The sequence below is a fragment of the Eublepharis macularius genome, chromosome 1 (genome assembly GCF_028583425.1).
Source record: "Eublepharis macularius isolate TG4126 chromosome 1, MPM_Emac_v1.0, whole genome shotgun sequence".
Lineage (NCBI taxonomy): Eukaryota > Metazoa > Chordata > Lepidosauria > Squamata > Eublepharidae > Eublepharis > Eublepharis macularius.
Genome location: NC_072790.1, coordinates 64,014,444 through 64,129,489, shown reverse-complemented (window position 1 = coordinate 64,129,489; position 115,046 = coordinate 64,014,444). Strand labels below are relative to the sequence as shown.

At 40.4% G+C, this 115,046-nt stretch overlaps 1 protein-coding gene across 1 annotated transcript; it reads left to right on the top strand.

The window, feature by feature from the left end:
- Window positions 1-12,344: 12,344 nt before the first annotated feature.
- Window positions 12,345-88,703, top strand: BMP5 (bone morphogenetic protein 5). Its single transcript, XM_054978075.1, has 7 exons — window positions 12,345-13,533; window positions 45,222-45,414; window positions 51,640-51,788; window positions 66,026-66,223; window positions 74,120-74,196; window positions 80,395-80,505; window positions 86,763-88,703. The coding sequence occupies exons 1-7, from the start codon at window positions 13,050-13,052 to the stop codon at window positions 86,910-86,912; spliced, it is 1,362 nt and encodes a 453-aa protein (XP_054834050.1). The 5' UTR covers window positions 12,345-13,049; the 3' UTR covers window positions 86,913-88,703.
- Window positions 88,704-115,046: the final 26,343 nt, after the last annotated feature.

Here is a 115,046-nt window from a genome sequence, read left to right as displayed (position 1 = left end):
TGAGGCAGGACCTGACTATCACCTATCAGTTCCAGACAATGACATTGTTTCTAGGGGAATCCAGTCCCCAAACTGCTTTACTGGAGAAGATCAGGCCCATCTCTGCTTTAAGTTATCACTTGGCCCCTTTAAGTCCCTTGCTGTAGTTGGCTGAAGTTGGCTGAAAACAAGCACCTGTTCTTTAAGTGGAAATGGTCATAACACAAATAAAAAGTCTTTTTTTCCAAAAAAAAAATCATAGATGGGACAAACAGCGGTTCAGGTGGAGCAATAAATTCACTGGGCACATCCTGAACATGGCCCTGTTTCAGCCCTGAAACTGTCAGTTATGTGCTCTCCTGCATAAAATTGCTGCAAGGAGCTCTGGCTGCCTGGAACTGGACCAGTCTTATACACTGCACAAGACCATGGAGTCTCTTAGACTGAAAGGATTAAATTAGTAATTGTAGCTACATGTGAAATCCTGTTGAAGAAAATATTGGACAAATTGCATACCTGAAAAAGACAGAAGATAATGAGCTATACAAGGCTTTCAAAAATGCATCATTTGCTTAAAATGTTGAAGCAGAAACGACTCTTAAGGCAAGAGTTTCTTTTACAAGAGTATCCTGGCAAGAAGGGTAGCATAATAGTCAATTATTATAAACAAAATCCAGGTTTCTGAATTAAAATACATAGTATTGGGCTCTGCTGTGGAGCCTGTAATAAGTTATGTCTTGAGAAGTCTGTAATTATACTGGCGCCTGCCGGTGCTGCCATAGTAAAGTCTGTTACCGTTTCCATTATAAAGCCCATTTTAAAGCAATTTATAATGTAGCCATTCTTTTAAACAAAATCATACTGAGCTGCAACTTGGCTGAAAAGGTATTGGTGAGAAGACAGATTATATATTTATTTATAGGAATTTCTAGCCCACCTTGTCCCTTGGCCATGGAGTGGGGAGCCAACTGAAGAACAATAAACAAGAAGAAACTATGGTCCACTGATGCAGCTTTGGTGAGGTCAACCTGGGTGAGAACTCGTGGCTCTGGATGGGAATGAACATCCACTTGTGCATTAGATGAAGCTTCCTGGCCTGGATAAGCCTGGATGAGCACTGCAGTCTGATTTGGAACATGTGTTTTTATTAAGGTTGCTAATTCCAACTTGAGAAATTCCTGGAGATTTGAGGATGGGGTCTGTGGAGGGCAGAGTTTTGGGAGAAGAGGAAGAAGAAGCTCAACAGGGATGTGATGCCATAGAGTCCACCCTCCAAAGCTGCCATTTTTCTCCAGGGGAACTACTCACAGTAGTCTCAGTTGTAATTCTGTGAGAACTCCAGGCCCAACCTGGAGAGTGGCAACCATAATTTGTATCCCTGTTGGCTGGATCTGTATTAGAATTTCTTTTACTGGATTGCAGCAAAACTGTTCTGTTGTCTTCATGCCAGCCTCTGCGGTACCCCAAACCCTCAAATCAAGCATGGTTTGATTTTTGTAAGCTTCTTATCATATGATACCCTGCATATCTGAAATGATGTTGGCACATATGAAGGAAATGAGTGAGAATACGTCCTTTTTTTGGTCTTAAATTGCTATCTACCATAAATAGAAATGCATATGTGACCTCTAGATGTGATTTGAATGTATTTCAGGTATCTCTATTTTCCTCAAATAAATCAGGGACTGTGTTGCATATTTTGCAAGGGAAGTGCCTAAAACTTCGTCTTGTTTACATGTGTGTGTGTACACACAGACACAAACATATATATATATATATTGCATATGCTTCATATTACAGTACAGAAAATATTTCCCTAAAATCTACCCATAGACTTGTAGGTAGTGTAGTGGGGAAATAAATTTACAAGCCTCACAGTTACTTGGGAGTTGGAATATTAATGTAATTCCAGGTATAAATTGGTTTTGATCTATACTCTGTTCTTTTCTTTTTATTGATTGGAAAACCTTTCCTTTCCTTAAAAAAATGGGAAAAGTCTCAAAGTTTTACCTCCATTTGGTATTGCAAAGTTCATTTGTTAAACTTCTGTTATATTCTGCTTGGTAAAACTAGGTATTCATAAGGGTTAAATGGGAATGATGGAAACTCCATCAAATATTACTGAGTAGTAATAACAAAGGCTAAGTTTGTTTACTGATATTCTTATCTTCCAGCCAAGGAGCAAAAAATGGTTTGGAATGGGTGGATTTGATAAGAAAACTGGCCCTTGGGAAAAAAGAAGAGATAAGCACCCCCTCCTCTTTGTGAACTTCCGACCCATATTATAGCTTTGCACAGCTGCTTTGGGTAAGAAGAGAAGAGAAAGCCCTTAGGGAAAACCTTCATGCCACTTAGTGTCACATGTAGTTTGACCATCAACATTATGTAAGTGATCATTTGGAAACAGAAACAAAGAGAGAACATGTCACTGATTAAAATAAAAGATGTGAAAGATGCAATGCAAAAAAAATCACATAAACCATATAAAAATGGGTTAAGTGTGTGAATGTGCCATACATATGTACGTGCATTCTGCGGGTAACTCAGAGCGCAACCACTACAGCTGCCGGCAGAGTTTGGCAAATGAATGACTGCCAACACAGACTGTGTGTGCATGAATAATGAAGTTTCCAAGCACAACAGAATCAAGTGCATCCAAGAGCAAAGTCTATAACATGGATAAAACAGTTCATTAAGAAATAAGTGAACTGTTCCAGTTCTTCATCATCATTAGTTATTTCCTTATTAATCACTTTCTAAAACAAATATTATGTTTAAATAATAACGACAGTACTGGAAAGGAAGAAGGACAGCACCGGAGCAAAACAGATGTGCCGGAGGAAATTGTATAGCCCAGGAACAATGAGTTTAACAGGTACTGGTTTGCAGCTGGAGCACCATAAAACACGTTAGTGGCTCAGCCAAATATCAGAATTTAAGAGCGTGCTCTTCATTGCTACTTAAAAATGCTTTCTGCGGCCAAAGGTTTTACATTTGCCACTGTGCAATGCCTGTGCTAATCGTCATCTTATTATAATAAACCAGAGGATTACTGAAGTCTCTTAGGTTAGCACAATTTACAAATCACAGCAGTATGGTGATGGATTGTATCATTAATTGTGAGCGATGGAGGGTCATATTAAGACCACTGTAAGCAGAGCCTTTTGATTTCCCCCATGAATCCTCCAATTTTAGCAAGGCATATCAGTTATAAACAAATGAGGATGTTGTTTCCCCCCACAATGTTTTCTTACCTATCAAACCATTCTGCTTTGTTGCATTATAGCAGAGAGATGGAACATGTATGCTGGTGGTGATACTTTTACAGCTCGGGTATTGCTCTTAGGTACAGGAGAGAAGAAGCTTAACCATAAAGTATCCTTAATAGCTGTTTCAGCACAGAAAGAGTGTTTGTATTGCTGCTGGCTCTGCTGCCCTTGTTATGGAAAGCCACCCGAGCACTTAGGGTAGAGATAGATCAGATGTTTTCAAGAGAGTTGGTAATATAACTATATTGTTTCATGTAATGTACCTGTTTGTTTCTTTTACCTAGTTTATTCCCTTCTTCTGAAGATTATAAATAGCTCCTGGTCTCTCTTTCTCCCTCTCTCTTTCCTTTTTACTCTTTTCTCATTTTCTTTGCCACATATATGTTTTGTTATGTTTCCACAGTATCACGGTTTTAGCTGCATTGCTCTATCAACAATGTGGTTTGTTTACAGACACTGTTTTTAGGGGTTATACTGTGATTCTCAATGGAGGCTATATGCCACACACACACACACACATCTCGGTGCTGATCTAAAAATCAGAGGGTTTAGAAATGGCACCTGATAGAGGTGAGTAATCTAATGCCCAAGTAATTTTATCTGAGGATAAGTCCCGGTGGCGATAGCTCAACAATTTGGACCGGGGGCTAACATCAGCCTTCTTCCTGGCTCTAGTAATGACCCATGGGGGATAACCCCGCATAGCAAAAGCGGCTCGCATGAGTTCGGCTTTCTAACATCATCCACAGAAATTGGCATATATTGTCTGACCTGCCGGGATGTAACAACTTACCTCAGATTGGATACCGGCATACTAAGAACCTTAAAGATCTTTTGGTCCATTCAGACTTTAGATCTAAATCTGATGGATCCAAATTACCACAGGGGCGTTTCCCCTGTGGCCATTGTAACGTTTGTTCTTTGAGTACAGAACTAACAAAAATCATCAATCCAACATCAGGTAAATATCTTTATTCCAAGTCCTTCTCCACCTGCAGCACCCCCAATGTTGTCTACCTCCTTATATGTGATTGCAATCAATTCTATGTTGGCTGCACTACTCGTCCGGTACGATCACGCATCCAAAAACATATCTCCAGATGTAGGAATCCAAATTTGGACCTTCCCCTTTATGAACATCTTAGAGTTCGACATTCCATGGATAGACCCTTCCAATTTACTGTCTTGGAAGTTGTTCCAAGACTAGGTTTTCGAAATCGCTTTCTCCTCCAGGCTGAAACTAGGTGGATTTTTAGACTTCATTCTATGATCCCACATGGCCTCAATAACCATCTAGATCTCTCCTCCTTCCTATGAGGTTCCAGTCCCGGACCTTTTCCGGTCGGCTAGCATCCTCCTAAAATGAAATTTTTCCTTCATTAAATTAAGGATGTTTTAACTGAGTATTATTGAGCAGATAGTTATAAATATCATGGCATATGTTAGTGCCTGTCCTTTAAAAAATTTTTTTAATTAACAGTACAGTACTGTACCTTTAAATCAATTGCGTTCATGTTGCTATCGACCCACCTCTATGTATTTAAGCGCTTGAATTGTCCCATCCCCCTCACTCCGAAATTTTGGATAGGTTCCTGGGAGAATAAACTTGTGATTTGTAATGTAAGTACTACTTTAATGATTGGGGGACGGTTATGCATGTATTGTTGGATATTACTGCTTTATGTTATCCTCTAGATATTGTGGCCTGACGAAGGATTTATCCAAGTCTGAAACGAGAAAAAGAGAACGATCTGGCCGGCTTACGCTCGTTGCCCCAGTTGCTTTATTTCCGCTCACTCCACAGCGGCTTCCACAAGCGCCGTATTGGGACGGCTTGCCTTTCAGCGGCTCTTACGAGCGCCTGCCTGGGCTCCCGCCCGCCTCGCGGCGGGTTTGCAAGCGCCTACAATCTCTCGTTATACAATTGGGATCTATATTGACTACAGCTGACTAATGGTTACACCAGCAGCAATATCTTGGCGTTTACTGGACTTTGAAATTGTTGATATACAGTGATTATTCTTGCATGTAATTTTGTATCATGTGTTATCCTTGCTGAAACTTTGCAATTTTGCCATTAATTCCGCCTTGGGCGTGCTTCCTTTTGTTGTGTTGTGTTGTTCCTAGTAAAGGTATTTTACTATTCCTGAAATTTGTTCTAATGGGCCAACATGGCTTGACTCAGCCAATTAAAAAATAGCCTTGACTCTGCTAATTAAAAAGTCATGTTAATTGAATATACTATTTCAGTGCCTAGTACCCCATTTTTTCATATATTAATATAGCAAATTTCCTTTGTAATTTCATAAATACACTTAATTTAGTAACAGAGCAGTGTAATGCAGTCCCCTAGCATAAATCTGATGCCCCCCTCACTGGGCTCTCAGAAAACTTTTTTTTAAAATGACAAGATTTGTTTAAGGGTATTGTACTGTCATACCTTGAGGGTAGCTTGCATGACAATCAATGCATCATGCACTCCTATTACATGGCAGTGGCAAATTTAATAATTTACTACTTAGCACTAGGGTTTTTTTCTGGGAAAAGAGGTGGTGGAACTCTCATGAGGGAAATGAGGAAGAAACACATATTTTCAAGCACTATTTTCAAGTATTTTCAAGAGGTGCCGGAACTCCGTTCCACCACATTCCCCCTGAAAAAAAGCCCTGTTTAGGGCAAATAACTCTTTTATCATATGGCAACCCTAAGTGTCTGGTTAAGATGTTTTACTGTGCAATTCTAAGAATAATTTCCTGGGAGTAAACCCACCTGACTAGGTTCTTTGCAGACCTGTTTAGAGTTGCTCTCCTGGTTCTTAAAATATCAAGGTTGAAGAGAGCAACAGTAAATGAACAGTGGTCTTCATGTCTAAGCCATTTATTTCCACAGCGCCATTCTGCACACGCCAAATGAATTTGGTTTTAGCCATGTCTGAATGAATGAGGGGAGAACAATGCCTGCCACTCTGAGCTCCTTGGAGAAAAGGCAGGCTAAAAATGTGAAGGGTTGGCTGTCAGGCTGTTTGGTACACCCTCAAGCTTGGTCTAGGCAGATAGTATGCACAATGTTCACTTTCCTTTCTTTGATTTTTAGTTACATTTTGTGTCAGCCAAAGGTTTTAGGATTAGCAATAGCCTTCTAGTATGAAACAGATTTACTCATGTCCCTTAAAAGCTTGACAACAGAACAGAAATAGGTGTGGGAGGGACGGGCCAGTCCCTGAAAGCATACACAGCTAGAGTTGCCAACCAGCCTGGAGAAAAATGTCCAATCCTTTCCACAGAGGCTTAATGGGATGTGATTTACCGGTTGATGTTATTTCAGCCAGTAGCTTCAGCTGCCCATTTCCACATATCAAGCCTCTATTAAAGGGACAGGATATCCCCCCCCCCCAAAATACTTGTTGGCAACCCTATCCATAGTTGACATAACTTTGGAACCTTTGTCATTGTTATGGCGAAACTGTACAGATTTACCAAGTCAACAAAGTTATTGCAAAATATGAAGATCCATTTCCATAGAAGTCAATATCTTTCCATTATGTCCATAATCATATATATTGTTTAAATGTTTTTTCTTTTCCTTTCACAGCTGTGATAACTAAATGGAACCTCCTTGTTCAGAAGCAGTGTACCTTTGAATACCAGATGCTGGAACCAACAACGGAAAAGGGCTGCTTTGTTCATGCTCTGATTGTGAGCTTCCCAGGAGCATCTGGCTCGCTGCTATTGGCAACAGAGCGCTGGATTAGATGACCCTTTGGAACGATTCATTGGGGTTGTTCTTAAATTCTTAGATTTGCATCCAAGGAAACTTAAACTGAATTTAAGGAAACAGAATATCTTCTGTAAAGAACTTAAAACAAAAGTGGACCTTAAAGAGTTTTGTTTAATTTAAGGACTCTCTTGTGGATATCATAGTTGCAATATAACTTTTATTTCAAGGTAAGCATTTGTGAGTAGCCTTTTAGATCTCTTCCCAGTTTAAATATTTTTTAAAGCTCATTTTATTAGAAACAGGAGATCAGATAAAAATCTCAGCTTTTGACTTTTAAGGAGAAATGAAATATAATTATATGTAACACAGAATGCATTTTGAACATGTTACCAGTGCTAATTAGAAACCAAGCTACTTAGCTATTGACATAAAGTCAAGCTAAATTATATTTATATTGTTAACTGAGGCCAGAATCCTGGGAGTTCCTTTAAATATGCCCTGGGACTTTTACATACTCAGTGGCACCCACCCCCTCCTTTTCAGGAGCAGCTCCCATTCCATGTCACACAAACTGCTTAGAAATATTCTTAGGCCTTACCAAACAAACTAAGCATCTTTTGCCTTGCATTACTGTTCCTCTAGGCTTCTCGTTATTAAAGCCTTGCTTTGGCAACCATTAGGTTTGATTGGCGATGATTTGGATCTGGGACTTTTAAGTGGAAGTATCACAGTATTTTGACATTCTTTCCTAGCTTGTTCTCTGATGATTATTAGACAGCTGGTGAAATTTCTGTTTTTTCTTTCTTGCATATGGGGAATGGTGCCTGAGTAGAGTTGCCAGCTGGGCTTACCAAACCTTGCACTGTGGCAGGAGATCTCCTACTGATTGTTTCTGTTGCCCACCACTTCTTGGAGTGGTGGTAGGGTTACCATGGGGACAAGGATCCCCCATTCCTAGCCTCTGCCTCCATCATCTCTTACCTGGTCAGCAGGAGGGAAAAGGTGCAGGAACAGGCCAAGAACCCCCTGGAGTGATTTTTATCAAATCAATTCCAAACACTAGATTGGGGACCAATTTTTACCAAACTGGTCCCTGGCATGACCTGTTCTTTCTACGTCATGCCAGGAATGATATCAATTCTGGCGAGATATAGAAGTGTTCTGGAGTGCATGTTCGCCGCATGCACGTGCAACATGACTACTACTGTTGTGCTCTCCTGTGACCCCCCCCTCCATTCCCTGCTTTGGTCACCTGGGGACCTGGCAACCCTAAATGGTGGCAGAAGAAAGATAAAAATATTGTAGGTCTCTGCACCAATATACTGAAAACTCTATGGTAAAGCCATAGAGTTTTATTATAGAGTTTCTAGCGATTCCTAGAGCTACCCATTGTAACTTTTGGGCTGTACCCAGAAGTGACATAGCGACATCAGCAACATAGCTAATATCACTCACCCTCTATGTCCCTGCCCTTCCAATTAAAAATGGCTTTCAGGCTCATTTTTAAGAATGTGATATCAGAATAAGTGATACCAGTTCTTTCTCAGAATCACTGGAAACTCCAGCAATTCCCAGAGGGATGTAACATTACTTCTGATTATTCTAGAAGTTACAGGATGTCACTAAGGATGCTAGGTCCCCTTACTCTCCTGGCCGGGGTCGGTGGGCAGCACTCACTTTGTTTCTTCTCTGTTGTGTATGAAGCATGGGAACACTCCCAGCGTGATGCGATGACATCACTTCTGGGAGGGATGTCATTTTGCAGGGCCTGGGAGCGCTCCCATGCTTTGCACTGGGCCGATTCAGGCCCCAAATGGGGCCAATTCTTAAAGATTGCACCATTAGTAGGATTGTACCATTAGTAGAAATGGAAAGTGTTGCCTCTTGAAAGCAAAGGTGCTAGGGCTTCTGGAAGTCTCTTTTCTGGAACTAGCAGCCCTTAACATGCTTTGGGATGGTTGTAGGTAATTAATTACAATTTGGTGAAAGAATACCTTCTACATGTGTCCAAAGACCTCCTTGCTTTGTGTTACTGTAAAACATCTCTAGGGTGTTCAGTAGTAGGTTTTAGGAAAGGGGGTCACGTGGCAGGATTTCTTTCTTGTAGTGAGTACTCAACTGTTCCTACAGTAGCTGTAAAAAGAGCATCAAAAGGGCTGGATGCATTTGTTTGGTACCTGCGTTAAGGAATTGTGCTGTAGTACTTAAATCTGGGATCCCTAACATGGTGCCTGTGGGTGCCATAGTGCCTGCCAATCCCTTTCTTGGCACCCACCAAGTGTTTTTGGAAAGTGGGTAGGACCAGGTGGGACTTCTGCCCAGTAGGCTTCCAGATGGCCATTAGGGATCTGATTGACCATGCCCATTTTTAAAAAAATACTGCTTTGGCAGCTGCTGTCACCATAGTACAAAGATCTTCACTGTGTAACTGAAGGTAAACTTTGCATCTGCAAGAAAGTATTTTTTAAACAATAAGTTCATTTATACATACATCCTGTTAAGCAGAGCTTCTGCCTGAAATGTTGAAGAGTTAATAGTAAAGGCAAGCATAATTTCGCTCCTTGACATTATGACTCTGCCTCCTTTAGCAGCCATTTGGTTGTTGTCTCCTCCACCTCCTTTGGCAGCTATTTTATGGCTACACCCACCAGCCCATGTCAGGAGGATTCCAAAGGTGTCCTCAGTTTCAAAAAGGGTTAAAATAGCTTTGATGCTTTTTAGTATCTTCGCACAGGAAGAAGTTGGAGACAAAAACAGAACTGACAGCTGTGACCCACCAGCCACAAAAAGTACCAGCCACCAGCACCAAAGTGAGGAGGTATTGGACTGGCATCATGATTTTAGGGGGAAGCAGTTCATTCTTTTCCTCTCTACCATTTTCTTAATGTAAATATTCCTTCTCCAAGCTTCTGTTTCCCCATCTATGGAAAATTCATATGTTGGAACAAATTGCAGTTTGGAGAAGGGATGAGTTACATTGGGAGAATGGTTTGGGGGCAAAAGAATACCCCCTACCCTAGTCATGATCTTATTTTCTTCTCTCACTATTAATAGAAAGTAGAAAGCATGGACACCCGCTCGTGCATTGCTACTTTTTTGTCTATATTTATACCTTTCCAATGTGAAATACGTCCCATGTCTGAAGTGGCACACTGAGTTCTGTGAGAGACAACTGCTTTTATACACTGCTGGGAGTTAAGTATAAACTGTAGCTGCCACAATTAAGGGGGTGATGAAAATAGACCCTCAGTGTCCTGAACTTCAAAGTAATAATAACAATAACAACAACAGCAACAACATTCAATTTATATACAGCCCTTCAGGACAACTTAACGCCCATTCAGAGCAGTTTACAAAGTATGCCATTATTATCCCCACAACAAAACACCCTGTGAGATGGGTGGGGCTGAGAGAGCTCCTAGAAGCGGTGACTGACCCAAGGTCACCCAGCTGGCTTCAAACGGAGGAGAGGGGAATCAAACTTGGTTCTCCAGATTAGAGTCCCACACTCTTAACCACTACACAAACTGGCTCACAGTTTGGATAGTAAATTAGGCTTTCTGAGTAAAGATAGCAATTGCTGTATTGGTTTTCAGGGAATAAGGTGGTCATTATTAATGCACTTTTATTAAAATGGAAGGCTTGTGTTTCTGGGTTATTAAAATAAACTGTAATCTCTGCACTTCCATGTATACATGTTTACATTTTAACATACTTGTTGAATAGACAGTCTCTAAAATGTCTAGGAAAGTTTGGATTGTATAACTATATGAGGTAATACAAATATATTACGTTAGGTCCCATGTAACATCTCCACTCGTGCAAGAACTCTTGCAGAAGCAGAAGCACAAGTAGTATTCACACTAAGTCCGCTTGACTGTATCCCACATTGCATTTCAGCTTGTGCAAGACCTAGCACAAGGTATATTTTAGCCACCTTTCCTCTATAATGACATTTTTGATTAAATCATATTGGACTTCCAAACCGGACTGTAATTCCTGTATCAAATAGCATTTTGTTTTTGTTTTCATAGCAGCACTGATTGGAAATAAATCATCAGCACTTGCTCTTACAGTAGCTCTTGTACAATATTTAGTGCAAACAAGACTGCATTAAGTAAAATTTCCGTTCCTCTAGTGCATGGCAGGATCTAACCCAATATATTTGTTTCTTAAATCCAGTGATTTTAGGCACGGGGACTGTAATGTATGCAGGTGCTTTCCCATTCCGTTAAATGAAGGGTGTAGTTGTATGGATATGTGCAATTCAGCATCCCCTTCCTCTAAAATGAAAAGTGACAAGTACTTGTATGGGAGTTGTTCATCGTTTCATTTCATCACTTGCTGGCTGCAACATCAAGTGATTCCTTGCATGTGTGCCATAGTTATCATTAAATACCGGAGAAGCCATTACTCAACAACTTTTCACTGAAGGAACTTCTAACATCCAGCTGTGACCCATCAGCTATTAAATAACTTTTATTAATTTATTTCATTTAGGAGATTTCTATGCCACCTTTCTAAAGTCCTGCTGAAGCACCAAATAGCATATGTGCACATGCAAATTTCTGATCTGCCAGAGGATTTCTGTGTAATCCCAAAGTCTGCATACCGCTCTTCCATATGGACCTACTGAAAATGGCATCTTTCCTATGAACTTCTTTAGAAATCCAGAAGGTGAACGAAATCACATTATCTGAAACTTACTTATTTAATAAAAACTGCAAGATAGTATATGTGTAAACTATAGTATGTTAGGACAAATACATAGTAGCAAAGAAACTCTTTTAGTTTGTCAGTTTATAACAATCTTTCAAATAACAAGTAATTCCTTAATTTCCAACTAAAAATGAGCTTTGTCCGATATGAGGCAATTGAAGAGTTAAGAATAACTTTAAAACTCTGTTTTTGAAATCAATGGGACTTCAAAGTTTTGATTTTGGCTAGAGTATTCCTGAATTGTTGAAACTAATTAGCCAAAGGGAGGGAGGGAGGGAGGGAGGGAGGGAGAAAGAAAGAAAGAAAGAAAGAAAGAAAGAAAGAAAGAAAGAAAGAAAGAAAGAAAGAAAGAAAGAAAGAAATTGAAGCTATTATGACAATAAGTGGAATTTTTAAAAACCCTCTTGTTGCATCTGTTTGTTACATATGGCTTTTAAGGTACATTAAGTTCCATGGATCTTTTGAAGGGGTCATTATCTAACACTATTAGAGATAGAAGTGTAAACTGAAGGGGGGGGGGAGAGAAATAACTTTGTCTGGCAGAAGAAGGGTTAAGCCATTTCCCCCCTCACTTTGCCCGTTTCAAATTACAATGAGAAGCCTCTTCTTTCCCAGCAGGGTTGTGCTTACATTAGCTTTTAGATCTCTCTTGAAGGGGCTGCTATGTTTTTGCCTGCTAGAGGTGGAAATAACAGTTAAGGAATTGAAAGAGGTTGGGTGGATTTACAGAAGGGACTTTTCCTCCCCCTTTCCTCGAGTAAAGGCCTTTAAGTGCTTGGTACATGTTTCAGATTTGCTGGACATTAAAACGAGTCTAAAGATGTTACAGTTCTCAGCAGGCTGCTGGGAAGATAGATGTTATACTCTAGATCAAGGCAGAGAGCTGTGATTCAGAAAAGAACGCCAGGTGGAAGAAAAGGAGAATTAAGTAATTAATTAGAAAGCATAGCAGAAGACGATGACTCTGAGTGACTGAAGATCATCTCTTGCTAGTTAACAACCATACCCCCAATTTCTGATTATTTTAAATTTTTTAAAATAGGAATGCCTACATCAACTGACCAAGATCTGGTCTTCTGCTCCATCAATGCAGAAAAAACAGTGACAGCAGTGGAAATGTGGAAGTCCGAATTTCAGCTTTCTTAGAAACAACTGACAGCCTGACACATCTTGTTAATATTTTAAAAGGGAGAGAAAATAAAACCACCAAGATGTTGTGTGTGGAGATGACAACGCTGACATGAAGAATAGGTAATCCACAACTGCCCCCCCTCTGGCTGCTGGGAAAGTAGACCTAGTAGGAGATCAGCAGGGCAAACAAGGAATTTTTGTTTCAGTTTATTGCATCTTTCATATTAAAGAAAAATGGACCAAACTGTGCTAAAAGCTCTAGTGAGCTTGCTCTGGAATTACTGGATTTTAATGGGTTCGACTAAGGGAAGCATAGGAGACAATCACGTCCACTCCAGTTTTATTTACAGGAGACTTCGGAACCATGAGAGGAAAGAGATCCAGAGGGAGATCCTCTCCATCCTGGGCTTACCTCACAGACCAAGGCCATTCTCACCTGGAAAACAAGCTTCCTCTGCCCCTCTCTTCATGCTGGATCTCTACAATGCTATGACCAATGAAGATGAGACTGAAGAACTGGAATATTCACTAGGGGGACCTCTGGGTGACGAGAGCAGAGGGTTAAGGAAGGGCTACCCTGCAGCTCCAAATGGATTCTCTCGAAGAATACAGTTACCACGTACAGCTCCATTGACTACACAGAGCCCTCCGTTAGCGAGCCTGCATGATACCAACTTTCTGAATGATGCAGACATGGTCATGAGCTTTGTCAATTTAGGTACGTTTCCATTTTTTAAAAAAAGTTTGTTCTATGTTTAACAACCAGGAGCCCAAAGCTATATATAACATGGTTGGAAATGGCAAGATCGGTCCCTGGATGCTGTACTAAGAACGCAAGGTGAAGTTGTGGTAATGGGAAAGTAGCTACATTGTAGGTGGCCATGGAGGGGGGGGGGGGGGAGTTCCTTCTCTCAATGTTTATATAAAGTCAGTTTCTATAACTCCGCTCTTCTGGCTTCTGTTTCCCTTCTTTCGTTGATGTAATAAAGGTTGTAGCCTTAGGCAAACTGCAGTTTTTAAACCAACAACAACAAAATTAAACACTTTCTCTCTGTGTGCATATTGGTAGGTTGTTCACGTTACCCATTTTAAACTAAACTACAAGGATCAAACAGTAAAAGTTGATGGTTTAAAAGTTATAGTGTCTTTCCTATGGGGAGAGGGAGAAGAGAAAGAAATCAAATCTTTGGGGAGAGAATGTTTAGATTTCAAAAGATTTATCAGAGCTGATAGCTGTGAATATATTGCAAATAAATATCTGAGACTTTTGTTCTTGGGTAATTTTTGTTTGTTTATAGGATGAAAAACTTTTGTCAGGATGTTCAGTATCAATGTATCTAGTTCCAGAAGGAAAAAGCAATTTCATTTTCATGTGTTCTGGGGGAAAAACATTAATACATTTAAATGTTTAGCTCTAGAAACATTATCAATGGAAAACAGAGGTAATAATTAAGAGCAGAATATAGTTACAGTCTACAAGTATGAACTACATTCCCATCTCTTAATAAGACATTTACAGGGAAATCCTCCTAAGTCAGTGGGTTTAGAAAGGTGCAACTTTGCTTATGGCACTGTTAAAATACATTGATGATAAATAATTCTATACAAATCTTTATTAATTTTAAATTGAAAGGAAATGATGTCTCAAATATGCTGCCTTGAAATACACTGTTAACATTATTTTTGCAAGAGATTAAGTTCCATACAACGTCCATTAAAAGTGTGATGTTTTCCACTGAAATAATTTCTCTGAAAAAATTTAAACTACCAATTTATGTTCTGAAAGACCCTCTGATAACCATGTTTTAGGATATGTCTTCCAAATTCTTATTCACTGCAGCAGACTCCTCCTGAGTGCCTAATGCTTTATCTCCCAAGACAACTGAACCATGGAGGACAGCTTTCAGAAGCATAAAATAGTTTGCTAAATTTTAAGGGAGCTGAAATCTGTTTTTACAACTCATAGTGAAAGTCATCTACTAATGAAATGTGCTTTAAAACTATTGTGGAACAGCAAGTACAGATATTTGAGAATTCAGTTTTTCGTATTTTCTTCCAAATCTTGTCTCCTAACATTACTTTTGCTTGTATGTTATTTGTGAGTTGAGTTCAGTTCCCGTTTCTTTGATTCCAAAGTGCAATTCTGGTGTCTGTAGTCTATATGGTTTTTTTTAAAAAAGCCATGGCCACAAATATATCCCAAGGGAAGATCAAGGTCTTGAAAAGTGTTGAGTAAGTGCTTAGATTTGCATGTTGTAATGTAGATTCTTGATGAAGGCAAAGTGACACATTACACAACAGTACTAATTTGCACAAACTCAGCTCTGGGCTGGTCCCCATTGGTTTCAGCAGGATTATTTGGTGAGTGTTCTTCCGAGCAATGACTATTAGTTTTTCTAGAATCCTTCACACTTTGTTCCTACAGGACCTGTACAGGAAACACTTCCATTCAGACGGATTTGTGTGCATGTCCTAGAGCCATAAAAATGATCCTCCCCCAGTCCATCTGTGTAATATGTAACTTGGAAATAACTTAAGAAATAACAGTATAACAGAATTAGAGGTTTTCCTACTGTGTAGGTATTAATTGAAAAACTGATTATGTTAATTATCAAGTTTATTTGGTTTCTATGAGTAATTGTGTTTTAGGTCTCAAAATAGCTTAATCCTAAATCTGTGGCTTGTTGGTTGTTATTGGTGCAGGCTGGTTTAACACTTAATGGAAATAAGTCAATATCCGAATATAATTTCTCTATGGCTGAATTATTTACTTATGTAGGTAGCTATTTAATAAGATTTGCTCTGGAAGCAACAAGCAATCTAACATACGAGGAGCAAAAAGATACAGTTTTAAGTGAAAGCCCTTAACTGTAAAACATGTTTTAAGAAGCCTTTGATAAGATAGTTGAACTTGTTTTTGATTTGAATGAATAGTCAGTTGCAATCAAATTCCTCCTTTTCTGGGACGTGGTCCTGGCTGTGTTAAAGCACAGAGCTGTTATCGAATTACAATGCACTAATCTCATGAGGTGATAAAGAATTTGCATAAATCATTGTGCTGAAACCATAACTGTTCAAAAACTCATATGTTAAAAATAACAAATGTGAAGTGTTAAGTCCTAGAATTGGTATTTGCTGCATGCTTTGGATAATAAAATTATTCTTAAGGGACATGTGAATTATAAGGGGGGAAATCCTCTTGAGGTACAAAAGGTAGTTTCATCCATAATAATGGTTCTGGAAGAATAATTTTGATAAAGTTTGTTTGCTTTGCTAATAAAATTTTAAAATGCCTCAGAGACAATTGCGGTGGCAGTTTTTTTAAAAAAGTGTACTAGTAACTGAGAAAATGAACAGAACTGAAAATAAAATTTGGGTTGTGGTTTCCTCAATACTGCATCTATTCTAAAGAGCAAACTTAGCTTTGTTTGCATTAGACTGGTAACATTCTAATTCATTATTATATTGCAACTTCTCATCTTCTTTCCTCCCAAATGGCATTTCTAATACCAAGCTTATTTTCAATGATCTTCAAAATTGATTTCAAAAGTTAAATTGTATCCCAATCCCTACACATCTTTAGTCAGAGGTAAGCCTCCCATTGTTCATTGGGGCTTATTCCAACTGTGTGTGTGTAGTATTATGTAGCCTAAGACATCTTCTAGAATTCAACAGTTTTCACTGCTAAAGATGCTCTGTTAATTCTTTTAATGCTCTGATTCATTATATACAATGTGCTATCTTTTTGTTTCTGGATTTCCCTCCCACTTTCCAGTATCCTGTAATGCAGCTTTTATTCTAGAAGCCATTTGGGCATCTTGCTCAACACAGATATGCAAATCCATACCATTATGAATGTTGCTCTAATTTGCAACAGTTAAAAGAAAATACTTAGAAAAGCTTTATCTGAAAACTGCCTGATTTATCCCATAATATATCAAGACTGTAAGAAAAAAATAGATAGTTTTCTAATTGAGAGCTTTAGGAACCCAATTCTAGAAGCTTTTTTTTGGTTGTTCTTTACAATTCACAGAGGTGCTCTACATAAGAAAGGACACCACTTCTTCCTATTCTGTATGTTGTTTTACAAAATGTTTGCATCGCTAGCCTTTAAAATCTGGAGGAGTTAGCCGTGTTAGTCTGTAGTAGCAAAATCAAAAAGAGTCCAGTAGCACCTTTAAGACTAACCAATTTTATTTTATTGTAGCATAAGCTTTCGAGAATCAAGTTCTCTTCATTCGGATCAGGCATCTGATGAAGAGAACTTGATTCTCAAAAGCTTATGCTACAATAAAATAAAATTGGTTAGTCTTAAAGGTGCTACTGGACTCTTTTTGACTTTAAAATCTGAACTGCCTTATTGCCATGCTGATATATCTATTTTCATCCCTTTTGTTTTTAGTACAAACCTGCCATCAGAGTATGAAGGAATCCTAATCTGTGCTTCTGTCCTGGTTTGAAATAGTATTCTTTTTACGCAGTTCAGTGGTTGCTTTGACATTGCTTTGCTGATGTTAAATAATGTATTTGGTATAGCTTCCATTGATCATTTGGAAGCAGGCAGGAGTTAGACTCGTGTTTTAACAAAAAAGTCATTGAATGCTATTAAACTTGACAAGTGTGTAGGGTTTAGGAGGACTGGCCACTCATATCTTTTTGGTAATGGCCTACCAGAATAGGGCCGATTCCAGATGACTAACCTTAAGGCGCTTCATGCCGCCCTCTTCCGGATCGCGATGGGGAAAATGCGAAATATCGCGTTTCCTCGCACGAGTTTTGCGCGACAACGCGCAAAACTCGCGCGAGGAAACGTGCTATTTCGCATTTTCCCCCTCACGATATGGAAGAGGGCGGCATGAAGCGCCTTAAGGTTAGTCATCTGGAATCGGCCTAGGTGCGACATGCAGCTTCACCTACTTCACTAAGGAAGAAGGCATATAAGGGCCAAGCTACACATGACGAATGACACTTGAATGGCAAGTGGATTGAGTGGAGGGCAAGTGAACAGGGAGAAATACACTTGCTGTTCAAGTGTCATTCGTCATGTGTAGCTTGGCCCTTATATGTCTTTATTTTAGAGGGCATTTGGTGGAGAGTACTTAGGAGGATTTGACGGCATTTTTAACTGTGTATTTGAATTGTGTGTTGTTTTTAACTTGTTGCTGGGCCCTTGGGAAGGTTTTTGTGTCCCTGCAGCTTTTGCTCTTTGTTAGCTGCCTTGAGTCTGAGGAGATATGGTCGGGTAGGGTATACATACTTTAAATAAATAAAAAAAAATGGTGTAACAGCAACACACCAAGAATGGCTTCTGCTTAACCTATATGTATTTAAATAGAGCTTGCATGGTTTTCTGTGAGAATTGTGCTGAAATCAATACTAATTTCAGAGCATCAGCATTCTATGTATTCTATAGGAACTGCTTGAATGCTCTCTTATCTTGACATAAGCACCCCTTCAATCATTTTTATTTTTAACTTGCCTATATAGTCAAGTGGTAGATGTCAGGGTACAATCAGTTAAAAGGGAGGAAATAATTTATTAGATGTGCATAGCCAATTTTCTTGAGCCTTTTTGCTGCTGAAAAATAAATAGCTTGTTGCTTTTTCTTCACTTGCATTTATTATAACAGAGGGCCAAGTCTCAGGATCTCTGGGGCTGTGGTGCTTGCTCCCTCCCCAGACGGAAACAGCTTCCTCCCTCAAGAAGTGAATCACTAGGTGGACTTGCCATGAGTAGAAATTGCCAGTCACATGCTAGCATGCAGTACTGACAGCTTTTTTTTAAAGTGTGGATGACTCACAGCCACCTCTCTTCACAACCAGGGCAGTCCAGACTGTAGGGAAAAAATGGCAACACTACCTTAATTTGAAATGAAATCAGTAAAAGTCTTGTATCTGGCATTGGCAACAGCTTTCTTGATTATAACTTCCTTAACATTTACTCCTTTAGTGGGTATTGTTGGTTAAGGTAAAGGTATGTTTTTGAAATTTTGCAATGTAAAAGAGATAATGCACACCTAATAATAATTTTGTTTCTTTTAAGTCCAGCATGTGCACAGCCAGTATATTTCCCCCCAATAAACCATTCTAACTATTCTGAGGTAAAACCAGCAAAGAGTGCTATGCCGTCTGTAAATAATTTATTGTGATATAAACTTTTGTCAAATGCTTGAAGGCAGTATCCTGAGGTAGTATCCAATGGTATTTTGAAAATGAGTATTTAATATGTTTTTTTCTCATGGATTGGAAAGAGACTCGGCATCTTTCTTTCTTGAGAATTCTGAAAGAAATTGCCAATAACCAAAGAGAAACTAATATAGCAGATGGTTCCAAGTGTATGGTGAAGGGACATACATATGTGTAAATATATGGACTGTCTTTAATAGTTTTGCCATTAGGAAGTAGACTGAGGCAGTTCCGCTTGTTTTTTCAGTATCAATTGCTTTTTCAGACTAAACACAGACTTTGGGTGGGAAGCTGTGGGATATGTACAATGCATGTTTTACTAGGAAAACAAAAAAAAACTCATAGCAACCATGGACAGTGATTGAAGTCCCCCATAATAACACCCCGTGGTCAAACTGTGTTTTTGTTTCCTGGAAAACTATGCAGTACGCAGTGTTTCTAACTAATTTCTACCTACACAAAGACCTTCCTGAGCTATCTATGGCTGTATTATGAAAGAAAGCTGGTATATGTTCTGGATGTTTATTCAAACACTAACTGTTTGTTAATATCATTATTATAACTGCAGCAAAAAGAAAATAACAAAAGTCAGTAACATTCTGAATTCTTTGTTTCTGGAACTTATTCTAGTCCCTAGCTCAAGAATATCAGAGAAGAACAGATAAGTAACTGAAAGGGACATTTAGAAGTTTGTAGAATTGCACACAGATCTTGTTATGAAAGAGGATTGTGCTGATAGATCTATCTTTCTATAATGGTGCCCACACTAATTGCATTCTGTTTGCTGACTGCTCTGTTCTTTCTACTGATGTGCTTCTAGGTGCAGGGCAAATGTTTTGTTTTATACACATTGGCATACAGGTAGGCGAAGCTGAAGATGGGGGCGTGGGACAGAGGGAAATGTTACATTAGGTAGTATTTTCTGTGAATACATCGCTCAATAATGTGTGTGCAATGCAATCAGTATCACAAAAAGAGAGAGCCCGATTTGGCCCCAAACAAGCCCTGTGCAGATGTTCTGTCTGCATGTCCACTCAGAGGGAGAGCAGGCATAAGCCCCCTGCCTTTGTGTGATCACCAAGTGGTTTGCACAGGGTGAACATGTGGAGGAAGTGCCTGTGTGCATGCTTTCTTCCTGTGATCAGCAATGTTCTAAAATCAGCCTTGTTGTAAGCATTGGGTACCATTGGGGAGAGAAATGGGGTACATAAAATCCCTCAGAATTTCTTCCAGGTTGGATGAAGGAGAAGTTCCATCCCCAGATAACAATACTAAAATAGTTCAAGTGAACAGTACCCATGCTTGTATAAAACCAGAAAGTTCTCCCTAAGCCTGAAACAATGCAATAATTGGTGGGAAAAGGAAATGCTCTGAAGAAGAATACCAGTTGTGATGATCTAGTTGCATTTCAGCTAACTGTTTTGGTCGGATAATGTTCCTGTCAGGCATATCCTGTGAGTGACTCCCTTCTCCTTGCTGCCTCATGGAACTGAAACAAGCTTCAATAAAACACCATAGAATTAATGAATGTTTCTCATTATTTATGAATATTTTACTTTCCTGTACAGATTAGTTACAATAACTATACTCATTAATTTGATCTGTTTTAGTTGGATCTTGTTTAATTTCTCTGCAAATGCATGCCCCTGATCTCCATTAGGTAGTATTGAAAGTATTACCTCTGAACATAGTCATTCCCTGGAGTTTTCATGACTAATAGCTGTTGAGAAACCTATCTTCCTTTTGCCTAATCTTAGAAGGCATGTACGCTAATAGCCACGACCACATCTTGTGATATTGAGTTCTGCCAGTTAATTATATGTGGTAGGGAAAAAGCACTTGCTTTTGTTTCTCCTTAACCTAGTTTGCATTGACTTTGTCAAGCAACTCTGAAATACAAAGGGGGAGCATGATACGAGTTTTGTGATGTTATGAACAATAATATGTCTCCTCTAACAGCCTGGAGTGCTTTAGACTTCCCAGCCCCAGAGAAATGATCATTCCTTGACGTGATCATTTTTTCATAGTCTGAGGGAATATTTTCTGTGCCTTTACATATTCTGAGCCAGAGTGTGAATACACTATGCACTCTTGTTCCCGTCCCATTCCTCCACTAATTCCATGGATCACTCTTCTCTCCTGTATGCTGTGGGGCAAAGTTGCAACCAGCAGAGGCACAGTCTTCAAGTTAAGATCTTACAACCTACAGACAATTGAATGGTTATGGTTTGATTATTGCAGGAAAGTTCTGGTGCTTCTGCTTAGCCCAAGATTAACAGTTTATGAAGTGCCAAATGCAGCTTCCTGCTATGGAGAGACTCCCCAGGGCTCTGAGAGATTTCTGACTACAACTTGGCTTTACAGCTATTTCCCACATTCTTCCTGCCCTCTTTCTCACCTTTACTGCCTGTCAGGGATGAAGCCACTGATCCTATTTGTAACCACTTTAACTATCCTGCAAAGCAAAATGGAGGGGGAAACAAACAAACACAAGCTGGGTACACGAAACCAGTTGAGAAAACCTGGAGAATGAGAACATGAGGACAACATATATAGCTTCTCTATACTGAGTCAGAGAGCTGGTTCATCTAATATTCTCTGCTGTAGTGAGCTTTCACTTGATGAAATAAGAATACATGCTGAGTAGGGATGAGTGCACTGGTCCTACTCTACCTATGCACAGTTGCCAGAATGAGAGCCTGGTGCCTACAAACATGCAAAGTGTGACTGGGATTGCTGCTTTTCTGAAAGTTCCCAGTGACAGGGATGCAATCTCCGTGCATTCACTCTGTATGTGTTCTAGTGAGATGGGAGCCAATCAATGGCTAATTCCGCACACGTTGGATAATGCACTTTCAATGCACTTTATCAATCGTTTGAGGTTGATTTTTTGTTCCGCGCACAAAATAATCCATTCCAAATGATCTATAAAGAGGATTGGAAGTGCATTATCCAACGTGTGTGGAATCAGCCCTTGAGCTCTTCCTTACTCTTCCTCTATGTATATTGTTGTCAGCCACCCAAGTGATCCCATCTGAAGATTCAAAGGCCCACCTCAGCCATGTTCCCTAAGATCTGTGGTCCATCCCCCTTACATATTAAAGCTTTTTAAGTGGAATTGACGACAGTTCAAAATGTTTGATTTTTTTAATTAAAAATTGTTTAAATGATTAATGGAAATGTAACTGACTGTTCTGGCATCAGATCACTTCCAACTGATTAAACAAAACTAACAAGGCCATGTTTAATATTTCAATGTTAATATTTTTATCCCTTTGGGGAATATGGATACTTTCCTAAAACATAGCAAAGCCAAAATGGCTTTCAAAAACAAACCAGTTTGAGAGGAAAGCCAGACTAGATGGACATTTGGACTCTTCAGGCAAGATTCTTCTTATGTTCTTAGTATCACAGAAGATCCAGAATTTAAAACTGCATGGATGCTGATACATTGTCACTTTCAGTTTTTTTTTTCCAGTTACTGGAAGAAAAAGATGCATAATTTTATCCTGAAAGCCAAACTGTATATTAGCTTTAGTTACAAAATGGAAAGAAAATGCATATTTAATTTTTCTTCCAACTTAGAGCAGCAAGTTCACATGGCTGTGGTCAAGTCAGGAGCAGAGATGGGCACGAACAGCAATATGAAAAAAAAGCCACGAACAGCCCAATCGGCTGTTCGCTAACAAGCTGTTTGTGAGGCCCCATTCTAAACGAACAGGTGGTCGTTGCAAGCCTCCTTCATTGCTGTTTCTTGCTGTTCGTCAAGCCAAACAGTCTGGCATCTGCAATCAATTTCCTTGGCAACTTAGGCAGGGATTGTCTGAACTTTCTCTGAACTCCTGCTGTTGCCGTGGAAACCCCCATCTAAGCCCAATTTAGCTTGATAGGCAGGTCTTCCTTTCAAGTGTGGAGCTCCAAATTTGTTACAACAAGGGAGCAAAGAGCAGGGGGGAGGGGGGCTCCCAGCTCTGGCTTTGCAGACAGTGGAGAGGGAGACACAGTTGCAGCTGGCATTTTGATAGAGAGAGTGCATTGGAGCTTGAATTTGTGTGTGGTGGGATAAGGATCTACTCCTTCAAGTTCCAGGGCTGCTGCCAGGCTCTGGGCCAAGCTATTATTTATTATTGGTACCTTTCCTGCTCCCTGCTCAGGTAAGGTTTCTGGGAGTGGCGCGGTAGGGATCTACCCCTTCAAGTTCCAGGACTGGTGCCAGGCTCTGGGGCCAACGTAAAGGAGGCTGCCCCTGCCGTTGACTGCAAAATAAAGGAAACTCCACGGGGGTTATAATCAATATTATATACAGTACACCATGTATAACTCACAGAAAGTAATTTAATCACTATTTAACATCAGCAAATGCACAACGCATGACAAAAATTACAATATTCAATGTATATTTACAACCATTCAATATCACTATGTTCAGAACATTCAAGGTATCCAGAATGAACCGTCAGAATGAATACAAGTTAACCAGTGTCCAGCAACGTACCAGTGTCCAGCACGTTACCAGTGGGGAATGAAGGACTCACCGAGATTGGGAACATTGAGAGGTGTATGCATCAGTGAGTAAGCTAATTTCCACATTGAAGTTGTTGAATTTGAGGAGAAGGTTTGGCTACATAAAGGTATTTTTGTTTACAGATGTTTAAAACGCACGCTTTAAGAATAGAGCACCACGGAGACTGACGCTCCTGATGAGGCATTGACGAAATCTGAGCTTCAGCTGGCCCTAGATTGGGCGTGTCTCTCTCTATTTTCTTTTACTTCCTTTTCAGGATGAGTGGCTTGCGTTGAAATAAACCCGTGGGGATAGTTTATCCCCGCAGTTATTTCATTGTTTCATCACATCTCAATTGATTGCAAAGAGGACACTATTTGCCAAGTGACCTTTGAGAAGATACGTTGCTGGACACTGGTTAACTTGTATTCATTCTGAAGGTTCATTCTGGATACCTTGAATGTTCTGAACATAGTGATATTGAATGGTTGTAAATATACATTGAATATTGTAATTTTTGTCAGGCTCTGGGGCCAAGCTATTATTTATTATTGGTACCTTTCCTGGTGCCTGCTCAGGTCAGGTTTCTGGGACTGCTGCAGTAGGGATCTTGACCAAACTTGGGCGATGGCTGGAGGAGAGCCTGCTGGCCCCCACGAACAGCCAACCACGAACATGTTTGTGAACAGGGCCATGTTCGTGGTTGTTCGTGAGTCCCTGTTCGAGGATGGCAATGAACAACGAACATCATGTTTGTTTGTATTGTCGAAGGCTTTCACGGCCGGAGAACGATGGTTGTTGGGGGTTTTCCGGGCTGTATTGCCGTGGTCTTGGCATTGTAGTTCCTGACGTTTCGCCAGCAGCTGTGGCTGGCATCTTCAGAGGTGTAGCACCAAAAGACTGAGAGATCTCTGTCTTTTGGTGCTACACCTCTGAAGATGCCAGCCACAGCTGCTGGCGAAACGTCAGGAACTACAATGCCAAGACCACGGCAATACAGCCCGGAAAACCCCCAACAACCATCATGTTTGTTTGTTTTCCTGTTTGTGCCCATCTCTAGTCAGCAGTAGGGATTCCATGAACACGTTATTTGAATTAGAATATCCCAGTTTCTGATATGGGTGCTGCCTCTTTGTGATGAAACTTGAGCTGTCATTTTTCTGCAACAATGCCATAAGAACAAAACAGGAACACCAGCTATGAAAACAGGTCCCAAATGACAACCTGTGAAAAAATGGCATATTTATGCATCCCTAACCCCAGAGAGTTTCAGGACCCAGAAAGGATGAGAAATATGGATATACTTTATATACTTTATCAGGGCCTGGAGGCATGGCTCTCTATTACCCTGATAATTGCAGTATTTCAGAAATAAAATGATTTTATTCCGTAACTCATGAAAACATATTCATGAATTCATAAGCTTGTATTATACTTTGCTACAGCTGCATGTACCTGAGCATATATCTAAGTGACCTTTGACATTTTTATTTTTACTAAGTTTTAGTTGTAAGTCTTCTTGAGCAAGGCTCTGTAAAGGGAGCAAATAAGTTTTTCAAATAAATATGCAAGTACTCTTGATAACAGCTCTTGATAACAGCCCTGTGAAGTAGATTTTAATCCCTTTTCAAGTAGATTTTTATCCTTTATAAGTGGAAATATGAGCTTGCAAGACCTTGACAGGGCCAGAACTATCCATTAAGTAATGGCTCTACTCAAAATATGCCCTGACCTGGATAGCCCAGGTGAGCCTGATCTTGTCAGATCTCAGAAGCTAAGTAGGCTTGACCTTGGTTAGTAATTGGATGGGAGACCTCCAACAAAGACCAGGGCTGCAGAGGCAGGCAATGGCAAACCAGGGGTCACCATAAGTCAGCTATGACTTGAGGGCACTCTGCACTACCACCATTCAAGATATAGGACCAACTCCCCTGCCAACTAACATTTATGTGTGGGGTGGAATTTAAATAGAGATTTTCAGGGGCTCTGTTTCTCAAATAGCTGAAGACAAGAGGGGACATATGAGGATGCATGGGAGAGACAAAAGCCCATTTCCCCATTACACCAGCATCATCTCTGTGCCACATATCCTGCTCCAGTAGTTTCCCCTTTCCCCCATTCCTCTATCAGACTCTCTGATGGCACCACTAAATCAACTTTCCCCTCTTCAGTGCCTTTTGTTGCTGCCTCTGCTTATATGCCATTTTGGGTTGATGTGGCAGTCCGTAGTGCTGCTAAACTTACTTATTTTGCAACGTCTGCATTTGCACAGACATGACTATAAACTGTTGGAAAGTTCCCCCAAATTGTTTTTTAAAAATACTTTCACCTCTCCAAACCCAGGAATTCCTTCATGTTTGCAGAACTCTAAACCATAGTTGTGGCTGGTCCTGTTATGGGGATTTGCCTATTGGCCTGTATTGGGGCCCACCTCTGGGTATGAGGGATACTCAAGGTCTTGATCCAGGCATGCTAGTGCTTATTATTTAGAACAGGTGAACTAATTCTCTTGAAAAGTGTTCGTTTCAGGTGGTTTGAGATGGTATTAAAATTCTTTCTAGGTGGTCTATGCTGCCTCTTTCACATGTGGAGTATGCAGTCACTGAGGGATAACATCTGTATTTCAATCAATTCTTTATTGCTATCTTGTGAATACTGATCCGGATGCCATTGGGGTGATCATATACAATTGACTTTTTGTTTCTGTCATCTGTATCGCCCCTGTGGTTATTGTTCTTTATAAACATGACCCCATGTGGAGAAATAAAAATATAACCAAAGGAAATTAGTTTTCAGTAGTTGAAATCCATGTGACTTTATCTCATTGTAAGGACATAGGGACAACTATTGTAACATTTCTCAGAAACTAATGAACTTATTCTTAGTTTCTACATACAGTGTGTTATCAGAGAGTACAATAAATTCTAAAAATAATTTGGAAAGTGAATCAAATAGACTACAGGAATATGAAAACAGATAATGGAAGAGGGTCCATTTAGTTATTCTTGTCGCTTTGCAAGTAGAGGGAGAAATCTGAATTGCTTGGGTATATTCAAAGTACAGTAAGCACCTCAGTTCCAGAGGCAAATCCTTTCATCCCAGCAAAGTAAAACACACACACAAAGACCCCATCCCACCTCGGTATGTGTGTGAACAGGGAGTATACAGAGCAGCTACTAATGCTCCTGGCCATAAATAACATAGTCGCTAGCTTGCTAAAAACCACAGGTTAAAGGATGAAGGCTGCCATGACGCACACAGAGAGGCTGAGATCAGAAGGGAAGTAAAAAGGAGGTCAGGAGAAACAATGAATCCCCTTGTTCAGAGTCATATTTATGAGTGCTTCGTTGCACCTAAAGTTCATATTTTATTGGCTAGGCCATGGGGTTTCCCCATTTGCTCATCTCTTAAAATAACACCCCTGGCTAAAGATTCCTATAAAAACCCATGAGTGCTATAGCAGGCAAAACTGTCAGTCCTGACAACCAGTTAGTTTGTTTGGGTGGAATGGTAGTAGAGGCAATTTCAGTTCTGAGATTTTTTCATGCAAGTCTGACAGGAGGATATGTTAAGTCACAGTCATTTTAAGTCCTCATTTTTAAGCAAAGATTTCTTACGTGCTGCTTTTGATCAGTCACCACAAGCTTTGGAGATGGTGTGGTAAATTCCATCATAAGTAAGAAAGTGTTATTCCTGTCCCAACTCAAAATAATAGTCACTTTGCCAAATATCTGATGAAGGGAGCTTTTTGACTCTTAACAGTTCATACCCTAGAAATCTAGTTGGTCTTTAAGGTGCTACTGGACCCGAATCTTGCTCTTCACCTTGCCAAACATGCCTATTGGCTTGTATCTAACCATCCATGTGTGGAGTTTTCCTATGTACATTTTTGTTTTTGCAGCTCCTATTTTACCGTAGAAAGATCATTCTTACAGATGCAGTAACCGCATAGAAGAGTAGCTGGGTAGCAGAGGCTGCAGCGAGGATGGACTTGGAGATAAAATCACCCCTAAGCAGAGTTGTGCATATGCTTGCCTTGGTGCTGCCATTGAACTGAATTGGATGTGGTGATCCACATGACTTTTCTTGTAAGGCTATTTTTGTATGTTTAAATTGTATTTATTCTATTGCATTTCATAGTATTTTTTATTTGTTGTAAGCTGCTTTGGGTCTCACAAAGGAGAAATATACCGAAGGAAAAAAATAAACCAATAAATATACTAACTAATAACTTTTCCTTATGTTCAATGCTGGTAATATATTTTCTGTGATTACTGCAGGAGCTACAGTTTGTGGAAGCAGATTGCCATGAAACCCCAGCACCCCTAAAAATGAGGGGCCTAGTTTCACCTAGATTCTATTTCTCATATGTCCTTCACTTCAAATTCCCTCTGCCTGACCTGTAGTTGTTTATGTACAATGCAAGTGTGATTTAGCTTTATGAGTCCAGATTTTTCTGTAGTATCCTTAAAAGGAGGAGATGTTGATGGATTCCTTATTGATTTGTTTCCTCAATTAAGGTTCAAACCGTGGTTTTATTCTCTGATTTAAGGGGGCTAGCTAATCAGTTTTCCAGTTTCAGCTCTGTGGTGCAATGTATTTGGCGCTAAACAAGAAAGAGAAATGGATGGTGAATGTGAGGGGGAGAAGGAAGTTCACTCATCCCTGGCTTGTTCCCATTTGTCCAAGATATGTTTAGAGGATCTTCTTAATTAAGCCTGTATCTTGTAGCTCTGTTTATAGCTTAAGATGACAATACACACTAAGCCAAAGAATACAATTTGAAAGTGTAACATAGAAGTTTAGTTTCTGAGGCTTTAAAGTATTGTTAGTGTTCACTTCTGCTTCTTGCCTGTAAAAGCACAGCATTACCACAGAACTACACCACAGAGCAATATCGCATTTTAGGTCATCTTAATGTATTAGAAAGCCAGGATGTAACATATATACAGTGTAGTTCTAAGCACAGTTAGTTTTAAGCCTGTTAAAGTCAATGGGCTTAGAAGTGTGTAGTGCTCCTTAGAATTGCACTGTTAGATTTCTAAAGCAGGATAACAAAAAAACAAAATATCTTTAAATGATCTGCTTGTTTCAGTTTTCTAAATCAGTACTGAGCATTCAAGGCAGCGGTGATCTCTGCATGATGTCTTTGTGGAGCCAATATTTATCTGCTGACCATCTGACCTCTGCTATTAATTTGACTTAATTACATCCTGTTTTAACATTTTTGAAATGAGCATGAGAATTCTTTAAGTTTTATTGAAAGGTTCTAAAGGCTAATCAACATCTTCCTCCTCATGAAGACTAATCTTTGACATACTCAATTATTTCTGTAGTTTGGTGGGTGAAGGTCGTATCAGGCACCTTGTAGGACAAGGCGTTTGATTAAGTGCTTGTAAAAAGAAGAAGAAAACGTCTCTGTGTTATGATAAATGGCTTTTCTGATTGCTGTTTTGGGACTGAATGTTCTCCAAAGCATTGTTCAAGATATATCCACTGAATAATACAGCGGTTCTTAATTCTTAATCTGCTACCGCTCCCCAAGTATTATCACCCTTCCCCCAAATTTCTTTCTTCATTAAAATATTATCACGCTTCCTTTCCCTTCAAGATACCATCTAAAGAATATCTGACCCAAATATGACAGAAAATTATTTTTTTTAAGCTAAGAAACAACAACATTAGATTTATATAATGCCCTTCAGGATGACAACACCTACTCAGAGCGGTTTACAAAGTATGTTATTATTATCTCCACAACAACAAACACCCTGCGAGGTGGGTGGGGCTGAAAGAGCTCCTAGAAGCTTGACTGACCCAAGGTCACCCAGATGGCTTCAAGCGGAGGAGTGGGAAATCAAACCTGGTTCTCCAGATTAGAGTCCTGTACTCTTAACCACTCTCTCTTAAAATAATAGTTTTTTCTATGAAATTAACTGCAAAATGCCCATCTAAAAATTATGACCCTACATTTCTTATGGCAGAAAGATAGCATAAGAGCCTCTGTACTTCCTTGGGCATGGCTGTCCATAGTGATGAAGTTGCCACCTAAAACCATAGGCCCATACTATGGCTAAAGGAACAACTCAAAGAGAGGGAGGGAGCTATGGGAGGATCTGAGGTGGTGCATAGGCTCATAACACTAGCATTGCCAACTCATCTGCTATGGTAAGTGATTTTCTGCCACCACCTCCGAGCCCCCACGTTTGCTCGAATGAATGAAAATGGGGGTAGGTGTGGGGGAGAACATGTTCATTGTCTGTCAACATAATGTGTCAAAATCCTAAAATCCTAGCGCATTGGTGATGTCACGGCTTTTAGCAAGAAGTTATGTCAACACGTGCACAATGACTTTCCTCTCCACAATGACTCTACCCTCCAAAATCTTCTGATATTTACAGGCATGTGCCTGCCAATCCTATAAAACACGCTCAAGAATGGGAGATAAAAAGAGCACTCCAATCAAGGCAACTTTATGTATATAGATGCAGAGAAGTTAGCCGTGTTAGTCTGTGGTAGCAAAATCAAAAAGAGTCCAGTAGCACCTTTAAGACTAACCAATTTTATTTTAGCATAAGCTTTCGAGAATCAAGTTCTCTTCTTCAGATGCCTGATACCATATCAGGCATCTGAAGAAGAGAACTTGATTCTCGAAAGCTTATGCTAAAATAAAATTGGTTAGTCTTAAAGGTGCTACTGGACTCTTTTTGATTTATGTATATAGGTATCTTTATGATATATGCATATGATACACAGATCTCAGGCATATATTCAATGAAACCCATGTGCCTGATGGCCATCGGTTAACTCCTTAATGTTAGGCTTGATTCTCATTTGCTGTGTGTCACTTTTATAAGTTAAGTTTAAGCAGAGTTACACCTTTGTAAGTCAACTGAAGTTAATAAGCTTAGGTGTGAGTCTGTGTACAATTGCATTGTTGGGGAGAAATCTAGGATTTTATCTTCAGTTCAGGCTAATCATTATAAAATGACACTTCTTTGGCTAACAAAAGTCATTGCGATCTGGGAGAAGAGGCTGCCTAAATCCTAAATAGCTCCCCATTTGTCCCCCAAAGTTCTGAATACACCAAATATTTGGAGATCACCTCCTGGGCAACCATATGGCCCCCATTAAGAATCTAAGAATTGCTGGAATAATCTGTCAATCACACAACACTAGGCAGGATAATCTGACCATTGTGGTCAGATTACATCAGTAACACCTACTGGATTCCAAATAATATTTCTTCTTCTGTATCTCTTAATAGAGATGGGAGTCCGTGTTTTTTTTAAGCATTCTTTCAAAAAATCCATTATTACCATTCCTTCAAGTCTAAATGCTAACAGCTCTTTAGCTTTGAGAGATGAGTCAGTCTCTCAAATCAGTAAAGAACAGTCTTCCATGCCTCTAGGCCCCTGCTTCTGAATATATTTTCTTGGGAGCAAATCTTGTTGATATCAATAGAATCTCTTAAGACACCGTTCCACAGAGCTGAAGCCACCCATCTTGCTTGAGGAACATCGGAAAATGTCTACCCATGTGTTTTTGCTTTGCAGCTTGTTTACACAATGTAAACACACAATGCATTTCTCAAGGGGGCAAGTGTTGCTTGCATGTTATATAAACAGTGTAAAGTGAAGCCACTTGGGTAGAAGATTTTAAACATTGTGGGATCAATGTAGGAGGGTAGCAGCAACTGCGCCACTTCAGAGATGTGTAAAGGGAGTCTCTCTGTTTAGGAGCAGGAAGGATGTAAGAGAAGTTGTAAATATGTTCATATTCAGATACAAACAAAAAGCATCAATAAATTATTTATTTCAAATATTTATATGTCGCTTTTTTGACAAGCACTCAAATAAAACAAAAATGTATTACGGTTGCTGATGTTATGAGTATTAGCTGAAGAACGGGCTCATAAAGGTGATGTGAAAGAGAATCACTTTTTCAATCTATCTGCTCTTTAAAAATATTTCACGCAGGAACAGGTAAGTTTGTACGGAGCTGATTCAAAGGATTCTGTCATTCCAAGTAAGGTACAGTACACCTTTTGCCTTCTCCTCTGCCTGTAGTGCCACTGGCAGTGCTTGCCTCAAAATTGGCCAGTGGCAGTACGGGTCCTGGAAGCATCATTGGCAATTGGTTGTTCCTGTCCCTTTCTCCCACCCTAGTGGCAGGTTCCCCTGGTTGAGCCCCAGGTGCTTAGCAGGGCTGCAGAGGTTTGGTTTGGATCTGACTGCTGCTGGCTGGTGTAAGTCTGAATCCCTGAGATACATTGATGTCCTCCGCACTGTGTTGCCCCTAAACAGTTACTTAGGGTGGCTTTGGTGGCAAATCAGCCTTCAGTGAGTGTAACACTGTGAAAAATCCAGCTAACTTAGAATTTACAACTTAATTTTAGCTCCTCACCTCCTCTGATAATTGTAGGATGATCTTTGGCTTTTGAGCCATTTCCCTGTATCGTAGGTTGATGCATAACCCATTTATACCAATGTATATACAGGCTCCTGGCCCTGATGCTGATTTGACTACTTTCACACATACAGAATAATACACTTTCAATCTACTTTCAATGCACTTTGCAACTGGTTTTTACTGTGTGAAATGGAAAAATTCACTTGCAAATGATTGCTAAAGTGCGCTGAAAATGGACTGAATGTGCATTGTTCAGCATTTATATTCAAAAAATCTTTTTTCACATTTGGCCCACAATATAGTACATACAATAACATTAAACACAAAACAAGAACAACCTTAACAACAAATCAGTAGAATATCTGAATCAAAATAACATCTTAAAAGAAATAAACATGCCCATAAATTAGATACACGATACTTAACATTTATCTCACTTTATTAAAAAGATAAACCTTATTTGATTAATCAGCCCAAACCAACCTGTTTACGGCATTATTTGTTTAACTACCTCTCAGTGTCAATTTTATGATCTTTGGCACATTCTCTGCCTGTGAATAGAACTCATGTCATGACTCTGAATAGTATTATATTATTGAATGGTTTTGTTAGTAAGGCTTACCACTTGGCAAATGGCCTTAGAGTCATAAAGCCATACTGTGTTAGAACTGGAAAAGGATTCTTTGGGAGGGGTTGTGAGTGACTCAGTAGTATGAGTATTTACTTGGCATGTAGAAGGTGAGCGGTTCAGTTCCTGGTTGCTCCAGTTAAAAGGATCAGGCAGACGGAGATGTGAAAAACCACCGCCTGAGACCCTGGAAAGCTTCTGGTGATTCAGTATGAAGCTGCTTTATGTGTTCATGTGATCTTGGAGGTCACCTAGTTCAACCCTCTGACTGTAGGAAGCATCCCCAACAGAGGGCCATCCAGTTCCTTCTTAAAAACTTCCAGTGAAGGAGAGGCCACCTCTTATGGAGACAATCTGATCTATTGTTGAATAGCTACTGTTAGTTTCTCTTAATATTTAGCCATTATGAATCTGTGCCCTTTTGATTTCCAATCATTAGTTCTAGACCAGTCCTCTGGAGCAAAAGAGTACAGTGAGTCCACTGCTCCACCTTCTATGTGACTGCCCAGAAACCATCCTGGTTGTTGTCTTCCAGATACTTTCTAATTTGTCAATATCCTTAAAATGTGGTACCCAAAATTGGACATAGTACTCCAGATAAGGTGGGTCATCCCTGGTTAGCACTTGGATGGCAAACCACTAAGGAACTCCAGGGTCTCTATGCAGAAGCAGGCAATCGCAAACCACCTCTGAATGTCTCTTACCCAGCAGGGATCACCATAAGTTGGTTGTGACTCAATGGCATTTTTCACCACCGCGACCAAGAGTATGCCGCTGCCATAGAGTGCAAATGTACTTCTTGACTGTTATGCATCAATGACCAGAGAGCACAACTTTCCTTTCTCTGCAGCTTGGGAAAGGTGAGAATGCCTACTTGGGAAAAAAAACATTGATATGCTGCTGTGCTGAGAAACCTCTACAGGGCTGAGACAATATAGAAAAGCTTTTGCTATACAGAGAAAAAAAATATTAGCCTAGCTTTCCATAGTATGAAAATCTTGGAACTAGAGTTGCCATCAAAGTGTGCAAAATTCCAGCCATGTCTGAAGGCACATGCTTGGGCAGAACATTTGGGTCATGTCGAAGAAAGTTTAAAGAGTTTTGATAAAACAAGTGGCATTTCCCTATTGAAAATGTTTACTTGATTTTTTTTAAAAAAAACCTCTATATCCACTGCACCTGGAAGACTGCCTGATAGATGTCATAGTATATGTCAAAGCAACTCAGATTGGCTGGTTCCCAAAACTGTAGTGCCTAAAGGTCTCTTTTTACATTAAACAGCAGCAAGGGCATGTTTGCTACTCTATTAACATGCAGTTAGGAAATATCAAACCCTTCTCCCTGGTGGTGAACTGTGATGCCTAGGGCTACAGATGCATGGTTTTTTTGTGGGTCTGCATCATGGGTATGGTCTTTCCCCACATGGGCACAGTGTCCACAGGTGGTCGGATCGCCATAGGGCTCAAGACAGCTCTGCTTCTTCCTTCACCTCTTATTTCATGAGCAAAGCCGCTCATCCAGGCAACCTGAGAGGGTGTGGTATAGTGATTAGAGTGCTGGGTAAGGCTTCAGATCCCCTTTCAGCAAAATAGTTGGCAGGGTGACCCTGGGCCAGTTACCCTTTTGGCCTTACCTACTTCCCAGGATTCTTGTCAGGATAAAATGAGGGGAGGGGAACTATTATGTGCTACTGTAAGTGCCTCGGAGGAAGGGTCGGATGGAGCTAGGATGCAGAGGTATTATGCAAATGTAATCTACTTGATTAGATCTAAGAGATGTACATTGAGTTATGTGAGGAACATTTTATTTGACAGCTTCTGTTGATGTTCTGAAAGAGGTGACAGTGTTTAAGAATAAGGGATTTCTTTAAAATGAATGCCATGAGTGAATAAACCCTAGCTTATTGTTGCTTTCAAAATTAGTCACTATAATTTAGACCAGTGGTCTTCAACCTACTCTTGTGTTGGGACCCGACAGGTGAGCTGCGGAGCCCTTCCTGCTAGGTCTCGGGTCTCTATAAAGCTGCCCTCCCTTTTGCTGCCTTTAGGAAGAACCTGCTGCATAAAGATCAAGGGAGCCATGTCTTCTGTGTCTGTTTATATTCATGTTGAGAAGAGCAGCAGGATGCCCAGATGAAGTTAGCCATTGCTGGAGAGTATTCCTCCTTGGGTCTGTTCCTTTACGTCTTCCTCACTATCATGGTGAATGTCTTGTATTGCCTATCCCCGTCTGTTTTTATCTGCTAGCAATAAGCTTAGCTTTGATATCAAAGGGATCATAACTCTGGCTCCCACTCTTCTGGTCACATGACTCTAATTTTTAAAATTTTACTTCATGTATATTTCTAGTTTTTCCCTAGTGGGTACCCAAAATAGCTTACATCATTCTCTGGTCTTCCAAATTTTCCTCACAGCAACCCTGTGAAGTAGGTTAGGCTGAGAAAGTGTCACGGACCCAAGGTCACTCAGTGAGCTTCCCTGGCAGAGCAGGGAATCAAACCAGGGTAGGCCAGATCTTAGTCCCTCGCTCTAGCCACTATACCACACTGGCTCTCTAATGACTCACACTGACTCTAAGATTTCCTTCCTTCTTGTCACATACTTGCAGCTCTGTGTATCCTAGGTCTGGAATGGATGAAGACCACTGATATAGACCAAGTTTTGAACCAATTTTTGTCTGATGCATAGCTTGTACTCTTGCGCCTCTAGAAGCTCCAATGAGGTAGAACGGAAGTCAGGGTGGAGTCTGGCTCTGAAAAGTTCAAGGAATAGAAGTTACGCGTATTAGCGGAATCAGTAGTTTAAATATAACCTGCCGTATTCAATCGCAGCTGAAGAGCTTTCATTGTATCCAGAGGGTTTTCAAGCAGATCTCCCTTTCCCTCCTCCATTCGGGCACTTTGCTAATCTCCAGGCTGGCTTGAGTGCTGTGCTCGCTTGTGGCTTTAGAGGAGCTTGGCTTTTAACTGTTACTTTCCTACTGCAGTCCTTTGCTACTGAACAAGTAGTCAAGGAGAAAATAGTAGACTGTAGCTGAAATAACAAGATGTGAATTTGATTTTCCTCTTATTTTTCAGGCTTAGCAGGCAGAACAATTTATTTGACTTATAGGCAATTATGGACTCACCTTACTTTCTTACTAACCAGGAACTGTATAGCAGAAACTGGCTTCCTAACAGGACATGAAGTAAATGTGGAAAATTTGACTTCCCAACTTGAAACAGGAGCTTTACTGTATTTTGATCTATACCTGCATGATATTAATTTCCCAACATTTTCCTTACTGAAAAGGTAGTATAGTGTTAGCTTCATTCTTAACAAGCTTTTCTGTTTTAAGGAAGGGAAGTTACTACTAAAGCCTGCATGTGCTTTATATTTTTATGTGTGTATGATCTGAGGATCTGGAAGAGAATGAAAAGATGGGTTAGTTAATGAAATTTCACATGTAAAATGAACCGAGGGTCCCACAGCCAGTTCAGGTCCAATGCCTTGCGAGATGTGCATTCTCTACCAACTAAGACAGAGCAGAACTATTTTTTAATGCTCAAATAAGCAGTGGCGTTGCTTGGATGGTGGAGGAGCTGCTTTGTCTTGTGAGGGTTTTGCCGTGATCTAGCAATTCAACTTTTTGCCTTTGTAACACCAAAACAAATCATTGAAATCAGATTTCTGAGAAGGAGTGAGTGAGATCATCCTAAAAACTATGTATCTTAGGCAGAAACTGGAAGATTTGGCAGATATCCTTTTTTACAGACTATTGTCCAAAGTGACAGCAGCCTATTGAAGCCCAGCTCTGCTCAAATACAGTTTTTACTCAAGGGACGTATAACAGAATGTGTCTTTGTATTGTCGAAGGCTTTCACGGCCGGAGAACGATGGTTGTTGTGGGTTTTCCGGGCTGTATTGCCGTGGTCTTGGCATTGTAGTTCCTGACGTTTCGCCAGCAGCTGTGGCTGGCATCTTCAGAGGTGTAGCACCAAAAGACAGGGATCTCTCAGTGTCTCTCAGACACTACAATGCCAAGAGCACGGCAATACAGCCCGGAAAACCCACAACAACCACAGAATGTGTCTTTATTTGAGACCTCCAATCTAATATTGTTAACATAAGAAAATACAGTAGGGATAGGAAGGGGCTTGTTTGCAATACATGTTGGCTTTCTGGCCTAGTTATAGCGCTACATGCATTGCCAATGTTTAACTGGTCCTTTTAGTTACCCTTTAATGTTAGTTTGATATGCTCCAAATACCAGGTAATGTTGTTTACTTTTGTGTCATGCAAAGCTTCAGCTGCCCATGTCTACATAGTAAGCCTCTGCTAAAGGAAGAGGAGGACATTTTTTTAAATCCTTGCCCATTGGCAATCCTAAGCGCTAGGACAGTGAGGGAGAACCTCATGCTTCGTAAACCATTGTGCAAATTTGACAGTCATAAAGGCAGTCTACAAATGTGTTGAGCAACAGAGCCAGCATGGGATGGTCTGGGAAGCATTTAGGTTCAAATGTTCACTCTGCCATGAAGCCCACATGCAACCTGCTCTAAGCATCTTTATTCAAAGGCAGTCTTATTGAGTTTGGTGGAGCTTGCTCCCCGGTAAATGAGCTTGTTGTGCAGTCTTGGTAACTGCAGGCTAGTCATTATTTCTTAGCTTAGTTCACTGATGTCTTGCAACGATAAAAGTGGAGCCATCTTTATCACCCTAGAGGAAGGGGAAGAAATACAAATTAAGTCTAACAAATGAAAAAAAAATACAAGTTGGGGACCCTTGAGGATTTGTGTGGGAAGGAAATAACACTCCCCCCTCTGTTGTAGACCCCTGAAGCTGTGATATGTCACCCTCCCTCTTCCTGGCTCCCCCTTCTCTGACTCTTGCCCCAGTGTCTCTTCTTCCCCACCTGGGTCTCTGCCCTTCTGTTCCACTTCCATCACATGGTTCAGACCCTGCTGGGAACTAGTGTTCCTCTTTTAAATCTCTTGTGCCTTCTTCCTTTATCTCTGTCACTGTCACTGGCTGCTGCTTTCTTTCTCTTCCTGGCTGCCACCCTTTCCCTCCTCTCCTGCTCCCTCTCCATGGCAGCCAGGCAAAATTTTGGTACCATTTTTAATAGACCTCTGGAGATTCTTTTTTTTTACAGGTGATTAAAAAAAAATCTTATTTTCCTAGCCCTCCAGGGTTTTCAATCCATATCCTATCTTACTACAGACCATAGGAATTATAAAGTTCCTCTTAGAACTAGTGGAGTTTGGGTTGTCAAATTATAGTAAAGTCATACTTTTATTTGTTTAATTATTTACAAGATTTTTACCCTGCCTTTCTGGCCTTCATAGGGCTACCAAGGCAACTAACAAATTTAAAACATATGAATTAAGATCTCACCTTAAATGTGATTACAGCCAACACATAAATGCACCATTAAAACAGTTTAAAACCAGAATTCAAAATAAATACAAAAGATACAAAAAACAGTTTAAAACATTGGGGAGAGAAAGGGGATCACTGAGGAAGTGTCAAATAAATCAATAAAGCCTTTACCTGCTTCTGCAGAAAGGGACAGGTGAATCTCCCTGGGGAGAGAATTTGATGCCACTACTGAGAAGGCCCCCTCTCAGGCTGAGTCAGTTATGTTCTGGAATCTCATGCAGAATTTTAAGGGAAGACAGAAATCCTGAGATCCCATGCAGATATTAACCTAGCTTATATGATTCAGTGCCACTGACATTTCCAGTTTGTTTTTATACAGGCTTGATACATACATGAAAGGATAGACATGAACAAGGCAGTAGGCCTTAAGCAAAGAAATACCTTGCAATATTGTCTTGGCAGTATAGCAACAGCAATGATATTGTCCTCTAGTTTCCAGTCTTTTTGGCCATCATAACTCATGCAGCATGCCTTGATGTCTATTTCTTTGAATTTTCAGACTTGCTTCACTGGTAAGAATCAAGCTAGAATTGGGAAAGGCAAAGTGTCATTTTCCCACCTATGATTTCAACAGCTGAAAAAGCATCCAGAATTTAATAAGTAGAGAGGCGGCTGCAATGGAACAGTAGTTCTGGCTTGCAAAACAACTGCATCTAACTTATGAAAGTTTACAGAAATTATCAATGGAATGAATAACACGTTTACAAATTTAACTTTTCATCAACACACATTATTTTATGAGGTGATATGATTTCCTTAATTGAAATGAGTATTTTTTCACACAGAGATTTTAAATAGGAGCTTTAAAAATGATGAAAAGTAAGGGAAAGAGATTAGTGGCGCCTTTATTGTGAGCAGGACTTTTATCATTCTCAGTCTGGTCTCTAGGGAGTGGGCCTTATTTGGCTATAAATTTGCAGTTAGGATTGCCAACTTCCAGGTGGCACCTGGAGATCTTCCAGAATTACAATTAATCACCAGATGACAGAGATCAGTTCTCCTGGAGCAAATGGCTGCTTTGAAGGATGGGCTGTATGGCAGTATACCCCACTGAGGTCCCTCCCCTCCCCAAATCCCACCCTTCCCAGGCTCCATCCTCAAATCTCCTGGAATTTCCCAGTGCTGAGTTGGCAATCCTATTCGCAGTCTTAGGTGCCTTCTGGTTAGCACAGCCATGGATCTGGTCAGCCAAAGTATCCAAGTGTATCTGATTTCAATGGTTATAACTCCCACTTGCAATTAAACTCTATATTAATTAAACCTTATCTATCCCTAATCCACTGGGCCCTTACATAAGTGTCATAAGAGAGTACCTGTCAAAACCCTTCCAGGGCCAGATTTTGGAACAGACTCCTCATCTGAGGACAAGTTGAAATAAACTTCATGTTCTTACTGTTGCGGTCTCTGAGAAGGTACTCAAACCAGAAGATGGGAGGTGCAATTTCAGCTACTTATTTACTAGTACTCTGTACCAATCTGTACCTAGTAGGTTTGCCAACCTCCAGTTGGGGTCAGAAAATCTCCCAGAATTACAACTGATCTCCAGACAACAGAGTTCAGTTGCCCTGGAGAAAATGGCTGCTTTGGACGGTGGGTTCTATAGCATTATACTCTGCTAAGGTCCATCCCCTCCCAAACCCCATCCCCAGGTTCCACCTTCAAATATCAAGGAATTTCCCAGCCTCAAACTGGGAGCTCTACTGTACCAGCTTACTTTCACCCCAGTCTGAGGGAGCGTTATAGAACCTGGAAACTCACTTTTCTTCCAATGAAGTTCATGTGTGCGTGTGCGTGCGCGCGCACGTGCACATCCTCCCTGAGAACTTCAGACTCTGTCCTTAGGCCACCTAAGGCAACCTTGTAGAATGCTCAGAAAATTCTCCAGCCCTAAGGTCAGCTACCTTTCAGCCACATAGGGCCATGCCTTGAACCAGCTGCCCCCTGGAAACCCATCCTAACTTTCACGATGATTAGAATTGACAAGCCTGTGAGGAGGAAGCCTTGCAAACAAGAAATACCTAGCTTGTGGCCCATGCCTCTGCCATCAAGCCCATGCAGGATGAGGCTTCCCTCTAGGACGGTTCAAACTTCAGTCCAGGCTGGGATCCTTGCTGGCCTCAGGGGTGTACTGGGAGACCAAACAGCCCTACAAAAGCACTGCACCCTGTTCTGCTGCCATGCTCTCCTTGCTTGATGGCCATCTGCATAACCAGCTGAAGAGAAAGGTAGTGCATTCATGTTCCTCCACACTGGCTGCAACATGCCTAGGTTTTCAGGGCAAAGATGGACAACATAGCCGCCTTGCTGTTCCAGGGGCTGTCGTGTCCATGCTCCTCCTTATAGGGTTAAGACTGCCAATGCAGTGCCTGTGCTTTCCCCCATCAGCCACACTAGGCCTGGGCAGGCTTACAGAGAATCCAAGTGCCACCATACCTGTGTCCCTCCTCATAGGCCCTGCCTGGGCTGGCAGGACAAAGCCAAGTACAGCCATTCTCATTCTCATCCTGCTTGTCTGCACTGAGGCCAGGTTGGCAAGCCAGGTGTGGTTGTGTTGTTCTTTCCTGTCCCCACTGTGGAGGCAGCATGGGAGTGGAGATCAGTGTCCTCATGAATTAAATAGCCAGTCTGGTTGGCCTACACCAGCACATGAACTCCCAGTGCTTGCCATGTTTCCTGTTCTGGTGGTTATCAAACCCAGATTTTGGGAGCTATCTCTGCTGATGAACATTCAGTTAGTCTGCTTTCCCAGGTACTCGGTGCTCCTGAGGAGTCCTTTTTCTGCTCCATTATTCCATTGACTGTGTGCAGAACAGCTTCTCTTGCAATGTGCAGTATGTCACACAGCCAGACCCCAAGCTACTATGGTAAGTATAGGCCATTTTTACACGCGCCCTGGGAGATTGCACAAACTCACAGCATGAAGCGTCTTCCTAGCACGATCTCTCGGCACGATCCCCTTTAATGACCCAATGATGTCAGAAAAAGCGCCATTAAATGGGATTGTGCTGGCAAATCGTGCTAGGAAGACACTTTTATGCCATGAGTTTTGCGCGATCTTCCGGGTGTGTGGCCATAGTTAGCCTGCTCTTAGAATTAAAGATAATGAGGAAACTAAACTAAACCAACAAATATTGTATATTTTTCTGCTTGTTTTAAATCTTACTGCTGCCAGATCCGGTCCAGGGAGAATCACTTATTTCCCATTCATTCTGTCTGCTCCCATGGGTATTACAGATCAGCATAGCACATGGCATTGCATTTCTGTAACTAGAATAATCCTGAAAGCACACTCATGCACGTTACCATGATTCAGGTTGCAGCCAAATTGTCTCCCTGACAGGCAGTTGGGGCATGTAAGCAGAGTCGCTCCCATGGCGGGGTCAGGAAACTGACCCCTTTGGACTCTGGCTGACTCATACAGCAACCACCTGCAGCTAGAGGCAACGCTGCTCTGGGATCATGGCATACACACAGCCCTAATTTTATGGCCTGGATTATGTTGGTTATCCTAAAGGGACTAATCTGTGAATGATTCCACCTTTGACAGGGATTGGATTTGGTGGCCTTTGCTCTTCTCTAGCTCTGTAATGCACAACATATGAGTTTATAGCATAACACGCACCGTTCAGAGAGTCATAGCTCATATATTTTTGATCTGAAATGTTTAAACAAGAAAGATGTATAATCTTACAGCCTGATCTTCTCACTCTAACTCCCCCTGTCCACACTTTGTGGCAGTTCCTGCTCTCTCGTGCATCACTTCCAATTCATGAAGCAGAAGCAAAGGATTTATGAGAACAGGTTTCTGGCATTTGCCTGCTTGAAGGTGGAAGATAGAGAAAAGAGATCAAGAACTGTTTGATGTCTCTGTCTGTTCGCAGTAACACAGTCGCTAATTCCTGGGGCCTCTGCCCTTTGAGTGTGTACAAACCAGAGCCTTTGCATTTATCTGTGAGTTATCTGTCACCCTCCATGTTTGATATTTCCAGCCTCTGCTTTCAATTATCAGTCATCAGAAAGAGCTCTCAGTAATTTCAAGAGGAAACTCCCGGAACCTTTGACCTGCTCTTGTCAGATAACTGAAAGTATTTACTGAAGATAAACTATCATTTCATTGAGTTCAAGATGTACACATGGGTACTTTGTTCTGTGTCAGTTTACAGTAACCTCTGTCACCTGGAGGTGGTTGGTGGTATTGGCCAGATTACTTTCTTCCTTTTGCAAAGAATGTAGAGATATTCATATAAGAAACACCTGACTGTCACATAGTTGAGAAAATCAACATATACAACAGGCACATATACCCATCTTAAAAGAGAAGAACATTTGTGAAGAGTCAGAGAAGTTATGCATGTGAAAGAGTTTGGGCTCTCCCATTCCCTTTTCCTCCTCTGTTCATTTCCTTCTCTCTCTTGGTGTTTTATTCCATGAGTTCCATTTTTGGTTCAGATGTAATGGCAAACTATGGGTTGCAAAAAAAAAAAACTAGGGAGGGAGGAAATGAGAGTGTATGAGGGCAGAGTAGAGTGCATGGGCCTGAAACTTATTTCCATGGTACCACACCCTGGTTTGGTGTTATGTCTGAACTGAATCAGAGTCTTCACTAAACTTCTTTCTTGAAAATAAATGAAGATACCACCTCAGCTCAGTATATTAACTTAACTATCACAGTTCGGTGTATTTAAAAATCACTGTCCTGGTCATGTCTAAAAGATGGGCAGCTTAATAAAATGTACTTTAATGTGGGTATTTTTCTAAAGACAGCAGGAATGATCAGGGTACCTATTTTGCAGCAGTCTAAAATGGGGTTACTAAGCAGAGGGTTTTTTTGTTGTTGTTGGTGCTGCTATCAAGTCATAACTGAATTTTGGCAAGCCCACAGGGCTTTCAAGCCGAGAGATGTTCCAAGGTCGTTTTGTGATTGCCTGCTACGAACCCTGGACTTCCTTGATGGTCTTTCATCCAAATACTGACCAGGACTGACCCCGCTTAGCAATCCAGATCTGATAAAATTGGGCTACTTGGACCATCAAGGCCAGGGCAGAAATCCATTGAAATCAATGGTCTCAGAAGGGTGTGCATCAGCTTAGGATGGCACAGCAAACTTGGTATCTGGTGTTTCATCTCACTGATGGTACATTTACCCTGCAGGGCAAATTGGCCCATTTATATGTTTCTGGACTTAAGTACTTTCTTAGCAGCTTTACCTTTTGACTCATTTTATCCCAAAACTTCAACACCCTTTTATAGCTTTATTGGAAAAGTCTCTGTCATTCTGGAAAAAAGTTACTTACCCTGATGGTTAATTGATATAGCGTATAGCGTAAAATAAACTTTTTTTTAAAAAAAGAGAAGTGACGTGCGCCATCAATGCTGACGACGGAGGAGGGAACCGCCCACTATAACACTTTACTCAGTGGCATGTGGAGAACTGATTGCGCCATGAAGACGCACTGGGAGGGTGAATGTGATGATGCACAGCATGGTAGCGGAATGAACCCAACTGCCATGACTGCGCAAGATAAGCAGATAGTGAGTGCGTGTGGATTTGGCCAATGTTGAGATTTCACACCTCCTCTAGCTAGGTCCCTAATCATAGCTCAAGGCAAAGTATAGTGTGGCAAGCCATTACAGTGACATCATTGTGCTTGCGCATGCCCACAAGCAAGGTAAGTGCCAGGCCTCCAACCTCCTGCTGGGAGGTTGAGGGGGCCTGGCAACCCTAAGACACAGGTTCGAATCACCACTCTGCTGTGGAAGCAGGACATGGTGAGGGAGGGGAAATGAAGTGACCCCCCCCCAAGTCCTTGCAGATCCCCCACTTGTAACAATATAAAAACAAGCCGTTGGACATAAACAACATAAAAAAGATGCAGAAATTACATAGCAGGATCATACTTACACAACAACAGACTGCAGATAGTACATACTATATGCAGTCCCTAGCCCTTTACCAAAAGCATCTTTCAGTCAGGATCCAGTATAACCCCTGAAACCTTAAGTGAGGGCCAAGCTCCAAGTGACGAATGACACTTGAACGGCAAGTAAACAGATTCACATGTATTCCTCCCTGTTCACTTGCGCTCCACTTGTGCTCCACATGTGATCAAGTGGAGCACGAGTGGAGCTCAAGTGAACAGGGAGGAATACATGTGAGTCTGTTCACTTGCCATTCAAGTGTCATTTGTCACTTGTAGCTTGGCTCTGAGTCAGCCAGTGTCAATTGAACCCCACAGAAAGTGGGAAGCACAATATCCTTCAAAATCTCTGCCTGTCCAATATCCTTCATGATCTCTGCCTTCCCAACCAGCACTACCTCTGTCTTTCCACATCTTTTAACCACAGCAATCAAGCAGAGATTCAAGACTTTTACCATACCATTGGGAAGTGGAATAAGGAGATATAGAGCTGGATGTTGTCAGCATATTGATGACAGTTAATTCCAAAACTGCAGATGATTTGTCCTAAGGGCTTTACGTAGAAGTTGAATAGCATGGGGGATAGGATTGTGCCGTGTGGAACTCCATGGGATAGGTTCCACTATCAGTTTCAAGACAACCTTAAAGCTGAAAGACAGTAATGTATTCAAGACCCTCCTGGGAATTTATGCCTGTGTTTGGGCCAGATTTTTGCAAAAAGCACCTCTCATGCAAGTGTGTGAATGAGGGAATGAGTGAGTGAGAGAGAAAGGGGGGGGGATTTTGGCTGATTCCTCCTCCCTGCCATATGGCATGTTTTCTGGTGAGTTCCTTGAACCTCAGCAGTAGCTTTTCAGAAGTTAGCTGAAGGAAAGTGGCAAAAAAGCACTTCTGTAAATCTACTCAACTTGTGGAAGGTTGAATCCAATCTCATATGTGTTGTCCTGCTCCAGAAATATTATATCAAATGGGAGATGCCAGCTTGTTTTCCTTGTCAAACTTTGTTTTCAATAATATAATTCAAGACCACCTGCAAATAATTCCCATTTAATTCCTTTCACCTTACATCTTTCTCATATTATTTTATTACTTGAAAATATAGTATTGCCCATTTTTGGATTTTTCTTCCACTTTTTGCCTTCTGAATTAGCCATGAAGGCTTTTCCAGCTGACTCAATATCTTTGGCTTATAACATGATATTTATGTGGGAAATAGGTTATAGGTTGTGGTTTCATTGTTTGCCTAGTTCTCTCATTCTCTTTGCTTAGTTTGAAAGAAAATACTGAATTAACCATAAGAGCTGTATTTTGACCCTATCATTTTAATTCTGTTTCACAGTTGAACGAGACAAGGACTTTTCCCACCAAAGACGACATTACAAAGAATTTCGGTTTGACTTGACTCAGATTCCCCATGGAGAGGCAGTGACAGCAGCAGAATTTCGGATTTATAAGGATCGAAGTTACAGTCGATTTGAGAATGAAACTATTAAGATCAGCATTTATCAGATCATCAAGGAGTACCCAAACAGGTGGTTTTCCTTCTTGCTGTATTTCAGATTCTGGTAAACCAAAAAAGGGGGACAAACAAAACCCTGCAGAAGGGTAACCAAAGAGATTGGAACAAAAAAACCCCTGAATTAAGTATAACTGAAAAATGTGATAAAAATAGTTAAAACACCAGTATATAATTTAATTCAAAACATAAAAGCGTGTAGGTGGGATTAAAAACATTAACAGTGTTGTTCAACATATAAGTGACATAACTTTGTATATATACATAGTAAACTCACACATATACAATGTGTATATTTGTATCAATTTTTTAGTTATATGTATTTCAAATTCTGCCTTCATTTTCTGGGGAAAGAGATCTCAGGAGTGTGATGGTAACATAAATGTGCAAGAAAGACCAAGTGTTGACGAAACTGTCTTGCATCCATAATGGGAAATGTGAAGAAGAGATCTCAAAGTTTGAGAATTGGTATTTGCCAATGTCCAAAACCACTTTGGCTAAATTGAGTCCTTTAAATCATAAAAGCCAAGGGTTTTATTATTTAATGTAAAGTTGAAAATCCATCATTGGATCTTCTCAAAGATTTTGAAAGTCAAATAACAGTGGTGAGAAATCCCAGTTCACAGAATTTCACCAATTGAAACTATCTTGAACCTAGGGGTCCCATTCCCCTGGTGGGGGTGGGGGATCCCCTGCTCCCATCTTTTGCCCCTCATCATTGCTTACCTGGCTGGTGGGGTAAAGGCAGGGAACAGGCCTCACGAATATGCTCCTCGAGCCGGTGTGATGATATCACTGATGTCATCGCGCTGCCCCAAGAGCGCTCCTACACTTTGTAGTAGACTGATTTGGGCCGCCGTATGTGCACTACTTAGCCTTGTGCGATGATGTCACTTCCTGGGGCCATATGTGCACAAAGCGTGTGAGAGAGGACAATCCCAGGAGGACAGTCCTCCCCCTTCCTGCCACCCTACTTGTACCTCCAATGTGCTGTTATTTTTCCCCTAATGAAAAATAGATGGGTGCCCTTTCTTTGTTGGTCTCTGTTTCTCTCCTATGGCTAGTAACAATACAGGATGATATGTATGTTGATTTTTGACTGGCAAAACTGTAATAGGGTGGAAGGGTTCAATCCTTCTCTCTGATCTAAATCGAGGCCTAGCACAGATAATATTCACTTTTTAAAACTAAGAAATTCTCAACAATGTTGAGATTTCGCATCTCCTCTAGCTAAGTCCATAATCATAGCTCAAGGCAAAGTATAGTGTGTCAAGCCATTACAGGGACTGGTTGACAATGACCACAAGAGGTATTATATCAACAAGTAAAAGAGTTAAAGTTCAGCCCTGAATCATGCTTTGCTTAGAAATTTCATGGTGATATTGGGATTGACTTTTATGAAGAATAAAATTGGTAAGCTAGACGGATCGTAGATCTAACCCAATGATATCTTATAGCCAGTGCAAAGCATTCAGGGATTTGTTTCACCACTGAGAAATTACTGCTGGTATTTTAATTCAAAAGGAAAGCAGGTGCAGCTTTGTGACATACACAGGCTGGTCCTTACTGAAGTAAACATTGAAGAAAGGATTTCAAAACAAAACATTCAGTCTACCCATAAGGAAAACATAAGATGACCGTGCCTGTTCAACTAAGGATTCATCTAGTCCAGTGTTCCACAGTGGATAACCAGTTGTCTTGGAAGGTCCAGGCAGAAACACTGCAGCCAAAACCTTCCCTGGTAGCCATTGATACATCCTCTAGGAGTGAATTCCTCAAGTCAGTTGTCTTATGTGAACTCATATTACCTTTTTGACTGTCCTGAATCTTTCTTTCATCAGTCTCACTGGGTAATCCCCAAGTTATCTTATAATTTGAGAGAAAATGAGTTCCATCTGGCTCCTTTCTCCATCTAATGCACAGTTGTATACGCCTGTATTATTGTAAGACAGGGGGATTGCAGTGGATGCCTAGTGGTAGGACAGGTGCTCCAACTCTGATCATTTTTTGTATTCTACTGCCTATTAGCTGAAAGCCTGTCAATGGTATAGGGGTATGATTCTGAACCTTGGTTCTGAACACACACCAGGCCTCTGCCATAGCCGTAGAGACTGTAGTCATAATGTTTAGAAATGTTTAGATGGAATATATTGCGGATTCCCATTATTCCAGCTGTCAAGCAAGCTTCACTAAACAAATGCAGAATGTTCCAGAATTATTCTGGATGCCTTATGGCGTCTGTGTCCTATAGATGGCCTGATTCTCCTTTCTTTACTGGAGACTTTTCCTTTCATTTTGTATGTTGGTTTTGTGTAATTTTCATAGAGACCTTCTTTGGTAGTTGGTTAAGTCGCAGAATTAGGCATACATTACCTACCCATCTCAATAAGTTTGTCCCTTGGGGAGTATGGCACTAATAACTTATCAGGGGGTTGTCTAGATGCATGGGTATATTTACTTTCTTGTATGATAAGTCTGTTTCCACAACTATGTGATGTACCGGTAGTATGAAAGGTTTAATACTGGAAGGAACATAAAAAGGGCAAAGCTAAATGAAATGCATTGGCACAAAATGCATTGGCACAGACACACTTAGATGATTGGTGAGGTGACAACCTTTTGGGATATCAAGCATTTCAGTAAGTTCAGTAAACCAACGAGTTGGCATAAAGACTTGTTTCTATCCTGTAACTCAGAGCTCTGATTCTGGCCCACCAAGGGTCTTTGGCTAACGCACATCTGGCAATTTTAAAAAAAATAGCTTTACCTGTGAATTTTCCTTTAAAACTCTTAATTGGACAGGTATCTACCCCTCCCCCACCTTTGAGGTGACTTGGCTCATGTCTGGTTTGTCAGGTTAATAAATCCTTGTCCCTGATCAGACATTTTTATACTTAATGAAGTTGTGTGAAAGTTCAGGAACGGAAGGTATCTTGGCAAAATCTGGTTCCTGGGAGATGGTAACTTGACCACCCTCTCCCCCCAGCTGCCAGCCTAGAGACAAAAGATGTAGCGAGAATGGAATAGGTGGCACTTGCTGGCAGGTCACTTCAGGAAGTAGAGGATGAGGTGCTGTCCTGCCACCCTTGCTCTCTTCTTAAAGAGATGCTCCAAGAAAGCCAGTGCACAGTGGGGCTTTGCTTGGTTTTATCTGTTTAGAAGTTGAAGAATGTAAAAAGTCATAGGTAATGTTGGGGGGGGCATATTGAGGAGAAATCTTCATCACAACAATATACTAATGGATCATCAGATTTTTAGTGCTTCCATAGCTCCTTTCAATCATTTATGTTACAGTGGAAAATAATAAAGCTGTCTAGAAATATCTTTTGAGGGCCTTTAGGTAGGTTTTTTCACCTCTTGTAAGTTGCTTAGTCTTGAAGCATTCCTTCTTTTGCTTTGACAGGCAATCCCAGTTTTTCCTTACTCATTGTGCTTGTATTCCGCCTTCTTCCTCTGTGCGTTCCACTCACTTCTGTAGTGGAGCTGGACATCTCCACTAGGTGGGAAACGTGTACAAGCCGGTACTACTTCAGACTGTGAGTAGAGAAATCACAGACTGAATTCTTCTTCATACAAAAAAACCCCAACCCTTCCTGTAGGAAGAACACTAAGCATGTCATAGCTACACTATGTTGTTTGCTTGTTTATATGCTGCCTCATACCAAAAAAAACATTAGAAACCTTAGCTCTGATATCTAACTTTCCCTGTGAAGGGATACTTTTATATGAAGAACCATTCAATGATTTGAATTCTCTGCTCCCTTCTTCAGGGGTGGAGTTCAGAACAGGTTTATCACTTCAGCAGGAAGTAGGCCTCATTCTATAAATTCAATGATTTGAATTCTCTGCTCCCTTCTTCAGGGGTGGAGTTCAGAACAGGTTTATCACTTCAGCAGGAAGTAGGCCTCATTCTATAAAGTTTCTCAGCAACTTTCTTCAAAGGAACAAGCTCAGAACTAGACATGCATGCCCACTGCATGGTGGCAGTTATTTGCCCATGTAAGAAAAACTTTTGTGGATGGCAAGGAAAGTTTTGGTTGAATGTATTAGTCCTTTTCAGATATTACAATCACTCATACTGGGAGCTTATCGACCATGCATAGATCCTTTCAATATGCATGGTTGCCTTGTTGTGTGTGAACAGGAACAACATGTGTATTTTCCAAGCACACATAGATCTGGTGCGCATAGACTGACCACTGGATTTTTCAGGATTCGAGTTCTCAACATGGTGATCCTGTATATGGGGATGGTAATGAGTAGCATGGGCTCCTGATATGTGTGGTTGGCAGGCTCCTGGTACATGTGATTTTAATGCCTGAAAAGGGCTCTATTCCTCTGTGCATCTGCTTTGTGTGTGCTGTTTCACTAAAGCCCTAAACCAAGTCCTTCTTACCTCAGAAACTGCCTTAGTGTATTCACACACAACCTGGCAAGTTTGAAAATACCATATAGATTTGGATTCAGAACAGAGCAGTGGTTCCTAATGCCAGCATGTCTGTTTTCAGCCTCTACCTGGAGTCTTTTTCTCCTAGTGGTTGGAAGGTTGAACAACCCATCTCTTGTACTGCTGTCCAGTGAGGGTGCCAGAAGGAAAATTCACAGGTATCCAATTTTCCGATTTCATCATGTAAATGATTAGTTAACTGATCCGTTATGGATGAGCAGATGTAGGGATTACATGCACAATTTAGATGACCAGTTTTGAAAAAATACACGTTTCTCTGAAATATGAATACGACAAGCCAACTTTCATTTAACTGCAACAAGGGATATACTATATGGCTCAACTCTATTTATTTTTACAGAACCAAGAGCTACATTTACTTTCTTAATCTATGTACTGTGTAGGGCTGTTGTGTTTGAGTGGGTAGCTTGTTTGGCATATTAAGCAATGAATGAACTTTTAGATTAGATTTGCCACATCATGCTCCTCATCATAAGTAATCTTTAATACAAATATTGCATTAGTAAGAAGTGGCTTAATTGATAATCTTGGGTTTGGTGTTTCCAGAAATACCAATGAGCTATAGATCTAAAACATCTAAACTGTTGACCACATTTTGAGGAGGGGGTTCTGCTCCCTTTTAACTATCTAAAGAAATTGACCTGGGTTTTCATGTGGTTTTGGTATGGCCTAAGAGCAAACGAAAAAGAGGTATTGCTTTTTCCTAATAATCTTAAAATATCATTGGTATGATCCAAGAGCCATTCATGTGGGAGTTTCTTTGTCTTTTAGTTTATGAACAGGAAACCTTGTGCATGCACCTGAGAATTTTCTACCGCATGTCTTTTTTCATAGACTTGCATGGGTAAATGGCTCATTTATTTATTATTTCTGTAGCTCATTTTTCAGCCATGGTTTCCAGAGTGACTTATAATGAAAATACAGTATGATATACATTGAGTTAGATCCAGCCAGCTTTTTCAATCTCATATAATTCTCCTCCTGACTATAGTCCATGTCCCACATTTCTTTTATCCCTGCCTGTTTCTTGATCTTTTGGATCATTAAAGGGACCACCTCCTTCCTTTTTTGCCCTGGGAAAACCTTGATGGATTCAACCAGTTAACTGAAGCAACTTACAAAACACTGTCTGATGGAATAGAAGAGTTTGGTTGTTGGAGAGATGAAAACGTTTGCCTGTGTTGGAGAGATGTAACTCTTCAGTAGTTAATACAATGGAAATGGGGGCTGATAAAAGATGTTAAAAGGGGCTGTTGGTGCTACTGTTCTTTCTTGTCACCATGGAGATATCGGGGAACATGTCCTGCCCCATTTCCTATACGTAGTGGGGGTGGAGCTTCCTCAGATGCTAAGCTGTTGACTGGCATCTCTGGCTATCTTTGTTCTTTTGCATTGCATTGTCTGCTACAATACTGCCCAGAAAAAAATCTGCTTTCCTTTAGGGAAAAGTTAAATATGGTTATGATCCACTGAAGCCAGTGCAAAATTCCTTTTGGAAATTAAATGGAAGGACTCTGACTTTGTGGATCGTTAAAGACTTACAGTGCAAACCTAAGGAGAGTTACAATCTTTTAAGACCATTGACTTCAATGGACTTAGAAAGGTTCTAAGTCCATTGAAACAGAGAACACTGTTAGTTTTCAAAGAAAATATCAATAATTATGCCCATTTTTTTTGCTGTAGTTATTAAGTCCAAACAAATCTTCTTCTAGCAGAAACAAACAAGAATCCAAGAAATACTAACTTTCTGTTTTCTCTTTATTTTTAAACTAGGGATGCAGACTTGTTCCTATTAGATACAAGAAAGGCTCAAGCATTTGATGTTGGCTGGCTTGTATTTGACATCACTGTGACCAGCAATCACTGGGTCATTAACCCACAGAATAATTTAGGATTGCAGCTCTGTGCAGAAATAGCAGATGGTAAGCTACAGTTTTATATGACATTTCAAATAGATCTTTGGGAATTGTTTTACACTGTGCAGACCAATATGCAAGTTATATCTACCATGCAAAATAGCCCCTGTCATCTAAGGGTCCCCAATCTGTGGGCACCTTTGGAGTTTTGAGAGGGGATTGTGATTACCATCCCCAAATGGCTGCAGCAGGAGGTTAAGCCAAACACAATACCTCCCTTTGCAAGAAAGCATGGGCAGAGGAAGGGAGAAAGAAAAGGGGAATAAAAAGACAGAACGCCTGAAGGGGGAATGGAACCATATACTGACTAAGCAGAGGCTGGGTGCTTATGAGTCCTTTGGTGGCTGCAGCTGCTCTTGTGGCTGTGCGAAATCCTTTCATTTGAATGAGAGCAAATAATAACCAGCACTACCCTTATAGTGGCCCAACCCACTTTCTAAAAACCTCAGTGGGTGCTGAAGAAGTACTCGTGAGTGCCAAAGTGCCCATAGGCACAACATTGGGACACCCTGCCCATTGGACAGCAATTCCACATAGAACTTGTAACATGAAATGCTATTTATCAGACAGACCTTCTACATTGCTTGATTTTTATGCAAAAGCAATACATTCCAGTGGTGTTTGACATGGGTGCTATGAAACCAGTGTGGTATAATTTAATCCTATGCCACACAAACACTTTTGCTTGGGAGCAAGGCAATCTATAAAGAACTGAAGAAGTGGATCTCCAAGGCCTGAACTTTCACCCATCCAGAATAGTATTGTCACAATTATTCTACCCCCAACATTTCTTGGAGGTGCAGGACCATGACTTAGTGCTAGATCATCTGCTTTGCATGCGGAAGATCCCAGGTTGAGTCATCAGCAACTCCACTTCAAAGAATCAAGAAGTAGGTGCCAGTCAGAACAGACAATACTGACCTTGATAGACAAATGGTCTTACTAGGCATAAGGCATTCTTGTGTGTAAATCTTGCTGGGTCCAGACCATAATGGGGAAGGTGGCCTGTGGTGGCTTGAAGGGTTCTTTTGGAGCATGGGTGGGAGCAGAGGCAGCATGGGATGGAATCCAGGTAGCAGCAGCAGAGACTGAGCACCAGTGAATGAGAGGGCAGTGGTGCAAAGTGGCTTGAATCACCACCAAGGCAAGCTCTGCAGCAGGAGAGCAGTAAGAGGCTGGCAGGAGACAGAAGGCAGCAGGCAGAGAGGCTGGGAGTGGAGCCAGATGGGAGTATGAGGAGACATGAGGGCATAGCCAGGGGAGACAATCTTGCCCCCCCCCCCGCATGCCTGGAAAGAAAGAAAAAAGCCAGCCTGCAGCAGCATTTGCAGGATTAAACCAGGACCATTTTCACACATCTTGGCATAGCGCTAAACTCATGGAACGAGGGCATCTTCATGGTGCGATTTCTGATGTCATTGCGCCACGATTTTGTGGCATGATGACGTCAGAAATCATGCCACGAAGATGCCCATGCTCCGTGAGTTTAGTGCTATGCTGAGATGTGTGAAAACGGACCAAATAAACTCAGTTTAAACTGGCCCATTAGTATCTGGCTTCTGGGATCTAATCTGCGATCTTCTGATTTGAACCAGCATAGCCAGATTTTACCCGATTGGCATAAATCTGACTAATTGACCAGTATACAAATGCTGGATTGCACATCTTATTAGTGACTGAATTCTGTGTACATAATTTCCACTTTTCATTAATCATTATACTTTCCCCACTGACTTGAGAAAGAACTTTTTGATTATATATAAGCAGGTGTGCTGCATGCTGATTTGTTTGTTTGCTGCATTTCTATAGAAATGACCAAGATTATGTTACCACCTCCCTGACCAGTTTCCTGCTTATGATATATTTAAAGATACTTATTGTTTGTCTTTGTGTTTGTAGCAAATATGTTCCTCTTAGATTTGGTGGTATCTTTCCTAATCTGTGGTATGCTTTAAATAATTTCCAAGCATTTGGCAATCTTTGCCTTCAGCACACTTTTGATCCTTAAATATTTGGTCCTTAAATATTTGAGAAGTTGCCTTTTCTGGAATCAAATGGTGTTATGTTTTTGAGGCAAACTTTCATTCATATAAAAACAGATCTTAAAAGCTTGATCTAGAAGGTAGGCGGGGGGGTAGACTATGCTGCATACATGCACGTGCACACATACACACACCTGCGATAGAAAGCATGCTTATATAGAGAGAGGCTAATATATTGCTTGTATCCTCTGGAAGGCAGGCAGACAGGATGAGGCAGAATAGACTGGGTGGAAGGGCAAAGGTTTCTCTCTGAATATGTCAGAACCAAACCGGATGAGATACAAGAGTTCTGTGATGAGGATGGAGCTCAGATCTCTCTGCATGAGATATCACTGATGAGGGACAACCTTCTGTGATTTCTCAGCATTTTAAATTTTATTTAAAAGCTGCCATGATGGATAATTTTGGATCTGGAGTATAGCAGTAGACAATGGGAGGAAGAAAGAGAAGCAATCTTCTCAGTTAAGGGCCAAGTAATTGGCCCTTACATTGGCCCTTACATGTAATTATTTGACTGTCTTCCCAGTCATGTCAAGAAAATGGATGTGTGTGCATGGGTGTGTGTGTCTGTGTTTCAGCAAAAATGGAACATGTTAAGCTCCCCTTTCCTCTCTCCCATGCTTTCCTTTTCAAGTGTCCTTATTGATTTCAGCATGTTTCTCTGAGAGCCCAGTAATGGAAGTCAGGTGGATTGGGAGAAAATGCTGGACTCAACCAAATACAGCATGGAAGGTGGGAAGAAAACAGGGCTTAACTCCCCTCTTCTGCTCATTCCATTTTTGTTTAAAATACCCTCGCCACAAATACACACAACTACTGCTGAAGTATCCGAGTAATGGAGAAAAAACGCATGCTAGAACCTCACATGTTGTTATGCCTTCCTTGGCTTGTTCTACAAACCAGAACCTTAATTGTCCATAAAACAGATATTCTTCCCCTGTGTATCTGTCTGAGTGCTCTATTGGCCATGGGCGGCAGTCCTTGGAATTAGATCCCAATTGTGTGAAGTTAAAAAAAATTACAGCTAGAAAATCTTTCTCAGTGAAACAAATGAAATCGAAAACTAAATATAGCAACTAGTATCTTTAATCCTAATTATAAAGACTCCAAATCAAATTATTTAGAACTAAGACTGAGTATGAAAGCGAGACAAAACAATTCTACCTGCCCCTATCACAAACCCTGATCACTGGATAACCTATAATGAACTGGTGACAAAATTGGGTGACTGCTTTAATCTCTTGCAATGCATCTGCATGTAAGAACTGGTCTTAAATCTGGTTGCATTTAAACAAATTCCTTATGGGTTTCCTTTTTGATTGTGGCTCTTAACTGTAAATCCTTTGTTATACTAGCAGCGGGCAGAAAAATAATAGCTGGTAAAAATAACTATATATTGAAAACAACTATGGGAAAAGGTCTGGCTGTTATAGTTCATACCACCGCCCCCCCACACCCTTCTCCAATAATGCTTAAAAAACACAATAGGCCACATGACACCAGAATCCATTTTTTCCCTTGAAAATAACACTGGGTATCACAAGCATTATTTTTGTATGAAATGGAGCTGAATTTTTTCTGCTAAAACCACATTTTATATTGAATTGCAGGTCTAAAGAGCAATATAACACATATGGAAGCTGTCAACATATAATTTACAGTTTCCCCAGGGCTACGGTAAATTAAGAAAGCATCATGTGGCTTTTTTTGCTCTCTTTTTCTAATGTCTGCAAATATCTTTGCAATACTCTACTGAGTTCCCTTGCAGTTTGTATTGTCTCCTTTTGATGGTTGAAAGCATTTTTGGGCTTCTAGGAAAAATGATCACATTTATATTGATACAGGAAGTGAGAGGTGAAGTAATGAACTGCAGTATAAAATGGGGGTGGATCCTACCAGTAATGTTCCCTTTTGCTTGCAAGTCAGGAATAGAGAATTCAGTTAGATGCCTACTTAGGTGAACCTTAAGTTCACATAGTCGAGACGGGGGTGTTCAAAACAACATTCCATTTAATAGCAAGGAAATTGCGCTCAGGAGGACAAGAGGCACCTGTGTTTTAACATACAAAGTATTTTTAAAATATGTGAAATCAGCTCCTATAGCCTGTTTTTGGCATGTAAGGTTTGTATGTATTTGGAAAAAACTCTATATATTTCCTCCTAAATGACATGTAGGAGAAATGTATGAAGATATTGTACAGCTTATTAATAATATTAGTAAGCCCTGTACATAGTGGAGTGTCAAGACATATAGGAGGAGAAGCAGAATTGTGCCTGCCTGCCCCATCTTCCCCCTTATGCATATTCAGCACATCAGCATAGTATCTGCATGCCAATAAACCATACATTCACAAACTCTGTCCCTAGAATCCTGGAAAAGCTACAGCCCTGTTCACATGAACCCATATACCTGCATGTATGCATGTATATCTGTTAGTAAGAAAGAGTCAACATATGCTCACATGAAACTTTGGGACTAGTTCCTGGATAAATGTGGAGTTTCAATTACATGTTCAGCTGTACATGAATTGAATGTAACATAAAACTTATTCAATGCACATATAAAGAAAAACCAACTGTGCACTGCATATGGATTGTATGAGCATTCACTGTAACTTGCAAAGAGGGCTAATGTCCCTGATCATGAAGATGGATTCTTTTTGCATACAGACCTCGTGCATGTAGGAGCTGCACAGTTACTAAGTGGAATTCATGTAGGTGTGCACAGTTAGTCATCATGATATTTCTCTTTGTGTGCATTGCCTATATGTGCTTGTGCATATAGGGCTTAAGATAGGCTTGCCATGGGCCTGGTAAGTCTCCTCATGCCTGCTGCAATTCTGAACAGTGGTGGGGAAAAAAATAAAGGGGAAAAAAAGGCTCCAGCCTCTGTGCCAGTACATCACTTCCAGGTACAAACCAGGAGTGACAATAGGTAGTTCTAGGAATTGCTGGAACTCTTCCCATTGTCACTTTCTGTTTGTACCGGAAGTGGAGTATGGTAAGGCCATAGAGTTTTACATAGAGTTGCAGTGATTCTTGGAGTTACCCATTGTCACTTCTGGGTTGGCATGGCAACCCTAGCTTAGGGTTTTAGATTAATCAGCTCAAGATTTAGTTGTTGGATTAGGTGTTAAGTTTAATGGATGAGCCAGAGAGACAATACGAAAATTATTCCTGCATTGTAATAATTGCCATAGGGAGCAAGGTTACTATAGGTTATTTTAAAATCTAGGCCTTAAACTTGGTATGTTAACTCAACCTGAAATAGTCTAAATATAAAATTATCACCTTAATGTATAATGTATTATAAGTATCATCTTCATGTATTATAAAAGTGTCACCTTAATATCCAGCCTCCTTCTCTTGTTTAGTTTCTTTTATTTTGTTTCTAGGTTTTCTATTTAGGGAAGGCATATCTTCCCTTGTCCTGGTTAAAGACATTAATCTTCTGTTTGCAATGGTTCCAATACCAATGTGTGTTTATCTCCATTTGGAGTCTATTAACAGTAGCCCACCAAGTTTGCCTTGTATATTTCCCATTTATTATAAATAGCAATTTCTCTCTCCATCCCTGCAGAATACATGATGTATATAAAATAGACTTGTAAACATTTTGGGACACAGCCCAGATGCTGGTCTCTCTTGATGTTGATGTACAACAGAGAACACAGCTCCAGAATTCCAACATAACAATATGTAAGATCACATACCAGAAGTTTCAGTGTATGGTCAATGGAAGGCTGCAATCCCGTAGAACCATTTTTGGACAAAAGATAGCAGCATTTCAGAAATGGAAAGGGGTACATTTGTCTGAAAAAAAAATCACTGCTCTTTTTACTGTTTTAATGAACTAATTTGTGAAGCAATCTATTTCCTTTCCATACTATCATCTGTTTGAGACTGTTGCAACCAAGCCAAATTGGAACAAAAAGCAAGACTCCTACAAGCTATTAACAGTTGAACCACATTAAAGCTGAATGGTAGGTCAAGTAGTTCAAGAGCACCTTTTCTGTAATGATTACAACATTTTCCTCTTTTTAAATAATGTATCATGCTGCATTGAAAGAATGTGTAAAACATTCTCTTGAAATAGCCATAAATCTTTCAGGACACTTGCCTTAAAGTGTTTTTTCAGCTATCATTTTCAGCATGTACTGATAAACCACAAAGCAAATCTGTCAAATTAATTCTGCTAATTCTGAGCCCTGAGAGAGAGAATATTTTAAAATATGGCTGAGTCTTTGTATACTCTTTAGCCTTCTATTTTGGTACAAAATGAATACATTCTGAAAGTGGGTTCATTGCTCACTGTTGACAGATGGGCAGAAACAAGATGTCCTGAGCTTGTGCAATCTTCCTCTCCTTCTGCTTAGAAAAGGCCACATGATCAGTTGCCATTGTTCAGATATCTCTGCGAGGACAGATTATAAGGGTTTGGGGTGGTATAAGAAAGGGACTTCAATGGCAGATGTACTGAAAGGATTTGTGTTGTTTATTTGCTACTTGTTTTGAGGTTGCAAAACAAAATCTCTCATATAGATAAAAGTGTAAAATAAAAAATGAATTGTCACCAGTCTCATCACTGAATATGTGAACTGTGTCAATTTGAAAACATGGTGTTAGATTTGAAATCTCTTTGGCCTAGGATTTCTGATGGCTGTTTCTCACATGCAAGTCAGTTGTCATTGTACTTGTTGAGTAAGAACTCACTCTGTGTAGCAGAAGAAAAACTCCAGGAATGGAACTGGTTCCACCATTACTTCCTTGTACTGGAAGTTTGGGAAGAAATGAGCTGAAGACACCAATGATGTTCCTCATGTTTGCAAGAACAGGCTGAAATCAGACTCATGATTGTTGGGAGCCTTGGTTTAGGTCCAAAGAGCCATGAATAGAGCAGAATTGATGCTACAGATCTTGTCAAAACTTTTTCCTACTGTCTCTCTCTCTCCTGCTTCTGTAAATACAGTGAGAACTTGTAAAGGGAAGATGATCAACCTAGTGCTCTTTTGTGAGCTCTTGCATGAATGGGGCAAGAACTTGCACCAGTTTGGGTGGAGGTATGTTTCTGTCATTTTTCCTTTCCCCACTGCAGCTCTCTGATGCATTGTTCCATGCTGTTTCCAATGGTCAGAGTCTCCAATTTTCAGAAATAACAGGGCAGGGTTGCACTGGGAGGGAGGAATTGGTAGCATTCTACTGGCAAAGTTCCATTCATGCTTCTTCGGCTTTGAGTTCTTTGATTTAAGGAGTTCCATTTCAGTAGCTGTCCTGCAGAAGCAAGCTATTGAAACAAGGGCTGGTACAGCTTCTGGCCCATTCTTTTACGATCATACCAGCCACTAGAGCAACCCCTGAATGATTAGGTGGTTACAAACTTTTGTCTCTGTTTTATGTCAGATTTAGGATACTAGGTCTTGATCTATTTAGGATGTTTCTTTAACTGAAGAAAATTGACGAGTCATGGAATAAAATTTTTGGTAACTAGAATCCACTTTAATCTCTTTGTGTCTTATGCATAATTATACTGAAGACCAAGGGACTGGACTGTGGTAAGAAAACAGCTGTGCTGCCCAAGCCCTGTTAATTTCTCTGAGAATTTGGGTTAATGCATGAATGAAAAATGAATTTGAAGCAACCGCAGAACTACAAAGATTTGACTAGCAAGTCAGTTAAGCTATTTTATAATCCCTGAAGAAAGCTTTACAGGTCAACGTGGGGAGTATTCATTGCAGGTTCCGGAACTCTATTTTCTCTGTGCATAAATGGAAAAATTAAACTTATGCTGAAACAAGATTAAATTAAAAGAAATTGGCCTCAGAGTGGAATGAAATCAATATGTCAACTTGACTATTTCTTGAATAGATAAATATTTTTAAAAGCTATAGCTACCTTAAAGTATAACCACTGTGGCTGAAAAATGAAAGGTAATTTCCTTCTATGCAAATGCTTATACCTGTAGTTTTTTTTAAAGGCTATAGTTTCAATAGACTCAAATGAATAAAAAAAAACCTGAAATGTGTTAGTAAAAAGTAATTAGTAAAACTAGTAAAAAGATTTTGATGAATAAATTAGTAAAGAGATTTCTTAATTAAATATGTAAAGGCGGTAAATCCCTGTATGTAATTTTATTTAGTGGAAAAAGTAAAATGTTATGCGTGATAATTTCATACTAACACCCCAAGCAATAAGAATGCTTCGAGATCTTATTCAGTATTATCCTGAAACTTAGACTGGACTGCCTTGTGTATGTTTTCATATGTTTGTATAATTCTGCACTTGGAGACTGTTTTTCAGAATACAATGGGTATATCAGTTCAGTACATTGAGTACAGAGATGTACATTTTGCCTGCAGTGAGGGACAGGGGTAGTGAGGGGAGAGAATAAGTTAGCAGGTACGTTCCTGCCAAGCACACTGTCCAACTAGAACATTTAGCTCATGTTCACAGTGTAATGGATAGTTTCAAGTTCTGCCCTTCAGGAGCCTCAGCCAGTGGCTCTCAAAGGGGGAATTGGAATGTAGCAAAGGGGGGGGGGGGGAGAGGTGTTTGACAGTTAACTTCTGGCCAAGTGACAGACTTGGGGTGTGTTGGATTTTGGTGGGAGAAAGGTTTGGAGGTCTGCTGGTTAGGAAGGGAGTCCATTAGGGACTTTAGGTATTTTGAAAATAGGTAGGGTTTGGGTCTGTTTCTGTCAAAAACAGTTAAAAATTAGAAGCCTTTCTTTTCCATCTTATAAGTCTGAAACAGTCAAATAATAAACCTGCTTTGTAATGTTACACTTTTTCAGGCCACAGCTCTCCAATAACTTTGTTACTTTTATACTGAGAGGTCTGGGAAAAAGGAAAACAAAACAAACCAACCAAATCATGTGTACCACTGAAATAAATCTGTTTCTTAGTATTTTCATCAAGCCTGTGTGGTCCCTTCAAGCATATAGTTCTCTCATAATAGTTCAAATGAATGCTGGGTGGCAGGCATCTTGAGTCCACACATTGCCCTTATTGAGGACTAGAAGACTTAAGTAGACTTAAAGCCTCAATTACACTCTCCCCCTCTCTCTCTCTCTCCCTCTCTCTCGTGCATGCCATTGGATCAATCCACCAGGACACCTGCATTGCTTGAATGCCTCTCAGCAGGGAGCTGTCCAGGCTGGTGCATTAATTCGTTTCACAGTGCGTTTCACAATTGTTTCACAATTCGTTTCACATTAATTCGTTTCACAGAACTCTCAAAGGCTAAAGTTCTATAGGGATATGGCTGTTCTACCCCTGTTGCCCTGATCTTGAGAAGACTTGGAATGCTGTGCTGTTCTCTTGAGATAAGCCTCAAACTGCTAGGCATATACTCCTCCACCTAGTCCAGGCCAGCTTTGTTCTGCTGCATTCTCTGCTTCTTGCTCTTGCCTCCTGGTTTTTTAAAATTCTGAACACAAAGAGAAACTCCAGTTGAAAACCAGCCTCCAATTGGCCACAAAATTTGAACTCAGGTGCCTGGAGGATTTGTTTGTTTCTCTTGGAGATTGTTGGATTCTAAGCTAAGATTCACCCTGACCTGGATAGCCCAGGTGAGCCTGATCTTGTCAGATCTCAGAAGCTAACTAGGGTCGGCCTTGGTTAGTAATTGGATGGGAGACCTCCATCGAAAACCAGGGTTGCAGAGGCAGGCAATGGCATACCACCTCTGTTAGTCTCTTGCCATAAAGACCCCACCAGGGGTCACCATAAGTCAACTCTGACTTGAGGGCACTCTCCACCACCAAGGTAAGATCCAAGCCTGGTTTACAATCCAGGCCTGGAGGGGCAAACCAGTCACCCAGATGCCCCCACAATCAGGTGTCACAGGCAATTGGAACTGGTTCTTGAGCTCCACGTGAGAATGGAGAAATTAAGAGTGAGGGCAGGACATAGATATGGCAAATGCACTGTATCCATGTCTATTGTGATGAATTTCAGCATGGTGTAGTGGTTTGAATTTCAGAATAAGATCTAGGAGAACCAGTTTTTAATCCCCCAACCCTTGCTCTGCCATGGAAGCTAGCTGGGTGGCCTTGTATTTTAAGTACATGGTAGGTAAGTAACATTTATAGTATGGGGCCAACGGGCGTTATAATTAGGACACATAAAAGTCAATATAAACAAACTATAACCTTGGGCCAGTCATTCAGTATCAGTTTAATATACCTGATAGGGATGAGGTGAAGTTAAAGTGCAAGAGGGGAAAATAATATTGTAAGCTGCTTTAGGACCTCATTGGGAATGAAAATAGGGTATTCATATCTAAATAAATAAATGTGTTGTCTAATGGTAACTGGTAGTAAAGTCCATAAAAATGCAGAGTTTGGAGGCTGTGTGCATGCGGAGGCTGTGTGCGCATGGGAAGAAACTCATTGTTCCATCTGTTTTAATCTATTTAAGGGCATCATTTGGTGAAATCTGCAGATGAAATGTCTTGAGATTTTGTCAACTTTTTGCAACAGAGGATCCCAAATATGAGAGAATGTAGTTGTAGCATACCTCTCCCAAATCTACATTGTAAAAGTATTTTAATCAAAACAAAAGGAATATAAATTAGAATGATTAACATTGCATTATCAGATGCAATAAGTTGTTGGATTACATTCATGCATCCAGAGTTTAGGAATATCCAGTCAAATTTTTAAATCTTTTTTTCTTTAATCAGCAGAACTCTGCATCCCACAATGCCATATCACAAACTACTTTTAAAAGTCTATTCAGGTTCAAAAGTAGTTTCCTATGTGGAATGAGGGGCTGCTTTTCAAGAAACAGAAGCCCCAGTCTCCCCATGGAACATGGAATGAGTTGTACAGTTCTTTGGATACCAGCCATAATAAATAAGCTAAGCCTTCAGTTATGAAACCACTAATTTATTTTGGAGTAGCTGTAAGATCAGTGGGACAGTTCTGAATTAAGTGCTTTGATGATCTCTGCAAAAAACACATAACAAAATGTGATTGATCCATGCTTCAGTTTTTGATTTGCATGCAATCCTAAACTGACTTCAACATAAATTCAGCAGAAGTCATTGCGGGGGGACTGTTCCTAAGAGCTTACCTTGGCTGCTCAAAAGATCAAGTAAACAGAAGATAGAGAGCCCCATAAACTGCTTCTGTGTTTAAAGGGTGTTTCAACTTAGACTAATTTTTAAAGAATATCTCTGTAAACTTTGACCTATGGGATCTTAATAATCATCTCATTGCTGAAGTCTAAAGGAAACTAAGAGGAAACTTAATAATATAAAACATTATTTTAAAGGGAGTTCACATTGGTTTGGAGACTTCTCCGCTCCACCTTCTCTCACAATATATACCTTTGTAAATTCAGAAAACTGTGCAGTCCTAAGCAGAATTACATCCTATATAGACTTCATAGGCTTGGAAGGGTCTAGCTCTGTTTAGAATCGAACTGTTAAGATTTGAACCCTATATACACTTTGTAATTTTCAGTAGATACACATTTCCCATGCTTGCTGCCGTACAGAATTAATCTTTTATTGATAAATGACTGAAATTCACTGGAACCATTACAACAATCTGGAAGGACAGTCCTTACTGCACAAGAAGGCAAGCTTAGAATCTTGAAGTTTGGTCTTTGTCATAATAGTCTGTATGTGTTTTTCCAAATCTGACATTCAGAAGTGAATAGTGATTGTGTATTGTTCAACTGTCATTGAATTAAATACACAAAATATGTTTTGAAATAAATACTACATTAAAAAAGGCATATCAGAGTGAATTTAGAAGCTGTTACAAATATACATTTTTCAAGGCTGTGGGGCAGGGTATGTGTGTCTTATCACACTTCTCAGAATATGTGACCATTTATTCTGTTCTCGAACTGCTTGATTTTCTCAGTTCTTCTCTTTTCACCTTTGCTGGGCTCTCTGTCACTGGAAACATCTTAAACCAATTTAAAGTGCTACACCTGAATAAACATGTTGTAAAAGTGTTTATGTATTGAAGTGGGTCAGTTCAAGGTATGGTATTTGGCTGCGATTTCTAATTTCACTTTTTTTTTTACTGTAAAAAGGCTGCCAGGAGGAGGAAGTCTGAGCTGAATTAATACATTTGTTACAGTGGAAGTAGAATGGAAACTGCTTTAACCACAAATCAAACTGCCTCTTTCATTTATGCCAATGATAGAAGTTTTTCTAAGAAATATAGACCCTGGCAGAGAGCCACTGTAAGTTTGCCTTTAAAAGGGAAGCCTATAAGCTTATTTGTTTAAGGCTTACTTCTATGATTATTAGTAAGTTCTTTCTCTGGTGAGACTGAGTTTAATGGCATGAGGCATTTGCAAAGCAGATGCTTCTTTGTCTTAAGATGTTAACCACCACCACCCTTTTCTGGTTTATTGCAGAACAAGAGAACTCTGCTGCTGTCCAGACTAGCACAATTTAACATTTCTTTACCAACACTTTACCATTTCAAATATCTTGGGGACCCTCCCCTAGTACAGCTGCATAGTTTCACATGACACTGTCTCAGGTTCTGGTGGAACAAAGTCTCCGCATAATACATGGAGACACAAAATTGTTTGAGCTGCCAAAATAAATTCTGTTAAGAGCTGGGGGGCTTATTTGTTAGAAATGTGTGGATGCCATTTGAGCAGCTTGTTTTTGCGTTTCTTTTCAACCTTTGCTTCCTCTCCCCGCCCCCCACCCGCTTGCATCCAAAAGGGTCAGAGTCTATAATCTACTGAAGTTACCACTCAGTCCTGACTGAGCAAATATTATAAAGAAATATGTACATCCCTCAGGAGTAAAACCAGGGTCAATCATGTACATATTTCAATTTCTATTATATATTATTCCTTGAAAAGACTGAAGCCTCTGCTGTACCTGTACTTAAGGCTTTTGGTGAAATATGAGTAATGCCTTAAAATTATTTATAACTATATGCATTGCCTCCATTTTTCATTCTTGTTGATTTGCACAGAGTGTACCCAAGATTTCAAATGTATCCTTCTCGTTTTCTAAAAGGAAGAAGATAGGGGATTTCTTTAAATTTAACTACTTTGCTATCACAGTGTAGAATGCTTGGCCAGTGAAGACCTTATTCTTATCCATTACTATAAAATTTATAAAGTGGAGGATGCATTTGCCAGAATATCATTCTGTCTTTTATATCAAACAAGGGAAATATTTAGACATGGGCACGAACTGCGTTACGAACCAAAAAAACCCACAAACCGCCTGACTGTCTGTTCGCGAACCAGCAGTTTGTGAGCATCTATGGCCAATGAACCAGCGTTCGTTGGAAGCCCAGTTCATTGCGTTCGCCCACAGTTCATGAAGCCGACAGTCAGGCACCATCAATCAATTCCCTTGGAAATGGAGCTGGAGGAATGCCTGAACTCTGTCTGCACTCCTTTTGTCGCCCTGGAAACCCGAATGGAAGACCAGTTTACCTTGATCAGCAGGTCTTGCTTCCAACCATGGAGCTGCAAATTGGTTACAATTGGTTACATGGGAGAAAACACCCGGGGGGAGGGAGGGGGAAGGGGGGTGTTCTGTAGCCATGGGCACTCCAATCTTATCCCAATTTCCAATCTCATGAGATCTCCAATCTCATACACTGGGCCAACGTCAACTGGTGGCTCTAATTGTATCGAATGGGAGTTTCCTGAGGGCCTCAGATTGGAGAGGGTATAACTCCAAGATCCCTATTGCAATCTTGACCAAACTTGGGTGCTGGTTGGAGGAGAGCCTGCTAAACACTCCCTGGGAATATGGGCTCTCTAAGTCCAATGGGGGCTGTTCTGACACCCACAAACCACGAACCTCGAACCGGTTCGTCAGTGGGAAAAGTTCATTGCGGTTCGTTGGTTCAGGTTCATCGTCGGCACTGAACCACAAACTGCTGGTTCATTAAATTTTTTTGGTTCATGCCCATGTCTAGTAATATTCTAACATTATTCAAGTCTAGTAGCACCTTAAAGACCAACACATTTTACTAAAGTATATGTATTCATGAGTATCTGATTAAGTGAACTTTGACTCACAGAAGCTTATACCCTGGAAAATTTTGTAGGCCTTTAAGATGCTACTGGACTCTAATTTTTTTCTGTTACAGACTAACATAGTTACACACCTGAAACACATTTCTAACATTGTGACTCCATCAGTTGGTTTAATTAATTTTGTCTTGTTTGCAAATATCCCATCTACCTTATTTTGTAGGTCGCAGTATCAACGTAAAATCAGCTGGCCTAATAGGGAGGCATGGACCTCAGTCAAAACAGCCATTCATGGTTGCATTCTTCAAAGCAAGTGAAGTGCTTTTTCGATCTGTCCGAGCTGCAAACAATAAAAAGAAAAATCAGAACCGCAACAAATCCAGCAGCCCTCAAGATTCGTCAAGAATGTCAAGTGTTGGGGGTAAGGCAAAAGAAATCATAGCATCTGTGTTTATGGTGAGACTGTAAGATGACATATCTCAAAAAGATTGGGTTTGCTGGCCCAGAGAGACTGGAGCATTCATCATAATGAATGATATTGGTTGTCATTCCAGAAATGATCCTTGGGAGTGAAGTATGCTGCTGTGTGCATTTATGAAATAGCGTAATTTGTTATTTTATCAAAATCCTAGTTTCGAATTCTGGTTTTAATTCTTTTCTTGTTCTGGAAATTTGAGTAGAACTAGTTGTTTCCACTGGTTTCAATGGAAAACATTTATTGATGCAATTCTCTCCTTATTGCAATAAAATTCTCAAGAATTCTCCTTTTTCTCAAGGGATTTTTGCTGATATCACCATTTTAGGCACAATTAAAATTCTCAGTTCTAGAAAGGGCCATGGATACGGATGACAACATTACTGTGTGAGTGAATTAGTTTGCCCACCCCCCAATTCCTGGAATGTTGAAGCAAGAGGTTGGACAAATCTTTTTATGTTATTTCTTTAACTGGAGTGCACAGCAGAGGGTAGCAAAACCATGAATACATGAAGCTGCCTTATACTGATGCAGACCATTGGCCCATCAGCGTTTGCACTGTTTAGTCTGACTGGCAGCAGCTCTTCAGGGTCTAAAGCAGAAGTATTTCACATAATTTCATTTGTTAATTAATGTTGCAAAGTTGCACAGTCGGGAAAGCATGGGGTTATGTGTGGTGAAGCCAATATATTTCAACAAAACTTACTTTTATTGAAGGTGATTCACATTCACTTGCATTTTTGTAATAAGAGACAAAAAAACTTAAATCTAAATAACACGGCTCCCTATTACAAGCAGTCAGCTAACCCATCTGCACGTGAGTGGGAGTTTTAGATCATGGGTGTGCCTCTAGCATGCTTGCACAGGATATATCTGCAGAAGAATCTTGCTTCTTGCTATACCATGAGGAGAGAGAGAACCAAAGGCTGAGAAAGAGAAGGAAGAGTCAGAGAAATGCTTCGAGCTTATACAAAGAGAGGCATCACACAGATAAACAGTCTCATTCTCGTGCAAAAGGAAAAATAGCATCCCCTAGTGTCCAGGCATGCTGAGTCGTCTCTATTCCAACATCTATTGCCAGATCCTTTCAGCTGGCAATGCCATGGGACATGGGATCTTCTGAACACAAATCATATACTCTAAACATGAGCCTCCTCACCTTGCTGTGCTCTAATGCTTTCAACATTTTACTTCTATCCTGAATTCTGGCATTAAACCATAGCCTGGAGACAATATGGTTCAAACAACTGTGCATTACAAGGTAATGTGGGAGGGAGTAAGTTTAACTCTCTTCACATGCCCTCCTGCCTCTTGCTACCTAAGAAAATGAGACTAGGTGGCAGGGTAACAGAATAGTGGTCATGTAAGATTTACAATGTCTCCTAAATATTTGAAATAATTCTTTTTGGATGCAAAGCATTCATGATCTTTACACTTGGGCATAGTTCAGGTCAGATTATGATTAATAAAAGTTTTGATGGCACATCCCTACTTAAATCTCAGTCAACTTTTACTATGTATCAACTACTTTTACTATGTATCAACTAGCCGCATGTCACAGCTGGTTTGGGCCCAAGGAAGCTCTCTGTAGGCTGCCACCACTCTAGTACAGGTTTCCTCGTAAGGGCCCAAAGCACCCAACTGACCCCTTCTGTTTACCCTTTCCTAGTAGGTTTGATTTATTATGTGACCGAATGAGGTGTGAAGACCCAGGCAGAATAATAAAGAACTTTATTTAAAAGGTTTATTAATAACTGGTGTTCAAAACTTTGTAAAAATAAAGAGAATAGTAAAGGTTGGTGAATAAACAAACGAATACTCCCTAACGTGTCTAACTAGACTGTTCTTAACTATCTCCTGGCAACTGGCTTCCAACTATCTCACCCCTTCTGGATGAGGGATCACTACGTCTGCAGCAGCCTCCCTCAGCTCTGCTCCCTAGGAGTGAACACCCTCCTGTTGTGATGAGGCCTTTTATCCCTTCTCTCAGGCACCATCCCCCTACTTTTCTTTTGGTGCAGTTTCTCCTCAGAATCCCCTCTTAGCCAATCATAGGGGCGAAAGAGAACCTGGGAAATGTAGGCCCTGCAGTCGCTTTAATACAGGCTTCCCTAGAGCCACTAGGCCTCTCTAGGCCCAGGTGCACAACACTGCATATGTCTTAGCAAATAATCATACAATTACTTTACCACATACCAAACTTTACTCACATTTCACACAACTCACGTTACCACGACTTGCATGCTCACCACACTGTTTTGGATGTATGAATTAGCCCTTTGCTATGAACCATAGCTTTCATAAAGTTAGAACAAATATATATATATATATATATATATATATATATATATGGTATAATCAAGTACGCATTCCCATTAAGGTTTACAATTGAAGGCCACTTTAATTATTTTGTGTCTCCTATAGAGAGTCCTTCCATGTAGAAGGACACAGGAAAACCGGACATAGGACAGGTTTACCTGTGAGAACTAGACCTTAGTTGGTTAGGGTAGGGGTTTTTTTTTATAGCAAACTTTCATATGTTTACAGGTCCATGTTTGAACTTTGTGCAATGCCTCTGGTGCATGCAGTTTAAGTAAAATGCCCAAATACGTTGCAGCAATAAAGCATTTATCTGACATCTGTCCCTGCTGTTAACACACATAGGGCCTTGTTCAGTGTGTATGCAAAGTTCAAGGTGTTCTCCATTCTCTTCTGTGAAAAGTAGAATACTCTGGGCATGAGCCAGCAAATTTGATAGTTTTGCATCCCATCAGTTCCAATGGAAGAGATCTAACAATGTTGTTAACAATTGCACTGCATTTAATAGAATTTAAGATACAATTATGTGTACAATAGAGACTCCCAACTGCACATGCAGAGAATTTCTTTTGATAGAGCAAGTACTCATATATACAGCATTTTAGGTAGTGTAGGCTCTTGCGCTGAAAACCACAGAAGGTGTTGCCATAAGGCAGCTATGACTTGATGGCACTCTCTGCCACCACATAATTTTTTAAAATGTAAGCAGTGGGCTTGGATCCTGTGGCAAATCTTCACCATTGGAAGACATTTCTGTCAGCAGTTCTTGTGTTCCCCTCCCACTGAAACTCAAAATGCTCCTCCAAATGCTGCTTCCAGGATGGCAAGGGACAACCCCCCCCCCCCCCGCATGGAAAAGTGAAAGAGGTGTGCAGCCTGGGGGAAATCAGCTGAAATTGCCCTACCAATCCAGTTCATGGAAATTTATCATGGGATTCATGCCATAATGTGGACCTGACAGCTATCAGTATAATCGAATAACATTTGATTTATATACCGCCCTTCAGGACAACTTAACACCCATTCAGAGTGGTTTACAAAGTGAGTTATTATTATCCTCACAACAATCACCCTGTGAGGTAGGTGGGGTTGAGAGAGCTCTGGAAGAGCTGTGACTGACCCAAGGTCACCCAGGTGGCTTCAAGCAGAAGAGTGGGGAATCAAACCCGGTTCTGCAGATTAGAGTTCCGCTGCTCTTAACCACTACACCAAACTGGCAAAGGTATTATTTACCTTTGGCTGCTACTCTATACCAGAACTCCAAATATGCAAGTAAAAGCATAAATTTTACTGGCCTATCTAACCTATGTCCGCCATTTTCCCACCGTCCTTTCTGCTCTCACATACCTGGCCAGTGATGGGGTATGCCCCCGGGGTGCCCCCCCACAGGTGGTGCAGTGCACCCCCGGGTGGCACAGCGCACCCCACGCCCACAACAGCCCAATTTGTGCCCTGCAGCAGGCCTGTTTGGGGCCAAATCATGCCCCGCAGCGGAGTGATTCAGCTGCTTGGGGCAATTCAGCCACGGGTCAAACTATTAGTTAAAAGGAGGATGATTAAAAGTCAACTTATGGTAATTTTACTGTGATTGTTCTCAGAGAAAAAGAGGGACAAATCCCCCCTCCCCATAGCCACTTGCATTCTGTATTCACAGAACAGCTTACACAAGGGGGTGGGGGACTGATTTCTGAACATTTCCCTTCCAGTCTCCATTCCCTGCCCCAATCTTTGAGGAAAATGGGACAGAGCTGGGGTGGGGAGAAAGTGTAGTGTGTTCAAAGAATTTGTTCCATTCATGTCTCATTGGGTCGAACCTATGGTCTTCCATCTCTTTTTTTTAAAAAAATCCCAGTTTAAATATTCATTGCCTGCCTGTGGATAATTTTAGGAGTTTCAAACCTGATTTCCTTGTCCTCCCTTGAAAGCTTTTTTTCTGCTACATAAAGATCTTTAAATCTAACTCTAGTTTCCAAATTATTTGGGTACAGAGTTTATTCAGCCACAGTATCCCCTGGTTTTGATTCCTAGCTCAGTAAGCATATGGTCTTTGAAACCCCACTATGTGAAATTGGATCTTTGGCACCATATTCTATTTTGTAAATGTCACCCTAGTCATTTCCATGGAATCTAAAATTACATCCCACATTTGTCTCGTCTGAGATGCAGAACAGTAAGGAAGGAATATGGATTCTTGCATTCTAAATAGGTGTGTGGTCAAACAGCTTTTGAGACTGGGTATTGAATGTACAGTTCCACATCAAGTACGCTGGAACATTTTTATAAAGAAAAATCTACACAGCACTCATCTGTTTTCAAATTGTAGAAAGGTGAAATGATACTTTTATGTATTTCGGGAAAAACCTTTTGCAAAAAAAGCACAAAGGCTTTGTGTGGAGACAGAGAATTCCAAAGAACTTGTGGAGAATCAAGGAACTCAGTACATTTATGCTTCTTTACTGTGAGGCCATTGTATGCTGTTTGCCAAAAACTGATCAGTAAATCAAGCACAGCCTCTTTCCCCATCATCTGCAGGCAAGGTAAGCACTCCATAGAATAGCTAACAAGGAAGGGGAGCCATAAAAATAGACACAACCATTCAGTATAAAGATAGAAATATGTAATGCTGAACAACAAGGGGTGGGGCTGTGGCTCAATGGTAGAGCACTCCCTTTGCATGCAAAAAGTCCCAGGTTCAAAGGATGCCAATTCACACATTAGAAGTACCCAGGTTGGGTCTGGAGTTCCCATCCTGTGTCACTGTCAGATGTGAGTATGGGTTCTCCTCAGTTCCTGCATACAAAGAGTCCTCTCCTCTGTTTCAGGTTGGGAAAAGGGTGAAAAGGGGAAGGTTGAAGCCCCTTCTCCACAGGCACCATGATCCCATTCCAAATTTGGTGCCATGCCAACAGGAATTGAGGAGAACCCACAATGCACGACTGACCATGGAACACAAGGTTGGCGACCCCATGCCCAACCTGCGTATTCTGTGATGTGCCAGGTAGTCAATAATATGAAAGATTGAGGAGCTGTTGCCAATCTAAATTGGTAGTACTGACCTTGTTGGGCCAGTGGTCTGGCTCACCATATAGTTCTGGACAGGATCTGGAGTTCAAGGAAGAAAAAAAAGCAAAAAACCTCTCACTGGGCATTTCCACATACTTTGATGCAGGTAAAGTGGCAATATCAATCATGGTGTTGCTTTCCTTTGCATTCTTGTATTAAAAATTGTGTAATGAACATTGTCGCTTAAAAAAAGTAGTAATCATAACTACTTTATCATTAACTACTTTAATACTACTGTAATACTTGCTACGGATTCTGAAACAACTGCCTGTTTGAATCACTTCCTTCTTACCAGTGTTGATAAGGCAGTCAGCCAATTCCTGTACAGGCTGTTTGCAACCTGTTTGTGTATTTGCAGGAACAGGCTACCTGCAGCCATCTGAGCTGACTCTGAGCTGATCTCAGAGTTTGCTCTTTATCTGGCAAAGTTTTATAGGGGGTGATACTGTGAGAGAAAACACTTTAAAGAAAGTTTCCTAAGTGCAGCACTCAGAGAGCTGGAAGGGAAGTAGTTAACAATTGTCTGGAATGACAGCTTGATTGACAGACTGCTGCCTCCTCTCTCTGACTGGCCAGTCAGAATCAGCCTTTAGGATGAGAGTTGACTGCTGACAAGATTTTGGAGTAGAATATTTTGTGAGTGACAGGGTTTTGGAGTAAAGTTTTTTGTGAGTGAGTCTGACAGGGAAGGTCAGACAGGTTCTCTTCTGAAGAGAGGAAAAGGGAATCTTTTGCCCTGACTGTAACATCATTATCTTGAGGGAGAAGTCTAGTTAAGAATTACAAGTATAAAAGCTAGCACAAGCTGAAACCCATTTACATAGCCATTATAAAACTGGGTTATTTTGGCAAAGAGTGATTGGGTAGTAAGTGGAGACTCCCATTCAAACCAAGTGAAGAAGGGGTAATTCTTCTTAGGAGAAGATTAATTCCTGCTCAGAGTCTAAAGGGGGTTTGGGTCTGTGGAGGACCCCAGGTCTGTTGTAAAGGAAAACAGCTTCAAGAAAACTATTTTGCTTGTGACTTAAAAAGTATTCTGTTCTATTAACATTTTTTTACCTTAGCACTTTCATTCCCTAACTGCCCTTACTACATCTTTTCCTGTTCAATAAAGTTGTTGTTTCTTTTGAATGCTATACAGTCTCCAGTGTCATTTCCAACACAGAAGAAGAGGGCTCCTGCTTTTCCTTCATCAAGTTTCTGGGCTGAGCTAAAAAGTCAAAATTATCGTTGCTTATCAGGGTGGGACACAAACAAACTTTAAAACCACATATAGAGGCATGCTACTTGGGGCTGTTCAGCCAAAGCAGGCAAACTTGGGTTTTGGCAGGATAATCTGCCTCAGAGTGGGGGACTGAAGGGGGGGTCCATCATAGAGGCAATCAGGAGCTGACACCCAGCAGATCAACTAGAAGTAGGGTTCTTCTGCTCTCTCTGGAAACCTTGCATGATGAGATGCAACAAATTTAGTGGTGTGATCAGAAGCCCAGCTGATTTCCCTTCTCTTCTGTCTCTCCCGCCCCCCCTCCAACCAGCTGTTGGTTTGGGCTGCAGAGAAAAGGGGAGAAATCATTTTCTTCTTCTTTTTTCTGTCTCCTTCCTGCTTAGGTGGGCAGGGGGGTGGAAAGGAGTTATTGCTCCTCTCTCTGTAATATAGATATTGAAAGCATTGCTTCTTCCCTACCCACTTTAGAAGGGAGGAAAAAGAAGTAATTTTTCTCATCTCCCTTTTTTCAGCTTCTCTGTGCAACTATTTTACTGGTTGGCAGTAGTGGATCAGACCAACAGGCAGTTTCAAACTTGCTCAGTAGCCATTCAAATTGCTCAGTGCAGCTAGAATATATCCCTGATCAGTTCACAGTCTGATTGTCAGTGCTAAACAATGGAAATTTGACTCCCAAACAGGTTCACTGAGAAATTTGCAGCGTTGCTGCAGTTTATGTACTAAACACACACTAGACTGGCAAATGATTTCTGCTGGCATGTTTGCCAAGGGAAGATCTTTAACTAATAGGCCTGCACATAGCAAAAGAAAATAGAGTAAGATTTGAATAAATTGTGTATTTTATTGATATGTTTATTTAGGCTACACTTGAACTTATGTAACATCTAAAACTAAGCCTCATTTCTACTACAGATGTGATGGACACAATATTTATTCTTCCAATATTCCTCTGATAATGTTAGCAGAACTGATACTAAAGTAGTCAGCATGACAAGTAGTTGTCTCAAATACATTATAATTTAATTTTTACATTTGCACATGCATTATGGACTGTGGTTATGGATTCTGAAATTCATGTGGTTGTGCCATTTCCGTGATCTAGGTCTACCTGTTGTGGAAGTGACAGGATTAGTCTTGTTTTACTCGTAGTAAGATGTTTATGATACCAAAGGTAGAAAACAACTAATGCTTAAAGATATACAAATCTTTATAATACACTTATTTTATTTCTGCAGATTATAACACAAGTGAACAGAAACAGGCATGTAAAAAGCATGAACTTTATGTGAGCTTCCGAGACCTGGGGTGGGAGGTAAGGACATGATCAGTTTTAATATTTAGATAGTAACCACTGTGTGTGTGTGCTTGTGTGTTTATATGTGCGTGTGAGAGAGTTTGGTAGAGTTGCCAACTTACATTTCCTGAAATTATCAGACCTCAGATGATAGAGTTCACATTCCCTGGAGGAAACGGCAGCTTTAGAGGGTGAACTCTATGGCATTATACTCCACTGAGGTCCCTCCCCTCCCCAAATCTTGCCCTCCACAGGCTCCACCCTCAAATCTCCAGGAGTTGCCAACCCAGGAATTGGCAACCCTCATGTTTGGTGATATTTGCTGCAGATGACTTGATGACATAGAAATAGCTATGAAATACAGCCCATTGGTTATGAATTACAGCTCATTGGTTGATAATGTAACATTTTAAAGCAGGTTTGAGAATCAATCAGTCAGGGCTTTGACCACTTGGAGAGAACCTTTCATATCATATCAATAAAATAACATTATTCCATTTCCCTACAACCCAAAGAATTTCTTTTGGGAGTTTCAGACAATGAAACAATTCCTGAAATTAGGAAACTCATAGTATTGTTATTAACAGCAACCAATCTCCTAGTGGCAAGAAATTGGAAGGGGGAAAAACACCTACCATCACAAACTAGTATAATAAAATTTAGAAAATCATAATAATGGACAAGATCTTGATGCAAGTAAAAAGGATGGAAAATCCTAATTATACATCAAATTTCTTAGAAAAATGGCTCTCATTTAAAGCCACACAAACACACACACACACATATATAAACACATACACATACATTAAAAAGATAGTTTTATTATATTTTATTTAAAAATTAGCATAAAGTATGACAATACAATGTGCTACTGAAAAGACCTGATCTGAGTTAGGGCTGAAACATGGAAGAATTCTTCAATAAAATTTCCACATTAGCCATATAATAGATTGTACAGTAACCACAAGGCTAAAGATCTATGTCTTTGCACATTAGATCCTGTTTCTTTATATCAGGACTCTCTGTTGTTATAAATGTGTTACAGTTTCAAATGGAAAAATAATATTTTAAAAGTATTATATATTTATAAATACTAAAAATGAAAATGAAATGCAAATTTGGTCAGTTAACTGATGCGATTGATGTTCTTACATTTTATGTTGGAGAGAGGGAGAGGGTACTACTTCAAAAACTTGGAGAATCACTGAGATAGTACTACTACTACATGCTGCTTATAATAGTGGTCTCAAGGAAACTAACTGACCAGTTTTTTCATATAATTCTAATAAAACACAATTTGATACATCTGAAGTATGTGGGAGATTGCAAGGCACAGAGAAATATAGCCCAAAGTGTTGGAAGGTCTAGATGCAAATTCCAGCTCAGCTGCGTTATCTAGACCAAATCACTAGCTGTTAGTACTGTACAGAATGTTCCTCATTAACATTTTCAAAACACAACGTTTGCTTCTGAGTGGGCAGAAGTGGTTCCCATAAAGCATCTTGTTTACCCATTTTCAGTGCTGTTTGCACTTGCCAGCTATGTTCTGTGATGTTGCTGCTTACAGCATAGCCTTTTCTTCCTAGAGAGACTCCAGCCAGGGATAGGCTCATCATCGAGATGACATCATTATGACACATAGCCAATCATATTTGATGGCCTAAGGGGCACTGTCACTGGGACGAGCAAAGATCAGGGTAATGCTTCCTTTTCCATGTAAGTCTGAATCAGTGCTAGGAAAGTGTGGAATTTCAGAAGCACAGTCATTCACCAGCAAATGCCAGATGTTTCCTGAGTTCCCCAACCCATAGAAGTTACACCACCTGCATCTTCGCTTATCTCCAACCATTGTCAGTGCTGGCAGTCTCTTTTAATCCTGCCGCCATAAAAAATTCCTGAAAGACAGAACGCGTTTCATAATGAGCAAAAGTGTTTGTGAAAACTGCACCCCTGTTTGATTCAATACAACTAGCTATCTGCCCTTTATTTAAAATGAAAATCATAGAGATGTAAAAGACAGAATTATGGATGCAGCATGATTTAGAGACAAACCAGACCTCCAACAACAAGCTACACATTACTTAGGAGGTCCATTGTTGGATCTTTTAACTATGCTTAAAATCACCTGTGGAGGGTTGTAGTTTAATCAGCACTTGGAGAATGGATTTTAATCTTTTCCTCTGTGTCCTTTCCCTCATTGAAATTTTCTCCTTTCCAAATGTGCTATTATTATATGTTCCTTCCTCGAATAGATTTAATAGTTAATCAGGTTTTTCCACCTACATCATCGATCTAGTACAACTGAAAATCTAATGAGCATTTTTCAAATAAATTATGCATAAGACACCATCTCTGCATATATTTTCATTGCAAAGTATAGAAACTTGGCTTCTGGGGTGGCACCAAAACTTTGGAACTTCTTCCCCAAGGTGATTCATCTGTCCCACTCTGTATGTTTATTGAATTGTTTTTATACAATTTTTAAAATATTGTTTTAAATTTATTTTTTTTAAGTGTTTTAATGTACAATGGCTTGGGGACCCTATTTTGGGCAGAAAGGCACGGCATACAAATGCTTTACATATACATACATGCACACACTAGGGTTTTTTGTCAACACCACGCAAAAAATTCTGCGAGTCCACTGTTCTGAAAACAATTTTTTATCAGCCAACACAGGTTACAATTAATCCAGGCATGCCTGTATGTAAAATCCACAGTGGAAAAACACATAACCTACAAATTTTATTGAGTTAACAGAATAAGGATAAAATCTACGATTATATGGAATAAATTTAGTATCTTCCTATCACCAATGGAGATGGTAGCATATTAAATCTAGCAAGCTTGAAAGCATGTAGAGTTAATAGTATCTGGGGTAGGGGAAATTTAAAGTATGGTAAATTAAACAGGGAGAAGGGTTTAAATATGCCTTTTCCCTGTATTCTGTATATTTTTCTACTTCTTCCTCATAATCTGTACGTGGGATATGGTGGCTGTGCTTCTAACCTAGGGTATGATTACACAAAATGTTAAACACGCATTGCATTTAATGTGTAACTGCACTCACCTTCAAAATGGTGTGTGTGCATTTGTGTGTAGGGGGGAATACACATGCATACCAGCAGAAGAGGCTTTGTCTGCTTCTGCTTTTCATCAAGGGTTGCCAGTCCCCCACTGGTGGCGGGGGATCCCCTGCTCCCACCCTTCACCCCCTGCCCCCACTTACCTGGCTGGTGGGGGGGGAACGCACCTCCGAGGTTGCGCTCCTGGGCTGCGCGGCATGCTCCTGTGTGCCGCAGCAGCACAATCCAGGCTCAAATCAGGCCCGAAGCAGCCAGAATGAGGCCACTGTGAAGTTCAGCAGTGCTCCTGTGCTCTGCAATGGCCTGATCCAGGCTGAATCAGCCCGAATTGGGGCTGAATCTGCCCGGATCAGACCCAAATCAGCCCAAATTGGGCCGCTGCAGAGTGCAGCAGTGTTCCCCCCTCCACAGCAGCCCTATCTGGGCTGAATTGGCCCAGATTGGGCCTGAATCAGCCCGGATTGGGCTGCTGTGGAGCACAACAGCACTCCTGCGCTCTGCAGCAGCCAGACTTGGGCTGAATCGGCCCAATCCAGTAACAATTTGGCCCAGATTGGGCTCGCTTCAGCCCAGATGGGCCTCAAATAGGGCCTGATTTGGGCCCCTGTGGAGCATGGGAGCACTCCCAGGGTGACCCACAGCCACAGCCCACATGATGATGTCATTTATCGGAAGTGACATCATTGCACATGCTGGGAGAGCACACACAAAGCACACACGCGAACAGTGGAGAAAAGCTGAGTGCCAGGCCTCCCATCTCCTTCCAAGGGGGGCAGGTAGGGAGACCTGACAACCTTATTTTCTTCCAGTGCACTTCTGCACATAGAAAATGACTGTGGAGAGCAGGCTCTCTCTCTTACTGCTCGTTCCACTTGTCTGCCAGGGAGTTCTGTCTCTGGCAATAAGATGAACAGTTCCCCCCACACCCCTTTTCTGTCTGCAGAAGCATGATGGGTGGAAACAGAGACTCAGTCAGTAATCAGTCCCATCCTTTGCCTCTCACTTCCTTCTTTAAGATAATATGTCACCTCTGCTTTCTCAGTTTATTTCATTCTGTATTAGTATGTAAATACTCAAACCTTTTCATTTTCTGATTTATACTCTCCAGTTTTCCAACCTGTAGACCTGAAGAACCAATGTGCTTCCTCTTTCAATATGAATTCCTATATATTCCCGTCCATAAATCTTGGGAGGTTACTGCTGTAACAGTTTCCTATAGCCTTTCTGTATTGCAGTACAGAGGATGCTACAAGATTTAATGCCATATATTTATTTGAGAATACACCATCTTTAATTTCTAGGAACTATTAATTTCAGGAGCTGTTACAAAATATGGAATCTGTAATACTGAAGTCAAAAGATCTAATCTAAGAACTGTGTTTAAAATTTTGTTTAACTCAGTCACAATCAAACACATTTTCCTGTGTCTCAGCAGTTTTCTGCCTTGCTGTATCCATCTTAAAATTTATATTACTTCATGACACTAGTGATTATCCCTTGAGAAGCATGTGTCTCCCCAGAGTGCCTTAATGCTAGTTTTAATGGTATTCAAGCTGTTGGGCTTTGAGAGATGTTAAAGCAGTTTTCAATGATAAAAAGGAGTTTTAACAGTGGGCAGGATGAGACTGAGAGTACAAAATTCTTCTGCTTATGTCCAAAAAATGCTCACTCAAAGAACCACTTAAAGGGACTAGATGATTCCCAGTCCCCTGGGGTAACATTGACTGAGGCATGCAGATGTAGCTGCTACTCAGGCCAATTTATATACTTCATAGTGCCTGCTCACATGGGTGGTTCCTGTGCCTTCCAGTTAATGCAGAACTGAAAATGAGAGTAGCTGTATCCCCTGCAAGGGATACTTCTTGTAGGACTTTGTGTAGTTTTCTTTTACATAGACTTTATCAGCAAGAATGAGTCCCCCAGTATGATTTCCCTGTGTTTTTGTATGGACTACTACTGTGACTTGTCTGGATTGAAACTGCTGCCTCAACCAAATGCTCCTCCAACAAAGTCCTTAGAAAAGAAAGTCAAGCACATAGGTGCTGCACCCAGGTTTGAAGCCACTGAAAATCCAGCGGGATCGCTTGCTTGTGTTTATAGTGAGATATGCCATTTATGGCTCACTTTCCGTGCTAATATTTCTGTTTTAGATGATGTATGCTACCAAAGCAACATGGCAAACTATGGTATTCCCCAGCAGAGTTGAAGGCAGTTGTGCCACTTGGAGTTATTTGGATTTGTCAAAGTGCAATAATCAAAATGCTATAATCAGTAACTGGAGAAGACATATTTTGCTTTATACCAGAGGCTCATGAAGTAATGCCATGTTCACCTTGTGGAACTTTACAATGCTTTCCTGGCACACTTGTGTTCATCTGTTCCAGCTCTCTTTCGTGACTTCAGTCATAACAGTACCCTTGAATTAATATTATTCAAGTGCAAAGGCTACCAAGAGCTTTAGCTCTGTATAAATGTGGGGCATCCTAGCTCTGTGATTCGTAGCAGCAATTGAACTTCTATAAAGTGTTGGAGTAAGGTACAGTTTGCAAGAAAAATGTGGTGGGCAGTCTTCTCTCAGCCACTTTTCCCAGTACCACACAGCAAAGATGTATGGAAGCCTTCTTGGAGGAAAAGTAGCTGGGGGGGGGAGGTTTTGTGAGGGGAAAAAGCAAATGGGGGGAAAGGTTTAGCCACTGGGGCCAACCTCCTGCTGTCCTTTGTAAACTGGGCCCATTCATGGCTCATTGGTAACTGTTGCAGGGACCAAGGTTTGCAGACCTGTACTTGCTTCTCACATTGATCAAATACAGACTTAAAGATGACAGGGCTATGGCTACAGAAGGAGTGTTATAAAAGGTGACAAAAGATTTCAAAGTAATTTTTCCAAAGTCTTCCTTATATATATGTATTTACTGACTGCCACCTAGATGCTGGCTCAGTTGTAAACTATATATTTCTCATTGGAATTCTATTTTCATTTGACTTAGGCAGAACTACATGCTTGTGTTAGTTTGTTCTCATATTAATTTGGTGCCTGGATTTTGATGCATTTCCTCTATTCACCAGATAGGAAACTTCTTAAGTGGAAAGTATTGAGCCTGGTTCTAAATGTTCAATCTTTATTTTTCAGGATTGGATTATAGCTCCAGAGGGTTATGCTGCATTTTATTGTGATGGAGAATGTTCATTTCCTCTCAATGCCCACATGAATGCTACAAACCATGCCATAGTGCAGACTCTGGTATGTATGTATCCCTAAATGGAACGACTGCTATCCAGGGACATTTTAGAGATGTTTGTGTTCAACTAGATAACGAGACAGAAGCACCTTATTCTACAGATTTCACTGGCAGCTGGGCACCTGATTTGGTGAAGATTAAAGGAGAGCCTTTGTGGTGCAGTGGGACTAGGACCTTGGAAAACTGGGTTTGAACCCCTGCTCTGCCACCAAAGCTAGCTGACCTTAAGAACAATAGGTTATCTCAGCCTAACCCACCTCACAAGGCTGTTGTTGTAAGGATAAAGTTCAGGAGGGGAGATCCATGTGAAGAGCTGCTGTTGGTCCCATTTAGGGAGAAGAGCAGAGTATAAATAAAAATAAACATAAGATTGCATCCTAGACAAAAAAGTATATTTAAATTCCATAAATTTTCTATTATTTCTTGTGTATGCATTTGCAATTACAGAAGTTTTGTCATTCAAAGGCAAAGAATTATTTAGAAGCCCCTTTAAGTTGTACAAATACAAACATTTCATGCAGATGTACAAACAAACAAACAAACAAACAAACAAACAAACAAACAAACAAACAAACAAACAAACAAACAAACAAACAAACAAACAAACAAACAAACAAACAAACAAACAAACAAACAAACAAGGATTTTATTCTTGTATCAAACCCCCTGAACACTAGGGAATTGTTGGTTACTCTGAACATTGGTAAATTTCCTATTTCAGACTAGATAGTTCCTTTTCATCTCAGATTAGGAGACATTGTCTGGCATATAGTATATGCAGTCCTTTTAACATGTTGACAGGAACTCTTGGAGTTAATTAAATGGTAGCATTGCATAAATTGCTGCAAGAATCATACTTGTTCCTGTGTCAAAATCATGAATATTGAAATGATGCAAGATGAGTTCATAAACTTGATTAGGATTCAGAAGTAGCAAAGTTTTTTTCATAGTGATAGTGCTACTGAGAAAAAGCCCAGCCTTGAAGAATCTCCAAACTAGGCTGGTTCATTAAAACAAGCCTCGTTTCACATGCCTGAGTGCTGCATGAGAGATGGGGTTTGGTGATTCTAGCCAGCAGATGTTTCCAGTGGCATATGTTATAAATCTATATATGCTTGCTTTTTATGCAGAACACTTGCTATAAAAATAAATAAAACAAAAGCTCTTGGGGCAAACAAAATCTTTGCATTAAAAAAACTTCAGAAGTTTTTGTTAATTCCCTCAGTGTATTGTCGAAGGCTTTCACGGCCGGAGAACGATGGTTGTTGTGGGTTTTCCGGGCTGTATTGCCGTGGTCTTGGCATTGTAGTTCCTGACGTTTCGCCAGCAGCTGTGGCTGGCATCTTCAGAGGTGTAGCACCAAAAGACATGTCTTTTGGTGCTACACCTCTGAAGATGCCAGCCACAGCTGCTGGCGAAACGTCAGGAACTACAATGCCAAGACCACGGCAATACAGCCCGGAAAACCCACAACAACCAATTCCCTCAGTCTTTACATAAGCAAATATTTTCAGCCTAATTCAGCTTTCTCTTCCTGACACATCACATTTATTATTTATTTATACCTTGCTTTTCTCCCTAATGGAGACCCAAAGCAGTTTACACTATTTTCCTCTCTTCTGTTTTTATCTTCACAAGAACAATGTGGGGTAGATTAGGCTGAGGGCCAAGCTACAAGTGACGAATGACACTTGCCTGGCAAGTGAACAGACTCACGTGTATTCCTCCCTGTTCACTTGCCATTCAACTTGCGCTCCACTTGATCAAGTGGAGAGCAAGTGAATGGCAAGTGAACAAGGAGGAATACATGTGAGTCTGTTCACTTGCCAGGCAAGTGTCATTCGTCACTTGTAGCTTGGCCTTCAGAGAGAGTGACTGACTGGCCCAAGATCACCCAATAAGCTTCCATGGCCAAATGGGGATTTGAACCTGGGTTCTCCCAGATCCTAGTTCAGTACTTGAACCAATGCACCGTGCTGGCAATTGTTCATCACTGCTTTATACTCTTGGTACCATCTTACCTGCTGTGTCCATTTTATTTTCCTTTTTTTTTCTTCCTTTCAGAGTTAGAATCTTAAAGCCAATTTACAACACTAACTTTGTGTGTTGAGAATGCTGGATATATGCAGTGTTTGGCATGAGCTAAAAGTGATTTTGTCAGTGCTTCAATGTATGCCTAGCTCATGACTCAGTCTTTATTTTATTGATCAGAACCACTACACACAGGAGCTGGAGATCATCCTTTTTACCTTCTCACCCCCTCAGGCTTGTTTAAAAACAGTGCAACAAGCTAAACATGCCAGTTCCCAAACTCTCATGGGATTCCTTTTTCTCATGAGAGTTGGGCCACCATTTCTGGCTGCCTGTTCAGGAAGTTCAGGCAGGTAGATATAAGTTCAGTTCAGGTAGATATAAGGAGGAATATCTCCTCTGGCTTCTAGGTGGAGCCAGGCATGGTAGCAGCAGGAGAGAAGCAGAGGCAAAAAATGTCTTGAGATCTCCAATGAGCCTGTTGTCCATTCCAAAGCTCCTTAAAATGTGTGTTAATAATTATGTGCAGATGGTAAGTGTGGTAATGGCAAAATGGTAATCTGGGCAAGTGTTAATATAATCATATGATTAAATGGTAAACTTGAATAGAAAGTCTCTGCGGTATCAGACTGGATGTAGAAAGTTTGTGCTTGCCTAAACTAACTTACAGGTTTGTTGTGAGGAAAAATATGGAAGGGAACCCTTGGAAGGAAGGATAAAAATGTAATCAATAAAATAAATGTTTTCAGGGATCACATTTAATGGATTCATTTATATCTCTTCAACACCTGTCTAATTTTCTTACCACTCCCTTTTCCAATTCCCTGTTTATACTTTACAGAATCTTTGCCTTTCAAACATCTGTAAAAGACAATTATCTCCATCAAGATTAGGTCTCTGAAATTATAAGATTAGCTGAAAGTATAGTTTTTAGAAAATGCTTAAAATAACTTGTTTCTCTTCTTTTATCAGATCAGTATCCTATTACCCTCTCAGTAGCAAGATTTCTTTTAATTGCTGTGAGAATTAGGGACTATAGGATATAAGCTCTGATTGTATTTTGTATATTTAATTATAGGCTTGTTTAATTTTGTTTTATGACAATAAAGGTATTGATTGACTGGCTTGAAATAACTGCATTTCATTTGGTAAATTTGTAAAAATGGAGAATTTTGATAGTGGGGATCCCGGTAGCTTAAAGTAGCCAATAGTGCAGAAATTAGAATTAGTAAGCAGAAGTCCTTGCTACATTTCCTATGGTCAGTTTACAATATAATAGTACTTCTCAAACATGGCTGAAAGTATAGGCACGCTTTGAATATAAAGGGCCTTATTCCTGAGCAAGCATGGATAGTGGAATATGCTACAAGGTGTATAGTTATTTATTGATTTTTCAGCCCGCCTTTCCTCCAATGAGTTAAGGGTGGTGCACGCTACTTCCCCAATTTTCCTTTCATCACAGCCTTGTGAGGTCAGTTAATTTGAATTTTTACTAAACTGCATTTTTAGGATTTACGATTGTTCATTTCAAAAAGATCTCCTCATGGTAAATGATCTCTTCATGGTTGCAGTTACATAAAAGCTGTTTCCCGATTGCCTGTTCTTCTGTATTCTCTGGCAAAGACTGCAGGCTTATATCACTGCTGGGCAGATGGCTATAACAGATTTTAACAGTCTTACCAAACAAATGAAACTTATTACTGCTGAAGCATTTTTTTTATTATTCAAGCTTTAATAATCTTTTGTCCTCTCTATTACAATTCCCTCCTTTATGGCCTCCTCACATTTCAACTCACCCAACATGTGTGGAATATTATTTCTAACCTGCTTTCAAGTACAAAGACCCTGTATTTTCCCCTGTTCTCAAATGTTTCCACTACCTCTCCCATTCATTTCAATAAGCTGTTCAATGTTGCTTTCCTTATGGTTATCCAAGCCCCTTCACTGAATGGCCTCTTCCTCCTGCAGTTTTACTCTTGCTTCTTTCAAGAAGAAAGCTGCACACACATGTTGTGGTTTTATCCCACTCTTAATGAATCCATTGGCAAATGTTTGCATGAACAGTGTGTGCTTCCTTATAAGAGACATCATGTTTTTCTGGTCTCCTGCACAAGAATATGTTGTGACTAGGAAGCTGTAAGGTGGAAGAAAGTGAACAGAGTGCCAATTTGGGCTTTCTTTGTTGCAAGATGTAACAAAGAATGGCTTGGAGCTTCACTATCTTTCTTCCTCTGTGTTTCACAGAGAAAAACTTGTGAGCTATAGGGTGGATTTTTTAAAAAAAAAACTTAAAGAACATGATAGAGTTGCCAGCCTCAAAATGGGGTCTGGAGATCTCCTGAAATTACAACTCCAGTTTCCCTGGAGAAAATGACTGTTTGGAAGGTGGAGTCTGTGGCATTATACCCTATAGCAGGCCCTCCTCTCCCAAACCCTACCATTCTCAGGCTTTCCCCTCAAGTCTTTGGGAATTTCCTAGTTCAGAGTTGGCAACCATATGTTGGTGGTGTCTACAACTGGAAAGATAGGGACAATTGGGTACATATGTAGAATTATACAAATAGATGGTAGGTATTAAGTTGTGGTACTAGGTTCCTGTTCACCATCATTCTAGTGTTCAAATCTCTGTTCAGTCATTAAGCTACTTGGATATCTTGGGCCGGTTACTGTTTCTCAGGCTAACCTATCACATAGGATCACTGTGAGGATGAAATGAGGGAGTGGAGAACTGTGTATGGCAACCCGAACTTCCCAAGAGTTGCACTCAGATAAAAGAAATGTGGCAATTGTCTAATATTATAATAAAAATTCATAGAATTCTGTTTGTCGTGGGTTGGATCACTTGGAGGATTTCCACTGATGGAAGGGAGAGTTGCTTTTTGCAAATTGTTCCTTCAGCTACAGCCTTCTGACTCTCCTTCCCGCTGTTCCTGGGATGGCACCTCTTTCTCCAGAAGCAGTATTTAAGTGGGCATTTTCAGCTGCAGCAGGAGGGATGAGGCAAGGGGCTTGCACTCATCCATTTATTTTTTCAGTGGGATCCAAACCTTTATTTGTATTCCATCCCTCTTCCATTGTATATAGGGCAGAGTACCTGGACTGTCCTGTTTTGGACTAGCACTACACCTATGAAACTGATTAGGTTTAAAGAGAATGAAAGCCTGATTGCATGTTACAAAAAAACCCCACACGTTATCTGAGTGTTTTTCACAAACTCATGTTTACTCTCCTTGTAAGGATCACTCTAAGGATCACTCCTTCATGAGCTCTCCACAGAGCCATCCCAGGCTTGTGCAGACATACAGCAGCTTTGGGAAGAGGCTTGCATTAAAAAAGGAGAGCCCAAATTGGCTCAGAAAGCCACCACCTGGGGAAGGAGAGGTCCTGCCTTTCTCCGAAGCTTCCCCACCCCCTCCCCTGCCACTGCCACTGCAAAAAGAATGTGTGTGTGTGTGTGGGGGGGGGGGGTTGTCTACTTCACATAGAGGTATTTTTTGCATGTGAGGCAGCAGAAATGGGAAAACTGTCCCCTCCTTACTGTTTTTGCATGGGCAGGGGAGCTTAGGAGAAAGGCAGGAGCTCTCCTTCCTCTGGTCACAGTTTTCCAAGCCCATTTGGGCTCTCCTTTCTTTATACAAGCCATTCCCCAAAGCTGCTATGTTTCTGCGCAAGCCTGAGTCAGCTTTGTGGAGAACTTGTGAAGGAAGTAACGTTTAGAATGACCCTCTAAACCAAGGCCTTAATTTATCTATCATATTTTTTATCTCACTCTTCCTCTAAGGAGCTCAGGGGAGCATACACTGGTTTTCCCCTCCTCCATTTTATTGTTACAACAAACCTGTGAGATAGGCTAGTGAAAAACAACAGCAGGACCAAGGTCACCCAGTGAGCTCCATAACAGAGTGGGTATTTGAATCCAGATTTCTCCCTGTCCCAGGAGAGTTCTCTAATAATAATATAACTGCACTTATATACCACTCTTCTGGGCAGATGAGCACCCCACCCAGAGTGCTGAACAAAGACAATGTTGTTATTATCCCCACAATACAGCTGGGGAGCTGAGGCTGAGAGGAGTGGCTTATCGAAGGCCACCTGCTGAGCTCATGGTAGTAATGGGATTAGAACCAGCAGAGTGCTGATTTGCGCAACCCAACCACTTAACCACTATGCTACAGCAGTATGCATACCCCTGGACAAATTTATTGACTTTTTTTCTTTTATCTTCTAGGTCCATTTAATGTTTCCTGATCATGTTCCTAAGCCTTGTTGTGCCCCTACAAAACTGAATGCTATCTCTGTGCTCTATTTTGACGACAGTTCAAATGTTATTTTGAAAAAGTACAGAAACATGGTGGTGCGATCATGTGGTTGCCACTAGAATCAGTCTGTAAAACAGAAGATATCAAAGGACCAGAGAATGTCTGATCTACAGTAAGAGGCAAGATATCACCCTCCTTTAGGAAAACATATTCCAGTTTATGTCACTTCTCATTTGATGTACAGTATTATGTACATAGTAGCTTTTATTTATTTAAAGGTATATAGTTTCTTTTTGTATGGATGACATTTCAAACAGTTATATTGGTGTCTCTTAGTGTGTAATAGAACATTGAAGGCAGATCTTCAGTTAATCATGCAGACTTATTTCATTTCTATTAAAAAAAAGCTTTGTATAGTTCTCTTTTTAAAAAAACTTAGTAACCCAGAACTCCAGCGACTGTTTTATATTGTTAAAGGAAATTGAATACATTTGGCTACATTGTGCCAATGAAAACTCTGGTGGACTATTTATTTAGAAAGGCACTGAGAAAGGGCTAAAAAAAATGCTTAGCTAAACACAATTCTCCTTTTAAAAGTTCTACTCCATTAGATAAAGTAAAATGTTGAACTGTGTTTAAATAAATAAATGGTAGTTTCAAACCTAGAGGCTGAAAGATTGCACATAATTGTTAGAGCTGTTTTCTTTAGAAGAATTGGTGTAACAGTAGGAGCCAGGTTACTTCTCTTTGCTTATGGATTGTCGAATTTGCCGGAGGCTCAAATCTTTGGGAGTTCTGTGGAAACAGTCTGTCGTTGTGCCCATAATTTTGCAAGTTAAGTTTGGGTGGAGGGGGAGGAATAATTGTACAACATTCTTACCTCAAGTGTGTCTCATTGGTCTGTTACCTGTAATGCTACTGCAACTGATATGTTTGTCTTGATAGACGAAAATACATTTATGAGCCAGGCTCCAAGTCCTTTCCTAAGTTAGAATAATGAAACAGAGAATAAGCAGAGCAATCGGAGATTTTCAAACAATCCATACAGAGTATTATTTAAGTTAAGAAGAATGTCCATTTACTTATTCATTGGATCATATAATCTTTTATTCAAGCATTATTTAATAAGGTCTTTGTGTGTGTGTTTGTGTGTGTGCGCACATGCATGTGTGTTTGTGCACACATGCATGTGTGTGTTGCCATGGTCATGGGGGGATGTAGTCTGTAGCAGAATAATAAGGGCTGTTTTCACACTACTTACCTGCTCCCGGAACATTGCGAAACTTTGCACAAAAAACGCAATGTCGTGCAAAACTCTCGCAAGAAAATGCTATCTTCCGTGTTTTTTACACAATGTTTCGCAACATCCCGGGAGCAAGTAAGTAGTATGAAAATGACCATGATCAGCTGTATGTAGTTTCCAAAAAAAAGAATTTCATTTACTTTTTAATAAAAACAGAAACATCTTTTATTTTAAATTTTTTTGTTAAATCTGTTGAAGTCGCTAACTTCTGTTAGAGTTTCTTTTTGGCAAAGAAAAAGGTTAACATTGGAGGTTTTTAAAAGCCTAAAATTAATTTTCACAAAACCGTGGTGAAGCTACAGTTCATGTACTAATATATATATTAATATAGGTATCTCCTATGAATTCCTATTTTGGGAACATTTGGAATAGTTAAAATTAAAATGAATTTGGGACACATGTATGAGGGAAATTGGATTTGTTTGTAATTTAGATAGATGGAAAATTGTGATGTTTGGAACTGAATTTATTTTAAATAAAGTTTGAAAATGTATTTTTGGTACATTAAGTAATATATTTTTGAATAAAGGTGTACCATTTCAAGTGTATGTAATTGAAGATTATATTATTCTTTGAAACATCCTGTTGAAATATAATTATATATTTTATCTAATAAATGAGTAATATTAGCTTGCCGTTTGTTTTTGGTTCATATTACAGGAAAGCATCATCTTAATTTTAACTGGAAAATGAATAGCTCGTTATTGCAAATTATGGTTATCTAGATTTCTGAATTTTTTCAAACTCAGCCATTGACAGGGCAGAAGAGTAAGCTTTAAGCCCACATGGGGAAAGGCAACATCTAAATGGTTTAAATAAATAAAAGCTTGGATCCGTCCGGCTTTTCCATTCAATTGCACCTAGTTCCACTCATCGCTATAGCCCCAGGCCCACATTGTTTTTATGCAAGAAGTTCTCAAGATCCTCATAGCCTTTTTTTGGTGGCCAAAAGGGACCCTTCCTTCCTTCTCCAGCAGCAGAACTGGTTGGATCCAACCTACCATCTGTATAAAAGTTCTTCCATTTTAAACTAGTGGTGATTAAACTCTCCTGCGAATGATTTGCAATTGATCTTGATAATCAGATGTTTCCCATTCCACAACTACAAAATAATAGAATTTTTTTAGAAGTTGAGTTCTGAATTTCAGAAACCTGTGGCACGTCTGCTGAGGCATGTGGGCTTTCCAAATCCTACTTCCAACTCCTCACCAGCCCGCTGCAAGCTCACTTACTCTGAGTGTGGAAGCAATGGCTTCAGTAAGATGAGAAGGAAAAATGTTTGTCTGGCTCCTTCTACCTCCTGAAAATTAAACACTGGTTCAACAGGTCTCAAGAGGCCTAGGAAATGTAGTCCTCTAGGCACTTGACATTGTAGCAACAAGAATGCTGGGAAGTGTTGTAGAAATTCCTTGCTCTGCAACCAGGGACCAGTCCACCGGTAGCTGTCGGTTCGTTGCTTGGGTTTGCCTCTTACCATAGGCATGTAAAGAGTGCAACCTCACTTGATCTTTCCCTAGTACTAAACTGATGTCTCTGCTAAGAATAATGTACCAGCAGCAAAAAGGTCTTAAGCAAGACTGGAAGTTTTATTTAAAAAGGCAAAAGAGAATACAAGCAGAGAAACAAGGCACCGGTTCAGGGCCTCATCTCTGCTGAACACTAGAACACTACAGAGATGGATACAGAGTACAAAATCATTAGCTAGACATAACAATGATACAAAACAACTAAGATATCCTCCCCACTCCAATCAAGAGCTCTTGAAACCCCTCCATTGCAGAGAGCAGACACCTGTCAGGTCTCTGTCCTCTAACAAGAGAAGGGTCCCAAGCATCTTGTGTCTTCACCTTTTATAGATGGAAAATCAAAGGAATGCATAGTTTGACACCATCATCAATTACACATTGTTCTGATTACTCAAATCTAATGAATAATTTTACAAAAACATTAACCAGGACATCCTCTACATTTAAGATTGACTTCTTCTTTGATATTCAATTAGTTACATTGTAAATTACAAAGGAATGTTCACTTTTTAACCAGCCATAATTTAGGATGGTCCGTCCTTTCCAGCGATAAGCTGTTTGCTCTGGTCCTTCTCACCTTGCTCTCAATGATTTACATGTGAAGACCAAAAGACCCTCTGAAGGCATTTAACAATCAGCAACTTTTGTGGCTTTATCTGGTTTCAGTCACACAAAGTGAAACCTTCTGCCTGCTCTCAGGAAAGAGACTTTATTGAACAGAGAGAGAACTTTTGGAAGATCTCTATGCCATGCTGAAGCTGGTTCCATATTACAAGCATAGGCCTGGTTCCGGCCCAATCCCAAAATTCTGACCACAGGAAGTGTATCTCCCACGGAGATGCTGCAAGTGCAGAATTTCAAGCGCTTGATGGAGAAGGGACTCCTCTTGCTATCCATGCTTCTGACACATGGGCCAGAAGAAGAAAGAAAAAGTGTGAAAAGATGAACATAAAGAGAACACAAGTAAAGAAAGGGATACCAAGAAAGTGAGTGCCTCTTTGGCAATTTTAAATCTGATCCAGAAAAAAAGCTTTTAGATCATGGAGATTGCCTAGGATTGGAAACAAGCATTACAAACTGTGAATGTTCATTCTGACCTGAAGAACTATCAACTTCAGCAGCATCATTATTTTAAACAATTAAAAGCATAACACCAATGAAAATGGGAGAAAGATGAAAAAACTCAATTTAATTGCTATAATTGCGTCTGATTAGAAGGAAAGGAAACTGGCACCAGTATTTTCACATTCTCTGAAGGCTTGTATTGATATATACCTTAGTGGTTTTAGTTATACATGCAGGCAAACATATCTCTTCCTCCTAGTAGCTAATAAAAACGCTTTCCAGGTTACTGTCAATTTGAAAACTACTGGCATAACATTTCCTTGCAAGTGAATGGCCAAGATCATTATATTTCAATGCAAAAATAATTCTTCAGAGAATTGTCTTGATCTAGTTTAATGTGTTTAAGCTTTCAGACTCCTTAGAAACCACAGTGGATTCTTAATAACATTCCCAAAGAAACTAATGAAATGTGCATTAGACTACAAGAAGCTGTAACTTTGAAGGACCACATCCTAATTGCTGCAAATCAATTTAGCTGAAATCTCTACCACCTTTGAGCCAGTATAGAAGCTCCTGGTTTGTCCTTGTAGACTAAAACTGCCTGCCTTGGAGACTCTTATGTGGAATGCTTGACATGGTAGAGCAAAGAGGAGCTCTCATTAGCTTTCAGTAGCTCCATTGTAACCTCATGGAAACCTCTGTCAAATTAGTAACCTTTTCATTCAAAACAAAAATAAACAAAACATAAACTTCCACCTTTAGTACAAATAGATTAGCTAGAAGGTTGAGTCACCAATGTCAAATGTAACACTTTATAGTCAACTTCCACTCTGTGTGTGTGTGTGTGTGTGTGGTTTTGTTTTTTTTTTACTTCTATCATGCTCCTCGGAGTAGAAACCTGGTTTTTATCCTCTTGTTTATGTTACTCTGTGAAGCACAAAACTGCCTGGTTTCATGCAGGGTAGACAGTTCTTTAACAGATGAAGCAGAACAATTATTATGAAGCTTTTATTGTGATGAAATAATGAAGTAAATCTGACTGCCACTGGGATGCCCTTCCTCTTTTTTCAATGAGAAGAGCCCCTAGCCCCACACAGCATAGATCATCCCCTAATAGGTGACAGAACTGTGTGAAGTAGCCATATATACATATGCATCACACGTCACATTGTATGCAGCATATGTCTGGAGATCATCTGGAAAGTCCTAATAAAGCACAGAAGGATCTTGTTGAGGGAACCTACTTTTTCAAAGGTTAGGTTAGATAGGACCCATTGAAGGCCTTCTCTCCCTCTACTGTAAAGCCCCCTCTGCTGGAGATATGTTTGTTGCTTCCTTTACAGGTTTTGTAGGAAGAGTTTAAAGACCTATTTGTTCTGGAGTGCTTTCAATCTCTATTGAAGGCACTCCAGAATAAAGCATTTTTTTCCTGGTTCCATTGTGATCTGGTTTGTACATGTTTGTACTTATTCCAGTTGAAGCAGTGAAAAAGGTCTTCCTGGGTCTGGAGACAAAAAACTAGAGCCTTGCAAACTGGTTGATCCAGCAAGATTCCCCTCTCATTTCAAAATATAACTAGACTGAGAGGGAAGCAACCCCGCCTGCTCTAGGAGGCAGCACCTGGGACTAAGTTTTCAAGGATTAACTGGGGCCAGAATCCAGCAAAGGATTACATCCACTGAAACTGCTGGAACCCAAGTGCTTCTGTATGGGGCTCCCATCTCTACTGCTCCTGCTCATGGGTTGCAGAGCCAGGATGGCTAGTGGTCTTGGACCTGGCCTGGCTGCAGGATGGCTGTCACCTTCTTCTTGAATGTCTGCTGGGTCTCCTGTTTCCAAGGTCTCAACTGCACACGTGGCCTTGAGAGCTGGGGGCTCTAGTGATGAAGTCTTGACAGCGGGCCTTGTGTCATGGTCTCAGGATCTACCAACTGTGGGTCTGAGGGAACTTCTGTGGTTCTGCAGATTTCCTGAGCCTCCAAATCTGCCTCAAATAGGAACAGTGTCTCCTGAAGCTCATTTGAGTCCTCCTCTGATGAGTCTAAGCATGGTTCATTGGGGATAATTGTTACCCATATGGGAGTCTCCTTGCGAGTTGGTGGGAATTAGCATGCAAGGAGAGGAAGCAAGAGATGGGTAACTGCGAGATCTCCACCTGTGTATATGAGAATTGTCCCTCTAGAGAACTCTTTCAATAAAGGAGATGTTCAGTCAAAAGCATTTTTATTTATAAAATAATAAAGATCAATTGCACACAAACACATAGCACACATACAGAGCTAACCAGAAAGCAGGGAGAAAAGTGCAGAAAATTTAGGGATTGGGTGATAGTTACCAGTCTGGAAGAGGGAGTCCGTGAGAGCATTGAGCGACCAGTGCTTCAAAGGAGGAGAAGCTCAGACAGAAGTCTGAGGGTGGATGCTGGATCTGAAGGCATGCACACAGAGGGGTGTTCCAATTATACTGTGGAACATACCCTGGGGCAGGACTGTGTCTTCTGTCCAAAACCAATAATGGTTGTCTCCAGGGAGGAAAAAAGACCTGGAAAGCTGTCTCTGGGGTGAGACAATAAACGGGAAAGCTATCTCCGAGGTGAGACAATAAAACTGGGAAGGTTTGATTACTCTTTCCTGGGCATAACTAAAGTTATCAGTGATGACTTTTAAAAAAAAATATTTTATTAATACAAACTCATTGTATATAACAATTATCAGCGATGACTGACGACCCACAATGCTCTCACTTTTGCCAGAGCCCTGAGTAGCCTGGAATGGGAGAGTGGATAAGGGAAAGATTGGCAGGGAGTGTGAAGGAGATTAATTCAGGAACTCTGGAAAGACCCTATTGTCTTAGAATCTTTGCACATCTCAGGGATGTGGGGACTGAAAGTTGGTTTCACCTGGCGCTTCACATGTTAGTAATTTTCCAGATTCTGGCTGCGATCTGGCAACCGTTTCTTTCCTTGCTAAGCAGCATTTCTGTAATTGAAACACATACAGAGAAGTCTGATGATATTGCCATATTCACAAGCCTTTTAATAAAATGAGGGCAGGTTTGACCACTAACATCATGATAATGTTTATGAACAAGCAGAATATAAATTTACCTACTAAAATAAATAATCTGTGTAGGCCTGGCACCACACTGGACTCTAAGATTAGGTGTGAACTGGCTCTAAAATTCAAGTCAATGTACCTTGCCATAGGCAAAGACTATAGGTAAGTGTTTTGGTCTTCAAAAAATTATCAGAAACAAATGTTGTGCAATACGTTTACATCAACTAAACTTTTACAAAATAGTGTTGGTCTTGTGATATTTTGATTGGTCGTAATAAAGAAGTATCACACAACTTTAGTACCCACCAACACCCACTAGTGTCCTACACATATGTTTTGGAGTTGATTATCTCAAAAGGGTATCATTTCAAAGGAAAACACTAGAAAGAATTCTTGCAAACAGTTTCTATTCTATCCTTGGTCTATGGGAAGGAAAAGTTGGGAGCCACATTGTTAAATGCAAAGAAAATCACATTTTGAAATTAGATTTACTTAACTGTTAATTTTAGTTAATGCCTTTGTGTTCTTTAGAGGAGCCTCACCGGGCATTTGTGGATGGCTGCTGAGCTGTCTGGATCCTCATAAATTCACACATGCATGTTCCTGTATTGCCTCATTCAAATTACAGCTTCTTTCCCCTCTCACACATCCACATAGCATTTATTTTTCAAATCTCATACTCCTAGGCATCAGTTCCTTTCCTCAGGATTGTCTTGCTGCTGCCTGGAACCTCTCTTCAGTAAGACCAAATTGCATTGGAATGATTTGCCTGAAGAAGTGCAGACAGCAGGCACTGCTTCCTATTTTTCATAGGGCATGTCCTATTTCAGAATGTTTTTAGTGTAGAGATCAAAAAATGGAAGACTAAAAGGCACAGGATGCTAATTTTTATGTTTGCTGTTGTATTTTGATGTGGGGTTTATTATGCTTTTTTCAACCTAGAGTTGCCTCTGTAAATTGCCTTGAGTCTTTAGGGAAAGTGGGTAGAAATGTTTGATAATTAACTAAATAAAAAGCCATACAAAATATGAGTCATAGAGTTTTGTTCTGGTTTGTTTTTTGCCAGCATATTGCTGGCACAGAAGGGCTGCATTTGAAAGTTAACAGGAAAGAAAACCAAACTTATCCCATCAGGTTAAATATACATGTACAAGACATCACTAATTACGAACTTCCTTTCGAACTGAAAATGATCTTTTTAGACCTGTGGGAAAATTTACACATCCCTAAACCCAGAAAGGAACTCATTGCCTCACGCTTTATAGCAGCTAAGAGTACAATAGTGACAGTATGGAAGTCAGAAAGAATACCAACACTTGAGACTTCGTTTTCTAAAGTCTGGAATCACTTTATTTTAGAAAAAATAAGTAATGATATACAAAATGCAGAACACTTCACAGAAAATACTGGTTTTATTGAAAAGTGGCTCCCATTCCTGGAATACATAGAAAAGAATAACCTGCAACCTAACTCAAAGATCCTACAAGTTATAACGAACAATGGATACCTTTCTTTCTATTAAGCTAGTAGTCTAAACATGAAACCACATGGACATACTCATGGCAATTAATAAGGATATAAGATTAACTATGTATTATACATTGGCTTACTAACCAGATATGTAATGATGTTTATTGCTTGTAAGTTACTTGTTGCAACAAAGATTAATAAAAAAACTTAAAAAATTATACACACACACACACATATGTACATAGGGTTGCCAGCTCCAGGTTGAGACATTCCTGGAGATTTGGGAGGTGGATCCTGGGGAGGGTGGAGTTTGGAGAGGGGAGGGTGCTCAGCAGGGTATAATGCCATAGAGTTCACCCTCCAAAGCAGCCATATTTTCCAGGGGATCTCTATACTCTGGATATTTACAATTCCAGATGTCCAGGCCCCACCTGGAGGCTGGCAACCCTGTTGTGCACATTTTCACAGGCAATGTGCACATTGTCAGTCATATAAATGATACATCTTATGGCACCATCACAAAGAGGGTGCAAACTCTGATCGTTCAACAAGTAGGCCACTTCAATGATCAGACTGAATTCCTGCAGGATACGTGCCACCTTCTCTGGCGATCAAGAAGTTTTAGTTCTCTGATGGTGTAGGTTCAAAAGCACGTAAGTTCTCAATATAGCTTATTTACCAAGGAATGACCTGGGCATGGTCCTGTGGCACCAAGTGGTTACTGTGCATACAAAAAGCTGCTTGGCATGGCGTTAGAGCCACACTTCAAACTCCAACATTGAGGTGATCCAAAGGTTTCAATCACTGTAAGTTTAACTGGTGCTCACATTTGCTTTGAAATTATGAGCGTCTCCATGTACCTTGGGTTCCTATCCTCATTTCTGCTTGTGACCTTTTACAAAGTTAGGCATGCTAAAGCCAAGATGGCCTATTCATAGCCCATAGGATTGGGCTGTTCATAGCCCAGCATTAATGTTTGATGCTCTAGCAGCCATTTTGCCACAAGCATCTGTACTCTTTTCAGTTCCGGTTTTTTCTATTCACACCCTCCTATTCCATAGAGTTTGGCCCAGTGTGTTACACTGTTAAAAACAGTTTGTCTTCCCACAGTGCCAGTTACTTGTTTTATTTTTCACACAGGTACCTAAGGAACCACTCTTGCCCAGATTCTGCAACAGACACAGTCTGCCAAGCCAGTCACTTTTTTATAATTGTCCTGTCATATTTATTTTTTAAATCTGTTTTCTGTTTTCTTACTCCCCATACTCATCCTTTTGAGCCTGGTAGAGAAGTTTGCTTGATTTACCCACTCTGTGTATATATGTATGTTTGTATGTTATTTCACCCTGGCCTTTTCCCTTTTTATATATATACAAGAGGGGGACCCATAAGGACTTGCAGGAGACACCTTTTTTCCCCTCCCCTAAAATTCTGTCTTTCCCTACCCTAAAACTCCCTACAGCTGCTCCCCTTTTCCTGCTTCCTTCCTTCCTACCAGCCAGCCAACCTACTTTTATCTAAGCCCCTCTCTTCAGCTTTCCATACTTTCTCCCTCTATCCAGGATAACACCCAGTTGTGTGGTGCTGTCTGTCAGGCTGGAACCAGTAGCGTGGTGGGGAACCAGCAAGGACTTGCAAGGGGGGGCTTATATACCCTGTGATTCCCTTCCTCACATTATTTCCTTTTTCCCTCCTCCTGGCAGATTCCACTTGCTCAACTTCCCCTGCTTCCTTCTTTCTTCCCAATCACCCACCGTTTATCTGCCACCTCCCACAGCTTCAGCTTTGTTTATCATGTGCTTCATTAATATCTCACCTTTCTTCTCAATGAGGACTCAAAGTAGCTTACATCCTCCTCTTTTCCTCTATTTTACCCTGTGAGGTCAGTTAGATAGAGAATGTTTAACGGGCCCAAGGACCCCGCTGAGTTTCCATAGCCGCCTTGAGTAGGACTCTGAAGAAGTGACATAGAAATGCTCTAAATAAATAAATAAATAATAGATATATTGATATAACAAGCTGTTAAGCACGGGTTTTTTTCAGCTGGAATGCGGTGGAACAGAGTTCCGGAACTTCTTGAAAATGGTCACATGGCTGGTGGCCCTGCCCCCTGATCTCCAGACAGAGGGGAGTTTAGATTGCCACCAGCCATGTGACCATTTTCTCCGTGGGCAACCCACTGAGTTCCACCACCTCTTTTCCCAGAAAAAAAGCCCTGCTGTTATGGGTTATGTTGGCATAGAACTGATGAACAAAATAGGATATACATGTTACAACTGCCATTTCCTGAAGCATTAAGCAGTTGTAAATAATCTATATCTGTAGTGGAAATGTGGTTGCAGAAAAACTACCTTCCAATCATTAAAAGAAAAATGAGCATCTTCAATTTGGTGTTAATCCACTTTGTGTTTTTTTAATAAGGAGGAAGTGCTGTTTGGTAGCTCAGAGGTACCAGTATTTTCTCAGGTTGCCTAGTGGATTGGAGAAAAATGTCCTATCACTTTAACAGACGTTTATTGTGTGGAAATGAATAGCTGAAGGTAAATAACATCACCTGTTAAATAGCAGTATTCTGTGCACGTGCAGCTCCACAACGGGGCAAATAACTGTCTGCTGGGAAATGGTGCACAGGGGAAAGCAGGATCCCCTTCTATCCCCATGCTATGGTCCTGAGCTGAAAAACACCCTTGCAGACCTTTAAAAAACTGTTTAAAATGTGGGCCTTTAAAACACGACAGCGACAGTACTCAAATGTTATAAAATGGAATATGGTCTTCTGTGCAGTCCCATATTGAGACTGCGCAGACTGGCCACAGAGAGAAGTTTCTAGCTTCCTACTGAAAACATTGCATGTTGTGAGGGGGTGCACCTTGTTCCCTCAATTCTTCCTTTACTGCCTTCGAGAGAAGTTCTATGAAGCATAGCTGCTACTGGATCATTTGTCTCAGCTTTGTTGTTACTTCTTTTTAGTATTTTTTCTTCCTCACAGAATCCCTCTTTCAGTTATCATTTGATGAGAATGTCCCAAAAATCGCTGTTTAAAAAGCATGTGTCACATGAAAGAAAAATGATGCACACCGACAAGCACAACCTATTGTGCTCGGGCAAGGCAATCTTCTATGACATTCCACTGCTGACCTAAGAGTGGCTGTAGTCAAACTTCCAGGGCAGGTTATAAAGTGAGATTGCTGAACTTGAGTTCATCTACAAGTTCAGAATAATGGAATCCCTGGAGCTGAATAGAGACATAGGATTCTTATCTCACTATAGATGCTAATTTCTGCTCCAGTCAAGCTGCACTGTACCTTTACATCCTGACTCCCTGCTTTGCTCCACCCCTCCCACTTCCTGATTGGAATATAAAGGCTCAGGGATCTCCAGTTGTCTTTGTATCTGAAGAAGGGAACTCTGACTCTCAAAAGCTTATACCCTGAAAATCTTGTTGGTCTTGTGCCACTGGACTTAAATCCTGCTTTTCTACAGTAAACCAACACAGCTACCTACCTGAAACTATCCTTATTAGGTTGGAGTGCCCACTGTGGGGATGTTTTGATACAAGGCTCCTGCCCCCCTCTGAATTCCGCATGCATATTAACATCTTAGAATGATCCATTACTCCCTTGCTAATTTTGCAGATTTCTTACACAGAAAGACCATCCAAATTCATATGGACAACATCACCGCAATATACTATCTAAACAAGTAAGGTGGGTCAGTCTCTCTGGCGCTCTGTTCAGAAGCAACTGCTACTGGGAAATGGGCAATGTACAACAATGTGACACTGCAAACTACCCACGTTGCAGACACCAAGAACACCAGGGCGGATGTGTTAGGCAGGCTTCTAGTTGCCCATCATGTATGGTCCCTCAATGACAAATACATCTGTCCTGTTACAAGGAGTGAGCTTTTCCTGGTTGCCACATCAGCCAATACCAAAGCCAAGAGTTTCTGTTCCCTAGGGAGCAGTGACCTCCCCACTCAACTAGGGCTGTGTTTCAGATATCCTGAACCCAGGGCTGTTTTTATGGGTTTCTCCCCACTCCACTGATTACAGAGGTGATACAATACATCAGTACAGTTTATTGGATATCAATTATCCCTTCTGACCTCATCAAGCTTTGTTTTCCCCCTTGATGTCCATGGCCAAGGGTTATTACATTTATCTTCCAGTGGTCCCAGACCTCCTTCACAAGGGGGACTCTCCTCCACCATGATGTGTCCAAACCGAGACTAACCGTGTGGCTGTTCAACTCTCCCAACCATCTTTTTAGAAGGAGGTAGCTAATGTCATTTTAAATGCACAAAATGTCCTACAAGGCATCTTATGCTTGCAGATGAGACAGATTCTCAGTTTGAATTAGTCAGTGGGAGGAATCCCCTTTTTCTTGTCTGTGGCCCTGGATTTTTGGTTACCTGTTGGCCATAAGGACACATGGGTCGAATCCACATTCACCCATTACCCGCATGTTTATCGGATATCTTCCGTTTGCCTCCAATCCGCGATTTTTTCCTCTTCGTTCACATTCCTGCTTCCAATCCGTCTTTCTCGCGCGTCCCTCCGATCACACGACCGCTCGAAAACCGCTTTTTTGGGCGGGACCTTTTTTCCTGCCCATTTTTTTTTATTTTTTTGAGCGCACTTTTCCGTTATTTCGATCTTTCCTTATAAAGAAACATCATTGAAGATAATGTTGCCTCTCTTTCCCCCACTGACAGCACTGATGGCTCTCTCCCGTTTCTTTTTTGGAAATTTGGAAGCATTTGGGAAGCTTTCGTGGGCATTTCCTATGCAGGACAGTTCAGTGCCTGAATTTTACTGAAGTTTCACTTCCTTGGAGTGTCATTATTTCGATATTTCATAATTTCGATATTACAGTAATATAAAATAAAAAAAATAAAAAACAGTTAAAAAGGAAGTTTCGCGAGTCCGTTCTGAGGGTGGATTCACCCCAAAATGATTTTTCAAATTACCAGATTTGATTCAGAAATAGCATAATCAATAAATCCAATGCTATGAAGTCAAAAACAGTCTTTTGCAGACTACGGAGCACTTGCAAGTTGAATCAGCCAATAGGAACTCTCGGAACGGCCGGAGAGACAGGAAGGGGGGTGGTTTTTTAAAAAAACCGCATAAATTGCGCATTGGCCCGTTCACGGCCACCGTGAAACTCCCGTTGAAAACCTGTGACCACATATTCGGGAGAAATGCGAATGAAATGCGTCTGTTTAATGAGGTAATGTGACCGGCACTCGGGATTGCGTGGGGAATGCGGGGAACATGCGACTTAGAATGAGTAATGTGGATTTGACCATGGTTTGACAGTCTCTTCAGTAAAGATTCATTTAGCAGCAATTTCCAGTTTTCATGAACCTATGGATAGAAAGTTGTGTTTTTTTCTAATTATGTTTCAAAGCAGATTCCTGTCCACTGTCACTTTATTGTGGAAGGTTAGTTTTTTTTATACAACTGTCACTTCAGCCAGATAGGTAGGCGAGATAACTGCACTCTGTGCAGACCCTCCTTTCACCCAATTTTTCGCTGAAAATGTAATTCTGTGCCCTAGCATTGAGTTTCTGTCTAAGGTTGTGTCCAAGTTTCACCTATCTTAACCCAGAATTCTACATGTATTTTTCCTGAGGCCAACTGCACTTTACTTTGGATGTGTAAAAGTATTGTTCATCTGGACAGGACCGAACATTTTTGGAAGTCTGAGGGTCTATTTGTTTGTTACTCTGGTCCTCATGAGATCCTTAAACTTTCTGCTTACTCTTTGTTAAATGGATTGTCACTAGCATTAGACTTTGCTGTCAGCAATGCTGCATTCTTCTGTGGTGTTCCTCTGAACGTCTCCTACAGAGCTACCACACGGTCCTCCTCCAATACATTTGTATGACACTATTCTGTGGACACAAATGAGTGATGAGAATCATCTGTTGGAAGGGCAGTTCTAAATCCATTGTTCAGCAGACAGACTCACTCCTGCCTCCTTGGTGAGAATCCTGCTATACTCCCAACGTGGGACTGCACAGAATACTGATGATGAAAACAGGGTTGCACTTGCCTGTAACTGTTGTTCATCAAGCATCTTCTGTGTGGGCAAAAATTCCCTTCCTCTTAACCCACTGTAAGCACAGTTCATTGTTGAAGTTCTCTTAGTAAGCTTATGGTGGTCCAGCAGAAATGAGGGGATACGGATGTTCCCCCTCACAACATGTGACTTTTGTGGCTGTGTGCGCCATGGGAGAGGGGTACCACCTCAGTGTTCTTTAAAGCTAGAAACTTCTCCCATGTCCAGCCTGTACCTGCACAGTCCCAAATGCACAGAAGACACTCAATGAACAACAGTTTCAGTTACAGATAAGTGCAACCCTATTTTTGTCCCTGAGTCAAGAAGTTCCTTGGGTCAGTCATCCCCTCTCAGCCTAGCCTACCTAATTGATAAGTCAACCAGAGAGACAGGGCTAGGTAGTGAATCCATTTCTGAGAAATTACTGTTAGCAAAGGAATTACAAAAATTGCACCATTTCTAACCTAAGGAGAGGAATTAAAATTTCAGGAACATTTTCCTTGTTCTCCTGCCTTTCTTCCCTCTCCCTTGCTAATTCATTATTGCTTAAAATTCAGAGTATATTTAATGTGGCATTTCCAATGTGGAGACTGATAAACTAATAACAACTATGATATAGAATGCTTTTTAGAGTTTAGCCACGGAAGAATGAACATCTGTCTCCAGCTGTGCAGCTATGATAGGGATAAACCCAGGTTGGACAGAGATGGTAATTATTTTTGTTGTTGATGGGAAGATCAAAGGTTAGTCTCAGGAAGTAAGAGGAAGGGGGCTGGTATCTAATGAAAAGATTTATGCAGTGCATAATTTAATGTATGGCTTGCACATTAACCTAGTGCTAATGCATATAGCTGACAGCAGAAATGTAAACACCTTGGGACAAGATTAATTATAATTGGTGAAAAGCATGTTAATCTGCTAGTCTTGACTCTCTCAAGAATCTCCAGCAGCTGTTGCATTCCAATATCATACTTTTGGAAACGGCTAAGGATTTCTGCCCAGCATTACCAGTGAACTGAAAATGTCTTTCCTTTAAAATTAGAACTTTATATGTCAATTGCAGAAACCAGGAGCAGGCACAACATAGCACCAAGCTTTTTCATTTTCAAAGATTGAATGCAAAGTACTAGTAATAAGTAGACATCATTTATAAATTACTTTTTATAACTGAGGGTACTATGACCTCATGGTCAGTAGATTAGAGGTAAAGTTTACTTCTCCACAGTTTCCTGATACCAGGCCAAGATTCCATGAAAAAGCTTTCTCGTGTTTCCAGGTCCTTTAGCTGGACTCACTTGTAGTATCAAAGGGTCTTCAGTGTGAGGTTTTAAGGAGTTTGGGTGAGCCATACAAAAATAACTGCAGCACCAGGAATTGTTACATCTCTGAAGATACCACTTCCAATCTCAGCTTTTTAAAAAAATGCTATGGGTTGGATCCAAATTTTCATAAATGGAAGGAGCTCATGGAATTGGATTTTCCCCATCTTTCCTTTTCCCCAGTAGCTCCTGTACTTCCCCAAAAGCCAGAGAGTTGAGGAACCCTCCTGAACAAAATACGATGCAGTTAGGAAACCTGCAGAAAGAAGGGGACTCAGCTGTGAAATCTCTCTGGCATGAATTAAACACTATAAGTTTGAGCACCATTCATGCAATTTCTCTTAATACGCGCCCCACCAGAGTACATGACAAATTTTGTTCAGGTATTCTTCCCCTCAATAGCAGCTTTTTGGGGATGCAGACTGTTTTGGGAAAAAAGGGTACTCTGGGAAGATCTACACTCACAAATTCTTTGTATTCATGGAAGTTTGGATCCCACCTTATGGTGATAAGCAAATCGTGGAATTTTTCAAGACTATAAATGTAGACAGAAAACTGTTTCTGTTTAGTAGGGCTGGATATAGTAACAAGAAGCAGGGGAGACAGGAGTAGTAGTATTACTAATAAATAAGCAAAATCCATCAATTCCCCCATCATTCATGTAAATTTCTCAAAGTTTATGTGCAGGAGTAGATTCCCATAGGACACCACCCTTCTGCATACATAATGTTGATACCTGCAGTTCAATAATTATTGTCTCCATTTTTCCTTGTATAAACTAGCATTGCCATGACCTGGATGTCTCAGGCTATCCTGATCTCATTAGATCTTGGAGACTAAGCAGAGTTGGCCCTGGTTAGTACTTGGATGGGATACCATCAAGGAAGACCAGTAAGAGAAATTCTCTTAATTCCTCTTTACCTGATTGCTCCTTGAAATACAACATCCTTTTCCTCTTTTTTTTAGGAATTTGGAGTCAGTTTCTTTTTGATCAAATTGAAATTTGAGGGGTAGGAATGGAGGTTCTGCAAAATTTCATAATTTCATTCTGTAGATGCTCAGAGGAAAGCAATGTCTTTTCAAGCCTTCCAGTTCTTCTACCAGAGCACCAGCCTAGGGTTTACAATATAAAACAAGTGCAAGGGCTGAAATTATAAAAGGGTGCTTTGATTTCTCTTCAAAGAGAAATGAAAGAAAAAAGAAACAGAAATCCCAGGCTTAAAAAGGCAGGGAGGAGGAGAACAACAGGAATCAATGGCTGTATCTAAACAAGTGAATTTTGGAAAAAGAAATTCCCCACCCCATAACAATCCTATCAGGGTTGCTACACAGAGGCAGGTGATGGCAAACATCTTCTAGGCATCTCTTGCCTTAAAAATCCTATGGAATTGCCATAAGTTGGCTGTGACTTGATGGTACTTTCCACCAGCCAAACGAGTGTTGCTTAATACTAACATCTAATTTGTTTTAGAAGCCTTCTTTTGAAGAGAATGTGTGCATTAATGATCATGTGACTGGCAAATGGAGCCTGAGAAATCTATTATGCATTAGGCAAGTTATCAAATATGTCTATCACAATGCTTTGCTCAGTTAAAAATAGTCTTGTGACACCTTAAAGACTTCTGTAGCAATCACTTTCAAGAGACAGAGCTCACGTTGTCATTGTGTTGATCAAAAAGGATTGAGGACAGCAGTATCAAGGGTTTTTTTTAAAAGTAAAATTACTGGAAAGGGGAGCTGGGCTGAGGACAGGGGACAGACATCATTTAAATTGGAGGAATATCATCACAGGAGAAGGCAAGGGAAAAGGCAGCCTACCAATGTGTCTTGTTCAGGAAGAGTGTCAGGTCAGAGCAGGAAGAGAAAGAGGAAAAGCAGAAGGTATAGAAGAGGAACTCAAATAGATCATACACACATCTTCATTCTGTGTGTCTTCCTTTGTTAAGTCACACACAGTGAAATCCTAAATAGAGTTGTTCAAGTCTAAGTCCACTGATTTCAATGGGTTTAAACTGGAGTAACTCTGTTTAAGAATTCACTGTATAGCCTTGTGTATTCTTTGCGATTCCTATTGGTGTTCTAATTGGACAACTTGGATTTCGATGGTGATGTATAAGAAAAGGGGGTAAGTTTTGTCACAGTACTCATAAAGTGGAAGCAAGATGAACAAAGCCCAATAAGAACATTAGCCAAGATAATATGATTATTCCCTAGAATAAACCAGATCATTCATACTTTAATATGACCCCCATGTTGAGATATATTTCTTAAGGGGCATCCATAAAAATCTGCAACTACCTTATTCCCTTAAGAAAGTGCTCCAAAGCATTACCCGAAAGGTGATCAATGTTGTGACATAAACCCAACAATCTGAGCTTTACAATCACGCAATCAGTATCTTATTTTGGGGGGATGGAGGTACCAAGAACCAGTGATTTTCTTGTGGATGCAGGAGATTCCTTCTATACATTGAGCTCCTGCACGTTTATTTTAAGACCTGAACCTCACACAAAGAATGTGTATATAAGCATTGAAACAAATGGACAAGAGATGTAAGAGACGTACATATACAAACTAGCAATAGATCATTGAAATGGGGCAGATGAGAACTTTACGTAGAGGAGCCAAAAATGTTAAAACAATCATGATGCTAATCATTCAGTGCCTGAACTTCTGCATGGATTTTAAGTAACATACATACACTACCGACTGTAGAAGCATATTCATCTAGCAACAAAGTTTATTTTTTCTGTTCCCCTAAGCTATGTGAAAACTTCAAGTCTGGACATATTTTCCCTATGCAGCTGTCAGAAGTCTGTTAATGAAGACTATCATTATTCAGGAATGTTTATGGTCATTGGCCTTTAAACTGGGTTCCTCAAAGGGCAATACATGGATGGGTTTGGAGGGGGTGGTGGTTTACAGTGAAAACATTCCTATATTCTATTGATCTACTTTAAACTTTGACTGGTTATATTAGTAATCTATCACTTACTTTCTAGTCAAAGACAGTGGTTGCTCTCTACCTAGATATTCCTGAATTCTACCAGTTTTATGCTTTTAAAAATGAATTTTAATTACATTTATTTCAATAACATTGAAAATTATCTAAGGGAATGATCCTAAACATCAGGTCAGAATTAGATTCAATTTTATTCAGTGGGGATTAATTTTTAGGATTGCATTTTAAGTTTCTTTGGATGGCACCAACGTAAATAAACATACTAGATACTGTATCTCATAATGCCAGTACTTGGGGTTACCCAATAAACCAGTAGTTTCAGGCGGAGATTTGTAACCAAAATACCTGATTAATTTATTATAATAAATAATAAGCCCATTCATTAGATATTTTAAAAATGTTTAGACAAAATCATCATAAAGGATATGTGTGCAAATGGCCAATAGCCATGATTTCTAAAGGGAAGTTCCAGAATCCATATACTTAAGTTACAGATGTTATGGCTGGGGCTCAGTGGTAGAACATCTGCTTTGTATGCAGTAGTTCCAAGGTTTAAGCCCCTGTATCTGTGGTTTAAAAAAATCAGATAGTATAAGATATAAAAGATATAGATCAGATATAAAAGACCTCTGGCTGAGGGGTGCTGCCAGTCTGAGTAGACAATATTGGCCTTGATAGATGAGTATGAAACAGCTTCATATGTTATAGATAAGCAACAGGGGAACACTGTTGCTTGTAAATTTGACATCTGTCTGGCTGTTGTTAGAAACAAATACTAGACAGGAGGAACATTGGGTCTGATCCAGCCAAGGCGTTCTTAGGACAAATTACATAAAAAGCAGGGACTGGCTGTCGATAAAGAGACACCCTGCAGGGGACCATGGGCTGTTAACCTTACTAGTTATACAATGTGTGACTGAAGAGTAATAAAACTTACTTTAAATGCTTAGCTCTCTTCCCATAGTAAGTACACTTTGCATCTCTCTCTCTCTCACACACACACAGAGTAAATAGTACAAAAACAAAGGCTCTACTCTAAAGACCCCCATTTATAGCAGAGGACTTCACATATTTTAAAAATCTTTTTAAATGGTCCCACAGCACTTGTACACTTATGTGGCTTTTATATCCAGAAGGGCAAGTTACTCATGATTCTGAACACAGACTCCTTTTGCTGGATCAGGATGAAACACTACTGAGTAAGTCAGATCTGACTGGTATTTCTTACACTATTGCCATATGGGGATGTCATTTTGTATTTCTTCCTTATACGGGAAATCAATTACTCTCTCTTAACCTGAGAGGGTTATGCTATAAGAGCACCAGAAGTGAGAACTGGGCAGCAAATCATGCTTAAAGTGATGTAACAGTAAAAGAAATCTCATGTGCGTAAGTCTGTACGTCTGCACATGTTTAAGCTTGCCACAATTATTTTTCTGCTGGGGTTCCTGTGACAGCCAGACATAGAGATACTGCTTTTACTGGTATGACAGACATTCAAGTTTCTTTTAGTAGAAATAGTGGCAGCCTTATATGTATCCATCCTCAGTGAATGCACAAATGTGTCAAATTTTGAATGTGTTCCCAAACTCAAAGAAACAGTATAGATAAATCAAATTGTGAGTATAAATAATTTCCTTTGGGGTGTTCTAAATATTCTTTGATGAACTGGTGTTTCATATTTTTACGCAAAGTAGAAATTCAAGTTAAAAATGTGTATGAGTCTTAAGTTCCTCTTTCCAGTGTGTGACATGTATGTGTGATGTTCATTTCAGTTTTAAAGTGATCTGGTTTACATTTAGCCATGAAATAGTAGTTCCTTTCCAAGTAGTTCCTTTCCAAGTAGTTCCTTGTAGTTCCTTTTCAGTCTCATATTTAGTAACATTTTCTTTTTTTCTAGCTACTCTGACTTTAAAAAGCTGAAGTTTTATACATGACTTTTCATTCAATCTGCATCTCATTCACTGTTTGTTTATTGATTTGCATAAAATCCGAATAAAAAAAAAATATACACTTCCAGAAAGCAGGCCCCTGAGCCTGGCACACTTGTAGTTCATGCTCCTCCTTCACTGACTTAACTATGAACTATATTTGGGGGGGGGATTATAAAATTTTTGATCACCGTGTGATTACTTAATAAGAAACAAAAATTGCTTCACTGAAATGAAACAAAAGATGAAAATGGGGTTGGCAGCACATGTCTATGCAAATCTTTATGTGTATCTGGGAAAACTTCTAAAGATGCCGCTTTTCAAGGATCAGAATAAGTATCTCTGATCTGTGCTTTCCTGTTGCCTTCTTTTTGCCTTGTTTTCTAACTGGGAGAAAGCTACACAAAGATCTCTGCCACTGAATAGATGGGTGTTATAGTCGTATTTGAAAGTTCTAGTTACCAGCTTGAGGATTCAGAAGTTCCTCCAGCCACTAGATGGCAGTGACAGCCCTCTGAGTGTATGCACAGTCCTTTTCATATGTTGACCCAGTCTAGAAGGCCAATCTGTACATGGAAACCATATAATCCAGATGCCATTTAGGGGAGCCAGAGTGGGATAGTCAGCTTTTCAGATGCTCTGCGATTGTTCTGGTCATTAAGGTATATAAAAACCATCAAAATAAATGTTCTTTAAATACACCGCTTTTGAAACAATTTAATCTTGAATATGCACATAGCTCAGGCCTTCCTGTGAATATTTCCTACTCTCCTCCATACTAAAATCACCCTTGCTGAACAGTAAGACTATGGTTTATTTGTCCCAGTATCTTAAAATGCATTTGAAAATATTCAGATTGACTGGTTTGTATTTTGTGCGCATTTAAGCTCTTAGCAAGTTATTTCAAATTGCTATAAATAATATTTTAGCCTCTTGGAGTAGAGAAGATTTACAAAATTCAGCCTTTGCTGTGAACAATAATGTATTTTACACAACCCACTCTGTGATGTTGGATATAAATAAGCTCATGGTATATTCAAAGAGTACTCATATATAGAGGTGGGCACGATCCAAAAAAAATTACCGATCAAGCTGATCATGGATCGGCGCTGGCGACGATCCCGAACTAGCGATCCACACTGATCATCTCCCGTTTCCGATCTGTGGATCGGGGATCGGGGAGGCCAAAGCGGAGGGGCACTCCGCTGTTCCCAGCTATGTGGGAAGGTGGGTGGTGGTGGGGGGGTCTGGCCTCAGGGGGCAGGGGGTCTGGCCTCTCGTCTGTGTTTGGCCGTCAGAGCTGCCTCTCAGGGTTTGCAGGGATGAGATTGGAGTGCCCATGGCTACAGAACACAACCTTCCCCCTCCCTCCCATGGGTGTCTTCTCCCAACTGGTGAATGCTTTGCTGCTCCATGGTTGGAAGGAAGCCCTGCTGATCAAGGCAAGCTGGGCTTCCATTCGGGTTTCCAGGGCGACAGAAGGAGGGCAAACACAGCTCAGGCATTCCCCTGGCTCCGTTGCCAGGGGAATAGATTGCTGGCACCTGTGTGTCTGGCTTCCCGATCTGAGCCCGATCGCCCCGATCAAGCCCCGATCAAGCACCCCCCTGAACACTGGATCGGTCGCCATGGACGGCACCGATCCGCTGGGTCCCAATCGCGCGATCGCCATTATCGTGGGTATTTTTCTATCGTAATGCTGATCATGCCCATCTCTACTCATATATATGCCACTGAAAACAAGAATCTTAATATTTTCTATCCAATTTGAGAGAAATTTCATGCTCCTGGAATGATTGAGGATAGCCTTCTGTGCTTCTTTACTTTTCTATCATTATGTATTTTTGAAATGATAGATAGGCACATCATACAATCTAGATTTAGTGATGTGGATGATACATTGGCCTGTAGAAAAGATTGAAACAGTGGAACCTATGGCAAAAATTGCAGTTGTCTCTGTTTTTAGAGAAAACGTTTTTTTAAAACCTTCATTGCTGTGGAGAAACATCTGACAAGCATAACCCGGGTTTATTTTAATGCATACGCAGAGTATCTGGGATTGCAAAGAAAACAAATGGTGCTATTTTATATGAGGCAAAGCTAGATGTTTTATGAGCATGATAAGAAAGAGACAATTGTAATTCTTCAGGTACAGAAGAAGGGAAGGGATACATGGGCTGAGGCTCTGGGTTGGGGAACTCAGAGCAGGCAAAGGAAGCATATTTAGACAATCCTTATGTGAAAGACAGGAGCAACAAATAAGCTTCAAAGCATGTTTACCAAGGAAAGAGCTATCTGATTAGGGTTGCCATTTGGCCAGGAGAAAAATGGCCTTTCCCTTTAAAAGAGGCTTAATATGTGGAACTGAGCAGTTGAAAGCTTCTCAAGGGAATAAAGGTCAATAACATCTCCTGGTATTTGCTGCTGGTCAAAATGATATTAAAGGGGCAGCTAGAACGACCAGTTTAAAAGCTGGCAACCCTACTGACACTGTGTTAGTTACCTTCTTCCATCTCATATAAAAGAGGTTATTTTATATACTAATAGCTTGATCTGAGGATACTTAAATCTGGAGACTGGAGCTATGAATGAATAAGACAGATCTTCTCACACGCTTGAAAAACGTCCCGGGTTTGCAGAAAAATCTGAAATATATATATAAAACATCCCCAAATGATAAAAGGAACTGCTGTAGCTTTAAGAATCAGATGCCCTCAGTGGCTGTTGCTAGGCAACAATAACAGCATTCCAGGCTTGGTTTCTCTCAGGAAAAGACAGGGGAGAGAAGGCAAGGCCCTTTCCATAGCTGCTTTGGCCTTTGAGGGAGAACTCATTGGGCCGGCCCCAGAAGCAGCCACTGGACGACATGATACCGTATGACTTGCATGACTTACCCAGGCCCTGCTGCTGAAGCCAGTTCACTGGGCTGGGGGAGTGTATACATGTGCTTCTCCCCATATGCCTTTACCCTCTGCTGTTCAGGCAAATGGGGCTGGGAGGTGGCAGGTGGGGATTCTCTTACCCTTAGCGGATGTATGGCAAACCTGGCTGGTGTCCAGGGCTGTGGCATCCTCCAGCATCTCCTTTTCCCATGAGTCCACCCTCGGAAGGCCCTCAGACAGTATAAAGGAAGAAGGTTTCTGTAGCACCCTTTGCCTCTCTCTAGCACACTAGCTGCCCTATACTAAGCAATATGGGATCACTCTAGCCTTTCCTCCCTGGCTCCTCCTTGGCCTGTCTAATAAAGGGCCTACCTAATAAAAGGGCCTATGTAGGTGGGATGTCTCCAGGCTCTTCCTATCCCTCCTATATAGGGGCTACACCTAGGGAGAATGGCAGGATTCCCAACAAATGGAGTTTCCTTCAGGGTCTCCAACCCTCCAACCTCACCATACCCATCATCCTCAAATAGGGTTGCCAGCTTTAGGTTGGGAAATTCCTGGAGATTTGGGGGGCTGGACCCTGGAGAGGGTGGAATTTAGGGAGGGGCCTCAGTGGGGTATACTGCTAAAGAGTCTACCTTCAAAAGTAACAATTTTCTCCAGGGAAACTGATTTATCTTGGCTGGAGATCAGTTGTAATTCTGGGAGTTCTCCAGCCACTACCTGGAGGCTGGCACCCCTATCAAAGGCCCAGTATCTGGGCCTGGGTGGGGCCAAGAAGCCTGCTGCAGCCATACCCTGCTGCCCTTCTCAACCCTTTTGTGGATACATTCTGGGGCCTGTCCTTCTCTGACTGCCTGTTGCTGCTGCACCTTGGCCATTTCCATCCTCAGTTTGGGCTATGCCTCTCCCGCAGGCATCTCCATGGCCATCTCTTCGTCAGCTCATCCTAGTGCTGTGGTGGGCCTACCACCCTCTGAACTGTGGCATCTTGCTGTGTCCCTAATGTGGGCCCAACAGTGATGAGGTCTTGGCTTGCCTTGCCTGCCCTGCCGGCTGTTCTCCAGCAATGGGGTTCTGGCGCTGCCAAACCCAACGCAGAGGTTAGTGTGTGGAGGCATGGAGGCTACCTCTGGACACAGTGTTAGGGAATTGGTAGTTTGCATACTTACCCTAAGATCACATGATCTTAGTTTGTTCTTGAACAAGTATCTGACAATGTTTTACAAGATGTTTTAGTTGCTCTTTATTAAAGTTGCTTATTCTGGTAGTCCTTATCTGTGGACCCAGAAATATTACATGGTGTGAGAAGCAGAAAATGGGGGGTATGCTAGATTAAACTAAAGACCATTTCCTTGCACTACATTTAGAATCAGAATACAAAGTTGTGAGAGCAATATCCAAAGAAAGCAAGAAAATACTGCGCATATCATTGCATCCTCTGGTGTTGCCGCAAGCCTTCATGGAAGTACACATAAGTTCCCTTTGGGCATAGATTATATGAAGGGAGTGTACTGTGCATGTGTGGCTGTAGGGTTCCTAGTCTGGAGATTTCCTGGAATTACAACTGATCACCAGACTACAGAGATCAGTTCCCCTGGAGAAAATGGCTTCTCTGGAGGGTGGACTATAAGGTATAATGCCATAATGAGATCTTTCCCCACCTCAAAACCCACCCTTCCTAAACTCTACGCCCCAAATTTCCAGAAATTTCCCAACCCAGAGTTAGGAACCCTATGTGAGTGACATGTTGGCCCCTGTGTAAAAAGCAGGGTCAACCCAGGAGGGCTGATGGGAGGGATGGGCCCCATTGGTATGACCTCAACTGTCCCCCAAATGTTCATTTTGAAAAAGGTTACTATACAGTGTCAAATTTGTTTTGCGTCAGAGTGCAAGTTTATGAAAACCTTTACTTTGTGATTTCTACACATCAAGCTCCTGTTAAAGGCGCAAGAGCACAGCAGGTTGTTTTTTTCTCTCTGGTCAGTTGGTAATCCTATTAATAAAATCCACTCCCTCTTTCAGATTTCTATCTTGACATTTTAAATGCTGGATATAATCATTGTATTGGAAGAAATACTGATGAGCAGACCATGTTATTGTTTGAGGTAGCTGAAAGTGTCCACTTTTAAAAGGTTGCTACAATGGGAATGTTGATTGACTCTGAAAGAGGGCATTACTAATGAACCAACTCTAATTCAGAGGTATTAATTAGCTGAAATAGAAAATGAAGGAAAATTAGTTCAAGTTCAGTGATTGCTTGTTACAATTTGTAAAAGAGCTCTTTACCATGGAGATATGTGAAACAATGCCAGGCTAAAAGTTATGTGGAAAAAAAAGGTTCTCAGTGGGCTAATTTTACTCATATAACAAAGCTCAGTTTCAGGTTATTCTTGTTAACTACCCACCCACTTTCTTTTCCTTCATCACCACAGATTTATAGATAGGGTTTACAATTACAGGTCTTTGTTTCCCCCTTAGATCTCTCCATGCTCTTGAAATGATGTGTTGTCTTTCATTGTATATAGAGAAAGGTTGTGGAGTCCTTACTTTAAAGTAAGCCTTTGTGTTTCTCTTTTATTTTCTTCCTTTTTGTTGTCAGTTTAGTTTAACAAAGGCTTCAATTGAACAACTTCCTCTAGCCCCAGCAAAATAAAAAGCTGAAGAAGTACAATAAAAGTGGTTTTCTTAACTATTATGGCTCTTCTTACCTTATTTTTTTTTAAAACCCTAGTATTGATGACAGTGATAATTGATAGGATAATTGATTTGGAGTTGAGAATGTATACAGCCTATTTGAGTCCTTGAAGTTCAAATGAAAATGTGAACTGCATGTTTTTTGGAGGGTATTTTTCACTAATGGCAGTTTCTCATGAGTCAGTAGCGCATGATTTGCTTTTTGCTGGCATGTTTGCACTAGTATAGTATGAACTGCATCTGGGCATGTCAGTACGCCACTCGGCATGGGCCAATGTCTTTTCTCATGGCTCAAGGTGGCTTACAAATCACAATTTAAAATATACAGAATAAAATAAAATCCCAAATAACTCCCCCCTCCCCAAAAGATATCTGCAGTCTTTTACCTCATGAAATGCCCTGGTAAATAAAATGGCCTTACAGCACATTCTGAACAATCCAAAAGGCAGCGGCCCCTCAGGAAGCCTATAATAGAAAAGACAGGCTACCCTAAACAGGGGATGTCTAAAAAACATGTTTCTATATGTCCATTTGGTTTAAATGATTTGAATTATTTTGGTTGATTTGACTGATGTGGATTGTGTGTGACTGTTTTTCGTTTATGCAATGCCCCCCCCCCGCCAGGTGTTAAGCTTGCTGTCTATTAAAGTTTGTGTAAAATTTTTGATTAATGCCCCCCCCCTTTGTTGACCAAATTCTAAACGTAAAATTGATGCACTACTGAAAGATATTTTATAAATATACATGGAGATTCTTAGTGATCTGTAAGGGAGGGTGGCATTTTTACACCAGCATGATGTAGTGGTTAGAGTGTTGGGCTAGGATCTCAGAGGCTCAGGTTTGAATGCCCTCTCTACCATGGAAGCTTGCTCTTGATCTTGAGCCAGTTGCATCCTCTCTAACCTACCTCATAAGATTGTTGTGAGGTTAACGTGGAGAAGAGAACGAAGTGAGCCCTTTTGGGTCCCCATTGGGGGAAAGATGGGGTATAAATAAAATAAAATAAATAAATAAAAACTTGCAGTGGTTTTGACCTTTTTATAGAATGGTGCTCTCTTTAAACCTTTTTATATATAAATGTGAACAACTTCATTTTTTGTTCTTACTTTGCTTTAAATTAGATGGTTACTACTAGAGCTTTTCTTATTTGCAATGTTTCAAGGATTGTTTAAATATCTGAAGTAGAAATTGATACAGTAAGGTTTTTAAAATGAATTTCTCATTGCAACATATGTTTTTATAATAACAAAAAAAGGTTACTTGACTGAATCTCAAACATTTAGTGGCAGGTTTGGTATTTAATGAATGAGTTTGGTTGGGATATTTTTTTTAAAAAAATGCTTTAAAAATAATGCCTAGATAAGAAAAAGTTTTAGTGGAACAGAGATTTTTCAGATATGAGAATCTTTCAACCCTGGAAGTCATTTTGGGTGTCTGAATAGCATCAACACTGGATCAGTTATGCAATTGTGGAATATCTATTAATTATTTTACTTCATTAATACCCAACCTTTCTCCACAATGGGGACCCAAGGTGGTTTACATAGTTTGCCTCTCATCCACATTTTATCCCCACAACAACCCTGTGAGATAGGTTAGGCTGACAGTATGTGACTGGCCCAAGGTCACCCAGTGAACTTCCATAGGAGAGTAGGGATTCGAACCTATGTCTCCCAGATCCTAGTCTGACACTCTAACCACAACACCACATTGTGAACTGTATCATGTTATGACTTTTGAACCTATTTTTGAGAATATAGTTTAAGCATTTAAAAAGGAATAAAGTAGGGCCTGAACATCGATCAGTGGATTACTAGATAGTTTGCATTTTGCTTTATATTTGTGATGTGTACTGTATTATTCAGTAAAGATTCTTTGTGCTTATGTATATATCTGAGGAACACTTCTCCCTACATGAGCCCTAGTGCCAGAATCTCCAGGGATTTTTTTTGCAGTGGTTGTTTTTTGTGGAAT

Excerpts from the sequence above, each read along its gene's own strand:
- BMP5 (XM_054978075.1), top strand. The coding sequence starts at position 13,050 with ATGGACCAAACTGTGCTAAAAGCTCTAGTGAGCTTGCTCTGGAATTAC. Across the intron at positions 45,415-51,639 it reads ATCAAGGAGTACCCAAACAG|GGATGCAGACTTGTTCCTAT; the intron begins GTGGTTTTCCTT and ends TTTTTAAACTAG. Across the intron at positions 51,789-66,025 it reads CTGTGCAGAAATAGCAGATG|GTCGCAGTATCAACGTAAAA; the intron begins GTAAGCTACAGT and ends CTTATTTTGTAG.